The following is a 144,179-nucleotide window of genomic DNA, read 5'->3' as shown; positions in this document are numbered from 1 at the left end:
AAAATCGCTTAACTGCATAAAAATGGCACCAATCCCGTTTTCACTCGTGCCTGCGGCAACATTTTAAAACTGACTCACATGGTCGGCGCCGGTGTACAAACATTGGCGAAAGTTGGAAACGGAGGATTTCACTCCAAACGACGGCGCACTCCAAAAAAACAGCTTACAATCATGGCGAAAATAGGGTTTCCGATGGCTGAAATAACCAGAGGGCACAGATTTAAGTTCATTGGAAAAAGAACCAGAGCCAACATGAGGGAAACCTTTTTTATGCAACAAGTGGTTCGGATTTGAAATGCACTGCCTGATATGGTGCTGGAAACAGATTTAATAGTAGCTTTCAAAAGGGAATAGGATAACTACTTGAAGGAGAAAATATTGTAGGGATATTGGGAAAGAGCAGGAGAGAGGGATTAACTGGATTACTCTTCAAAAGAGCTGGTGCAGACTCGATGGGTCAAATGGCCTCTTTCTGCGCTGTACTATTTATTGATTCTATAATCTATAATTTAATTTGCTTTTCTCTCCAAGAAAATCTTACACTTAAACAGAGATTAAAGTGAGTCAGAATAGTCTGGCACAGTATCCTGGCTCTTGAATAATCAAACCTGATTGGATTTCCTTGTTAATGGAAGACTTGTGTATTTAGCCTTTTTTTCAGTGGGCAATTCACAATCTCAAGATATTTACTAAAAGACTTGAGAATGCAATCTGAGCATGTCTTGGAGTACATTCTGCAGTCCAGAATGTGGGTAACACAATCCTGCTTCAGTCCGACCTTGAGATTGCGGTCACTGCCAATTGAGCCCTGATTCCCACTACCACCGGATTTAGTTTGAGTATAGTGTACCAAATCGAAGGTTGGTAAAAATTCTGAAGACATTGAGGAGACATTTCTTTTTGTTGCATCTAGAGATTGCTCAGATCGCAGGCACAGTGAAGAGGAAACGGGGACAGAGATCCTCTACATCAGGTCTCTGTGACCGCTACACTGGTCATATGTTTACTTCTTTCACCCTTTGGAACGAGCGCTCTGCAGCTTTTTGTGGCTGCTCTCCAAGATGGCCCGATGTAAGCAGTCAGGAGAGCAACTGGCAAAATCCTGCAGTTCCATAATTGCTGCTGCCCTCAGTCCCAGAATCAAGCCTGCAATGGGGCAGGCCTGTGCCCAAAGTCATCCTGGAAACTTCACTAATGGTGACGTATATATATCCTGTCAACATTCAAAGCACCAAATATGTACTTGTGCTGCAAGTAGAATGTCAAATACTATTGGTGTAAAACACGTGGGCATTCGAAATCTGGGCAAATGAGGAATAGCCAAATAGTAAATTGTCCAAAAGAGTTAAATAGTATTCCTTTATATTCAATCAACATAAGTATATAAGGGTATATATAAGTGTGGAGTGAGCCTTGGCTCAGTAATAGCATTCCTGTCTCTGAGTTGGAAGGTTATGTTTTCGAGCCCCAATCCAAACAGTCCAGGCAAGCAGAGACAAAAGTTCCGGTGTTGGATTACTGGGCTGATATCCAGCGGGGTAATCGCCTCCGATGTGAGTGCAATGGTGACACTCCATCAGATCTAGCTGGTTCTCTTGGTAGGGAGTTGTAAGTCAGGCTAAAGACCTATCCAGGTAAAATGGATTTTGTTACAAAAACAAACCAAAGCACAATCTGCTGGATGTAAAGCAGTGGAAGAAATGGGCTGTCTCATGTGCTGTTTTTCACAGAAAGGAAGATATATAAGTGTCCTTGCCTGAAGCACGATACAAAGCCTGCTTCAAGCGCAGATTGGAAAATTGAAGGCAATGTATCTGATTTTCTGATCCACACTTGCAGCAGGCCAGGTGAGGGCTTGGAAAATGTAACCTGTGTAATAATATACAACACAACTGCAGACGTATAAGATTCTGACGGGACTGGACAGGTTAGATGTGGGAAGAATGTTCCTGATGTTGGGGAAGTCCAGAACCAGGGGACATAGTCTTAGGATAAGGGGTAGGCCATTTTGGACTGAGATGAGGAGAAACTTCTTCACTCAGAGAGTTGTTAACCTATGGAATTCCCTGCCGCAGAGAGTTGTTGATGCCAGTTCATTGGATATATTCAAGAGGGAGTTAGATATGGCCCTTACGGCTAAAGGGATCAAGGGGTATGGAGAGAAAGCAGGAAAGGGGTACTGAGGGAATGATCAGCCATGATCTTATTGAATGGCGGTGCAGGCTCGAAGGGCCAAATGGCCTACTCCTGCACCTATTTTCTATGTTTCTATGTTTCTATGTTTCCATTTCCCCAGTTGGAATTTTCCATATGTTCTTTTAAATATGTTTTAATTCATAGGGATATAGGTAATTACCAGCAATTAACATCTGTACCACTCCTTATAATATCTCACTATAATTTAAAAAATACCTGCAGTAGTGAAGTCTTCAATATTTCTCTCAAAAATTTCAAGAACAAGTTTCATTAAAAAACCTCAGGCATGAGGAAGCCAAGTACTTCTCCCTCTTGGATGCAAAGCCTGTTCCTTCATCCTAGTATTCACTCAGTTTATAGATAGTTTAAGAAATCTGGGGGCCGAAATTGCCTCTTTCTATAAAGCCTCTGGCCGCCTGAAAGCAACAACCATGGGTTGGTACGGAATAGTCGCCGAGTCTCCGCGAGGGTCCGCTATTTAAAAAATTGCTCTTCCTCAGGTTTGGAGCAGTGTACAGGACCGCTCGGCCTGCTTTTCCAACACGGTGAGCACGCGCCAACTCCTTACCGACTGGCGGAGAGCCTTTCCCAAAATTGTCCTTCGGGAAATTGCCCCTTTCCCGGAATTGCCCCGTGAGAGCGGCACCACTGCCAGTCGGTGCCACCGACAGCTTTTGCTGTCGGTACACTCTGTGGCTTGCCAGCGCAGCCGACCTTAAAAGGAAGGTGTCGGTGCCGGCGACGCCAGGTTTTTTTTTGTCAGGCAACTGCCAGGTCGGGCCGACAATTATGGCCACCGGTTCGGCCGGGCCGCCTGACCTCTGCACGCTCGCAGCATTGAGATTCGAAGAGCTCAACGCCTTCCCAGATGCACTTTCTCCACCTAGAGTGGTCTTCGGCCAGCGTCTCTCAGGCATCAGTGGTGATGTCGCACTTCACCAGGGAGGTTTTGAGGGTGTCCTTATAAAGTTTCCGCTGCCCACTTTTGGCTCGTTTGCCGTGAAGGAGCTCCGCATATAGCAGTTGCTTAGGGAGCCTCGTGTCTGGCATGCGAACTATGTGACCTGCCCAGTGAAGCTGATCGAGTGTGGTCAGTGCTTCAATACTGGAGATGTTGGCCTGGACGAGGACACTGATGTTGGCGCGCCTGTCCTCCCAGGGGATTTGCAGGATCTTGCGGAGACATCGTTGGTGATATGTCTCCAGCGACTTGAGGTGCCTTCTATACATCGTCCATGCCTCAGATCCATACAGGAGGGCAGGTATTATTACAGCCATGTAGACCATGAGCTTGGTAGTAGATTTGAGGGCCTGGTCTTCAAACACTCTTTTCCTCAGGTGGCCGAAGGCTGCACTGGCGCAGTGGAGGCAGTGTTGAATCTCCGCATCAAAGTCTGCCTTTGTTGATAAAAGGCTCCCAAGGTATGGGAAATGGTCCACGTTGTCAAGGGCTGCGCCATGAATCTTGATGACTGGGGGGCAGTGATGTGTGGCGAGGACAGGCTGGTGGAGGACCTTTGTCTTACGGATGTTAAGCGTAAGGCCCATGCTTTCATATGCCTTGGTGAATACATCGACTATATCCTGGAGTTCAGCCTCAGAATGTGCGCAGACACAGGTGTCGTCCGCATATTGCAGCTCAATGACAGAGGTTGGGGTGATCTTCGACCTGACCTGGAGGCGGCGTAGGTTAAACACTGGTTCTGTAGTTTAGTTCCACTGTACTTCAAACATGTAACCTTATTGGGAAGATGCTTATTAGAGTCAAGTGTACAGTGTTCCACAAGAGCTAATGAAATCCCTGCAAACATTCCAAAGTGAAAATGACCAAACTCTTGGACTCAGAGAGTTTCTTTCATTACTGGGATTCTCTTTCAGTTGCTCTACTGGCTTGGGACAGAACACAATTCTATTTCATTGCTTTCCTGACATAATTTAATGTTTTTCTGACTTTGTGCCAACTTTGTTCCGGAGATTGAGTTGTGCCAACATGTAACTTTATTTCAGGCTTTTTATCAGGTCCGTGAATTTGGAGGAAGGTACCAATTGTGAGTATTTCGGACCTTCTGACCATAGCGTCCTCCACAATCATGATCAACTCCTTTCTGTGAATCTGGCCTTCCTACTTTAGCCAATTTCTTACTAACTCAGCAACATAGTCAAGAACCTATTTTCCTGCTTGTTCAGGAATTTAACTGTAATTATTGCAGCTGTCTAATGATTGGCTGTCTTAATTTGCTGTCAGCAGTAAGTTGAGACGTAACAGCTCAGAATAAGTAGCATTAGCAGTTTGGCAGTAAATGTTTGTGCTTAATATCAAAACACTGTCTAAACTTCCTTTACATCCACAGACCAAAAATAGGACACATATACATTACTTTTACTTTACATAGACCTACTCCTCAGAATTTATTGTTCTTAATATGCTTTGCAAATATCCAATGAAACAGATTCAGGAAACTGCATTCTGCCAAGTATAATTGTAAATATAATGAAATGTTTGCAATGAAGTCTACAAACAAAATATTTATTTTACCACACCTGGGAGTTAGCTGGAATACAAGTTTCTTATTGTGCTGCTCTTGAAATGTGACTTGCTCTCATCTCAGCACATTTTAAAACAGGTCCACTGAGAGCAGGAGCAAATGAATAAGGAATGGCTTTGCGGTATGATCCCTTATTCACCAGAGACTGGACAGGCAGAAATCAATTGAGCTGTGACACTTAAGCTGTCATTGATAAATGTCCTTTATTTATCCCCACCTTACTGGAACCAACAGTCCCATCTGGAGCAAGTTAGCAACTTCAACTCAATACTTCAGTTAGTAAACAGTGCAATGTTTTCTTACATTTATATTCCTCACATCATTTGCAGCTTCAAAACAAACCGTTATATTCAGTATGGCATCAAAATCAGTCTTTACTTTTTAACACCTTAGTGTTAAATATTACCTGAGCATTTCCAAGTTATTCAAATAAATCTTATAAGGGCATTTTAACACCACCATCATCCGTTTGGCAGAAACTGGGCTGGCGGGCAGTTAAAATGTCTTGTGCAACTTACCTCCTCTGACTCTGCTGCCTTCAGTTTGGATATTAACCTGCTTGCTTTAGCAGGCGAGCAGGACACTCGCTGGATGGACACTGGTTATGTCATCAGGGCCTGACTTAATACAGGCCTATGCTGGGAAACCCTCCTTGCTTTCCTGCCAAACCAAATCTGTTGGGTAGAGGAGCAGGGGCCAGAAGGGCCCCTGCAAAACAATTTTCCTTGCAGACCAGGAGGAGTAGGAATGTTCTTCTGAGCCCCACAAGCAAACCATGAGCCTCACCTACCCTGGACTTCCCCCACCCCCTTGACCATCTGCCTCTCCCCACCCCAATCACTTACCTGAGTGGTGGGGACCATTCCATCAGGTCCCCGGCAAAGGACCGCTGCTGCCCAAAATCCTGCTCGTCCGCTGGCCAGCTAGTGCTTCCCGCTGGGTTTGTGTGACCGACCGTCAACAAGCATGCAGATGAGGCTCAGGAATTAAAATTTCCCGGGCCTTACGCTGAGGAGGGCCAGATGGCTTCCATCTGCCTCGGTCCCCAACCGCATTGATTCCTCTATCCATTAAAATTAACCACATTGTATTAAAAGGTGCAGCCACCTGACTGTTAGAGGCATGGAACTATTGTTAGTGCTTTGGTAAACTACTTCATTAGTAGGTGAAAATCCAAGTAAGTCTGCATTTCCAGTTTGTTACTGGGTGGATGAGTTTGCCATATAGTTATGTCATCACCAAGGCATGCTGTATAGAATCTGCCAGTCCCTTCTCTGGTGCAACAATGACTGCTCTTCTCTCCTTTTTCTTTCAATTTGCCAACTCTTAACTACCTTCTGAAGTGAGCTAGCAAGCCAATCAGTTGTATCAAGTACCCACCACCACCTTCTCAATGGCACTATCATCATTATAGGCAGTGTCTTGGAATCAAGGAAGACTTGCTTCCACTCTAAAAATGAGTTCTGAAGTGGCTGAACAGTGCAATACGAGAACCACAGTCCCTGTCACAGATGGGGCAGACAGTCATTGAGGGAAAGGGTGGGTGGGACTGGTTTGCCGCACGCTCTTTCCGCTGCCTGCGTTTGGTTTCTGCATGCACTCGGCAATGAGACTCGAGGTGCTCAGCGCCCTCCCGGATGCACTTCCTCCACTTAGGGCAGTCTTTGGCCAGGGACTCCCAGGTGTCTGTGGGGATGTTGCATTTTATCAAGGAGGCTTTGAGGGTGTCCTTGAAATGTTTCCTCTGCCCACCTTTGGCTCATTTGCCATGAAGGAGTTCTGAGTAGAGCGCTTACTTTGGGAGTCTCGTATTAGCCATACAAACAATGTGGTCTGCCCAGTGAAGCTGATCGAGTTTGGTCAGTGCTTCAATGCTGGGAATGTTGGCCTGGACGAGGACGCTAATGTTTGTGCGTCTGTCCTCCCAGGGGATATGCAGGATCGTGCGGTGACATCGTTGGTGATATTTCTCCAGTGACTTGATGTGTCTACTGTACATGGTCCATGTCTCTGAGCCATACAGGAGGGCATTTATTAATACAAACCTGTAGACCATGAGCTTGGTGGCAGAGTTGAGGGCTTGATCTTTGAACACTTTTTTCCTCAGGCGACCGAAGGCTGCATTGGCACACTGGAGGCGATGTTGAATCTCGTCATTAATGTCTGCCCTTCTTGATAAGAGGCTCTTGAGGTATGGGAAATGGTCCACATTGTCCAAGGCTGTGCAGTAGATCTTGATTACTGAGGGTAGTTCTGTGCGGCGGGGATAGGTTGGTGGAGGACTTTTGTCTTACAGATGTTTAATGTAAGGCCCATGTTTTCATACACCTCTGTCATCGAGCTATAGTACGCGGATGATGCCTGCATCTGCGCACATTCAGAGGCTGAACTCCAAGTCATAGTCAATGGGAACTATAGATGGGCAATAAGTGCAAGCCTTGCCAGCTATGCCTATATCCGGAGAATGAATTAAAAAGCATATCATGAACAATATGAAAGTACAACCTAAAGATTCATAACTTTAAGCTATCTCTAAGGCACCTAGGCCCCGAAATTGCGGACTGCCCCATGACTTATATTCGGCATACCGCACCCGAGAGGAAGTGGAGCGCAAAATATTGTGCTCCACGTGCTCAGTGGGGTGGAAAGACTCCTGAAAGGCGCAGCGTTACATGGTGGCATGCGTAGCACTGCCACATTAACAGGGTCCTCCCCTTCATTAAAGGGGAGGGCCAAGCTGCCGACACAAGCGGAGTGCCGGGCTGCAAGATTGCGGCATGGATCCCACGACTGAAGAAGAAGGAGGCAATTTTCTTTTAACATTCCCGGCAGGTGGCATTGTAGGCAGTATAGATAAAAGTATAAAATTACAAAGGGATATTGAAAAGGGATTTATAAGTGAATGAACAAAACTCTGACAAATGGATTACAATGTAGGCAAATATGAGGTCAATTACTTTGGACCTAAAAAGGATAGACAAGGGTACTTTCTAAATGGGAAAAGCTAAAAACAGTGGAGGACCAAAGAGACTTGGGGTTTCAGATACATAGATAATTAAAATGTTATGAACAGGTACAGAAAATAATCAAAAAGACTAATGGAATGCTGGCCTTTATATCTAGAGGACTAGAGTACAAGTGGGTAGAAGTTATGCTGCAGCTATACTAAACCCTGGTTGGACCACACCAGGAGTACTGTGAGCAGTTCTGGGCACCACACCTTCGGAAGAATATATTGGCCTTAGGAGGGAGTGCAGCATAGGTTTAGCAGAATGATACCCGAACTCCAAGGGTTTAATTACAAGGAGAGATTACACACATTAGAGTTGTATTCCCTAGCATTTAGAACATTAAGGGATGATCTGAGCAAAGTTTTCAAGATATTAAGGGGAATAGATAGGGTAGATAGAGAAAAATTAGTTCTGCTAGTTGGGGAATCTAGGACTAAGGGAGCATAATGTAAACATTAGAACCAGATATTTTTGGAATGAAATTAGGAAACATTTCTACACACAAAGGGTGATAGTTTAGAACTCTCTTCTGCAAACAGCAATTGATGCTAGATCAATTGTTCATTTTAAATCTGAGATTGATAGCTTTTTATTAACCAAAGATATTAAGAGATATGGGGCAAAGGCAAGAATATGGAGTTAGGTTGCAGATCAGCCATGATCTCACTGAATGGTGGATCAGGCTCGAGGGGCTCCTTGGCCTACTACTGATTCTGTGGGCTAGATTTTACACTTTTGTGCAGATCATCCAAAAATGGGCGATATTTCGGCGTAGGCGTTAAAAAAGGGTTTTTAGATCGCCGGCTTCTCACCCATTCTCAAACCACCTAGGGCTAGAATCTCCACTTTTGTGATTATTGCTCAAAAATGGGCGATATTTCGGCGTAGGCGTTAAAAAAGGGTTTTTAGATCGCCGGCTTCTCGCCCATTCTCAAACCACCTAGGGCTAGAATCTCCACTTTTGTGATTATCGCCCAAAAATGGGCGTTATTTCTGACGTGGGCAGTAAAAAAAGGTTTTCAGATCGCCGGCTTCTCGCCCATTCTCAAAACACCTAGTTTACATTTTTGAAAATGGGTGTTACTGCGAGCGATATCAAATGCGCGGTAGCGGTAAATTTTTTTGACTTTCTGCTGTAAAGTGTGGCCGTCTTAGCAACGACATAGCAACGCTCGATTCCCGCGATTCAGGAGGTCAAAGGTCATCATGACATGTGCAGAAGAGGAGACAGAGAGAGAGGGAGCTCAGAGGCACTGAAAGCGTGTGTGGCTGTGGTGTGTGCTTGTCTGGCTGTTGTGGGAGGCACGAGGGAGATTCACCAGCAGCAAAAAGCCTACTAAGCACCAAGAACATAGTTGGTACTGAGTTTTTGTCTAACAAATAAGATATAACATGGAAGGGATGGAGGAGGCCCTGGATCTGGTAGCCAGGAATAGTGTTGGCAGAGGGCTTCCAGTGGCCCCGGAGCGCGGCACTCCATCCCTAGGTTCCGCACCACCACTGCGAATGACAGATGAGAGCAAGGACCAAGATCCTGCTTCTGCATCAGAGAATGTTGCTTCCTCGGCACCCCCCCGCTCCCGTACCCGTGCACCTACCGCATCTGCCTTCATTTCCCCCCAATGAGGCACCGCCTGAGGAGCTCCTTGGCCAGGCACCGTGGAGCAAGGAGGGGAAGAGGTAGAGGAGGCTGGAGGAGGAGAGGGGGGAAGGAAAGTGAGGTGCATGTGCGCAGGAGATGCCTGTGTTATAACTCCATCTGGGTGTATGCAATTTGTTGCCATGTATGGGGGCTGCTTTGCCTTTGCATTCTGTCTTGGTGGACATGATGAACATGTGATAATTTATGTCAATGGTGGGCTTGGGTTGGGTGTTATTGGCTGTGATACTTATGATTTCAGACCAATGTTGATATTAAACATTTGTTATTGAACATAACCTTGTTGCGCATTGTCTCAGATAGCTGCACCATTACACACTGATGAATCCTTACCATGAAAGGATTAAATACAACTTAACGTCAATCAACGTAAACTTTAACTGACACCAAGGTTATTGGCACCATTGATGTCTGAGCTGCACACACACAGCAGTGTGTCAGCATTGTCACTCACATCAGCACTCTTTAGGGCAAATCTTTCCGGCAAATCTTTCCGATATCAGCTCCTCACGTAAGAGTGGGATGTAACAAATGCCAACCACACTGCTAGCATTCGTTCTGGTTAGTTCCACTTCTTGTGGCCGGTTTTTTGAACGAGCGATATTGTGGCCGATATGTGTGCGAGGTGCTGAAATTGACGATGGGCGATCTCCATTGCCGCTAGTTTGGGTAAATATGCTCCTTACGACAAAAACAATGGGCGGGCGTTCATATTGAATCTCAGCGTTAATTCCTTGTGGAAAGTAATGCTGGGTGATATTATGGGCGTAGATTTCGCCCATTCTACTGATTCCGCCCCAAAAAAGTGGGCAGGCGGTAATACTTTTTTGCGGCGTTAAGCCCATTGGGAAAATAACACTCGCCGATAAGTCTCCTAAAAATGACAGTCAGTTTCCATTTTGTGCCAAAATGGGTGATATATGGGCGTATACATCATTTCAGCGGTAAAATGGGCGTTAAGTGGGTGTTAAGCATGCAAAAAAAGTGGAGGTTCTAGCGCCTAGTCTGCATTTTTGAAAATGGGCATTACTGCGAGCGATATAAAATGGGCAGTAGCGTTACACTTTTATGACTTTCTGCCATAAAGTGTGGCTATCCTTAGCACCGGCATGGAATCACTTGATTCCTGCAATTCTGGAGATTAAGGGTCATCATGACATGCGCAGAAGAAGAGACAGAGAGAGAGGGAGCTCAAAAGGAATGAAGGCGTTGATGGGTGTGATGTGGCTGCTTTGGGAGGAAGGAGGGAGACTTTACAGCTTCACAGCAAGTAGGCAAACAAAAATTAGCTGTTACCAGCCAGATATTTGCCCAAATTTGGCCTATAATGGAGGGAGAGGAGGAGGCATCACAGCACGCTGTGGAGTGAGCAGTGAGCTGGAAGAGGAGCACATTGAAGGGCGCAAAAGAGCGAGAAGCTTATCAAATGAGTCAAATGCCTTCCTCCTGCAGGAGGTCGAGTTATACTGGGGTAATTTGACACAGGGAGGGCGTGGGAAGTCCACTCCAAAGGCCAACCAGAAGATATGGACCGAGATAGCAGAGGTGGTCTTGTTGGCGACCAATGAGGTGCATGAGGACAACCAATGCCGCAAATGATGGAACGACCTTGTGGGATCCGCAAGAGTAATTATTACATTGATTTACATGTACTTATGTATTTATAAAATTTAATTTGTAACAGTCATGAGTGACTATCAGCAGATATGAGGTCTTTCACTTTTACCGGGAATGTTTTACTCAAAGCCTGCGGTCATGGTGCACGTCTTTAGGTAAAGAATGATAATTATCATAATAATCATGATTACTTCTGTCGGTTATGTGTTGTATTCGTCTCTGTGACAGTACCTAGGAATGATATCACGCAATGATCTCATGCCATGTCGTCCTGTCACCTTTTACAGAAGAAGCTCTCGACGATGAGGTCCGTGCAGAGGCCAACAGGTGGGGTGCCACCAGTCCCCAGCGACATCACTGAGATGGCGGGGCGGGTGCTCGCACTCGTGGGGAAGCACCACCGGACAGCCACGCAAGCATCTGCAGACCCTGAAGTGAAGCGAAGTGAGTAAAGTTTACACCATTGCATGATGTAAAGTCAATAAATGCCACACCCACTCATATCCGAACAATCATATATGATAGATGATTTCTAAAATTGTCCTATAAATAATGCTGGTCTAATAAAAATGATTGCAATACACAATGTATTGATGGTCATGAAATGTGATGTCTGTGATGATCTTGATAGTGATGATGCTTTTGTCATGCATATGATGTGTGTAGCGCTTAAATCACCTTGTGATCCTAGCACCCCCTTCTCCTCTAATAACCTCATTTGTGTTTTGCAGCTCAGCTAGCAGCGCGGCCCAAGGCAAGACCACAGAGACCAGAAGGTGGGGGCATGGAGCCGGACTCATCGGACGATCCTACATCTGCTGAGGAGATGCGATTCTCGCCCGTCAATCCGCTGGGTCTGTTCTCTACGGATGAAAACGCGGACTTCGAGGAACCTGCATCGCCGCGCTCCAGAAGCAATTCCACCCCAAGGCCATCTAGCGCTCCTCCTGTCATTCCTGCCTCGACTCTGGAGCTACCGGCCCCAAGCACCTTGCCACAGGGCACCCCATTTGTCCCCAGGATGGCGCCGACCCCGCGGAAGTTTCATGGACGCAGCAGGTCTGGTCCACGAGCGCGACATGAGAGTGGAGAGATGGTACAGTTGTCCAGGAGGACTGCAGACAATGGTGACCAGCTCATCGATGCATTGGGGGGCCTATCCCGACAGCTGGCCACCATGCCTGAATATGTTCCGTGGATGGCGGTAGCCCTGGATGCGATAGCCAGGAACACTGCTGGCACACATGTCCCAGTGGTCCCGGAGGGCGGCACTCCACCCCTAGGTTCCACACCACCACTGCAAATGACAGATGAGAGGCAGGACCAAGATCCTGCTTCTGCATCAGAGAATTTTCCCCTCTCGGCACCCTCCCGTACCCATCCAACCACCGCTTCTGCCTTCATCCCCCCAATGAGGCACCGCCTGAGGAGCTCTTTGGCCAGGCGGCATGGAGCGAGGAGGGGAAGGGGTAGAGGTGGGGAGAAGAAGAGTAAGGGGGAAGCAAAGTGAGGTGCATGTCCGCAGGTGATGGCTGTGTTATATCTCCATCTGGGTGTATGCAATTTGTTGTAATGTATGGGGGGAGGGGGCCACCCTCCTGCTTTGTATTTGTATTCTGTGTTGCTGGACATGTTGACCATTTGATTGATGTCAATGGTGGAAAAAGTGTGGTGTGGGCGGGGGTTGGATGTTATTGCCCGTGATTATATGACTTCAGAATGTTGGTATAAATCTTTTTTATTGGACATAACCTTGTTGCACATTGTCTCAGATAGCTGGACCGTTACACACTGGTGATTTCTTAACATGGAAGGGTTAAATAAAACTTAACTTCAATCAACGTAAACGTTAACTGGAACCAAGGTGATGACCACCATTGATGTCTGAACTGCACACACACAGCAACCGAGTCTTGCAGCTAAGTAGCCACCACAAGCCCTTTCCTGCAGTCTGAAGGGGGGCGCAGGCATGGTCGCATAGCCAGCCTGATTGTCTGAACCTAGGTCAGCGTCCAGCCCCTGGTCCTCCTCTTCCTCCCTCTCCTGAGGTGGATCATCAGTCCCATCTGGAAATTCTTGGCCCCTCCTGAAAGCCAGGTTGTGCAGCATGGAGCACAGGACCACAAATTTAACTGCTTGCTCAGGGTTGTTGTTATCTATTTAACCCTTTGAAACCTGCATGACACCTGACCACCAGAGCGCCCACCTGTTGGAGTCCCAAGGGATCCCAGCATCCCTTGGGAGCACAGTATATAAGTAGGCCACCCACGAGGTACTTGCACTCTGGAACCTTATTAAAGGAGCTAAGGTCACACTTGCTCATTACACACAGTACTCAGACTCACTCTTTATTATGAGTATAATAATTCGCGACAAGGTAACAAACAACCACGCGAAAATGCAAAGAACAGTCGGCATCCTGGAGAATTTCTCAGAAGGGACGATTGGGAGGCCTTCGTGAAGAGACTCGACCAATACTTCGTGGCAAGCGAGTTGGAAGGGGATGAGAATGCTACCAAACGAAGGGCGATCCTCCTAACTGTCTGTGGGGCAACAACCTATGGCCTCATGAAGAATCTCCTGGCCCCGGCAAAACCAACAGTGAAATCCTACGAAGAATTGTGTACGGTGGACCGGGAGCACCTAAATCCTAAGGAAAGTGTTTTGATGGCGAGATATCGGTTCTACATGTGTCAACGATTGGAAGACCAGGAAGTGGTGAGCTACGTCGCCGAACTAAGGCGCCTCACAGGACATTGTGAGTTTGAGAGATTTCTAGAACAAATGCTGAGAGACGTTTTTGGACTGGGCATTGGACATGAGACAATCCTTCGCAAACTGTTGACTGTAGAAACTCCGAATCTGAGTAAAGCCATAACGATAGCCCAGGCATTTATGTCCACCAGCGACAACACCAAACAGATTTTGCGAACAAAGAAGTTTCGGCCAGTACTGTGCATAAAGTAATGTCGATTTTGAGCAGGAATGTACATGGCAGAATGTACACGCTGACTGCTGTGGCCCGACCTCAATTGACCCAGAGTCCACCATCAACTGTTAATGCGAGTTAGTTAACACCCTGTTGGTGCTGCGGAGGTGATCATTGGCCCCATCAATGCTGCTTTAAGCACTATGCTTGCAATGGTTGCAGAACAATGGGACGCTTCCAACGAATGTGCAGGTGAGCTGCAAACCCTGCAAACCACCACATTGCAGAGGAAGATCGGTCTACAGTGGATCAGGCTGAATTGGAGACTTGTACTGAGGAGGCAGAAGTGTACGGGGTTCACACATTCACTACGAAATGTCCACCAATAATGTTGAAAATTGAACTGAACAGCATTTCAGTATCTATGGAGCTGGACACGGGTGCAAGTCAGTCCATAATGAGTAAAAAGGCCTTCGACAGGCTGTGGGGAAATAAGGCACACAGGCCCAAGCTCAGCCCCATTCACACAAAACTAAGGACTTACACCAAGGAACTAATGCCTGTAATTGGCAGTGCAGAAGTCAAAGTTTCCTAAGACGGAGCAGTACACAAACTCCCGCTGTGGATTGTACCAAGGGATGGCCCCACGTTGTTTGGCAGAAGCTGGCTGGGAAAAATCCGCTGGAACTGGGACGACATCCAAGCGCTTTCGTCCGTCGTTGACGCCTCATGTACCCAGGTTTTGAGCAAGTTCCCATCGTTGTTCAAGCCAGGCAGTGGAAGCTTCTCGGGGGCGAAAGTGCAGATCCATTTGGTTCCCGGTATGTGACCCATCCACCACAAGGCTCAGGCGGTACCGTACATGATGCGTGAAAAAGTAGAAATTGAGCTGGACAGGCTGCAGCGAGAAGGCATCATCACGTCGGTGGAATTCAATTACTGGACCAGTCCAATTGTCTCGGTACTCAAGGAGGACAGTACGGTTAGAATTCGTGGGGACTGTAAAGTAACGATTAATCGTTTTTCGCTGCAGGACCAGTAGCTGCTACCCAAGACAGATGACCTACTTGCGACCCTGGTTGCAGGGAAGACGTTCACCAAGCTGGACCCGAACTCAGCCTGCATGATGCAGGAGCTGGAGGAGTCTTCGAAAGACCTCACCTGCATTAACACGCACAAAGGTCTGTTTATCTACAACCGGTGCCCGTTCGGGATTCGGTCGGCCGCGGCAAACTTCCAGCAGAACATGGAGAGCCTGTTAAAGTCGGGTCCTTGTACAATAATCTTCCAGGATGACGTATTGGTTACAGGTCGGGACATCATGGAGCACTTGAAGAATCTGGAGGAGGTTCTTAGTCGGTTGGATCACGTGGGGCTCAGGTTGAAACGCTCGAATTGTGTTTTCCTGGCACAGGACATCGAATTCTTGGGAAGGAGAATCGCAGCAGACTGCATCAGACCCACCGACGCCGAGACGGAGGCCATCAAGAACGCAATGCGCCCACAGAACGCGACGGAGCTGCTGTTGTTCCTGGGACCCCTTAACTATTTCGGTAATTTCCTACCTGGGTTAAGCAACCTGCTAAAACCCCTACATGCGCTACTGTGCAAGGGAGACGAATGGGTATGGGGGAATTCACATGATGCTGCCTTCAAGAAAGCCAGAAATCTATTGTGTTCTAACAAATTGCTTGTCCTGTATAACCCTTGTAAATGATTAGTGTTAGCTTGCGATGCGTCGTCCTACGGGATCGGTGTGTGCTACAACAGGCTAACGAATCGGGGATCTGGTAACCAGTCGCGTATGTGTCCAGGAGTTTGTCCAAGGCCGAAAGGGCCTACAGCATGGTTGAAAAAGAGGCTCTGGCGTGTGTTTACGGGGTAAAAAAAATGCACCAGTACTTATTTGGCCACATGCCACTCATATCGCTGTTCTCTGAGGGCAAAGGGATTAATACCAATGCCTCTGCCCGCATCCAAAGATGGGCATTCACACTGTCGGCATACAACAATGTAATCCGCCACAGACTGGGCAGAGAGAACTGCGCAGATGCTCTCAGTCGGCTGCCATTACCCACCACCGGGGTGGAAATAGCTCAGCCAGCGGACTTGCTCATGGTCATGGAGGCATTCGAGAACGAGAAATCCCCCATTACGGCTCTCCAGATCAGAACCTGGACCAGCCAGGATCCTTTACTGTCCTTGGTAAAAAACTGTATCCTCCATGGGAGCTGGTCCAGAATCCCAGCGGAGAGGCACGAGGCGATTACGCCATTCCACAGGCGCAAAAACGAATTGTCCTTGCAGGCAGACTGTCTGTTGTGGGGTAATCGCGTGGTCTTGCCCAAGAAAGGCAGAGAAACATTCATTCGTGACCTACACAGCACCCACCCAGGCATTGTAATGATGAAAGCCATAGCCAGATCCCATGTGTGGTGATCCGGCATCGACTCAGATTTAGAGTCATGCATGCGCCAGTGCAACACTTGCTCTCAACTGAGCAATGCACCCAGAGAGGCACCACTAAGTTTGCGGTCATGGCCATCCAAACCGTGGTCGAGGATCCACGTAGACTATGCGCGCCCATTCCTAGGCAAAATGATTTTGGTTATCGTGGATGCTTATTCGAAATGGATTGAATGTGCAATAATGTCTGTAAGCACATCCACGGCCACCATTGAAAGCCTATGAGCCATGTTTGCCACGCATGCTTGCCTGATGTCCTAGTCAGCGACAATGCTGAGTTCAAGGAATTCATGACCCGCAACGGGATCAAACATGACATAGTTGCCCCGTTCAAGCCCGCATCCAATGGCCAGGCAGAACGGGCAGTTCAGACCATCAAGAAAAGCTTGAAACGTGTGTCGGAAGGATCCCTGCAGACCCGCTTGTCCCGAGTGCTACTCAGCTGCTGCACCAGACCCCACTCACTCACTAGGGCTCCACCAGCTGAGCTGCTCATGAAAAGGGCACTTAAAACAAGGCTCTCACCTGTCCACCCGGATCTCCATAACCACGTGGAGGGCAAGCAGCATCAACAAAGTGTGTACCATGACCATGTAAATTTGTCACGTGATATTGAGATCAATGATCCTGTGTTTGTGCTCAATTATGGACATGGTCCCAAATGGCTTGCTGACACGGTCACAGCCAAAGAGGGGAGTAAAGTGTTTCAGGTCAAATTGGCCAATGGACAAACGCACAGAAAACATTTGGACCAAATCAAATTGCGGTTCACCAACAGCTACGAACAACCCGAAAAGGACACCACCAACTTTGACCCTCCAACACACACACAAGTGGCAACTGACATCATGGTTGACCACGAAGCCAAGCTCACCATCCCCAGCAGCCCGGCAAGGCCGGCTGCCCAACAGCCCAGTGAAGAGCTGACAAACCCAACCACACCTGCATTTGTACCGAGACAATCGACAAGGGAGCATAAAGCCCCAGATCGTCTCACCTTGTAAATAAATGTACTGTTGACTTCATGGGGGAGTGATGTTATATATTTAACCCTTTGTAACCTGCATGACACCTGACCACCAGAGGGCCCACCTGTTGGAGTCCCAAGGGATCCCAGCTTCCATTGGGAGCACAGTATATAAGCAGGTCACCCACGAGTTACTTGCACTCTGGAATCTTATTAAAGGAGCTAAGATCACACTTGCTCATTACGCACAGTACTCAGCCTCACCCTTTATTATGAATGTAACAGTTGTATTGTAGCTCCCCTCCTGAGTGGTCCTGGCATCTGAAGTGCTGCTGAAGCACAGTTATTGTTTTGTGGACCACATTGCGTGTGTCTCTTTGGTTCTGGTTGTATTGCTTCTCGGCCTTACAGTGCACTCACATTGCCATGCGGGCACATTCTCAGGACCCGGAGCTTTTTCGTAACAGAAAAGGATTTCACTCCCTGAAGGTCCAACTAGTAGTTGTCGACCATATGTGGGTATCACGCAAGGGGCTCCTCAGCCAGGTGGCGAGGCCATATCAGTTATCATCAAGCATCCAGCATTGTCCTTGTGGCTGACTCTTAAACATGTCAGAGACAGCAATCTCACATAGGATGTGAGCCTCATCGAAGCTGCCCGGACATTTGGCATTCACTGCCATTATGATCTGGTTGTGGTTGACAACTAGTTGGACCTTCAGGGAGTGAAATCCTTTTCTGTTACGAAAAAGCGCCGGGTCCTGAGAATGTGCCCGCATGGCGATATGAGTGCACTGTATAGTACCCTGCACTCTGGGGAACTTAGCAATGTAGTAGAATGCTCCAGCTCTGTCAGTCTGAGCCTCTGTGGTCATGGGGAAGCTGATAAAGTCCATCCTTCACGTGTACAGGGCCTCCGTGACCTGTCTAATGCAGTGATGTGTGGCATGGTGAGACAGAGGGGAAATTTCGACTGCGGAGGCCCGAAAGGAACCGGACGCATAGAAAGACATTTCCGCGGTGATCCCGACCTCGACCGACACTGATGTCCTGATGGCTGGCTGCATATTTGGTATGATGAGCTCACATATTTCATTGATCACCACCTTGTGGAAGCGCAGTCTCCAAAGGCAGGTGTGTACGGACACGTCGAGGTAAGACCTCTTCTCATTGTTAAGTGCGGGGTGTGTATGGTCTGGACCTCCTCCTCATTCTGGCACATCTTACATTGGGGACATAATGACGTGCATCACACATTGAGCCATCTGCACTCTGCAGCATCTGTGTATTAATCGATGCAGGCTGAGAAATGGCTGGCCCCATTGCAATGGGAGTATAATAGCGATTGATCAGAAGCAATAATTTCCTCACTAAAATACACCTACAGTAAACCTCCAATACTCCAGAGTTTGAAAATATGTCTGTTGAGATGGCCACTTCAACTGAGAAGAACTCCAGAGTCAATCCAAACTCCCCCGAAGTTGAAGCAGCCTTTTGAATGAAGCGACCTGCGATTTTAAAAATGGTGCCCACACCGCTGTGATTTGTTCAGATCAGTTCCACTTTTTCTGAGCGGTGTTTTGGGCGAGCAATATTGTGTGCGAGATGTGTGCGAGGTGGTGAAAGTGACACTGGGCGATCTCCTGGGCGTTAGTTTTGGTAAATGTGATCTTCATGGCAATAAAAAGCGGGCAGGCGGTATTATTGAATCTCGGCTTTAATTCCGTGCGGAAACTAACGCTGGGCGATATTATGGGTGTTGAACTCGACCATTCTGATGATTCCGCCCAAAAAAAGTGGCCGGGCGGTATTATTTTTTTCCCAGCGTTACGCACATGGTGAAAGTAACGATTGCCAATAAGTGTCTGAAAAATAGGTGTCAGTTTCCATTTTGTGGCTAAATGGGCGATATATAGGTGTTATACATCATTTCAGCAGTAAAATGGACGTTAAATGGGCATTATGCTAGCAACAATATTGGAAAATCTAACCCTATGTTCCTATGTTCGTAGGAGCAGTATTTAAAGGGATCATCAGCAATCACTTGCACCGGACATGTTTCTGCAGTTTAACTGGCTCTGTGCAACTTTCTGCAACTCCAGCAGCTTTATTCACTTCTTTCAAGGTTCTAAGGGGACAGGGAGTGTTGTTGTAAGTGGAGAACACCTTCATTCTTATTTCAAAGCTTCTGCTCACAACACTTGCTCACAGTCAATAGGGGCTCGACTGGCAGTCCCCCTCGCGCTTGAGGATCTTCGTAGAGGGAACAGAGGCAGCAAAGATGACGCGAAGATGCATGCAGAAGGAGGAGGAGGAGGGCCAGGAGGATCTCTCAACAGAAGGCCTTACCCACCTAGGGTCTTCCGAGAGTACTTCCCTTATATCCAGTTAAGCGAGGAGCAGTGTATTAGGAAGATACGCTTCATCAAGGAGATGGTCACAGAACTCTACCACACCTCCTGAAACCAGACCTGCAGCCTGAGAGCAGGGCGACCACAGCTCTCCCAGTGGCAGTCAAGTTCACTGTGGTCCTCAATTTCTTCGACAGCGGATCCTTCCAGTCTGCAGCAGAAGTCAAAGCTATCATCTCAGAGTTCACCATCCATCGCTGCATCCAAGAGATCACTGAAACCAGGAGAAGAGACGATGTTGTCTTCTATCTGAGCAGAGCGTAGCAGGACTGTAAAGTCCTGTCCCCTCAGTACAGATTCACACGAGGCATGTAGTGAAGTCAAGGTCACTCTGGATCTGCACCTTTATTTCACAGCTCTGGAATGCTGCACTTGCCTGAGACCTGTCCTTATATACCTGTCTCTTGCAAGTGCACCCCTGGTGGTAAGGCATGCTGGTGGTTACAGGTCATATCTTATTACAGTCATGTATAGCATGTTAGGATACAGTTATATATAATAATGTAAGATACATGACATCACCCTCCCCCAAGGTCTTATTTTATTTATAGGTTCAGTCTCTCAGGTGGTCTACGCTCTCGCGTGGAGCGTCTGAGTTGTGGTTCAGTTGTTTGCCTTGGTGTCTGTTTTTCTTTGGGTGTGGTTGCTGGTATCTCGCGAGTTCCACATTGTTGTTGGTAAATCTGCTTTTGACTTGGTCTACATGCCTCCGGCAGGTTTTGCCATTGTCCATTTGTACTACCAGTAGCCTGTTTCCTTCCTTTCCCGTTACTGTCCCTGCAAGCCATTTGGGAACCCTGCCAAAATTTAGTACAAACACTTTGTCCCCTATCTCATTCCATCTCCCCTTCGAATTTCTGTCATGGTACTCTGTCAGCTTATGGCGCTTTGCCTCAACGATTTTGTACATGTCTGGGAGGATTAATGAGAGCCTTGTTTTTAAAGTCCTTTTCCTCAACAGTTGCGCGGGGGGGGGGGGGGGGGGGGTCCCAGTCAATGAGTGCGGACGAGATCTATATCCCAGTAGCAGTCGCGACAGGCGACCCTGCAGCGTGGGACCTTGGATTTTCAGCATGCCTTGTTTAATGATTTGCACTGCTCTCTCCGCCTGGCCGTTGGAGGCCGGCTTGAACGGTGCTGTCTTGACGTGATTTATGCCATGGTCAATTATAAAGTCTTGGAATTCTGCACTGGTGAAGCACGGACCATTGTCACTGACCTATATGTCAGGGATTCCGTGCGTTGCAAACATGGTGCAAGGCTCTCCACAGTGTTGGAGGTTGTGCTCGAGTTTAAAATGGTGCATTCGATCCACTTTGAAAATGCATCTACAACTACGAGGAACATTTTGCCCATGAATGGGCCTGCATAGTCTACGTGCATCCGCAACCACGGTTTGGTAGGCCAGGGCCAGGGGCTCAGTGGAGCCTCCCTGGGGGCATTGCTGAGTTGGGCACAAATGGTGCACCTTCGGACGCAGAGCTCCAAGTCCGCGTCAATACCAGGCCACCAGACGTAGGATCTGGCTATGGCCTTCATGAGAGCGATCCCCGGGTGCTCGCGGTGGAGCTCCCGGACAAATGCCTCTCTGCCTCGCAGAGGCATGACTACTCGGCTGCCCCACATCAGGCAGTCTGCTTGTAGTGATAGCTCATGCATGCGCCTGTGAAAGGGTTTTAATTCCTCGGGGCAGGCATCGCGAGCCTCTGCCCAGTCACCGGTTAGGACACATCTTTTCACTAAGGATAACGTTGGGTCACTGGCCGTCCAGGCTCTGATTGGGTGAGCCATCATGGGCGAACCTGTGGACTCAAAGACATTGATTGCCATGACTATCTCACAGTCCTGTTCATCAGACCCTTCCGTGGTCGTCAGGGATAGCCTGCTGAGCGCGTCGGCACAGTTGTCTGTGCCTTACGGTATAGTTGTAGGACACCAGCATGAGTGCCCACCATTGAATTCACGCCGAGGCTTTGGCGTTTATTGCCTTGCTCTCAGATAGGAGGGATATGAGGGGCTTGTGGTCGGTTTCTAATGCGAACTTGGCCCCGAAAAGGTATTGGTGCATCTTTTTGACACCGTACACGCACGCGAGCGCCTCCTTCTCTACCATGCCGTACCCGCGCTCCGCCCGTCAAAGTGACCTGGAGGCAGAAGCTATGGGTTGTAATTTGCCCGCACTATTGACATGTTGCACCCGACCCCATACACTGATGCATCGCATGTGAGAACTAGCTTTTTACCTGGATCAAAGAAAGTCAAAACACTGTTGGAACATAGAAGGTTGCGTGCCTTATTGAAGGCGCGTTCCTGGGCGTCCCCCCAAAACTAATCGCACCCCTTTCTGAGTAGCACATGGAGAGGCTCCAGCAGCGTGCTCAAGTTCTGCATAAAGTTCCCAAAGTAATTGAGTAGCCCGAGAAAGGCGCACAGTTCCGAGACATTCCGGGGCCTGGGTTCCAGGCAAATCGCTTCAGTTTTGGATTCGGTTGGGCGGATTCCATCAGCGGCAATCCTTCTGCCCAAAAATTCAATCTCAGGCGCGAGAAACAGACACTTGGATTTCTTAACTCATAGACCTACCTGATCCAATCAACTTAGTACTTCCTCAAGATCGCGGAAATGAGAGTCGGTGTCCCTGCCCATCTTGAAACACAACCGTTCCCAGGATGAACTTGAGCAGACTTTCCATGTTGCGCTGGAATATAGCAGCTACCGACCTGATGCAGAATGGGCATCGATTGTACACAAAAAGGCCTCGATGTGTGTTGATGGTGGTGAGTAGCTTTGACTCTTCGGTCAGTTCTTGCGTCATATACGCAGATGTGAGGTCAAGTTTCGAGAAAAGTTTTCCTCCAGCCAACATGGCAAATAGGTCCTCCACTCTGGGCAGCGGGTAGTGGTCCTGCAGGGAGACTCTGTTTATGGTAGACTTGTAATCCCCGCAGTTTCACACGGATCCATCTGGCTTCATGACGGGGACGATGGGGCTTGCCCAGTCGCTGAATTCCACGGGAGATATCATGCCTTCCCGCAGGAGCCGGTCCAGTTCGTGTTCAATCTTTTCCCTCATCACATAAGGCACAGCTCTAGCCTTGTGATGGACGGGTCTGGCATTCTGTGTGATGTAGATTCTAACTTTAGCCCCTTTGAAGGTGCCCACACCTGGCTAAAAGAGATGTTCAAAACGGCTTAGAACTGTTGAGCAGGTGGTCCGTTCCTCTGACGACATGGCGTGAACATCATCCCATTTCCAATTAAGTTCTGCTAGCTAGTTTCTCCCCAACAGGGCTGGGACATCTCCAGGAACAATCCACAGGGAAAGTCAGTTCACCATCCCTTTGTGTGTGACTGAGAGCATGGCGCTGCCAAGGACTGGGGCGATTTCTTTAGTATAGATCCTTAGTTTGGTGTCGATCTTTGTGAGTTTTGGTCTGTTGCTTTTGTGCAGCCACAGCTGTTCAAATTGTTGAACGCTCATGAGGGATTGACTGCCCCCCGTGTCCAGTTCCATGTTGATGGGTATCCCATTGAGTAGAACCCCCATCATAATTGGAGGCGTCTTGGTGTAAGAACAGTAGTGGTGGAGGAGTTAAACTAATATGGCAGGGGGATGGGAACCAATGCAGGGAGACAGAGGGAAACAAAAAGGAGACAAAAGCAAAAGACAGAAAGGAGATGAGTAAAAGTGGAAGGCAGAGAAACCCAAGGCAAAAAACAAAAAGGGCCACTGAATATAAAGGGGCTGCAGGAGGGGTCAAAACTAAAAATCATGGTTTAAAAACTAGGATTAAAACACTCTACCTAAATGCATGCAGCATTCGAAATAAAGTAAATGAGTTGACGGCACAAATCATTACAAATGGGTATGATTTGGTGGCCATTACAGAAACATGGTTGCAGGGTGGCCAAGACTGGGAATTAAACATACAGGGGTATCTGGCGATTCGGAAAGATAGACAAGAAGGGAAAGGAGGTGGGGTAGCTCTGTTAATAAAGGATGATATCAGGGCAGTTGTGAGAGACGATATTGGCTCTAATGAACAATATGTTGAATCATTGTGAGTAGAGATTAGAGATAGTAAGGGGAAAAAGTCACTGGTGGGCGTAGTTTATAGGCCCCCAAATAATAACTTCACGGTGGGGCGGGCAATAATCAAGGGAATAATGGAAGCATGTGAAAAAGGAACGGCAGTAGTCATGGGGGATTTTAACCTACATATCGATTGGGCAACTCAAATCGCACAGGGTAGCCTGGAGGAGGAATTCATAGAATGCATACGGGATTGTTTCTTAAAACAGTATGTAACAGAACCTACAAGGGAGCAAGCTATCTTAGATCTGGTCCTGTGTAATGAGACAGGAAAAATAAACGATCTCCGAGTAAAAGATCCTCTCAGAATGAGTGATCACAGTAAGGTTGAATTTGTAATACAGATTGAGGGTGAGGAAGTTGGGTCAGAAACGAGCGTACTATGCTAAAACAAAGGGGACTACAGTGGGATGAGGGCAGAGTTGGCTAAAGTAGACTGGAAACACAGACTAAACGGTGGCACAATTGAGGAACAGTGGAGCTCTTTCATAGTGCGCAACAAAAATATATTCCAGTGAAAAAGAAGGGCGGTAAGAGAAGGGATAACCAGCCGTGGATAACCAATGAAATAAAGGAGAGTATCAAATCAAAGACCAATGCGTATAAGGTGGCCAAGGTTATTGGGAAACTAGAGGATTGGGAAAATTTTAGACAACAGCAAAGAATGACTAAAAAAGCAATAAAGAAAGGAAAGATAGATTTCGAAGGTAAACTTGCGCAAAACATAAAAACAGATAGTAAAAGCTTTTACAGATATATAAAACGGAAAAGAGTGACTAAAGTAAATGTTGGTCCCTTAGAAGATGAGAAGGGGGATTTAATAATGGGAAATGTGGAAATGGCTGAGACCTTAAACAATTATTTTGCTTCGGTCTTCACAGTGGAAGACACAAAAACCATGCCAAAAATTGCTGGTCACGGGAATGTGGGAATGGAGGACCTTGAGACAATCACTATCACTAGGGGGGTAGTGCTGGACAGGCTAATGGGACTCAAGGTAGACAAGTCCCCTGGTCCTGATGAAATGCATCCCAGGGTATTAAAAGAGATGGCGGAAGTTATAGCAGATGCATTCGTTATAATCTACCAAAATTCTCTGGACTCTGGGGAGGTACCAGCAGATTGGAAAGCAGCTAATGTAACACCTCTGTTTAAAAAAGGGGGCAGACAAAAGGCAGGTAACTATAGGCCGGTTAGTTTAACATCTGTAGTGGGGAAAATGCTTGAAACTATCATTAAGGAAGAAATAGTGGGACATCTAGATAGGAATAGTGCAATCAAGCAGACGCAGCATGGATTCATGAAGGGGAAATCATGTATAACTAATTTACTAGAATTCTTTGAGGATATAACGAGCATGGTGGATAGAGGTGTACCGATGGATGTGGTGTATTTAGATTTCCAAAAGGCATTCGATAAGGTGCCACACAAAAGGTTACTGCAGAAGATAAAGGTATGCGGAGTCAGAGGAAATGTATTAGCATGGATAGAGAATTGGCTGGCGAACAGAAAGCAGAGAGTCGGGATAAATGGGTCCTTTTTGGTTGGAAATCGGTGGTTAGTGGTGTGCCACAGGGATCGGTGCTGGGACCACAACTGTTTACAATATACATAGATGACCTGGAAGAGGGGACAGAGTGTAGTGTAACAAAATTTGCAGATGACACTAAGATTAGTGGGAAAGCGGGTTGTGTAAAGGACACAGAGAGGCTGCAAAGAGATTTGGATAGGTTAAGCGAATGGGCGAAGGTTTGGCAGATGGAATACAATGTCGGAAAGTGTGAGGTCATCCACCTTGGGAAAAAAAACAGTAAAAGGGATTATTATTTGAATGGGGAGAAATTACAACATGCTGAGATGCAGAGGGACCTGGGGGTCCTTGTGCATGAATCCCAAAAATTTAGTTTGCAGGTGCAGCAGGTAATCAGGAAGGCGAATGGAATGTTGGCCTTCATTGCGAGAGGGATGGAGGTCCTGCTGCATCTGTATAGGGCATTGGTAAGGCCGCACCTGGAGTACTGCATGCAGTTTTGGTCACCTTACTTAAGGAAGGATATACTGGCTTTGGAGGGGGTACAGAGATGATTCACTTGGCTGATTCCGGAGATGAGGGGGTTACCTTATGATGATAGATTGAGTAGATTGGGTCTTTACTTGTTGGAGTTCAGAAGGATGAGGGGTGATCTTATAGAAACATTTAAAATCATGAAAGGGATAGACAAGATAGAGACAGAGAGGTTGTAGGGGAGGCTAGAACTAGGGGGCACAGCCTCAAAATACGGGGGAGCCAATTTAAAACCGAGTTGAGAAGGAATTTCTTCTCCCAGAGGGTTGTGAATCTGTGGAATTCTCTGCCCAAGGAAGCAGTTGAGGCTAGCTCATTGAATGTATTCAAGTCACAGATAGATAGATTTTTAACCAATAAGGAAATTAAGGGTTACGGGGAGAAGGCGGGTAAGTGGAGCTGAGTCCACAGCCAGATCAGCCATGATCTTATTGAATGGCGGAGCAGGCTCGAGGGGCTAGATGGCCTACTCCTGTTCCTAATTCTTATGTTCTTATGTTCTTATTAACAATGGACATTGATCGTGTTAACCCGCTGTACCTCGGCATCCCGTGCACTGTTCCAACCGTCTTCTAGTCCGCTTTCCGACCCTTCTGATTCGTATACCAGCCGAGCTGCTGTTTTTCTGCACATTCGAGCCAGATGCCCTGTGTAGTTGCAGTTTCTGCAAACGGCATGCTGAAATTGTCACACCCTGGTCGAGTGCTTTCCCCCACATCTCCAACACAGACCGTTTCCATTGTTTCCGAAGGATGAGCTGTATCTGGCTGATCTCCCTTGAGCTTCTCTCAATCTGTTGTCGATTGCTCGCATTGTGGGTTGATGAGGTGTGATCGGCCGTTCATGTGGGCCTTGATTTTGATGGCTTCTGGCGCCACTGTCTGCTGTTGAAGGCCTGCTCTCCTGCCTTTGTCTGTGTGTGGGGATAGCGATTTGTTTCACAATGTGAACCCCTTGTTCCGATGCCTCATTGGTTGTCATACCCAAAGTATAGATCAGCCTCGTTTCCTCTTCGCCTGCCAAGAACGTCTATGCGACCAGTGTTGCTGCCTATAGTGTCAAGTTCTTAGTCTCTATAAGCTTTCGGAATATGCCTGCGTGGCTATTCCTTCAATAAAAAAAGTCTCTCAGTACTTCTCTCCTTAGTTCATCGGGGAATTCACATGACCTAGCCAGCCTCCAAAGTTCCGTCGCGAAGTGGGGTATGCTTTGGCCCACACAGCGTCTGTAGTTGTAGAACCTGTGTCTGGCCATGTGTCGGCTGCTCGCTGGCTTCAGGTGGTCTCTCACCAGTGTGCTCAACTCCTCAAATGACTTGCTTGCTGGTTTCTCAGGTGCCAGCAGGTCTTTCATTAAAGCGGATGTTTTCGAGCCACAGCTGGTCAAGAGATGGGCTCTTCTCTTGTCTGCCTTATCGTCGCCCAGCCAGTCTTTGGTCACAAAGCTTTGCTGGAACCTTTCTATAAAGTCATCCCATTTGTCTCCAGCTTGTATTTCTCATCTGAGCTGTTGGTAGCCATTCTGTGGATTCTGTGATCCCGTAACTCATTGCCACTGTTAAGTCCTGACTCTAATGTACTGACTTACACGAGACACATGCTGAAGTCAAGGTCACTCAGGACCTGCACCTTTAATTCCAGCTCTCCAGTGCTGCACTTGCCGAGACCTCCCTTTATATACCACAGTGGGACAGGTATGGAGTGTCTCCTGCAAGTGCACCCCTGGTGGTAAGGTATGCTTATTGTTACAGGTCATATCCAGTTACAGTCATGTATAGCATGGTAAGATATAGTTATATACAGTAATGTGAGATACATGACAGTGGGGAGCTGTAGCTGGACCGGCATCGGCAAGGCACTCGGGGATGGGGGAGTGGGACCAGCACCGGCAAGGAACTCCAGGCTCGGGGCAGGCGGGAGAAGCAGACCGAGAGGCCCTTCGGCCTGGGATAAAGGCGGGGATCGGCACTGGGAGGGTTGGGGGGGGGGGGGGGGGAAGGTCTTTAATAATTGGAGGTAAGTTGCTGCAATATATTTTAATGTATTTTTAAGTTGATGCAATGTGTTTTAATGTGTTGCATGCTGGCTGTATGTTTCACTTTACAGCCTCAGCCCACATGGTGTCCCTGGTTACCATGGCAACCCGATCTTTTTGGCGCAGATCAAGGCTCCACCCCCAAATCTAAAGGACAGGTTCGGCTGCACCAAAATGAAGAAATCCAACGGAGAAACTTAGCACGTTTTTTTTTTGCATACTTGGGCCTCCAAAAAAAATGGTAGTAACTCTTCAAGTACGCCAAAAAAAAAGCTTTGGGGAAAATTGAGCCTTTGATGAGGATACTGCGATTGATGTGGTGTCCATGGACTTTCAAAAGGCATTTGATAAAGTGCCACATAATAGGCTTTCCAGCAAAATTGAAGCCCATGGAATAAAAGGGACAGTGTTGGAGAAGCTGGGGTTGTTCTCCTGAGAGCAGAGAAGGTTGAGAGATTGGATAATGTTCAAAATAATGAGAGGTGTAGACAGAGTAGATAGAGAGAAACTGTTCTCATCGGCAGAAGAGTCGAGAACCAGGGGTCAAAGATTTATGATTTGCAGAAGAACCAAAGGAGGCATGACGAAAAACTTTTACACGCAGCGAGTGGTTATGACCTGGAATGCACTGCTTGAAAGGATCATGGAGGCAGATCAATTGTGGCTTTCAAAAGGAAATTGGACCAGTACCTGAAGGGAAAAAAATTGCAGGGCTAGGGGAAAAGGCACTGAGTTGCCCTTGCAGTTAGCGGCATGAGCTTGATGGACCAAATGGCCTCCTTCTGTGCTGTAACTATTCTATAATTCTATGATTCTTTGCTTCCTGCCATTGAGCCAATTTTGGATCCAGCTTGCCACTTTCCCTTGGATCCCACGGGTTTTACGATGCTGACTATTCTGCCATGTCAAAAGCATTGCATGTAGACCACTAATACGCTACCCTCATCAAACCTCCTTGTTACCTCCTAAAAAAATTCAATCAAGTTAGTCAGACACGACCTTCCCTTAGCAAATTCATTCTGACTGACCTTGATTAATCTGTGCCTTTCTAAATGACGATTAATACTGGCCCTCAGAAATGTTCCAATAATTTGCCCACCACCGAGGTTAGGCTGACTGGCCTGTATTTATTTGGTTTATTCATTTCTCTCTTGTTAAACAATGGTACAACATTGGCAGTCATCCAATCATCCGGTACCACATCTGTAGCCAGAGAGGATTGGAAAATGATGGTCAGTGCCTTTGCTATTTCCTCTCTTGCTTCTCAACAGTCTGGGATACATTTCATCCAGGCCTGGCGATTTATCTACTCTCATACTAAACCCCTTAATACTTCCTCTTTCACTATGTTTATCTCATTTAATATTTCACACTCCTCTCTTTTGTGAAGACAACGTCTCCTTTGACTCCACTCACTTTTTCCAAATAAAAACAAAGGGCGATCCTCCTGTCTGTGGGGCAACAACCGATGGCCTCATGAAGAACCTCCTAGCTCCGGCAAAACCAACAAAGAAATCCTATGAAGAATTGTGTACGCTGGTCCGCGAGCACGTAAATCCTAAGGAAAGCGGTATGATGGCGAGATATCGGTTCTACACGTGTCAACGATCGGAGGGCCAGGAAATGGCAAGCCATGTTGCCGAACTAAGGTGCCTCGCAGGACATTGTGAGTTTCAGGGATTCCTAGAACAAATGTTTAGAGACTTTTTTGTACTGGGCATTGGCCATGAGACAATCCTTTGCAAACTATTGACTGTAGAAACTCCGAATCTGCGTAAAGCCATAACGATAGCCCAGACATTCATGTCCACCAGCGACAACACCAAACAGATTTTGCAGAGTAAAGAAGTTTCAGCCAGTACTGTGCATAAAGTAACGTCGGTTTCGAGCAGAAACATACATGGCAGAACGTACACACCGGCGGCTGCTGCTGCACAACCTCAGATGACCCAGAGTCGCCATCAATCATTAATGCGGGGCAGTTAACACCTTGTAAGCGTTGTGGAGGTGATCATCGGCCCCATCAATGCCGCTTCAAGCACTATGCGTGCAACGGCTGCAGAACAATGGGACACCTCCAGCGAATGTGCAGGCGAGCTGCAAACCCTGCAAACCACCACGTTGCAGAGGAAGATAGATCCACTGTAGATCAGGCTGAATTGGAGACTCGTACCGAGGAGGCAGAAGTGTACAGGGCACACACATTCACGACGAAATGTCTACCAATAATGTTGAAAATTGAACTGAATGGTATTCCAGTAGCTATGGAACTGGACACGGGTGCAAATCAGTCCATAATGAGTAAAAAGGCCTTCGACAGGCTGTGTGGCAAAAAGGCACACAGGCTCAAGCTCAGCCCCATTCACACCAAATTAAGGACTTACACCAAGAACTAATCCCTGTACTTGGCAGTGCAGAAGTCAAAGTCTCCTATGACAGAGCAGTACACGAACTCCCGCTGTGGATGGTGCCAGAGGATGGCCCCACGTTGTTTGGCAGAAGCTGGCTGGGGAAAATCTGCTGGAACTGGGACAAAATCCGAATGCTTTCGTCCGTCGATGACGCCTAATGTGCCCAGGTTCTGAGCAAGTTCCCATCGTTGTTCGAGCCAGGCATTGGAAGCTTCTCATGGACGAAAGTGCAGATCCATTTGGTTCCCAGTACCCGACCCATCCACCACAAGGCACGGGTGGTACCGCACATGATGCGTGAGAAAGTGGAAATTGAGCTGGACAAGCTGCAGAGAAGGCATCATCATGCTGGTGGAATTCAATGAGTGGGCTAGTCCGATTGTCCTGGTACTTAGAGGACAGCACTGTTAGAATTTGTGGGGACTATAAAGTAACGATTAACCATTTTTCGCTACAGGACCAGTACCCACTACCCAAGGCATACAACCTTTTCGCGACCCTGACTGGAGGGAAGATGTTCCCCAAGCTGGTTCTGACCTCGGCCTATACGACGCAGGAGCTGGAGGTGTCTTCGAAAGGCCTCACCTGCATCAACATGCACAAAGGTCTGATCATCTATAACCCGGTGCCTGTTCGGAATTCGGTTGGCTGCGACAATCTTCCAACGGAACATGGAGAGCCCGCTAAAGTCGGTTCCTCGCACCGTGGTTTTCCAGGACGACATACTGTTACAGGTCAGGACACCATCGAGCACTTGAAGAATCTGGAAGAGGTTCTTAGTCGGTTGGATCGCATGGGACTCAGGTTAAAACGCTCCAAGTGTGTTTTCCTGGTGCAGGAGGTCGCGTTCTTGGGAAGAAGAATCGCAACATACGGCATCAGACACACCGACGCCAAGACAGAGGCCATCAAGAACGTGCCGAGACCACAGAACGTGATGGAGCTGCGGACGTTTCTGGGACTCCCTAACTATTTCGGTGACTTCCTACCTGGGTTAAGCACCCTGTTAGAACCCCTACATGCACTACTGCGCAAGGGAGACAACTGGGTATGAGGGAATTTACAAGAGGCTGCCTTTAAGAAAGCCAGAAATCTGTTGTGTTCAAACAAACTGGCCGTCCTCTATAACCCTTGTCAAAGATTAGTGCTAGCTTGCGATGCGTCGTCATACGGGGTCGGGTGTGTGTTACAACAGGCTAACAAATTGGGGATCTTGCAACTGGTCGCTTATGCATCCAGGAGTTTGTCCAAGGCCGAAAAGGCCTACAGCCTGATTGAAAAAGAGGCTCTGGCATGAGTTTACGGGGTAAAAAAAAATGCACCAGTACTTATTTGGCCTCAAGTTTGAGCTTGAAACTGACCACAAGCCACTCATATCACTGTTCTCTGAGAGCAAAGGGATGAACACCAATGCCTCTGCCAGCATCCAAAGATGGGCACTCATGCTGTTGGCATACAACTATGTAATCCGCCACAGACCGGGCACACACAACTGTGCAGATGCTCTCAGTCGGCTGTCATTGCCTATCACCGGAGTGGAAATGGCACAGCCAGCAGACTTGCTCATGGTCATGGAGGCATTAGGGAATGAAAAGTCTCCCGTTACGGCCCACCAGATCAGGACCTGGACCAGCCAGGACCCTTTACTGTCCTTGGTTAAAAAAAAACTGTGTTCTCCATTGGAGCTGATCCAGTGTCCCAGCGGAGATGCAGGAGGCGATTAAGTCGTTCCACAGGTGCAAAGACGAAATGTCCCTGCAGGTGGACTGTCTGTTGTGTGGCAATCGTGTGGTCTTGCCCAAGAAAGGCAGATACATCTTTATATGTGAACTGCACAGCACCCACCCAGGCATTGTAATGATGGATGCCATAGCCAGATCCCATGCGTGGTGGCCTGGCATCGACTCAGATTTAGAGTCATGCGTGCGCAACACTTACTCTCAGCTGAGTAATATGCCCAGAGAGGCACCGCTAAGTTTGTGGTCGTGGTCGTGGCCCTCCAAACCATGGTCGAGGGTCCACATGGACTATGTGGGCCCATTTCTAGGCAAAATGTTTTTGGTTGTCGTGGACACTTACTCAAAATGGATTGAATGTGCGATAATGTCTGTAAGCACGTCCACGGCAAGTATTGAAAGCCTACGAGCCATATTTGCCACGGACGGCTCGCCTGATGTCCTAGTCAGTGACAATGGGCCGTGCTTCACCAATGCTGAATTCAAGGAATTCATGACCCGCAATAGGATCAAACACATCACATCTGCCCCGTTCAAGTCAGCATGCAACGGCCAGACAGAATGGGCAGTTCAGACCATCAAGCAAAGCTTGAAATGTGTGTCGGAAAGCTCCCTGCAGACTCGGTTGTCCCGAATGCTGCTCAACTACCGCACCAGACCTCACTCACTCACCAAGGTTGCCCCAGCCGAGCTGCTCATGAAAAGGGCACCAAAAACAAGGCTCTCTCTTGTCCATCCTGATCTCCATGATCACGTGGAGGGCAAGCAGCATCAACAAAGTGTGTATCATGACTGCGCAAATTTGTCATGTGATCAATGATCCTGTGTTTGTGCTCAATTATGGACATGGTCCCAAATGGCTAGCTGACACGGTCACAGCCAAAGAGGGGAGTAGGGTGTTTCAGATCAAATTGGCCAATGGACAAATGTACAGAAAACATTTGGACCAAATCAAATTGTGGTTCACCAACTTCTACGAACAACGCAAAGAAGACACCACCAACTTTGACCCTCCAACACACACACAAGTTTCAACTGACATCATGGTTGACCACAAAGCCGAACTCACCATCCCCAGCAGCCCGGCAAGGCCGGCTGCCCAAGAGCCCAGTAAAGACCTAACCAAATCACCCACACCCGCATTTGTACCGAGACGATCGACAAGGGAGCGAAAAGCCCCAGATCATCTCACCTTGTAAATAAGTGTACTATTGACTTCACGGGGGAGTGATGTTATGTATTTAACCTGTATTAAACTACCACCAGAGGGCATCCCTTGGGAGCACGGTATATAAGCAGGCAGGTACCTGCACTCTGGAGTCTTATTAAAGGAGCTAAGGTCACACTTGCTCATTGTACACAGTACTCAGTTTCATCCTTTATTATATGAGTGTACCACACATCTGCCCTTTCATCTCTTTCTTCCCACTATCCAGGGCCCCAAACACACTTTCCAGGTGAAACAACAATTTATTGGTGTATTTCTTTCAATTTAGTATACGGTATTCGTTGCTCACGATGTGGTCTCCTAGACATTGGGGAGATCAAATGCAGATTGGATGATTGCTTTGCGGAACAGTACCATTTACTCTGCGATTGTGACCTTGAGCTACCCGTTGCTTGCCATTTTAATTTTATGTCCCATTCCCACTCTGAACTCTGTCCTCGGCTCCACAGCAGCACCTCACCTTTCCAATCGGCCCTTTACAACGGACTCAACATAGAGATCAACAATTTCAGATTCAAACCACTTCCCCCATTTTTTGGATAGCAGGTGTTGGTAATGATTCTGCTATTGCCATTGACAGCTCCTCGAGACCCATCTTTTGTTTCTTTACTTGTCCCATTACCATCTCTTTTGCCTTGCACCATCATCCCTTTTGTCATTTAACCTCTCCTGCCTTCACCCTATCACAGACATTCCCTTTTGTTCTTTCCTCCCCCCACTCCTTTCCCTGCTTCTGAACTTGCTTAAAAACGGTTACATCTCTAACTTTTTCCAGTTCTGACGAAGGGTCATTAACCTGAAATGATAACACTGTTTCTCACTTCACAGATGCTGCCTGACCTGCTGAGTATCTCAAGCATTTTGTGCTACTATGCTCACCTAGTTTTAGGTTATGCAGCTCACTTAGATTGTAGACTGCCTGGAGCAGCCGGAGAGCAATCAGGGAGAGAGATAGTGTCGATGGCAAGGGGAGAGTTTTAGTCATGGCCAAATGCAATGTCCTCATTGTTTCCATTATTCAACTGCAGGAAATTATGGCTCAACAATGACAACACTGGGTTGCAAATCAGGCAGAATAGAGGTCATTGTGGAATTGAGGGAAGTGGTGGAGAGAGCTGGATTCTCATCAACATTTGACCACATGCCGATGAACGATGTCCCAAGGGGCAATATGTAAATTAGGAAAAGTAGGAAATTGAGGATGGAACGCTGGGCTATACTAGAAATAACTCTGGAGATGGGGGAATCCAGTACTGGAGATGTGATGGCAGCATTGCTATTGATAGTAATGGAAACATTCAAATGCAATCCCGAGAAACAATAAGGGAGCTATTACGCTACTTGGTGTATTTTATAGACCACCAAATAGTGGGAAGGAAATAGAGGAGCAGATTTCCAAGGAAATTACTGAGAGTTACAAGAACTATAGAGTAGTGATAATGGGAGACTTTAACTACCCCAGTATTGAATGGGGCAGTGATTGTGTTAAAGGCAGAGAAGGGCAGGAATTTCCAAAGTGTGTTCAGGAGAATTTTCTTGATCAGTATGTTTCCTGCTCAATGAGAAAGGAGGCTTTGCTGGATCTTGTCCTGGGGAATGAAGTGGGTCAAGTGGAAATTGTCAGAGTCAGGCAGCACCTTGGAAATAGTGATCATAGTATTGTAAGGTTTAGATTTGTTTTGGAGAAGGACAAGAAGCAATCTTGAATTAAATTACTTAACTGTAGGAGAGCTAATTTCAGCAAATTGAGGAGGGGTCTGGCCCAGGTAAATTGGTGCCAAAGCCTGGCAGGTGAAGGAGCAATGGCGGTCTTTAAAGAAGAAATGGTTCGGGTACAATCTAGGTACATTCCCACAAGGGGGAAAAGGGAGGGCAACCAAAGCCAGAGCTCTCTGGATGATGATGGAGTTAAAGAGCAGAAAAAGGGGGCGTATGACAGATGTCAGTTTGATACTACATCAGGCTGAGTATAACAAATACAGAGGACAAGTGAAAAAGGAAATAAGAGGGGGAAAAAGACAGTACTAGAATAGATTGGCAGCTAAACTAAAAGGGAATTCAAAATAAAAGGGTCTTCAGTATGCATATTAACAGTGAAGAGTTGTCAGAGGAGCAGTGAGGCCAATTAAGGACCAAAATGGAGATCTATTGGTGGAGACAGAAGGTATAGCTGCAGTACTAAATGAATACTTTGCATCGGTGTTTACTAAGGAATACAACTTTGCCAAACCTAAGATAAGTGAGGAGGTTGGCAGGATACTGGATGAGATAAAAAATAAAGGCTGCATTTTCCTAGATGGTGTCGAGCTTCTTGAGTAACATTGGAGCTGCATTCATCCAGGCTGTTGGAGCTGCACTCAGCCAGACAAGTGGAGAGTATTCCACACACTCCTGACTTGTGCCTTTTTAGATGGTGGAAAGGCTTTGGGGAGTCAGGAGGAGAGACACTCACTGCAAAATACCCAGCCTCTGACTTCTCGTGTCTATGATATTTATGTAGCTGGTCCAGTTAAGTTTCTGCTCAATGGTGACCCCCAGGATGTTGATGGTAGGGGATTCGGTGATGGTAATGCCATCAAGGGGCAGTGGTTAGACTTTCTTGTTGGAGATATTCATTGCCTTTTTAAAAGTCCATATACACAACATCAAGTGCACTGACCTCATCCATCCTCTCTGTTACCTCATCAAAAAAATTCAAATCAAGTTAGTCAAACATGATTTGCCCTTAATAAATCCATGCTGGCTCTCCTTTATTAATCCAAGTGTTAATTTTCTCCCAGATTATTCTTTCTAAAAGCATTCCCACCAATGATGTTAAACTGACTGGTCTGTAATTTCAAGTTTATCCTTCATCCCTTTTTTGAATACGGGTGTAACATTTGCAATCCTCCATTCCTTTGGCACCATCCTTGTATCCAAGGAGGATTGGAAGATTGTGGCCAGCACCTCCGCAATTTCTACCCTTCTGTAACCTAGGATGCATCCCATCCAGATAGGGTGATTTATCCAAGCAAGGCAGGCTTCAATGCAATGAAAGAGAGGCTGGCCACAGTAAACTAGGCTAATCCATTAATGGGTAAAATGACAGATCATCACTGGGAGGTGTTCAAAAAATAATTTAATGTGATGCCGACACTGGAAGTTGCTGTCCAACTTACTCCATAATTATGACGAGCGCTGTTAGCATCACCATTATTTTGAATGGAAAATCTGGGCCATTAAAATAAATTAGAGATATTAAATCTCATTTTCAAAACATTTATTGAGAAACAATATTTAAGTAAATAATGCTGTAATTGTTGCTATAAAATTCTGTGTTGTGAAAAAAGGCTACATTTATTAAAAATCCAGATAAGTCCTATTGTGCCTTGTATTGTACATTTTATGATCCCAAATTAGTTGAGTTGCATAATAGGAAATTGATTACTGACCATGAGACATTCTTGAAATTATTTTTCTATAGCAACACACATCGCATTTTTTTTATAAACACAAACCTAAAATTAAAATGATTAAATTGTCTTTCTGAAAGATCTATCCCAAAGTATAACCATAAAATAAGTAAAAGGATCTTGCATTTATATCTACAGATGGTAAAAGAAAATAAGTATCTGGTTAACAGCAAAATATTCGGTGAACAGAGAAGTCAACATACAATTTGTAACATATGGCACCACACTACTTTATTTTGATTAGAATACAAGCCATTCTCTTACATCTCACAATTACAGAAGATTCGAGGTCACACAGCTGGGTGCCTGGCAGCCCTATCAGCTAGGAATAGTGCAGAACACAGTAAGGCAAGGAAGAAAGTGGGAAGAAAGAAAATAAAGTAGCTACAACCCATCGCAAAAAAGCCACCCACTTCCCCAAGTTTACCCCACACCTCTATATTCCTCAATTTTTCTTATTGCCACATTTACATTTAATTTCTTCCCCCATAGATACTATACTGAGACCATGGTTGTAGAAACAGCTCAAGCCCATTGTGAAATTATTTTTGTGACATTATTGCAGTCACTATTGAATCCAGCTTTGGCAGTAATCAGCAGAGGTGCAGTGGAGAGTATATGGATAATACCAACTTTTATTTTCAATGGCAAGAATGTCAACTTTTTGGCAGCATGTAATTGAGGAATATAGGAATATATGGAACATATCCACTTTTAATTTTTGGAAGCTAAGCTATAAATGGGGATTAAACATTTCTACTCTCATTCCTAATTAAGGCATTATCCACAAACACAAAAAAGTGTAATTTCCATTCATATCAGATCATCATCATCATATTATTGCTTAATCGTCCTTCACATATATTCCCCAGAACTAAATTTACACTCCCAGAACAAGGAGGATAGATTGGGAATTTGGGCCGACAGGTTGTCTGTTCATTAGTTTGAAAGGATGGAAAATCTTGCAGGAATTATTGACCTCAACACGGGAATTCCAGATGTATGCTTCTGGTGTGTAAAACTCCTTTGCGGGAACATGAATTTGTAAAATTAACCTCGACATATTCAGGACAGAACTCTTTCAGATGAAGCTAAATAGCACTGCTCACTGAGATCACTGGTCGATTTTTAATTTTGAATCCTAATTTGCAGAATAATTACATAAAGAGGATAGAGAGAAAAGATTCCTCACCTCAAGTATGGAAGTTTCAAGTTGACAACCTGAATGTACCATCTCCTCTTGTTGGATCCACAACAGTCGGATCCATAACAGTACATCAAATTCAAAAGGATGAGATGGCAAATCACACAGATTAAGGTGATATGGGCAGTCACCTTCTGAAGATCATAAACATTAGTCATTGTTCCTGCAATGAAGAGCCATTTTTTATACTACACATTTTATATCATCAGTGATTCATTTTGAAAACAAAGCCTAGAAATTGTTGGTATTATCAGACAAATGTGTAAAGTGTTTATATGATATTCCTTTGCTGTTATTTTAATGGCAACCTACTCTCTTTAAAAAAAAAACCCTCAAAAGAACAACCCTTCACCCCTCCGTCTTTGCAAACTAACACCCCATCTCCAAAGTCATTAAACATGTTGTCACCTCCCAAACCCGTGCCCATCGTTCCCGGAACTCCATGTCTGAAACGCTCCAATCAGGTTTCTGCCCCGTCACAGTACCAAAACGGCTCATATCAAAGTCACAAATAACATCCTATATGACTGTGACAAAAGTAACCTATCCCTCCTCATTCTGTCTGTAGCCTTTGACACAGTTGACCACACCATCCTCCTCCAACGCCTCTCCACCATCATCCAGCTGGCTGTTTTCATTCTTATCTATCGAATCATAGCCAGAAAATCACTTGCAATGGCTTCTCTTCCCATTCCGTTACCTCTGGTATCCCCCAAAAATCTATCCTTGGCTCTCGCCTATTTCTCATCTACATGCTGCCCCTCAGTGACATCATCTGAAACCACAGCATCAGTTTCCACTCCACATGTGTGACCCCTCTGCTTGTCTGACATTTAGTACTGGATGAGCAGAAATTTCCTCTAAATATTGGGAAGAATGAAGCCATCATTTTCGGTCCCCCCAACAAACTCCGTTCCCCTAACCACTGACTCCATCCCTCTGCCTGGAAATTGTATGAGGGTGAACTAGACTGGTCGCAACCTTGCTGTCATATTTGACCCTGAAATGCGCTTCCAACCACATATCTGCGCCATCATAACACTGCCTATTTCCACCTCTGGAACACTGCCCGACACTGCTCCTGCCTCAGCTCATCTGCTGCTGAAACCCTCATCCATGACTTTGGTACCTGATTTGACTATTCCAACACACGCCTGGCTGGCCTCCCATGTTCTAGAATAGTGGCAAATGGAATTCAATCTGGATAAGCGTGAGGTCTAACAAGGCAAGGGAATTATATTAAATGGTATGACACTGAAAAGTGTAGAGGACTAAAGGGACCTTGGAGTGCAGGTCCACAGATCCCTGAAGGTAGCAGGCCAGGTAGATGAGGTAGTTAAGGTAGTATATGGAATACTTCCCATTATTAGTCGAGGCATGGAATACAAGAGCAAGGATGTTATGCTTGAACTGTATAAAACATTGGTTAGGCTACAGCTGGAGTACTGTGTATAGTTCTGGTCACCACATTACAGGAAAGGGTGCAGAGAAGATTTACAAAAACGTTACCCGGAATGGATAATTTTGGCTATGAGGAAAGATTGGAGATGCTCGGTCTGTTTTCTTTGGAATAGAGGAGGCTTAGGGGAGACCTGATTGAGGTGTAAAAAATTATGAGGACCTGGATAGAGTGGATAGGAAGGACCTGTTTCCCTTATCGGATGGGTCAATAACCAGGGGGCATAGATTTAAAGTAATTGGAGAGAGGTTTAGAGGAGATTTGAGGGGAAATTTCTTCACCCAGAGGGTGGTGGGAATCTGGAACTCACTGCCTGAAAGGGTGGCAGAGGCAAAAAGCCTCACCACATTTAAAAAATACTTGGGTGTGCGCTTAAAGTGCCGTAATCTACAAGGCTACGGACAAAGAGCTAGAAAGTGGGATTAGGCTGGTAAGCTCTTGGTCGGCCAGCGCGGACATGATGGGCCGAAATGGCCTCCTTCCATGCTGTATATTTCTATCATTCCAGTTTATCCAAAACCCATGCCCGTGTCCTCACTTGCACCAAGTCCGTACGCCCATCAACCCTATGTTCGCAGACCTACATTGGCTTCCAGTTAAGCAATGTCTCGATTTTAAAATTCTCATCCTTGTTTTCAAATCCCTCCATAGCCTCACCACTCCCTAGCTCTGTAATCTCCTCCAGCGCCACAACCCTCAGATATATCTGCACTCCTCTAATTTTGGCATCTTGAGCATCCTGATTTTAATCACTCAACCACTGGTGGCTGTGCTTTCAGCTGCCAAGGTCCTAAGCTCTGGAATTCCCTCTCTAAACCTCACCACCTCTCTACCTCTTTTTCCTCGTTAAAAGCTACCTCTTTGACCAAGCCTTTGGTCATCTATCCTAATTTCTCCTTCTGTGGCTTGGTGTCAAATTTTGTTTGATAATGCTCCTGTGAAGTGCCTTTGGATATTTTACTACATTAAAGGCACTATATAAATACAAGTTGTTGTTGCAAGTATTAATTAGTTTAAAATAAATGTCTTAATGCCTGCATTAAAGTAACAGACAAGGATCATCATACAAATACCGGTCATTTCTAGACTCAAAAAATTATGGTGGCGGTTCTGGAAGAGTCAACAAAATAAGTGCATTATCTTGGTAATACATGACCCTAATGTTTTATTTTTGGTTTGAGCTTGGTGGGGTATAATTCTCTCATATAAGTCTACACACATCAGTATTTACATACATACATATACTCCATGGTAGTAAATACACCAAATAAAGTGTCAACATTCAAAATTGAGAGGGGTGGATGGGGGCAACCCTCAACTGCCCTAGAAAATAAATCCTGTACATGATGCACAGTATACCTACAATTCTCACTACATTGCTGATGATCACGATGGTCAACAGTGCCTTTTGTTTTTGTTTTCATTATTTCAAACCATTTGGGACGGGGTAGAACTTAACCGGAATGTGAATATCACTTTCAGAAATGAAATGCAAATGCCAAGCAGCACATCTGAAAATGAAGGAAAAATTAAAATATGAAGCAGTTCGCCCTCTACACCAGTATTTTCCATAATGTTTTGAACTGCTTCCTTAATCAAGGTTACCCTAGGGAATGTTGAGCTGGAAACATTTGAGAAAAATAATATGATTACCAAAAGTTTTCAGATTACCACAACCCATTTTCAAGTTCCATGAGTTATACGAGTACCCTATATCTCATATTTTGTTTTATAGTATTTATCACAAAATTGCATTCTTAGAAAACACTTCCTACTTCCATCCCCTTTTCCCCCCCCACAGGTTTCCTAATGGTTTTATATAAATAAGTTATTCCTCATCATGCACAGAGAATGCAGCAGCTCTTAGTATTTCCATACAGTTCACCAAAATAAGAGCCCCTGTCAGGTGTCTCCAATGCCTTGTAATTGGGTTTTTCATTTTATCCAGTGCACTTTGCAGTTCTTGCAATACATCCCGGTATCCATCTCCAAACTTGATGCTCCATGTGTAAAGAAAATCGTACGCTGGCTTCCACATGGTCTATAAAAGGACAAATAAAATATGAAAAGAGTTCAAGAAACATTTTAAAAAATCAATGTTGAATAGCTGCACAATCTACACTGCCAAATAGTCAAAGCAGCAACCCACCTCCTGACTAACATCGCCACCTTTAGTTCTGTGAGGCGCTTCATATGCATCCATTTGCTGTTTTGTGAGTTTGGATAGTTTTTCTGTCAACTCTCTCCAACGAACGCCGAGCTCCACAGCAGCTGAGAGCATAACAACATCTTGAACAAGACGAACCACTATTCCTTGGCTATCAAGCTTTAGCAGTCCCTACAAAACAACAGAGTACGAAAATTGTTTACAGGTTAGCACAACAAAGAATAAGCCTATTATACAGAGATCTCCTCAAGAGAGTTCAAGATCAAGAATATCATAGAGTACCACGACCACACACACTGAATCAACGAAGAGTAGCAAGAAAAAGATTGTTGAAAAAAGGCCGAGGTGTGATCTAATAGAGGTCTTTAAAATTCTGAAAGGTTTTGAGAGAGTGGATATAGAATGTCTCCACTTGTGGGGAAGAGGATAACTAAAGGCCTTCTTCACCGCCTGCTGTACCTGTATGCCAACTTTCAATGACTGATGTACCATGACATCCAGGTCTCGTTGCACCTCCCCTTTTCCTAATCTGCCGCCATTCAGATAATATTCTGTCTTCGCGTTTTTGCCCCCAAAGTGGATAACCTCATATTTATCCACATTATACTGCATCTGCCATGCATTTACCCACTCACCTAACCTGTCCAAGTCACCCTGCAGCCTCTTAACGTCCCCTTCACAGCTCACACCACCACCCAGTTTAGTGTCATCTGCAAACTTGGAGATATTACACTCAATTCCTTCATCTAAATCACTGATGTATATTGTAAAGAGCTGGGGTCCCAGCACTGAGCCCTACAGCACTCCACTAGTCACTGCCTGTCATTCTGAAAAGGACTCATTTATCCCGACTCTCTGCTTCCTGTCTGCCAACCAGTTCTCTATCCACGTCAGTACATTACCCCCAATACCATGTGCTTTGATTTTGCACACCAATCTCTTGTGTGGGACCTTGTCAAAAGCCTTTTGAAAGTCCAAATACACCACATCCACTGGTTCTGCTAGTTACATCCTCAAAAAATTCCAGAAGATTTGTCAAGCATGATTTCCCTTTCATAAATCCATGCTGACTTGGACCGATCCTATCACTGCTTTCCAAATGCGCTACTATTTCATCCGTAATAATTGATTCCAACATTTTCCCCACCACTGATGTCAGGCAAACCGGTCTATAATTACCCGCTTTCTCTCTTCTTTCCCCCCCCCCCCTTTTTTTTTTTTTAAATGGTGTTACATTAGCTATCCTCCAGTCCATAGGAACTGATCCCGAGTCGATAGACAGTTGGAAAATGATCACCAATGCATCCAATATTTCTAGGGCCACTTCTTTAAGTACTCTGGGATGCAGACTATCAGGCCCCGGGGCCTTCAATCCCATCAATTTCCTTAACACAATTTCCTGCCTAATAAGGATATCCTTCAGTTCCTCCTTCTCACTAGACCCTCGGTCCCTTAGTACTTCCGGAAGTTTATTTGCGTCTTCCTTTGTGAAGACAGAACCAAAGTGTTTGTTCAATTGGTCTGCCATTTCTTTGTTCCCCATTATAAATTCACCTGAATCCGACTGCAAGGGACCTACGTTTGTCTTCACTAATCTTTTTCTCTTCACATATCTATAGATACTTTTGCAGTCAGTTTTTATGTTCCCGGCAAGCTTCTTCTCATACTCTATTTTCCCCCTCTTAATTAAACCCTTTGTCCTCCTCTACTGAATTCTAAATTTCTCCCAGTCCTCAGGATTGCTGCTTTATCTGGCCAATTTATATGCTTCTTCCTTGGATTTAACACTATCCTTAATTTCCCTTGTTAGCCACGGTTGAGCCATTTTCCCCATTTTATTTTTACTCCAGACAGGGATGTATAATTGCTGAAGTTCATCCATGTGATCTTTAAATGTTTGCCATTGTCTATCCACCGTCAACCCTTTAAGTATCATTTGCCAGTCTATTCTAGCCAATTCACACCTCAAACCATCAAAGTTACCTTTCCTTAAGTTCAGGACCCTAGTTTCTGAATGAACTATGTCACTCTCCACCTTAATAAAGAATTCTACCATGTTATGGTAACTCTTCCCCAAGGGGCCTCGCACAACAAGATTGCTAATTAGTTCTTTCTCGTTACACATCACCCAGTCAAGGATGGCCACCTCCCTAGTTGGTTCCTCGATGTATTGGTCGAGAAAACCATCCCTAATACACTCCAGGAAATCCTGCTCCATCGCATTGCTACCAGTTTGGTTAGCCCAAACAATATGTAGATTAAAGTCACGCATGATAACTGCTGTACCTTTATTGCATGCATCCCTAATTTCTTGTTTGATGCTGTCCCCAACCTCACTACTACTGTTTGGTGGTCTGTGCACAACTCCCACTAGCGTTTTCTGCCCTTTGGTATTCTGTAGCTCTGCCCACACCGATTCCACATCACCCAAGCTAATGTCCTGTCTTACTGTTGCATTAATTTCCTCTTTAACCAGCAATGCCATCCCGCCTCCTTTTCCTTTCTGCCTATCCTCCTAAATGTTGAATACCCCTGGATGTTGAGTTCCCAGCCTTGGTCACCCTGGAGCCATGTCTCCGTGATGCAATTACATCATACCCATTAAGTGCTATCTGTGCAGTTAATTCGTCCACCTTATCCCGAATACTCCTCGCATTGAGGCACAGAGCCGTCAAGCTTGTCTTTCTAACACACTTTGCCCCTTTAGAATTTTGCTGTAATGTGGCCCTTTTTGCCTTAGGTTTCTCTGCCCTCCACTTTTACTTTTCTTCTTCCTATCTTTTGCCTCTGCCTCCATTTTATTTCCCTCTGTCTCCCTGCTTAGGTTCCCATCCCCCTGCCATATTAGTTTAACTCCTCCCCAACAGCACTAGCAAATACTCCCCCTAGGACATTGGTTCTGGTCCTGCCCAGGTGCAGAACGTCTGGTTTGTAATGGTCCCTCCTCCCCCAGAACCGATTCCAATGTCCCAGGAATTTGAATCCCTCCCTTCTGCACCACCCCTCAAGCTACGTATTCATCTGAGCTATCCTGTGATTCCTCCTCTGACAAGCACGTGGCACTGGTAGCAATCCTGGGATTACTACTTTTGAGGTCCTACTTTTTAAATTTAGCTCCTCGTTCCCTAAATTCGTCTCGTAGGACCTCATCCCGTTTTTTACCTATATCGTTGGTACCTATATGCACCACGACAACTGGCTGTCACCCTCCCTTTTCAGAATGCCCTGCACCCGCTCCAAAACATCCTTAACCCTTGCATCAGGGAGGCAACATACCATCCTGGAGTCTTGGTTGTGGCCGCAGAAACATCTATCTATACCCCTCACAATTGAATCCCCTATCACTATCGCTCTCCCACTCTTTTTCCTGCCCTCCTGTGCAGCAGAGCCACCCACGGTGCCATGAACCTGGCTGCTGCTGCCCTCCCCTGATGAGTCATCCCCCTCAACAGTACGCAAAGTGGTGTATGTGTTGTGCAGGGGGATGACCGCAGGGGACCCCTGCACTATCTTCCTTGCACTGCTCTTCCTGTTGGTCACCCATTCCCTATCTGGCTATGTAACTTTTAGCTGCGGTAAGACCAACTCACTAAACGTGCTATTCACGTTATTGTCAACATCGTGGATGCTCCAGAGTAAATCCACCCGCAGCCTCAGTGCCGCAACGCGGTCCGTCAGGAGCTGCAGGCAGATGCACTTCCTGCACACATAGTCGTCAGGGACACCAGAAGCGTCCGTGACTTCCCACATAGTACAGGAGGAGCATAACACATGTCCGAGCTCTACTGCCATGACTTAACCCTTCGATTAACTTAATTTGGCAACAACAATGCTAAATGTTCCTTACTGATAAAGAAAAAAGAAAAACTACTTACCAAATCACCAGCCAATCACTTACCCCCCCTTGGCTGTGACGTTACCTTTTGATTTCTTTCTACTTCTTTTTTGCCTTCTCACCCTGCTGCAGCTACACTGGCTGGCCTTTATAGGCCTCTCGACGTTGCTCCTTGATCTCCCGCCTCTCCGACTGCCTCACGAACTCCCCGCTGGCCTTTCTAGGCCTCATGACGTTGCTCCTCGATCTCCCACCACTCCGACTGCCTCACAAACTCCACCTGGCCTTTATAGGCCTCCCGAAATTGATCCTCGATCTCCCGCCTCTCCGCCACATCATAACCATCCTCACGATCTTTACCCCGAGCAGCAGGAAACATACCTGCTCCTGGGCTGCGGACTCAGAGCATTCCATGCCCAACAGGGAGCCAAGCCTATCCATCAGGCTGGCGTCCAGGCGTAGATCCTGTTAAAAAGAAAAACTGCGCACGCTGTGGGAATTGGAAATTCTGGGTTTCCCAACCAGAACTCCTGCCCCCACTTGCAAATCTCGCCCCAATAAATATCAGGGACCCTAAATCTGTATTTAGGACCAAGTGATTGATTAAGAGGGGAAAAATAGGGTATGAGAGTAAACTTGCAAGGAAAATAAAACTGACTGCAAAAGTTTCTACAAGTACGTAAAAAGAAAAAGATTAGTGAAGACAAATGTAGGTCCTTTACAGACAGAAACAGGAGAATTTGTAATGGGGAACAAGGAAATGGCAGAACAAGTAAACAAATACTTCGGTTCTGCCTTCACGGAAACGGACACAAATAACATCCCAGAAATTCTAGGGAACCAAGGGTCTAGTGAGCAAGAGGAATTAAAGGAAATGATTATTAGTAAGAAAATAGTACTGCAGAAACTAATGAGACTGAAGGCTGATAAATCCCCAGAGCCTGATGATCTGCATCCCAGAGTACTAAAATAGCATTGGTTGTTATCTTCTAAAATTTTATAGGATTATGGAACAGTTCCTGCAGATTGGAAGGTGGCAAATGTAACCCCACTATTTAAGAAAAGAGGGAGAGAGAAAACAGGGAACTGCAGACCAGTTAGCCTATCAGTAGTAGGAAAAATGCTGGAGTCTATTATAAAGGATGTGAAAGCTGCACACTTAGATAATATCAATGGGATTAAACAAAGTCAACATGGATTTATGAAAGGAAAATCATGTTTAGCAAACCTACTGAAATTGTTTGAGGATGTAACTGTTAGAATAGATAAGAGAGAACCAGTGGATGTGGTGTATTTGGATTTTCAGAAGGCATTTGATAAAGTCCCAATTAAGAGGTTATTTTTGCAAAATTAGAGCACATAAGATTGGGGGTAATGTATTGGCATGGATTGAAAATTGATTAACTGACATGAAACAGAGAGCAAGAATAAATGGGTCTTTTTCAGGGTGGCGGGCAGTGACTAGTGGGCTACCACAAGGATCAGTCAGTGCTTGGGCTCCAGCTATTCACATATAATATATATATATAAAAAAATGATTTGGATGAGAGAATCAAATGGAATACTTCCAAGTTTGCTGACGACACAAAACTAGGTGGGATTGCGAGTTGTGAGGTGGATGCAAAGACACTGCAAGGCTATTTAGATAGGTTGAGTGAGTGAGTGGCCAACACATGGCAGATGCAGTATAACGTGGATAAATGTGAAGTTATCCACTTTGGTAGGAAAAACATAAGGACAAAGTATTATTTAAATGATGATGGCTTGCGAAGTGTTGATGTATAGAGGGACGTGGGTGTTTTTGTACATTAGTCATTGAAAGCAAACATGCAGTTGCAGCAAGCAGTTAGAAAGGCAAATGGTATGTTGGCCTTCATTGCAAGAGGATAAGAGTATAGGAGCAAGGATGTCTTACTACAGTTATACCGCACCTGGAGTATTGTGTGCAGTTTTGTTCTCCTTACTGAAGAAAGGATAGACTTGCCATAGAGGGAGTGCGGCGAAAGTTCACCAGACTGATTCCTGGGATGGCAGGACTGTTGTATAAGAAGAGATTGGGTCGGCTAGGCCTGTATTCACTAGAGATTAGAAGAATGAGAGGGGATCTCATTGAAACATATAAAATTCTGACTAGGTTGGATAGACTGGATACGGGAGGATGTTTCCCCTGGCTGGGAAGTCTAGAACAAGGGGTCACAGTCTCAGGATATGGGGTAGGAAATTTAGGACCGAGATGAGGAAAATGTTTTCACTCAGAAGGTGGTGAACCTGTGGAATTCTCTACCACAGAAGGCTTTGGAGGCCAAGTCACTGAATATATTTAAGAGGGAGATAGATAGATTTCTAGAAACGAAAGACATTCAGGGGTATGGGGAAAAAGCAGGAATATGGTGTTGAGATGGAGGATCAGCCAACCTGAGGACTGGGAGAAATTTAGAATTCAGCAGAGGACAAAGCGTTTAATTAAGAGGGGGAAAATAGAGTACGAGAAGAAGCTTGCCGGGAACATAAAAACTGACTGCAAAAGCTTCTATAGGTATGTGAAGAGAAAAGGATGAGTGAAGACAAACATAGATCTGTTGCAGTCGGATTCAGGTGAAATTATAATAGGGAACAAAGAAATGGCAGACCAATTAAACAAATGCTTTGGTTCTGTCTTCATGACGGAAGACACAAATAACCTTCTGGAAGTACTAAGGGACTGAGGGTCGAGTGAGAAGGAGGAACTGAAGGATATCCTTAATGGTGGGAAATTGGGTAAGGGAAATTGATGGGATTGAAGGCTGATAAATCCCCGGGGCCTGATAGTCTGCATCCCAGAGTACTTAAGGAAGTGGCCCTAGAAATAGTGGATGCATTGGTGATCATTTTCCAACAGTCTATCGACTCTGGATCAGTTCCTATGGACTGGAGGGTAGCTAATGTAACACTACTTTTTAAAAAGTGAGGGAGAGAGAAAGCAAGCTGGTAATTGCCTGACATCAGTGGTGGGGAAAATGTTGGAATCAATTATTAAGGATGAAATAGCAGCGCATTTGGAAAGCAGTGACAGGATCGGTCCAAGTCAGCATGGATTGATGAAGGGGACAAATCTGCTGGAATTTTTTGAGGATGTAACCAGTAGAGTGGACAAGGGAGAACCAGTGGATGTGTTGTATTTGGACTTTCAAAAGGCTTTTGACAAGATCCCACACAAGAGATTGGTGTGCAAAATCAAAGCACATGATATTAGGGGTAATATACTGACGTGGATAGGGAACTGGTTGGAATATAGGAAGCAGAAAGTTGGGATAAACGGGTCCTTTTCAGAATGGCAGGCAGTGACTAGTGGAGTGCCGCAGGGCTCAGTGCTGGGACCCCAGCTCTTTGCAATATGCATCAATGATTTGGATGAAGGAATTGAGTGTAATATCTCCAAGTTTGCAGATGACACTAAACTGGGTAGCAGTGTGAGCTGTGTGGGGGATGCTAGGAAGCTGCAGGGTGACTTGGACAGGTTAGGTGAGTGGGCAAATGCATGGCAGATGCAGTATAATGTGGATAAGTGCGAAGTTATCCACTTTGGGGGCAAAAACGCGAAGACAGATTATTATCTGAATGGCGGCAGATTATGCAAAAGGGAGGTACAACGAGACCTGGGTGTCATGGGGGTTCATCAGTCATTGAAAGGTGGCATACAGGTACAGCAGGCAGTGAAGGCAGCAAATGGTATGTAGGCCTTCATAGCGAGGGGATTTGAGTATAGGAGCAGGGAGGTCTTACTGCAGTTGTACAGGGCCTTGGTGAGGCCTCACCTGGAATAGTGTGTTCAGTTTTGGTCTCCTAATCTGAGGAAGGACGTTCTTGCTATTGAGGGAGTGCAGCGAAGGTTCACCAGACTGATTCCTGGGATGGCAGGACTGACGAGAGGCGGGAGTTCCGGGGATCGGAGAGGCCTACAAAGGGCCAGGGAGACCGGGAGCGCAGCGAGTCGGCGAGAGGCAGGAGTTCTGGGGATCGGAGTGGCCTACAAAAGGCCAGTGAGACCGGGAGCGCAGCGAGTCGGCGAGAGTTCTGGGGATCGGAGAGGCCTACAAAAGGCCAGTGAGACCAGGAGCGCAGCGAGTCGGCAAGAGGTGGGAGTTCTGGGGATCGGAGAGCTCAGCTTGTGCAGCGACAGGGGGAAGGCAAAAAAGAAGAAAGAAATTGAAAGGTGACATCACAGCCGAGGGGGCAAGTGATTGGCTGGTGATTTGCAAGTAGTTTTTATTTTTTCTCTTCTATGTCAGGAAGTAACCTTTAGCATTGTTGTTGTCAATTTAAGTTAATCTAAGGGGTAAGTCATGGCAGGAGAGCTCGGACACGTGATATGCTCCTCCTGTACTATGTGGGAAGTCAGGGACACTTCTGGTGTCCCGGACGACAACATGTGCGGGAAGTGTATCCACCTCCAGCTCCTAACGGACCACGTTGCGGAATTGGATCTGAAGGTGGATTCACTCTGGAGCATCCACGATGCTGAGAATGACGTGAATAGCACGTTTAGTGAGTTGGTCTTACCGCAGGTAAAGGGTCCACAGCCAGATAGGAAATGGAAGACCAACAGGAAGGGCAGTGCAAGGAAGGTAGTGCAGGGATCCCCTGCAGTCATCCCCCTGCTAAACAGATACACCGCTTTGAGTACTGTTGAGGGGGATAACTCATCAGGGGGGAGCAGCAGCAGCCAAGTTCATGGCACCATGGCTGGCTCTGGTGCACAGGAGGGCAGGAAAAAGAGTGGGAGAGCAATAGTGATTGGGGATTCAATTGCAAGGGGAATAGATAGGCGTTTCTGCGGCTGCAACCGAGACTCCAGGAAGCTGTGTTGCCTCCCTGGTGCAAGGGTCAAGGATGTCTCGGAGCGGGTGCAGAACATTCTGAAAAGGGAGGGTGAACAACGAGTTGTCATGGTGCACATTGGTACCAACGGTAAAAATTGGTAAAAAAACGGGATGAGGTCCTATGAGATGAGTTTAAGGAGCAAGGAGCTAAATTAAAAAGTAGGACCTCAAAAGTAGTAATCTCGGGATTGCTGCCAGTGCCACGTGCTATTCAGATTAGGAATCGCAGGATAGCTCAGATGAATACGTAGCTTGAGCAGTGGTGCAGTAGGGAGGGATTCAAATTCCTGTGGCATTGGAACCGGTTCTGGGGGAGGTGGGACCTGTACGAACCGGACGGTCTGCACCTAGGCAGGACTGGAACCAACGTCCTAGGAGGAGTGTTTGCTGGTGCTGTTGGGGAGGAGTTAAACGAATATGGCAGGGGTATGGGAACCAATGCAGGGAGACCGAGGGAAACAAAATGGAGACAGAAGCAAAAGACAGAAAGGAGATGAGTAAAAGTGGAGAGCAGAGAAACCCAAGGCAAAAAACAAAAAGGGCAACTTTGCAGCAAAATTCTAAAGGGTCCAAGTGTGTTAAAAAGGCAAGCTTAAAGGCTCTGTGCCTCAATGCGAGAAGTATTCGGAATAAGGTGGACTAATTAACTGTGCAGACAGCAGTTAATGGCTACGATGTGGTTGGCATCATGGAGACATGGCTCCAGGTTGACCAAGGCTGAGAACTCAACATCCAAGGGTATTCAACATTTAGGAAGGATAGACAGAAAGGAAAAGGAGGCGGGGTGGCGTTGCTGGTTAAAGAGCAAATTAATGCAATTGTAAGGAAAGACATTAGCTTGGATGATGTGGAATCGGTATGGGTGGAGCTACGGAATACCAAGGGGCAGAAGACGCTAGTGGGAGTTGTGTACAGACCTCCAAACAGTAGCAGTGATGTTGGGGAGGGCATCAAACAGGAAATTAGGGGTGCATGCAATAAAGGTGCAGCAGTTATCATGGGCGACTTTAATATGCATACAGATTGGGCTAACCAAACCAGAAACAATACGGTGGAGGAGGATTTCCTGGAGTGCATAAGGGATGGTTTTCTAGACCAATATGTTGAGGAACCAACTAGGGGGGAGGCCATCTTAGACTGGGTGTTGTGTAATGAGAGAGGATTAATTAGGAATCTCGTTGTGCGAGGCCCCTTGGGGAAGAGTGACCATAATATGGTGGAATTCTTCATTAGGATGGAGAATTAAACAGTTAATTCAGAGACCATGGTCCAGAACTTAAAGAAAGGTGACCTTGAAGGTATGAGGCGTGAATTGGCTAGGATAGATTGGCGAATGATACTTAAAGGGTTGACAGTGGATGGGCAATGGCAGACATTTAGAGACAGCATGGATGAACTACAACAATTGTACATCCCTGTCTGGCGTAAAAATAAAAAAGGGAAAGTGGCTCAACCGTGGCTATCAAGGGAAATCAGGGATAGTATTAAAGCCAAGGAAGTGGCATACAAATTGGCCAGAAATAGCAGCGAACCCGGGGACTGGGAGAAAATTAGAACTCAGCAAAGGAGGACAAAGGGTTTGATATGGGCAGGGAAAAGAGAGTACGAGAGGAAGCTTGCATGGAACATTAAAATGGACTGCAAAAGCTTCTATAGATATGTAAAGAGAAAAAGGTTAGCAAAGACAAACATAGGTCCCCTGCAGTCAGAATCAGGGGAAGTCATAAATGGGAACAAAGAAATGGCAGATCAATTGAACAAGTACTTTGGTTCGGTATTCACTAAGGAGGACACAAACAACCTTCCGGATATAAAAGGGGTCAGAGGGTCTAGTAAGAAGGAGGAACTGAGGGAAGTCCTTATTAGCCAGGAAATTGTGTTGGGGAAATTGATGGGATTCAAGGCCGATAAATCCCCAGGGCCTGATGGTCTGCATCCCAGAGTACTTAAGGAGGTGGCCTTGGAAATAGCGGATGCATTGAGTCATTTTCCAACATTCCATCGACTCTGGATCAGTTCCAATGGAGTGGAGGGTAGCCAATGTAACCCCACTTTTTAAAAAACGAGGGAGACACAAAACAGAATTATAGACTGGTCAGCCTGACATCGGTAGTGGATAAAATGATGGAATCAATTATTAAGGATGTCATAGCAGCGCATTTGGAAAGAGGTGACATGATAGGTCCAAGTCAGCATGGATTTGTGAAAGGGAAATCATGCTTGACAAATCTTCTAGAATTTTTTGAGGATGTTTCCAGTCGAGTGGACAAGGGAGAACCAGTTGATGTGGTGTATTTGGACTTTCAGAAGGCTTTCGACAAGGTCCCACACAAGAGATTAGTGTGCAAAGTTAAAGCACATGGGATTGGGGCTAGTGTGCTGACGTCGATTGAGAACTGGTTGGCAGACAGGAAGCAAAGAGTAGGAGTAAATGGGTACTTTTCAGAATGGCAGGCAGTGACTAGTCGGGTACCGCAAGGTTCTGTGCTGGGGCACCAGCTGTTTACATTGTACATTAATGATTTAGACGAGAGGATTAAATGTAGTATCTCCAAATTTGCAGATGACACTAAGTTGGGTGGCAGTGTGAGCTGCAAGGAGGATGCTATGAGGCTGCAGAGTGACTTGGATAGGTTAGGTGAGTGGGCAAATGCATGGCAGATGAAGTATAATGTGGATAAATGTGAGGTTATCCACTTTGGTGGTAAAAACAGAGAGACAGGCTATTATCTGAATGGTGACAGATTAGGAAAAGGGGAGGTGCAACGAGACCTGTGTGTCATGTTACATCAGTCATTGAAGGTTGGCATGCAGGTACAGCAGGCGGTTAAGAAAGCAAATGGCATATTGGCCTTCATAGCGAGGGGATTTGAGTACAGGGGCAGGGAGGTGTTACAACAGTTGTACAGGGCCTTGGTGAGGCCATACCTGGAGTATTGTGTACAGTTTTGGTCTCCTAACTTGAGGAAGGATGTTCTTGCTATTGAGGGAGCGCAGCGAAGGTTCACCAGACTGATTCCCGGGATGGCGGGACTGACATATCAAGAAAGACTGGATCAACTGGGCTTGTATTCACTGGAGTTCAGAAGAATGAGAGGGGATTTCATAGAAAGATTTAAAATTCTGACGGGTTTAAACAGGTTAGATGCAGGAAGAATGTTCCCAATGTTGGGGAAGTCCAGAACCATGGGGCACAGTCTAAGGATAAGGGGTAAGCCATTTCGGACTGAGATGAGGAGAAACCTCTTCACCCAGAGTGTTGTTAACCTGTGGAATTCCCTCCTACTGAGAGTTGTTGATGCCAGTTCATTGGATATATTCAAGAGGGAGTTAGATATGGCCCTTAAGGCTAAGGGGATCAAGGGGTATGGAGAGAAAGCAGGAAAGGGATACTGAGAATGATCAGCCATGATCTTATTGAATGGTGGTACAGGCTCGAAGGGCTGAATGGCCTACTTCTACACCTATTTTCTATGTTTCTATGCTCATATTGAATGGTGGTGCAGACTCGAAGGGCCAAATGGCCTACTACTGCTCTTATTTTCTATGAGTGTATCTATGAGTCTAAATATGGCCAAAATATTCCTTAGGTCCCATCTAAACTGAAAAGTTTCAGGAGGGGCAAATTTAAAAAAATTACATTTATAGACAAGGATAGATCTAATGGGTCCCTTGTTGAATACCTTACTGCCACGATTGTTCCAGGTTTATACATAAACATTCACCAAGGTAAGGTGCTGTAGATTTCTACCCCAACAAGAGTAAGAAACTTCAGAGAATGAGGTGAGGAAATGGACAAGCCTATCTTGAATTACCAAGAACAATAAGTGCAATTAATCACACAAATATTTTCATATTTCAGTTACAAGTTTTTCTATTGAACACCTCACTTCCACCTGCCAGTGGTTGGATAAGTGGGACATCAGTGAAACATTGACAAATCTGGAGTTATCAACTGCCCTAAATTGCTAATTAAGAATGTCCTTTGTCCAATTTTCAGTGCAAGATAGATTCCAAATATAATACAGCTGATTGTGAGAGATAGAAGATAAATATCACTCCTAGATCCCGTCCGAACTGACCCCCGTCCGGACGGAATTCCTCATCGGCGCCAAACCCCGGAACCTCCCTCGGGGGCCGGCGCCTCACAACTTGAGCCGCCTCGGGGAAATCCCCTCCGTGCCTTTCAGTTCCGCGCGGAGGGGTTTCCTGTACGGGCTGCTCCTGCACACCCTCAACTTTGCCATCCTCGCCGGCCGTCCGGACACGCCATGGCGTACCATCTTGCCGTCCGGAGGAGGCGGGGGTCCCCGATGGAGGGCACTCTACGCAGGGGTCCTCCCACTATTCATCGGTGACTTGGCCTGGAGGGTGGTGCACGGAGCAGTGCCGTGCAACAAATTTTTAAGCCGGTTCACGGACTCCCAGGCCGCCTGCAATTTCTGCGGTCTGGAGGAGTCCGTGTTCCATGTTTTTATTGAGTGCACGAGGTTGCAGCCCCTGTTCCATTATTTGAAGGGGCTGCTCCTGAAATTCTGGCTGCACTTCAATCCCACTCTCCTGATCTTTGGGCACCCTGTGCGGAGGGGAGCGGGTAGGTCCGAAGGCCTCCTCGTAGGACTGCTCCTGGGCACGGCCAAGGGTGCCATCAGCCGGTCCAGGCAGCGGGTGGTCGAGGGGGTCGTTCAACCTGACTGCCTGCCTCTCTTCCGCTCTTACATCCGGTCCAGGGTGTCCTTGGAGATGGAGCACGCGGTGTCCACCGGTACGCTCGCGGCCTTCCGCGAGAGGTGGGCACCGGAGGGACTGGAGTGCATCATCACGCCCGGCAACCAAATTTTAATTTGATTTTACGTTTTTAAGTTTAATTTGTTTTAATTGCCGGTGCTTTTAGTGTCCCCCTTCCCTTTTATAGGGGGCACTGGGGAAAATTGTGATTTTAGTGCCCAAAAAAAAAAAAAAAAAAGAAAAACACAAAAAAAAAGGGGGGAAAAAAAAAAAAAGGGCCTTGTAAATGTCTGGAGTGTCACCCAGGTCGGGTGGCACCGTTTAATGTTTTATGTTTTGCAGGTGAACTCCAAAAAGAGTTAAATATCACTCCAGTGATATCATTGAACTCATTAAAAGATGAGAATGCTTTTAAAACACAATTTTTGCCTCGAGTTTCAACATTTTAAAATTTGTGATCTATATTCACTTCAGGACAGATTGCCCTTTTCAGCTCCACGTAATCCTGTCAAGGTCATTGTTGAGGAATACAGGTTACTATGTTCCCTCAGGGCATGTCAAGCGCAAATCTCTGATTTTGTTTTTTTTGGTCACATTTTCCGACCACGCCCCTTATGGCACAAAGCTTAAGGAAACATATGCAGAAAGCTTCAAATAAAAAGCTAAATTTTTTTAAATACATGGTTTTCCCTTTTTGCCATGACAAAATTGGTGTCATCTGTTAAACTGTACACAAAGAATCCAGAGTTTATGAATATATTAGAATGTAGGCAGCATCACTGGTTCGCACCATCCAGAAATTATAGCCTTCCAATCAGAGCTCAGCTGCAGCAATCAGATCTTCCCACCTCAACCTGCAGGAAACGAGTTGCTTGACCCCAAAACACATAACCCATTCTATAATCCAAACATGCACAATAGGATACTTGCAATCTGTGCCTACAAAAACAAGAAAGGAGCATTTTACTGATATAAGGAACACTGGAGATCTTTGGCACAGGGAGTACAGCCCTCAATCCAAATTTCAAAATAAAACCAACATGCCTGCTGCATCTCTCAAAGAACCTGTCTGGTGTGAAAAAATGTTTTGTGATTTAAAGACAGCCACTAAAGAAAGTTTACCTTCAATGATAAGGCTAGGCAGAGTAATTCAAAGCTCTAATGGAGCCAAAAGCAGTGTATAACTTATTTGGCCTTCAAAGCCTGTAGGTTTGATTGGGCATAAAATTGGATATCTGATGAGCCCAGTAAATATATTCCTTCCCATGTTGAGTTACCCATTATATCTTAAATCACTTGAGCTTAATCTAGAACAATTTTTAAAACATATAAAGCAAGCAATCTTGAATATTAGTGTGAAGCATTGGCTTTTAATACCTACATGTAGAATTTTACAACACAGAAACAAGCCACTTAGCCCATTATGTCTGTCCTGCTATTTTTCTCCTGGCCTGAATCCCATTTCTCTTGCTCACTTCTTATACACTTTAGTATTCCACTTATTCAAACAATTTCCTATTAGAATAATTAGTGGATTCTGCTTCAAAAATGGTTTGAGACACACAAATTCACAAATGAGAAATCCACTCTGAAGAATTATTTTTCTAAATTTCACTTTGATTCTTTGTGATGACCAATGAAAACAAACTATTATTATTCTAAATCTTGAAGATTAGGTCACCAATAATCTGCTCAACTCTAATGAAAAAAAGTCTAATTTCTCAAATCTCTCTTCACAGCTGCAACATCCTCTTCATTTCAGTTAACTTTCTGGTGCATCTATGCTGCACCTTAACATTTTGTGTACATACACACCAGGGTCCTTAATCTATTTAAAATCTCATCATTTAAGGTACATTTTCTTTCCCTTTTCATACTAGCACCTGCAATTTCTCTCGACAGAAGAACTCAACAGATCACTAACAAACCGCAAACTGCACTAGAAGCCATGTACACAACCACCACTACAAAGACAGGCACTAACACAGGTTTAGAGACACCTACACTCCTACATGTCAGTCATTCACCTGCATTGGAACATTGACAAAACATTGGTTGGGTGCTCACCAGTAAACCCAAGGCCGAAACTGAAGCAGCGATAGAAATGGAAATTAATGGCCCATAATTTGCCACCAGCAGCGAAGCAAAGGCGTCTTGAGATCTTTGTGGTGAGAAATTCGGCTTCTCCGACGTGCAGTTGAAATCAGCGTAGTTTAATGGGAATGCCATACGTGATCTGCTGTGACAACAAGCTTTATAAGCAGCCAATCACAATGCAGAATTTTCAGACAGGGAACCAGGAAGTGGAAAAGCTCCTTTTATTCTGATTTTTTAAAAATCTTAGCAAGCAAAACAAAGATTGGGGCTCTCAAAAGGTAAGCCTGAAATAAAGATAAACAAACTTTTTTTGAAAAATAATTTTAAAAATATATAAATATATTTTTAAGTTGCTTAATGATTAAAATGACTAAGTTTGATACTCCATAAAATTGGAATCAGTTTTTCAGGGCCATAACATTTGTTTAGCAGTCAATACACTTAAAACCCCAGTTCTTCTCTCAGAGGGTCATGAAACTTTGGAATCCTCTACCCTAGAGAGCAGTGGAGGCTGGGTCATTGAGTATATTTAAGATGGACATAGACAGATTTTTGAAAGATAAGGGAGTCAAGGGTTATGGGGAACAGGCAGGGAAGTGGAGTTGAGCCAAAGATCAGATCAGCCATGATCTTATTGAATGGTGGAGCAGGCTCGAGGGGCCAAATGGCCTACTCCTGTTCCTATTTCTTATGTTCTTATGTTCCACCTAATCCAAAAGGGTCTAACTTTTAATGGGGTATTTAACAACGATATTACCATGGAAAAGCCGAAATGTGTCAGTTTCCCTGATTGCCAACAATGGGGGGGTGCGGGTGGGGTCAGTGTCAGAGCAGTGAAGGAATGAATACGTTAGGATGCGCTAGATCCTGAAGTTGCGATCAGTTCCAAAGGGGTAAAACAGTGAACATTATTACCCATTACAACTTCCGGGCCATTCTCTAACCTCCTCAGATATCTGCACTCATCCAATTCTGACCTCTTGCATATCCCCAATTTCCTTCGCTCCTCCACTGGCGGCCATGCCTTCAGCTCCATAAGCCCTAAGCTCCAGAATTTCCTCCCTAAACATCTCCACTGCTCTCTCCTCTCAAGTCACTGCTTAAAATATGCCTCTTTGAGCAAGCTTTTGGTCACTTGTCCTAATATCTCTATGTGACTTGATGTCAAATTTTATCTGATCACGTTCCCTTGAAGCACCTTGGGACATTTTACAACATTAAAGGTGCTATATAAATGCAAGTTGCTGTAGAAAGACCTTCAGAGCAAGTCTGTTGGAGCACCAAGATATCCAGAGTGTTGTTAATACCATCTACATTATGATAGACAAGAGGCTGGTAAACATTGCAGGATCTATCTTCGAAATGATTATTTCCTTCTCTGACATATATAATCTGCTGAACCAACAAGCAACTGTACTACAGTAAAGTACACTGTGGAAGGAATGTCAACAGACATCTCACCGATCCAATGACAAAGCAACCTGGGGTATTGCGTGAAAATGCTGAGGCTTTTTTGGGGGTGCTTGGCCCCTTTAAGGGGCTATGTGGCCCATTCAATATACTGCACATACACGGTTTTACCTACAGCCACACAGTTTAAAGGGAACATTGTTCACAAGGTGTACTCTCCAAAGGAGCCTTGCGGTCAGGACACGCGAAGAGAAATTACAGTAAACTATGAGTGAATATTTCTCAGATCTTAAGGTTGTATAGTGATCTCTCCTGAGACAGATGCTGACCACAGGAGGCCACGGTAGGTGGCTCAAGAGCCTGGCATTGGAACTCAGAATAGCAGCATGTTCCTGATAAGAGTTTGGCCATATATATCTGGATATATAACTCAAAGATTCAGCCCTCCATGGGAACTGTTTGAGATACACACCAAGATACATATTCATTAGAGATTGCACCTGATCCCACCGCCATACAGTCAACTGGCAGAACCAGAGGACACAGATTTAAGGTGATTGGCTTAAGAACCAAAAGGCAACATGAACTAAATCTTTTTTACGCAGCAAGAGGTTAAGATCTGGATTTCGCTGCCTGAAAGGATGGTGGAGGCGGATTCAATTGTGGCTTTCAAAAAGGAATTGGATAAGTACCTGAAGGAAAAAAAATTGCAGGACTACAGGGAAAAGGTGGGGGAGTGGGACTAGCTGAAGTGGTCTTGCAGAGAGCCTGCACAGACTCGATGGGGTGAATGGCCTCCTTCTATGCTGTAACATTCTATGATTCTATCATTCAAGCCAGATTCCACAGCAGTACTCGTACCAGAACAGGAATATAGAGGGCATTTCCCCACCACCAGTACAATGGGGCCAAGTTTCGGCCTGAGTTGCTCTTGTTTTTTTGGAGCAACTGGTTTAGAATGGAGTATCTTAGAAATTGCAATTCTCGGCATTTAGTTTGCTCCAGTTCTAGTCAGTTAGAACAGTTTCAGTTTGGAACAGACTTTTTTTTCCAAAAGGGGGCATGTCCGGCCACTTACGCCTGTTTTGAAAGTTTAGGCAGTGAAACTTACTCCAAACTAACTTAGAATGGAGTCAGTGTAGATTTTTGTACGCTCAGAAAAACCTTGCCTACACTTAGAAAATCAGGCGTAGGTTACAAATCAGGCGTAGGGAATGGGGGGTGGGGGGGATTTAAAGGGAAGTTTACAAACATTAAACACTTCAGTTTTACAAATAAAGAGCCATCATCAATAATAATTGATAAATACATCAATAAATAAACCAATAAATCAATAAAAAAAAAAAAAAAAAATAAATAAAAATACTTACCGACTGCAGCGCCGGGAGCCCTCCAACAGCGTGCTGGGACAGCCCCCCCACCAGTGTGTCTCTGTCTGTCAGTGTCTGTGTTTCTGACAGCGAGGGGAGGAGGAAAGAGGAAAGAGGGAGGAGGGGAGGGGGTGGAGGAGCAAAGGGGGAGGAGCAAAGGGGGAGGAGCAAAGGGGGAGTGAGGGGGAGGAGGCTGAACGGGCCCGGCCCGGCCGGGCCCAAGACTTCGGGCAGGGCCCGCCCCCAGCGCCGGAGTTAAAGATAGGTGGCCGGGGGTCGGGTCCTGGGGGGGGGGGGGAGCGAAGTCGGGGGTGGGGTGGGGAGTTTTAGAGAGCCAGCTGAAGGGAGGAAGCAGGAGCTGGGCGTGGGAGGTGCAGCCTGATCCACGCCGCCCCAATGAGCCCATTCGGCCAGGGCTAGGGGCTGTGTGCTTCAGGCCCCTCCCACACAGTTTTGGGCGCCTGGAGCTACTGCACATGCGCGCCCACTGTAGCGCGCCTGTGCAGAGGTCCCGGCACTGTTTTCAGCGCAGGGACCTGGCTCCGCCCCCACAGCTCTTGCTGTGCCGCGCCCAGCTCCAGAGGACCTGCAATGAGCCGGAGAATCTGTAAGTATGTTTTAGGCGCACTTTCGAGTGTGGAACGGCCCGAAACTTGGGCCCAATGTCACAGGATGAAAAACAGTGCACAGGTTTGATGAAAAAGGTCTATATAATAGTCATTTAGCACATAATAAAGTTCAAACTGTTTACATCACCATCACATGAAATTTTGACTAAGCACACAGGGAAAACTTAAGTTCAGCTGTTTCTAGTGTAACAAGAGAAAAATAACCATTATTTATGACCAATAAACATGACTAATTGTTCTTGTGGATGTAACATTAGTAGATATGTACGTGCTTTACTCAGACCCATGAATAATGTTTCTTGCACTTTGGCAAAGGAGAAGCTGACATAGGTGGTATAGGTATTCTGATTTTTCTTAATTTCCTATTTACCCTGCTCTTCCTCTAAAAAGATGTGGATAGTCACACGTAGACAAAATGCCAATTCTTACCTTAAGCTAAATTATTAAGCTAAATTATTTGGCCTAGTTACACCAGTTCCAAACTTGACTTACAAAAAGCTTCACGTCACTTCCCGCTCCCACACCATTACCTCTGGAGTTCCCCAAGAATCTATCCTTAGACCTTTCCTATTTCTTATTTACTCAGCCAACAAAAATGCAGTAAGTGTACAGATTACAAGTAATGCTCCGCAATAAATTACATAAAATTGGAAAAACATTCAGGCCTATAGTGTAAATCTGACCAACTTACTCAAGTCATGGTATTTTACATTCCATCAAGACAAAAGAAAGCAGATTTGCATTGAATAGCACTCCCTCACATTTCTCAAAGCATTTCACATGGAACCAATTGCTTTGAAATGTAGGCACTGTTATGTGGGTGAATGCAGCTGCCATCTTCCACACAGCAATGTCCCACAAACAGTAATGATATTAATGATCAAATAATATTTTTGGTGAATTTGCTTTGGGAAAAATGTTGAAGAAATTAGGAAAATGCCACACCATAGGATCTCTAACATCACCTGAACCATTGAACAAACAGATGAGGTCTCCGTTTAAAGTTACATCTAAAGGACAACAGCATTAATGTAATATAATATAACCTCCGTGCTGCACTGAAGTAACAGCCTTACCAGAACTACTTACCAGAACAATTTCATACAGAAATTTTCTTTTTATCTTGTTGTCACTAGTGTGGCAGTCTTCTTTCAGCTTCTCTAGTACACATGCAACTCTTTCCGATTCATTCTCAACAGGTCTCCTACAAATTTCATCCAGTGAGAGATCAATGTATCCAAGCACTTCAGCAAATGGCTTCCAACTGGAAATATTCTCTGCGATGATTGTACGGATGGATGAATACATGTAAGTCAATTTCTTCATAGGAATAATAATTTGATAGAGCAGTATCTTGGTTGTAACCTTTGCATCTGAAAAGTCTATGACCTGTTCCTTAGAAATCACCTTCACATTTTTGCAGTGCACAAGGCCAATCTTTCCTCGTAAGAAACCAACATACCACTCTTTAATCCTTGTTTGACCCATTACTTTGACTTTGTCCATCCCAAGAAATGCAATAGTGTCACCTTTAAAATATTCCAATAAGTATTCAATCTTTGGTTGCCTTAGCACAGATTTCAGTGCTACTCCATATTTAAGAATATTTATTTGTCTCTCTTTAAACATGGGATACTTGATAGGTGATGTTTCACATGAAGGCATGGCTGTTAGTGGCTCCTTCCCTCTCCAGATATGTCTTTTCACATTTGACTTGGGTGTTGGCATGGGTGTCTGGACACTGAATTGTGTTATTACATCCTGGCTGGCTCCTGTAATCTGAATCTCAAGTTGAAACGAATTAACTTCTCCAGATTTGCACATGGACAAAGAAAATTGCTGTCGAACTGTTCTACCCATTTTCAACAAAGTTCTTTTAATTTGCTTGTTCTGATCAGCTTCCTGTACCTCATACTTTGAGTCAGTGGGAAAAATTGAAATTTCAAGATCTTGTGGCCTACCTAACTGAAATTGATGCTTTCCCCAAAGTTGAAGAACGACTGGCGGCAAATTTTTATTGCTTTTCTTAACATCTGTAAGTTTCTGTGGGACTTGATTGTGACCAAATATTGTGCAAACTGCAGTAAAAACTGGATGAATGTGTTTGGGTCCGTAAACTCCAATAGTAATCATTTTGTTAAGATAGTCCCATACCATCAATGCTGGAGGCTGAATGGTTTTAGCTTCAACTGCTGCTATAATATACATACAAGGACTCAAATTTTCCAGCTTTACTTGCATAACATCTTTATATATATAAATGTTGTGCACTCTCTCAAAAGGGCCCTCTTTACTATCACTGCAAAGGCACACAGTTTCAGTCATAACTTGACTCATAGGATCAGTTTTCACTTCAGCTGACACCTTCATTTCCAAAGAAATAAAATAATTGGTCTTGAAATTGCTCAGTTTTAGCTCTAGTAATGGACCAATGGTTGTACAAAGGTCATTATTAAGCGCCTGAGGTGGATCAAGCAAGGACTTTATAGCCACTTCCTGGATTTCACCTGGTAGAACATGACCTTCAGGTATATGGACACTTACATCCGATTCAGGCAACTGAAGTGATCCCCCTTTATGGTCCATCTTACAGACAATGTGCGTTTCAATAGCCTGTGTCTGCCCCCAGCCAGGATTTTGGCTTATCATATCCAAATCAAGGCAGGATCTAGTTAGTTGCCTATGGCTCAACCATGCCATTTTGTAGGCTTCTCTGTCATTTTGAAATGATTCCAAATTTGGAACCATAAATTGGCTCACTGGACGATTATTCTGAGGAACTACTTCTTTGTTTGAAAAATCCAAAATATCAGAAGCACTTTTCCACCTTCCATGCTGCTTTGCAAAAGGTTTTCCAATATAGATCAGGTGGTCAATGTCCAATTCATCAGTTGAAGAGCTAATGGACTCTGCAATGCTTGGATTTTTAAACAGTGGCTCCTCCTTTAACTCAGATGTTGCGTTTGCTATCTTACCATCACTTGTTTTGGCAATCTCATCTAAAAATGGGTTTGATCCTGACAAACCGTTCCAAAATGGATTTGTGGTCGGAAAAACTGTATTGCTAGGAGGATCAAATAACAGTTCATTCAAGTCTTTTAGCAAATCAGTCTCGTGCCCAAGTGAATTTTCTTGATAACTGCTGTTATCTATAGAAGAAGAGAAAAAAAAAGTGGAAGGATAAAAAATAAGTGGGTTAAAAAAATCTTGAAAGAACAAATGCCAAAACAAGAAAAATATACAAGCAAAAGAATCTAAACAAGGCAAAACTGGATCATCGTTCAGTAATGACCCATTGCATATTATGATTGTTGTACACCAAGGGGTAGAAACTGCAGAGCACCAGCCTGCCAGCACGAACTGGTCACCAGAGCAGATAGGCCAAAGGCCCGATCGAAATTGGGCTTCTGTCCTCATTTAAGTTAGACCAACGAGCTGCGGACGTCAACTGCGAGTCCCCAGATGGCTCACCAGTGAAGCGAACATCAATTCTCAACTGCTGCGAGCTGGCATTCACACTCAGGGAGGAAAAACAATCAGATGCAGGCCACCCCACTAAGTTGGTATGCTTTGTGCCTGAAAAATGGGCACAATGCATAACAAATTTTACCAATAAATATTTAGTCACAGAAAGTGAACCGATCCACTAAACCCAATGTATAGTTAGCCTGAAGTAAACCAGATCTGGAGCAAGAATTTATTATATAGTATATACATTTTTAATACCTTTTAAAAATATGTTATTTGTTGATGGGTTTTCATCCAGATCAATCAGTGTTCCTTCTGACCTGCTGCGTGCATGACGAGGAGAATGGGTCCTAACGGCCATTTTGATTTAGTTCTGCCAACAATAAAGATAAATGATAAGCATTATGATTTTACATCATTAGAGACAATAATGGATACCAGGGCAATGATTACTGCCCTGAAATCACTTCCAAATATTTATTTATTTGTACTAACATATTAACTATTTGGTTACTTTCCAAGCAAACAGCCAGAAATTCTAACCTATACATGTGCACTGGCTTCAAGGACCGTCAGCTTGAGATAACTTAAGGCACTATACTTTATGCTGCAATTCATCCCAACGCTCACCATCAATATGCCAGCCGAAGAGATATTGAAGTATACATGCAAGGCAGATAGCTAGAACAAGGCAGTGTAGCTTCAGCATTCCATGTGAATCAGCTCTGCATCCAGGACAGCTATTTCTACTCATGGGTAACAAGAAGCCCAGCCCCACTTCACCTAGTTGTGCAGCAGGACTGCAAGTGGCCAGCTTGAACGAATGAGTGGGCACAGTCACTGAGCAGCCAATGACCTTCTGACCCTTATACTCAATACAGTTTTGGGGCTGAATTTTCACCAACATTCTGTGCCACTTTTTTGGCATTCGCTGTTTTTTTTTGAGCAAACTAAAATCTCCAAGTTTAGCCAAACATTCTGCGCCATCGTAAACTAGTTACAACCGATTTTTTTAGTTCCCGAATTTTTGAGGTCACTGGGGGAGCAGAGTGAGAGCCCCGCCATTTCTGGCCATTTAAGCAAGTTTGGCCAAATATGATTTTCCAAAAACGGTGCAGTGCCCCATTCTGAAAAACCTTACCTAACTTAAGAAAAATCGGCGTAGAAGCTCGAGTTCCACGGCCCGGGATATCAGCGGCTAGGGTGGGGCCTTTTGGCCCGGGATAGAAGCAGCACCGAGGGGCGGGCCTTTCAGGAGCGACACCTCCTAATGTGAAGAGGCTTGAGGCTTTGCTACCGAAAGGCGTTTGTGCAATTTGCTGTTGTTATTTATACAATGAGCTGCCTAGAGGCAGTCAAGGACGATGGAAAGCAGTTCCTTCAAATAAAACATAGAGCTCAGTTGAAACAACTAGCAGCAGTTGTGTCTGTTTATTCTCGCTGTAATGGAACGGCACCAGCACCGGGGGCGGGGGCGGGGGCCTTTCGGCCCGGGATAGGAGCGGCATCAGGGCTCTGTCTTGTGTGTGTTTCACTTTCCGGTCTCAGCCCTTCAGTGTGTCCCTCGTTATCCTGGCAACCTCAGTTTTTTGGGGCAGACCTTAAGGACAATCTGCAACGTGCCAAATTCAAAATTTATTATGGCAAAACGTGCAACTTTTTTTTGCCGCAGTCGGCCACTAAAAAAAAAAATCGGATGTACCTCTGCAATTGCGCCAAAATCGGTCATGTGGAAAATTGACCGATACCCTATAAACTGGAGTCACCACTGGGGCACAGACCCACCTCATTTAATGTATGGGTCCTGTCTGGTATTTAAAAAAAAACTTAAGTAAAAGTACATCGGTCATGTGGGAATTCTTACAAAAAAAATTCTAATTTTTAAAAAGAAACTTTATATATAATCACATATAATGGGCAGCGCGAGTCCGGGGACGGAGAGGCCGATAAAGGATCGTCGGAGGAGGAGTTCAGGCAGTTGGGCAGCGCGAGTCCGGGGTCGGAGAGGCCTATAAAGGCTCGGAGGAGGAGTTCAGGCAGTTGGGCAGCGTGAGTCTGGGGTCGGAGAGGCCTATAAAGGCTCATCGGAGGAGGAGTTCAGGCAGTTGGGCAGCACGAGTCCAGGGTCGGAGAGGCCTATAAAAGCTCGTCAGAGGAGTTGTTCAGGCAGTTGGGCAGCACAAGTCCAGGGTCGGAGAGACCTATAAAAGCTCGTCGGAGGAGGAATTCAGGCAGTTGGGCAGCACGAGTCCAGGGTCGGAGAGGCATGGCTTGTACAGCTGCAGCAGGGAGGCAAAATAGAAGGAGAGAGAATTCAAAAAGTGACGTCACAGCCAAGCTGGTAAGTGATTGGTAAGTAGTTTTTCTTTTTCTTTCTTTTATCAGTAAGTAACCTTTAGCATCCTTGTTGACAATTTAAGAGTATCTAAGGGTTAAGTCATGGCAGGAGAGCTCGGACACGTGTTATGCTCCTCCTGTACTATGTGGGAAGTCAGGGACGCTTCCAGTGTCCCTGACGACTACGTGTGCGGGAAGTGCGTCCACCTCCAGCTCCTGACGGACCGAGTTGCGGAGCTGGAGCTGCGGGTGGATTCACTCTGGAGCATGCACGATGCTGAGAATGACGTGAATAACACATTTAGCGAGTTGGTCTTACCACAGGTAAAGGGTCCACAGCCAGATAGGGAAGAACAGTGCAAGGAAGGTAGTGCAGGGGTCCCCTGCAGTCATCCACTTGCAAAACAGATACACCGCTTTGGGTACTGTTGAGGGGGATGACTCATCAGGGGAGGGCAGCAGCAGCCAAGTTTATGGCACCGTGGCTGGCTCTGCTGCACAGGAGGGCAGGAAAAAGAGTGGGAGAGCGATAGTGATAGGGGATTCAATTGTAAGGGGAATAGATATGCATTTCTGCAGCCGCAACCGAGACTCCAGGATGGTATGTTGCCTCCTTGGTGCAAGGGTCAAGGATGTCTCGGAGCGGGTGCAGGACATTCTGAAAAGGGAGGGTGAACAACCAGTTGTCGTGATGCATACAGGTACCAACGACAAGTAAAAAAACTGCATGAGGTCCTACGAGACGTATTTGGGGAGCTAGGAGTTAAATTAAAAAGTAGGACCTCAAAAGTAGTAATCTCAGGATTGCTACCAGTGCCATGTGCTAGTCAGAGTAGGAATCGCAGGATAGCTCATGTGAATATTTGGCTTGAGGAGTGGTGCAGAAGGGAGGGATTCAAATTCCTGGGACACTGGAACCGGTTCTGGGGGAGGTGGGACCAGTACAAACAGGATGGTCTGCACCTGTGCAGGATCGGAATCAATGTCCAAGGGGGAGTGTTTGCTAGTGCTGTTGGGGAGGAGTTAAACTAATATGGCAGGGGGTTGGGCACCTATGCAGGGAGACAGAGGGAAATAGAAGGGGGGCAGAAGCAAAAGATAGAAAGGAGAATACTAAAAGTGCAGGGCAGAGAAACCCAAGGCAAAAAGCAAAAATGGCCACATTACATCAAGATTCAAAAGGGGCAAAGTGTGTTAAAAAGATAAGCCTGAAGGATCTGTGCCTCAATGCGAGGAGTATTCAGAATAAGGTGAATGAATTAACTGCGCAGATAGCAGTTAACGGATACGATGTGATTAGCATCACGGAGACATGGCTCCAGGGTGACCAAGGCTGGGAACTCAACATCCGAGGGTATTCAGCATTTAGGAAGGATAGACAGAAAAGAAAAGGAGGTGGGGTGGCGTTGCTAGTTAAAGAGGAATTGTAAGGATAGACATTAGCCTGGATGATGTGGAATCGCTATGGGTGGAGCTGCGGAATTCCAAAGGGCAGAAAACGCGAGTGGGAATTGTGTATAGACGTAGTGAGGTTGGGGACAGCATCAAACAAGAAATAAGGGATGTGTGCAATAAAGGTACAGCAGTAATCATGGGCGATTTTAATCGACTTATTGATTGGGCTAACCTAACTGGTAGCAATGCGGTGGAGGAGGATTTCCTGGAGTGTATTAGGGATGGTTTTCTAGACCAATATGTCGAGGAACCAACCAATGAGCTGGCCATCCTGGACTGGGTGATGTGTAATGAGAAGGGACTAACTGGCAATCTTGTTGTGCGAGGCCCCTTGGGGAAAAGTGACCATAATATGGTAGAATTCCTTATTAAGATGGAGAGTGACAAAGTTAATTCGGAAACTAGGGTCCTGAATTTAAGGAAAGGTAACTTCGACGGTATGAGGCGTGAATTGGCTAGAATAGACTGGCAGAGGATACTTAAAGGGTTGACGGTGGATAAGCAATGGCAAACATTTAAAGGTCACAGCAATTGTACATCCCTGTCTGGAGTAAAAATAAAACTGGGAAGATGGCTCAACGATGGCTAACAAGGGAAATTACGGATGGTGTTAAAACCAAGGAAGAGGCATATAAATTGGCTGGAAAAAGCAACAAACCTGAGGACTAGGAGAAATTTAGAATTCAACAGAGGAGGACAAAGGGTTTAATTAAGAGGGGGAAAATAGAATACGAGAGGAAGCTTGCAGGGAACATGACTGACTGCAAAAGCTTCTATAAATATATGAAGAGAAAAGCTTAGTAAAAACAAATGTAGGTCCCTTGCAGTCAGATTCAGGTGAATTTATAATGGGGAACAAAGAAATGGCGGACCAATTGAACCAATACTTCGGTTCTGCCTTCACAAAGGAAGATACAAATAACCTTCCGAATGTACTCGTGGACAGTGGGTCTAGTGAGGAGGAGGAACAGAAAGATATCCTTTTTAGGCGGGAAATTGTGTTAGGGAAATTGATGGGATTAAAGGCCGAAAAATCCCCGAAACCTGATTGTCTGCATCCCAGAGTACTTAAGGAAGTGGCCCTAGAAAGAGTGGATGCATTGGTGATCATTTTCCAATAGTCTATCGACTCTGGATCGAACAGTTCCTATGGACTGGACGGTAGCTAATGTAACACCACTTTTTAAAAAAGGAGGGAGGGAGAGAGAAAACGGGTAATTATAGACCGGTTAGCCTGACATCAGTAGTGGGGAAAATGTTGGAATCAATCATTAAGGATGAAATAGCAGCGCATTTGGAAAGTAGTGACAGGATTGGATCAAGTCAGCATGGATTTATGAAAGCTAAATCATGCTTGATGAATCTTCTGGAATTTTTTGAGGATGTAACTAGCAGAGTGGACAAGGGAGAACCAGTGGATGTGGTGTATTTGGACTTTCAAAAGGCTTTTGACAAGGTCCCGCACAAGAGATTGGTGTGCAAAATCAAAGCGCATGGTATTGGGGGTAATATACTGATGTGGATAGAGAACTGGTTGGCAGACAGGAAGCAGAGAGTCGGGATAAACGGGGCCTTTTCAGGATGGCAGGCAGTTACTAATGGGGTGCCGCAGGGCTCACTGCTGGGACCCCAGCTTTTTACAATATACATTAACGATTTGGATGAAGGAATAGTGTGTAATATCTCCAAGTTTGCGGATGACACTAAACTGGGTGGCAGTGTGCGCTGTGAGGAGGACATTAAGAGGCTGCAGGGTGACTTGGACAGGTTAGGTGAGTGGGCAAATGCATGGCAGATGCAGTATAATGTGGATAAATGTGAGGTTATCAATTTTAGGGTCAAAAACATGAAGGCAGAATATTATCTGAATGGCGGCAGATTAGGAAAAGGGGAGGTGCAATGAGACCTGGTGTCATGGTTCATCAGTCACTGAAAGTTGGCATGCAGATACAGCAGGCGGTGAAGGCGGCAAATGGTATGTTGGCCTTCATATCTAGGGGATTTGAATATAGGAGCAGGGAGGTCTTAATGCAGCTGTACAGGGTCTTACTGAGGCCTCACCTGGAATATTGTGTTCAGTTTTGGTCTCCTAGTCTGAAGGACGTTCTTGCTATTGAGGGAGTGCAGCGAAGGTTCACCAGACTGATTCCAGGGATGGCTGCGCTGGCGTATGAGGAGAGACTGGATCAACTGGGCCTTTATACACTGGAGTTTAGAAGGATGAGAGGGGATCTCATAGAAACATATAAGATTCTGACGGGACTGGACAGGTTAGATGCGGGAAGAATGTTCCCGATGTTGGGGAAGTCCAGAACTAGGGGACCTAGTCTTAGGATATGGGGTAGGCCATTTAGGCCTGAGATGAGGAGAAACTTCTTCACTCAAGAGTTGTTAACCTGTGGAATTCCCTGCTGCAGAGTGTTTTTGATGCCAGTTCATTAGATATATTCAAGAGGGAGTTAAAGAAGACCCTTACGGTTGGGGGGGGGGGGGGGGGGGAGAATCAAGGGGTAAGGAGAGAAAGCGGGAGGGGGGTGCTGAGGGAGTGATCAGCCATGATCTTGTTGAATGGCAGTGCGGGCTCGAAGGGCCAAATGGCCTACTCCTGCACCTATTTTCTATGTTTTTATGTTTCTATCCCCATTATTGAGCATTCCGTAACAGTTTCTGATGCACTCATTCCCTGATAAAACACCCCACAAAGAGACTGATCAAATTTTGTATTAAGTAATCTAATGTGGGTAGTGAATCTTTGACTTGTGAACAAGACAGAGATTTTATATACATCTAAATTTATATGCAGCGTATTGAAGATTCAGTCCTGGATCTATGATTATATTGCCAATTCTGCCACTGACTGAACTCACCTGCACTCTAGATAGTGTCAGTCAGTCAGCTTTTCGTCTTGATATCATAAAATACTTCTTGAAGAGAAACAAGCAAGGAATTCACTTGAGACATCCAGTTTAAACGATTAACTAAGGTGCAAGACTCTGGCAGATTGCAAATCCTTTTAAATGTAAAGAGCTGAGCAAAATGTATATAATTACACAATGGGCAGGTTTGAATTGGTAAAGGGAGACTTAGAAGGGGATTTTGGAGTATTTGTGCCTTTATTATTTTCAATGTCTAGACTATGTAGGCAAAATTTTTTTAAATGAATAGAATGTTGCAAAATATAACATTGTCAGCATAAGTGAATGCAATTCAAAAAGTAGTTAATTGTGCAAAGTACTTTTAAGATGTTTTGCTGTGTGATAAGTATGTTAGATAAATCCAAATTTATCTGTCATTTGAAGCCAGAATAATAGAGCAGGGGGTGTACAACTTGCAATCACCGAACCTGACAATCTCAGTAATGCCAACCCCACCATCTCATAAATCATTAAACTCTTAAAAATCATGACATTTGGTAAGAATATTTTTCAAATATAACAAATATAGATTGACAGTTCGTTCATAAACCTCATTTGTGGCTTTATTTAATCTCCAACAAGTCACGTCTCTTCACAAAAACTATATTACTGCATCTGAAAATGCTTTACAAAAAACTTCTAAAATATCCGACCTGTTATCATCACGTTCCTATGTTTGAGTTACTCCTCGCCTTTCAGGCAGGTGACTTTTCAGCATCAGGTAAGCGCAAAATTATTGCACTCCAAACAAAAATTGCCAATGATGTACACAGTCTATTAAGGACATCCTTCCACATTCATGTTGGTGATGTACGTTAGGGGAGGGCTATTGGCAGCACATGTATTGGCAAATAGGGGCAGTATCTGTCTACAGTTTTAAAGAGGTTCCCTTGACTTCTACTTTGCCAGCTTTGGGCTGGTTTTGCTAAATGTTTTCAAAGTTTTACTTTTCTGGGGTTTTTTGTATTCAGGGATCCTCAAGAGCTCTTAAATTCAAATCCAATTGTTTTTGCAATATAAATATTTACAAAAGCACACATTCCTCAGTTACGTCTCTAATTTAGTTTGTTTGTGCAAAACTCGAATTTAATCGACTGCTCTCACCCCACAGCACTTCCTTTACCTCGAAAGCAGTGACCACGGTGGTTGGTTAGGGCTCAATTTTCCCCAGTGATTTGCACCGTTTTTTTTTGGAGCAGGCTGCTGTTTTTGGCCTAAGTTGAAAAACCAGAGTTTCCCCAATCAATTTACACTAGTGTAACTCAGGTAGTTACGATCTTTTTTTAGGTCAGTTCTTTTTTTCAGCCAAAGGGGGCGTAACCAGCCATCTGCGCCAATTCTGGTCATTTATGGAAGTTTGGTCAGCTGAGAGTTACTCCAGTTCTGCTTAGGCCAGCGTATGTGACCTCTCCAGAAAACCCTTGCGGAGAGTTAAATAAATTGGCGCAAGTAAGGAAATCGGTGCAGCAGGTGCCCGGCACACACAAAGAATTTAGAGAGTGTGTGGGCGAGTCGGCGGGCGTGGGCGATTGAGGTGAATGAGTGAGTGAGGTGAATGAGTGAGGTGAGTAATTGCAGAACCGGGGACCGAAAATTGGACCGGGAGACTGGGGACCGAGAATGGGACCGGACCAGCAAGCCTTTCGGGCAGGTTTGGAGGTAAGTTGCTGTTATGTGTTTTTCAATTCTCTTAATGTGTTGGGAGCTGTCTGTATGCGTCACTTTGCAGCCTCACGTCGCATTGTGTCCCTGGTTACCATGGCAGCACGATCTTTTTGGTGCAGATCAAGGCTCCACCCCCAAAACTAAAGGACAGGTTAGGCCACGCCAAAATGAAGAGATCCAATGGGGAAACTTAGAAAAAAAATTTTTTGGCGTACTTGGGGCCCCCCCAAAAAAAAAATCGGACATAGCTCTTCAAGTTTGCCAAAAAAAGCTTTGGGGAAAATTGAGCCCTATGATTGATTGCAAACCCAGCCACTCACTTTTAAGGGCTCAATGGAGCTGCTGCAAAATAGTCAATGAGCATGGTCAAAGAGCAGATGCTCATTATGATGTGTTTGATATGTTACGTGATTCAAAGAGGATTTTCAGGGCATCATGCAAAATCCAGAGAGTAAATACTAGCACAATGCAGTCTGTGATCCCGGCGAAACAAACTCCCACTGCAGTCCTCAGACTCCACATCACATCCCTCTCAAAACAAAAGTGCCATGTTGATGATGGGCGTATTAATAAATCATTGTTTGCAGCTCTCTCACTCCATTCCATTCTTTTTTTGCTCCTCTGGGTTACGTTTTTCGTTGTTCGCACTCTGGTCGCTGCAATTTTCTTTCCTCACATTCAGCCCCAGCCGCCCCCCCTCCCTCAAATTTTGCGTCTCTTTCCCTGCCATCATCGGTGGGTGTGTGTATTGGCTTTGTGAACAACAGAAGGCAGGAAAGCGATTCGGAGGGGGGAGGGGTGGGGAGGATGGGGGGAGGCTGTGCGCAGAGAGAGAACTGAGCCCAATATGGAGCACACGGGAGATAGCGGGTGAATATCTCCAAGACTCACAGACAGAAGGTTGCAGAGCAGATTCAGTCATTCTACCCAGTCCTTATGTCCTTGGCATCAGCTACTCCTGTGCGCACCATACCAGCAGCTTATTGAGCAGTGTGGAAGCAAGTCATCCTCAACTCCGGGGAACTGCCCAAGATTACAAGCATTGAAGGGGGTGCAGAGAAGAGGAATTAAACTGATCATAACTGTAAAGGGGGTGAGGACTAGAAAAGCTCTGCAATCCAGAAACGAGGGAGTTAAGAGAGGATCTTACCAAGATATATATAAATATAATTGTTATAGTGAAATTAAATGCAGAATATTACTTCAAATTAGACTAGAAAACCAAGAACCAGAGGACAGAAAATTAAATTGGTGCTAGGTAAATTTAAAAGTGAATATTAGGAAGAACTTTTTCACTGTGATAACTTGGGGGAGATTCTGCTGGGTGTGACAAAGCCTTGGACCAGCTATCTATCAAAGGATAGCTAATATACCAGAAGGTTGAGCTTTGATGGGAAAAATAATCTTTTTCTGTCCTTTGGCATTTCTTATGTTACTACAGGTGCAACATCAAGAATCCGGAATACTCGGGACCGAGGCCATTCTGGATTTTCGATCGTCTTTCTGATATCACGAATCTGGAAACACCAGAGCCCAGGTTCGGGTACTTCCATATTTCAGAACATCAGAAAGCAGGGGGGGGGGAGGGAAGAAGAGTCAGGGCCCCATCATGGAGGAGCTGTTCGGGCAGACCCCACCGCCGAGCAAGTGTTCGGGCCAGCCGGCTCCATCACGGAGGTGTTGTTCGGGTGGGCCGGCGGCGGCGAGCAGGGCAAGGTGAGTGGAGGCGAAGCCATAGGTCGGGCAGCAGTGGGGGCCCCGAGGTCATTAGGGTCATTGGGTCCAGATTCCGGAACATTTCACGGATTCCAGGCGACCCTGACACCGATCGGTCCGGATTCCGGATCTTCGACGCTGTACTGTAAAATGAAATGTAGTGCACTGTGACATTTTTTTAAATAATTGCAATGAGAGTATTCAATTCTAAATTAATTCAATAACAAGGCTAACATTTCATGCATAGAAAGCTCTCAAAGGATTAAGGAAACAAAGATCCTTTGATTCTCTCCATCTCAGCCCATTCCAATTTTTTCTCTCATTTTCTATCCTTGCTTTTGTCTTCACCTCAATCTGTATAATTCTCCGTCTCTATCCTTCATTTACAATCCCTGTCATTTTCTGTCCCCATTCCCTCCTTTAAAAAAATTCTAGATCCACCATTACAAAAACAACAATTGTGTACTTTAGCTTATGTCTATAATACAACTGACAGAATATAGCCACAGCATTCCTGTCCACTGCACTCCTATTATAATGACTTTTCTTATGTAATACATGAAGCCAACTGAAATGTGGAATGTAATTGCAAAACAGTAATAAAACAACTTGTATTTATATCGCACTGTTTACATAGTAAAATGTCCCAAGGCGCTTCACAGAGAAGTTATAAAACAAAATGTGACACCAAACCACATAAGGAGATATTAGAGCAGATGACCAAAAGCTTAGTCAAAGAGGTAGGTTTTAAGGAGCACCCTGAAGGAGGAAAGAGAGCTAGAGACACAGATGTTTAGGGAGGGAATTCCAGAGCTTAGGGCCTTGGCAACTGAAGGCAAGACCACCAATGGTAGAGCGATTAAAATCAGGGTTGCTCAGGAGGCCAGAATTAGAGGAGTGCAGATATCTCGGGGCGGGGGTGGGGGGGAGTTCTGGGGCTGGAGGAGATTCTTATCTTCTTAGGCAGTCCCTTGGAGTCGAGGATGACTTTCTTCCACACTAAAAAAAAAAGTGTTCTCAGGTAACTGATGTGTCCAACGCAGCACCTGCAGTCTCTGTCACAGATGGTGGTTGGAGGGACAGGTGGGTGGGGTGTTTGGGTTGTCATGCACTCCTTCCACTGTTAGTGCTTTCCGCCCGCTCCCGGTGAAGAGACACGAGGTGTTCGCCTCCATTTTGAGCGATCCTGGGACAGGGATTCCCAAGATGTTGCACTTCATCAAGGAGGCTTTGAGGGTGTTCTTGAAGCATTTCCTCTGTCCACCTGGGGCTCGCTTGCTGTGTCGGAGCTCTGAGTAGAGCGCTTGTTTTGGGAGTCTAGTATTGGACATGCGAACGATGTGGCCAGTCCATCGGAGCTGATTGAGCATGGTCAAAGCTTCAATGCTGGGAATGTTGGGCTGAGCGAGAACACTGATGTTGGTGCACCTATACTGCCAATGGATTTGCAGGATCTTGCAGAGGCAGCATTGGTGGTACTTCTCCAGTGCTTTGAGGTGCCCGCTGTACATAGTCCATGTCTATGAAGCACATAGGAGGGCGGATATCACTACTGCTCTATAGATCATGAGCTTGGTGCTGGGTTTGAGGTCTTGGTCTTCAAACACCTTCTTCCTCAGGCGACCGAAGGCTGCACTGGCACACTGAAGGTGATGTTGGACTTCGTAATCGACGTCTGCCCTTGTTGACAGTAGGCTCCCGAGGAATGGAAAATTGTCTACGTTGTCCAAGGCCTTCTCATGGATCTTGATAATCAGGGGGGCAGTGCTGTGTGGCGGAGGCAGGTTGCAGAAAACCTTTGTATTATAGATGTAGTGAGGCCCATACTCTCATATGCTTCGGTGAAGATGTTGACGAGGGTTTGGAGTTCGACCCCCGAGTGTGTGCAAATGCAAGTGTCGTCAGCATATTGTAGTTAAATGACAGAGGATGGGACAACCTTGGATCTGGACTGGAGGCGATGGAGGTTGAGCAGTTTCCGTTTGTTCCTACAGATTAGCTCCACTCCAGCAGGGAGCATACTGAGGATGAGATGGAGTATCTCATCAACAAGGAATATCGAGAAGATTGTTGGTGCGATGACACAGCCTTGCTTGGTCCGCACGTGTATTGGGTCTGTGGTGGATCCATTGGTCAGGATCCCGGTTTGCATGTCATTGTGAAACAGACGGAGGATGGTGACTAACTTTTGAGGGCAGCCAAATTTGAGGAGGACAGTCCATAGTCCCTCCCGGCTGACAGTGTCGAAGGCCTTTGTGAGGTCAAAGAAGGCCATGTAGAGAGGCTGGTGCTGCTCCCTGAATTTTTCTTGAACTTGACGCATGATGAAGATCATCTCCATTGTGTCCCTTAGTGGGCGGAATCCACATTGCAACTCTGGGAGCAGCTCTTCAGCCACTGGGAGAAGGCAATTTAGGAGGATTCTTACGATGACTTTTCCTATGGCAGACAGCAGGGTAACTCCTCTGTAATCACCGCAATCGCACTGGTCACCTTTCTTGAAGATGGTCACGATTACAGCATCTCTGAGATCCCCTGGCATGCTCTCCTTCTTCCAAATAAGAGAAATTAGTTCATGGATTCGCGCCAATAGTGTTTCGCCGCCATTCGTTAGTGCTTCAGCAGGGATTCCATCTGCTCCCGAGGCCTTGTTGTTCTTCAGTTGTCGGATGGCTTTTTCAACCTCATGCCGGGCTGAGGTGGTGGGGGAGAGAGAAGGCGAGAGAGAGAGAGAGAGAGAAGGCGAGAGAGAGAGAGAGAGAGAGAAGGCGAGAGAGAGAGAGAGAGAAGGCGAGAGAGAGAGAGAGAGAAGGCGAGAGAGAGAGAGAGAGAGAGAAGGCGAGAGAGAGAGAGAGAGAGAGAGAAGGCGAGAGAGAGAGAGAAGGCGAGAGAGAGAGAGAAGGCGAGAGAGAGAGAGAGAGAAGGCGAGAGAGAGAGAGAGAGAGAAGGCGAGAGAGAGAGAGACAGAAGGCGAGAGAGAGAGAGACAGAAGGCGAGAGAGAGAGAGAGACAGAAGGCGAGAGAGAGAGAGAGACAGAAGGCGAGAGAGAGAGAGACAGAAGGCGCGAGAGAGAGAGAGACAGAAGGCGCGAGAGAGAGAGAGAAGGCGAGAGAGAGAGAGAGAGAAGGCGAGAGAGAGAGAGACAGAAGGCGAGAGAGAGAGAGACAGAAGGCGAGAGAGAGAGAGAGACAGAAGGCGAGAGAGAGAGAGAGACAGAAGGCGAGAGAGAGAGAGACAGAAGGCGCGAGAGAGAGAGACAGAAGGCGCGAGAGAGAGACAGAAGGCGCGAGAGAGAGAGACAGAAGGCGCGAGAGAGAGAGACAGAAGGCGCGAGAGAGAGAGACAGAAGGCGCGAGAGAGAGAGACAGAAGGCGAGAGAGAGAGACAGAAGGCGAGAGAGAGAGACAGAAGGCGAGAGAGAGAGACAGAAGGCGAGAGAGAGACAGAAGGCGAGAGAGACAGAAGGCGAGAGAGACAGAAGGCGAGAGAGACAGAAGGCGAGAGCGACAGAAGGCGAGAGAGACAGAAGGCGAGAGAGACAGAAGGCGAGAGCGAGAGCGACAGAAGGAGAGAGAGACAGAAGCCGAGAGAGACAGAAGCCGAGAGAGACAGAGAAGGCGAGAGAAAGAGTGAGAAGCACGAGAGAGAAGGTGCGAGAATGGAGTCGAGGACGCTCGCATTGAAGACAGAGTCTCGGTTAAGGAAATCTTCGAAGTGCTCCTTCCAGCGAGCACTGACAGCCTCTCTGTCCTTATGAGTACCTCTCCATTCTTGGCTCTCAGTGGGATAGAACCTTGGGTGCTTGGGCCGTCGGTGGTCTTGACTTCCCTAAGAATCCATGCACGTTGTGGTTGTCGTCTAGTTGCTGGATCTCCTGCGCTTTTTCCACCCACCATCTATTCTTTCGGTCATGAGTTTTATGTTGGACCTCGGCCTTCAGACATCTATAAGAGCAGGTTTCTTGCTCTCGAATTGTGTTGCTGCTTCCAGTTCAGGAATGCCTTGTACTTGCGGCTGATCAGCTCCTGGATTTCTTGATCGTTCTCGCCGAACCAGTCTTGATGTTTCCTGGTGGAGTGACCAAGCGTCTCCTCACAGGTGCTAATTATGGAGGCCTTGACCAGTCACTGTGGACACTCTGCGTCTCCGGTTCACTGGAAGTCGTCAGGTTGGTTGTGAGGCGCTGGCTGAATAGGGCTTTCTTAGCAGGTTCTTTGAGTGCTCCAGCGTTGATTTTCCTGCAGAAGCGTTTCTGTTCCTGCCACTGTTTTGGGGCTATGTTGATGGAAATGACAGAGCGGATTAGGCGGTGGTCAGTCCAGCAGTCATCAGCTCCTGTCATGGCGCGGGTGATGCGGACATCCCTGGCTTGAACGATGACGTAGTCTAGCAGATGCCAGTGCTTGGAGCAAGGGTGTTGCCATGAGGCCTTGTACTTGTCTTTCTGATGGAAAAAGGCGTTGGTTATGACAAGACCACATTCTAAGCATTTCATCAGGAGGAGGACACCACTGGTGTTGGCTTTCCCTACCCCTTCTCTGCCGATCACACCTGTCCTTTCCAATTCTGGCATTAAAGTTGCCGAGGAGGATCAGCTTGTCGCCCGGTGGTGCGCGGGTCAAGGTGTTCAAGGCTGGAGTAGAATTCCTCTATGGTCTCGTCTGTCGCTTCCAGTGTTGGGGGCGTACACACTGATGACCATAGCGCACCGGTTCCGGGCTAGGTCATGAGGCGCCGTTCTTCTTCTGGTTTACCTTTCCAAAAAAAGGTGTAACCACCACCTTGTTCCTTGAGCTGGCCTTCCCCTGCCCACCAAGTCTCGCTTAGGGCAGCGATGTCTGTGTCGTATCGTCTGAGTTCCCGGGCAACGATAGCAGTACAGCGTTCTGGTCTGTCACTGTTAAGGTTGTCCATGACGGTCCTGACTTTCCCAAACTTAATTTTTAAGTGTGGAAGATGCCTGTGCATGACTTCTTTTAACTTGGGGTGGCCGTTGCACACCAGCTACCACACGGGCTTGGCGTAGCAAGTTCTTGGTCCAATGGCGAGGGGATCCAAGACGATTGGAGACCAGGCTCTGCTGCATGAGGAGATTACAGAGATAGGGAGGGGCGAGGCCAAGGAGAGATTTGAAAACAAGGATGAGAAATTTAAAATCAAGGCGTTGCTTAACCGGGAGCCAATGTAGGTCGGCGAGCACAGGGGTGATGGGTGAATGGGACTTGGTGCGCGTTAGGACACGGGCAGCCGAGTTTTGAATGACAAGTTTACGGAGGGTTGAACGTGGGAGGCCAGGAGTGCGTTGGAATAATCAAGTCGAGAGGAAACAAAAGCATGGAGGTTTGGTTTCAGCAGCACATGAGTTGAGGAAAGGGTAGAATTGGGCAATGCTCTGGAGGTGGAAATAGGCGATATTATGATAGCGCAGACATGTGATCAGAAGCTCAGTTCAGGGTCAAATATGACACCAAAGTTGTAAACAGTCTGGTTCAGCATCAGACAGTTGCCAGGGAGAGAGATATAGTCAGTGGCTAGGGAATGGAGGTTGTGACAGGGACCAAAGACAATGGTTTTGGTCTTGCCAATAAAAATCCCGATATACTGCATAATAGAAAGGAATTGAGCTTATTCAGTCTTCTTGAAGCAGTTGCCTTAATGATGCGCCTTTAATCAGGCTGTTGCACAATTGCATGTTTTTCTGAAGCATCAATTTTTACAGCAGTTAAGACTTTTTAAATGTAGTGTTATTAACACATTATTGAAGCCGAGAGCCACATTCATTAAAGTTTTGTCCTTAAAATTTTCAGTGTTGGATTGCTACAATTTTAATCTCACGGTTTCCTTTTGCTTTTTGTGTAACCTCATCTTAGTTTAATAAATTAATTTTCTGCTACTCTGGTTCTTCCTGTTATAGCATCTGACCATTAAATACAACCATCTCCAACAAGTATTCAGGAAAGATTATTGATCAGCAAAGGCAATTGCAACTGAGCTTGCACTGTAATGAAACAATAAAACTGTGCTTCAACGTACCTATACTCGATATTTAATGCATATTTTAAGCTTCTGTAACAGATTTTGTTGCACTTGAGCTACACCATGTACTATATAACCAATCTAAAACGACAAATGATTATCAATATTTTTCCCCAGATTGAGAAACGAAAAGAAGAAATGTAGAGTCTTGCTACTCTTCAGGGTTTTCACTGCGTTCCTGCAGTTAATCATATAGGGAGTAATGTTGGGAGGTAAATTCACTCAAAAATAATCAACAAACACCTGAAATAAGGCAGCTTTATAGTGCGTTCAGCTCTTGTGTGTCCAGAGCTATGCTTCAAGTCTCACAACTCATCCATTCCGAAGACAACATACTTTCATCTTCACATTGCCTGTCTTCGTCCCACCTCCTACTCCAATTCCACAGAAACCCTTGTCTATACTTAGTTAGCCTCAAGACTCGATTCCTTGAATGCCCTCCACCTGATACAAGCTAAACTTCTCAAGAACTCTGTCACCTGTATTCTGTCTTGCACATCCATCATCCCACCCTTTTCAATCTCCTCTGATCCCCAGTATCCCAACATTCAAAATTCAAAATGTTTGCACTCATTTATAAAGCCCACCATGGCCTCTACCTTACCTCTGCAACCTCCTCCAGTCCTACACCCATTCTGGTCCCGTGTATTCCTCTACCATTCTTAATTTGCTGCGTGAGTTTTCAGAAGTCTGGATCCCATACTCTAGGTTGCCATCCCTAAACCTCTTGGCCTCAATACTTCCCTCCCTATCTGTAAAGGTCTCAAAATCTTTTTTTCCCCCCAATTGTACCCTTGCTTAACTCTCAATGTTGCTCAGTCCATTTGTGAAGTCCATTGTAATGTTTTATTACTACATTGTTCATGAGAATCTTATCTTCGAATCCATCCATGGGCTCCCCCACCTTACCTTTGAAATCTACTTTCATATGTCCTCACACACATCCCCCAGCACCAGATTATTCCTCATTCTGTTAGCAGTTCTTTCAGGTACAGCCATCATCTTAAACTCCTTCTACCTCACGCACTGCTCTCTGCATTCAAAAGCCTTCTTCACATTCCTCACTGACGAAACTTTTCCCAATACTTTTCACTTTTGCTCTTGTGCTCACTGTCCACTTTTTTCTTCCCTCGGGCTATAATGCATTCTGAGCTCTACGTGAGAAGCATATTGAATCTAAGCTGTTGTAAATAATCAGGCAACCTAGAGACACAATACGCAAGTAAGGACATGATTGCTAGTGTTGCCTGACAGTGTTGAGCTTGATGCCATGGAGCAGACAATAATATAGCGATTAAACACAAGGTGCCACAGTACAATTTAGTAGCTGTGTAATCAAAAGTTCATGTATTTTAAAAATCACATTAAAAAGTTTACACGTAAAATAAGATCTAAATTCTCTCTTCCACTCTCCCATTTTAAGCACAAAAATGTTCTTGTGAAAGTGTCTGCTTGCTAAAAATGAAATGGAGTGTTGCCCTTTGGAACACTCCTCCTCCGTTTGCTTGGCTGCTTTCCAGTCAGCCAGCTGCACAATAACAAAAAATATTTTTCTTCACTAAGCCTCTCTGCTTGTGGTGTTATGCCTCTCACTCTTGAATTATGAGCTAAAAATTATAACTGACGGGTTCAAGTTCAGAGCAAATCTTCATGGCTCTTGCAGGTTGATTCTGCATTAGTTACATTAATGGTGCAAGAAAAATGTAACAGAATTACGGGCTCAATCAACATTCAACACAGCATGCTGTTGTCACTTATCACATAATTTCTTAATTATATACATCAGGGATTTTTTTTCTTGAATATCAGTGTACAATTACCAGGAATTCCCTGCATTGTAAACAATCCAAAAAACTAAGAATCATAAGCATTTTATATATACCATCATGCTTTGCACATCACTCAAGCATGAGTTTACTACGAAAAAAAATCGAAGCATAACACCAAAACTAAAATGTTAAAGTAGCAAAAAGTTAACTATGAATGCATAGTCATTGGGTCTAAAAATAGGAGCATTTTTGGCAAACTCACGTCCCACCATATTCAGCCTTTGGGAAACTGTCTTCTCACTATTATATCCTTCATATTCTAAAATTGGTATTTTGCACAATGCATTGGAGATGGACACCTAGTTACATTTACCCAGAATCTTCAAGCTATCCTTAAGATTAAAGGGATGGTGGCAAATCGGGTAAGTAATTGGCTATGGGATAGGAGGCAGAGAGTACTGGTGAATGGGTGGTTTTCTGATTGGAGAGAAGTATGCAGTGGGATCCCCAGGAGTCGGTATTAGGACCATTGCCTGTCTTGTTATATATAAATGAACTGGACTCGGTTATAGGAAGTACAATTTCAAAGTTTGCAGATGATACAACACATGGCAACATAATAAATATAGAGAGCAGAATAGTAGCAGACTTCAGGAGCACTTAGACAGACTGATGAAATGAGCAGGCACATGACACATGCAATTTAATGTGGCTAAGTGTGAAGTGAAGCACTTTGGGAGGAACAGCACCAAGAGGCAGCATAATCTAAATGGTACTATTTTGAACTGGGTGCAAGAGCAGAGGGGCCTGGGGGTACATATTCACAAATCTTTGAATGTGGCAGGGCAGGTTGATGAGGCAGTTAAGAAAACACAAATGATGCTTGTTTTTGTAAATCGGGGCATTGAATACAATAACCAAAGAAGTCATGCTAAACCTTTACAAATCAATGGTTATGCCACAGTAGTGTGTCCAATTCTGGGCACCACAATTTAGGAAGGATGTCAAGGCCATGGAAATGGTACAGAAGAAGTTTACCAAGATGATATCAGGGATGATGGACTTCAGCTAAGTGGAGAGATTGGTGAAGGTAGGGTTGTTCTCCTGAGAGTAGAGAAGGTTAAAGAGAGACCCAATAGAGGTATTCAAAATTATGAGTGGTTTTGATAGAGTAACCAGGGAGAAATCGTTTCCACTGGCAAGTGGGTCAATAACCAGAGGTCACAGATTGAAAATAATTGGCAAAAAAACTAGAGGGAAAATGAGGAGATTTAAAAAAAAAAACAGGGGGCTGTTAAGATCTGGAATGCACTACCTAAAAAGTGTGGTGGAAGCAGATTCTATAGGACCTTTCAAAAGGCAATTGGAGATGTACATGAAGAGGACTCATTTGCAGGGTTAGGTAGAAAATGCTGGGGTGTGGGGCAAAATTGGATGCTTTTAAAAAAAAAAAAGAGCCAACACAGGCATGACAGGCCGAATGGCCTCCTTCTGTACTGTAATATTCTATAATTAAATGATTTCTGCTGATCTTCCACCAAAGTTATAGTGGTTACTGGGGAACCCCAGCAGAAATTACAGCACTACTAGTTACCATTGCGCAAAAAGCACTCAACTACCAGGGAGGGCACTAGTATAGATATCCAGTGATCCATCCGATTCAACTCACTAGTTTGTGACATTTTCTCTGGCCTTGCACCAAGTTAACTGTGCAGCAGATAAATACTATAATGATAACAGAGACATTTAGCCCCATAGTGAGAATGCCTTTTCTCAACACTCTTATGCACCAGAACTGTTACACTAATGCTTCATAGCTATATCATATTTCCATTATTACAGTAGAATGTTTGTTACTGTTAAATGGTTTCATTCCAGACCAATGTTAAAGTTGTAGTGTAAATACTGCTCGAGAAGATTGAGAGTTTCAAGAAAACACCCAACTTAAAAATAAGTGCCAACATAAGAAGATAGCATTTCCTGTTTCTGAAACATGTTATAGAATGTGTGCACCCCATGTAGACATTTGAAGCAATGTTCTCTCCTACATATGTTGTTTGTCCTGTTTCCCCTAAATGTTTTATATATGGAAGATTCTTTCAGCTCCTTGCATAGCTTAATATGTCCCGCATTGTTTGTTTTCAGTCTTCAGTTTTCTTTCTTTAGGGTTTTTTTTTTTAAATTGAGTAGCCAAGTATTTTGGAAATGTATTAAATATTCCACTAATTTTAAACATGCCGAATATATAACTCAATACTTCAACATTTCAGAATGGAAACTAGTGGCCGCCTAGTGGTCAGGAACCGGAGGGTGTGACTGCGAGTCAGGCAAGTAAGGAGATTCCTGGTGCAATGCTGCAGGAATCTCGGCCTTTGCCTTATCCACCAGGTACAAGGTTCTTGCTGCCTGTGTGGATGATGGCAAAGTCTGCAGGGTGGGTGAGCAAACTGCCCATGGCACCACGGTACAGCAGGCCATTTACGTGGGGTGAGTGAAAAGGATAGTTACTGTTCGCTCCAGCTACGACGGTGAGTTCTGAAGCTTGGGTGGCCAGGGTTAATGACATGTTCTTGCAGCTAGAGAAGAACTTGAAGTGGAAGGCGGAGGATCCAGTTCTCGTGGTCCACGTAGGAACCAATGACATAGGTAGAACTTGGATTGAGGTTCAGCTGAAGGAGTTTGAGGAGCTAGGGTCCAAATTAATAAGCAGACACTCAAAGGTAATAATCTCTGGATTATTACCTGAGCTACATGCAATTCGGCATAGGAACAACCAGATTAGTGAGTTGAGTGCGAGGCTCAAAATGATGTGGGAGGTAGGGGTTTCCATTCATGGGGCACTGGCACCAGTACTGGGGAAATAGGGAGCAGTTCTGTTGGGATGGGCTCCACTTAAACCGGCCTGAGACCAGGGTCCTGGCAAAAGGAAACTAGGGCTGTTGATGCGGCTTTAAAATAAAAAAGGGGCGGGGTGGGAGGAGAAAGGTTCAGCTAAGGGAAAATTTATACATCTAAAAAGAGAAAAGTCAACGCCATAAAGCAAAGTAGCAATTTGGGTAAAGATAAGCAGAGTGTGATAGGAAGGGACAGAGGACTGGAAATTCCCCACCTTTTTGCCCGGTCTTTCGGCAATATTTCGCCGTTTTTTGATGAATAATGGTGAACTGGGAAATTCGTAAAGTCTTGCATCGGCAGTTTTTAAGTATTGCTGGGGAGCGGACCGCCAGGATACAAGGCTCAAAAAAGCGCTTTCGCCTAAAATTTGGCTCGCAGTGCACCCGTAGACAGGACAGAAAAAAACATCCGGGAAAAACCTGCGTTGCAGCCCTTGGAACAGCGGTTGGAATGTAGACCTGCAAAAATGGTAAGTTAAAGCTTTTATTTTTTTAATTCTTTTGCAGCGTTTCGATGGTTAAGTGTCTTGTGACCGTTTTATGATTTTTTCCCCAATTTTTTGGGGGTGTTTTCCCCTCTCTCTAGGCCCAACTCGCAGTGGTATCAGCCTCGAAGAAAGGTTTGCACCACAAATTCTTGTGCAACGACAATTTTTACCGCTGGCCGCATTTTTTCCCCAAATGTTAGGACTTGTAGTGATAGCGGAGTCATAGCGGCATTTTTGGCAGAAAAATACTGCTTCAATCAAAAATGAAATTTCTAGCCTAGAGAGTTTAACAGTAATAGTACATCAGTGAATAAGGTCAAATTAGGGAAAAATGGTAACAAAAAATCAAATTAAAGACACATTATCTGAATGTGTGAAAATTCTTAAGATAGACAAATTAATGGTACAGAGAGATAATTGGATTTGATCTTATGGCCATTATAGCGATGTGGTTGAATGGTGAAGATGGTTTGAAACAAAATATTCCAGGGTACTTGACATTTCGAAAAGACAGACAAAATGGAAAAGGAGGGGGGTAGCCTTGATAATTGGATAACATAAGGATAGCCATGAGGAAGGATCTTGGCTCGGAAGATCAGGAAGTAGAATCAGAATGGGTGGAGATAAGAAATAACAAGGGACAGAAAACACTGGTTGAGAATAGTTTATAGGTCCCCTAACAGTAGCTATATTGCTGGACAGAGTATAAACCAAGAAATAAGAGGAGCTTGTAACAAAGGTAATGCAATAATTATGAGTGACTTTAATCATCATATAGATTGGACAAATCAAATCAGCAAACATATTTGGAAGATGAGTTCATGAAATGCTTTCAGAACAGTTTCCAAGAAGAATAAATCATGAAACCAACCAGGGAAGAGGCTACTTTAGATCGTGTCTTGTGTAATGAGACAGGGTTAATTAGTGATCTCAATACCTCTGGGGAAGAGTGAACATAATATGACAGAATTTCATGTAAGTTTTTGACAGTGAAGTACTTAAGAACTTAAATAAAGCTAATTACATTAGGTATGAGGAACGAGTTGTTACGGTAGATTGGAAAATTAAATTAAAAAGGTATGATAGTAGATAAACAATGGTGAATATTTAAATAAATCTTTCATAACTCTCAACGAATATACATTCCACTGAAAAATAAAAACTCCTGGAAGTGTCCATCCATGGCTAACTAAAGGTTAAGGATAGTATTAGATTAAAATAAGAGGTTTATAAGTAGCAGTGATTCTGAGAATTGGAAGAGTTTTAGAAACCAGTTTTAGATGACCAAAACAAAGAAAATAGAGTGAGAGTAAACTAGCAACAAATATAAAACCAGATTGCAAGAACAATCTTACAAGTATGCAAAAAGGAAGAGAGTAGCAAAAGTAAACGTGGGTCCCTCAGAGGCTGAGACAGGAGAAATTATAATGGGCGGTAAGGAAAAAGCTGAGACTTTAAACAAATATTTTGTATCTATCTTCAGAGTAGAAGATACAAAAAAACATACCAGAAATAGTGGGAAACCAAAGGGCTAGTGAGAATAAAGAACTTAAAGTAATTAGTATTAGTAAAGAAAAAGTACTGGAGAAATTAATGAGACTAAAAGCCAACAAATCCCCTGGACCAATGGATGCATTGGTTGTGATCTTCCAAAATTCTCTTGAATCTGGAACAGTCACATTGGATTCGAAGATAGCAAATATAACACAATTATTCAAGAAAGGAGGGAGAGCGAAAACAGGGAACTACAGGCCAGTTGAGATGATGAGAAATTTCTTCACTCAGCGAGTTGTGGATTTTTAGAATTCTCTAACCCAGAGGGCTGTCGATGTTCAATCAGTGAGTATATTCAAGGCTGAAACTGATAGATTTTTGGATTTTAAGGGAATCAAGGGATATGGAGATTTGACGGAAAAGTGGAGTTGAAGTCAAAGATCAGCTATAGTCTTACTGAATGGTGGAGCAGACTTGAGGGGCCATATGGCCTGCTCCTGATGTTCTTTATAGTATGCAGGTACAGCAAATGATCAGGAAGGCCAATGATATCTTGGCCTTTATTGCAAAGGGGATGGAGTATAAAAGCAGGGAAGTCTTGCTACAGCTATACAGGGTATTGGTGAGGCCACACCTGGAATACAGCATGCGGTTTTGGTTCCATATTTACGAAAGGATATACTTGCTTTGGAGGCAGTTCAGAGAAGGTTCACTAGGATGATTCCGGGGATGAGGGAGTTGACTTCTGAGGAAAGGTTAAGTAGGTTGGGTCTCTACTCATTGGAATTCAGAAGAATGAGAGGTGATCTTATCAAAACATTTATGATTATGAGGGGGCTTGACAAAGTGGATGCAGAGAGGATGTTTCCACTGATGGGAGAGACTAGAACTAGAGGGCATGACCTTAGAATAAGGGACCGCCATTTAAAACAGAACTGAGGAGGAATTTCTTCTCTCAAAGGGTTGTAAATCTGTGGAATTCGCTGCCTCAGAGAGCTGTGGAAGCTGGGACATTGAATAAATTTAAGACAGAAATAGACAGTTTCTTAAACGATAAGGGGTTAAGGGAAGCGGGCCCCCGGGGAAGTGGAGTTGAGTCCATGATCACATCAGCCTTGATCTTATTGAATGGTGGAGCAGGCTCGAGGGGCCGTATTGCCTACTCCTGTTCCTATTTCTTATATTCTTATGTTTATGTTCTTATTTTGCATACCTGGAAAATAGAACCTCTCGAGCATTTATACATGTGGGTTAACTTCAAACAGAAGTACTGTACACAAGGATAGATTCAAAGGGCACAGTGAAATGTTACATCTATAAATAAGGATAAAACAACTGGTCAAAAATAAACAGGATTAGATGTAATGAATATTCAGCAAGAAGTGTTCAATGTCTTGCTGCAGAGCTAAATGTACCATGAGTAATATGGTTCCTATTTCTTTTGTTCCGATGGAATCTACCGCAATGACAGATTAACCACATCTGCTGCAAACAATTAAAAGAATTTGAAAAATGTTAGTTGCAGAATAATGGACAACTAAATCAATAAAGAGGTGTCCTAAGCTTCCTGCTTATCTTTTAGCTTTATTTCCCAGGCTAGACAGTGTGAAACATGAAAAACATTGTTTTATTTAAACCATTAAACTATATAGCTTAAGGAGTGTAGGCAGAGTTAATTTCCAATAAAATGTATAATTTGCCTGATAAGACATTTTACTTGTAAATTAGTATAACTATCTGCTACAGTTTCAACATTTTTGAGTCACCCCAAAAAACTAATTCACCAAATTCAACCATGTAAAATGTACTTCATATAATAATTCTAAGAAAATGCATTGCTGTCACTTAAGATTTTAGCTGTGAAGTGACTATATGGACTGCTTAGTGTTTTAAAAACAGACACTTAAGGAACACTACATATTTGGATCAGGAAATTCAAAGTATATAACATATAGCAGAAATATAATTTTTAAATGTCTAGATCTTACCAACAATGTCCAGGAGTGGATGCACTGTAAGATAAAGTTCTTGTCTACCGTGATACCAAAATGGTTCTCAGAATTGGAAGTGAATCAGTGCAAAATGGAGAACACTTGCATGATTTGGAAAAGTGGTAAAAGAAAATGAGGTGAAGTAATGACCTGCTCCAAAGACACCACCAAAGCTTCCGAAAAGTCATTAACAACAGGCAACGGGGATCAAGGTGCTACGCTCCTTACCCACAGCAATGAGGTTGCCTAGCCACTCAGTTGTACCAAACCGCTACAAAGAATACTAAGAATAAAACCAGATGGACCACCCATCATCAACCAAGACACTAGACATGACAGTCAACCCTACAATATCCTCCTCACTAACATCTGGGGACTTTTGCCAAAATTGGGAGAGCTGTCCTCCAGACGAGTCAAGCAATAGCCCAGAATCACATCTTTCAGCCAACATCCCAGACTCCTCCATCACCATCACTGTGATGTCTTGTCCCACCGGCAGACCAGAGGTGGCACCAGAGTGGTATGCAGTCAGAGGGAGTGGCCCTGAAGTCTCATGGCATTAGGTCAATCATGGGCAAGGAAACCTCCTGCTGATTACCATCTACTGCCCTCCCTAAGCTGATGAATCAGTACTCCTCTATGCTGAACACCACTTGAAAGAAGCACTGAGTGTAGCAAGGGCACAGAATGCACGCTGAGTGGGGGACTTCAATGTTCATCAAGAATGGCTCAAAAACACCACCATGATTTAGATGAAGGAATTGAGTGTAACATCTCCAAGTTTGCAGATGACACTAAACTGGGTGGCAATGTGAGCTGTGAGGAGGATGCTAAAAGGCTGCAGGGTGACTTGTACAGGTTAGGTGAGTGGGCCAATGCTTGGCAGATGCAGTATAATGTGGATAAATGTGAGGTTATCCACTTTGGTGGCAAAAACACAAAGGCAGAATATTATCTGAATGGCGGCAGATTAGGAAAAGTAGAGGTGCAACGAGACCTGGGTGTCATGGTTCATCAGTCATTGAAAGTTGGCATGCAGGTACAGCAGGTGGTGGAGGTGGCAAATGGCCCCAATATTAATGAGGGTGCGGGGTAGCGCAGCAGTACTGGGGAAACCCGGCAAGGCTGAGAATGTGCAGGCTCTGCCGATCTTAACAGCAAGACCTCATTTCAATAATCTGCTTTAGATTTCATTTCATCATTGAGTAATGATCATCATAACGGGCTAATTATTGCAGAATGGCATTAAGCAAGTAAGATAGCATAGGTTCTTTTAAATTGTTGTTGCTAAGATACAAACTAAACATGGTTGAAGTCTTTGAAACTATTATTTTTAAGTGAATCAATTTTTTTCTGCCTGACAGCTGGCCAAATTCACAGCCTGGGTGGTGGGTGGGAGCACAATCATCATCATCATAGGCAGCCCCTCCGAATCGAGGAAGACTTGCTTCCACTCTAAAAATGAGTTCTGAGGTGGCTGAACAGTCCAATACAAGAACCACAGTCCCGGTCACAGGTGGGACAGACAGTCGTTGAGGGTAAGGGTGGGTGGGACAGGTTTGCCACACATTTCGCTGCCTGCATTTGGTTTCGGCGATGAGACTCGAGCTGCTCAATGCCCTCCCAGATGCACTTCCTCCACTTAGGGCGGTCTTTGGCCAGGGACTCCCAGGTGTCAGTGGGGATGTTGCACTTTATCAAGGAGGCTTCGACGGTGTCCTTGTAACATTTCCACTGCCCACCTTTGGCTCGTTTGGAAGGAGTCCCGAGTAGAGCGCTTGCTTTGGGAGTCTCCTGTCAGGCATGCGAACGATGTGGCCTGCCCAGCAGAACTGATCAGGTGTGGTCAGTGCTTCAATGCTGGGGATGTTGGCCTGGTCGAGGACATTAACATTGGTGCATCTGTCCTCCCAGGGGATTTGCAGGATCTTGCGGAGACATCGTTGGTGGTATTTCCCCAGTGACTTGAAGTGTCTACTGTACATGGTCATGTCTCTGAGCCATACAGGAGGCCGGGTATTACTACAGCCATGTAGACCATGAGCTTGGTGGCAGGTTTGAGGGACTGGTCTTCGAACACTCTTTTCCTCAGGCGGCCAAATCTCATCAATGTCTGCCCTCGTTGATAAGAGGCTTCCGAGGTATGGGAAATGGTCCACGTTGTTCAGGGCCATGCCGTGGATCTTGATGGCTGTGTGGCGGCGACAGGTTGGTGGAGGACCTTTGTCTTACGGATGTTTAGTGTAAGGCCCATGCTTTCGTATGCCTCAGTGAATATGTTGACTCATCATAGGCGGTCTCTCGAACGAGGATGACTTGCTTCCACGAGTTCACAGGTGTTTCAATGAAGGACCCAATGTTCCAGTCCTGAACTCCAAATGAGGGGGTGGAAGATGCCTGTGTGTGAATTTTTTTTTTTTTTTTTTTTTTTAAACGCGTGGTGACCGTTGCACACCAGCCACCACATGGGCTTGACAGAGCTAGGTCTTGGTCCAGTGGCAAGGATTAACCAAGACGATTGTAGGCCTGCTCTGCTGCACAGACCTAGCGCGCACACATATCGCAGTGTGGGCTAGCCCGTGCTGCAACTGGGCCCTCAGCTCTTCTGGGCTCCGTACCCTCATCTGTCGCACCTCTGCCGCGTTCTCTCACCGCTCCTCCGCCATAAACATTCACTGCATCTCGCCACAAACACTCGCCGCTCATCTGCCCCAACCTTCCCACTCCTCTGTCCCTGGGTCCTCCCAAACGGCGACCAGGTTTTGATGATGTCACCCAGTCACCCATCTCAAAATCGTTGCACACTTGGAGCAGCTCGCACTGGAGGTTGAAGTGATATGTCGCTCCAGCTCTTTTACAGCTCCGCAGGTCGAATTATAAAAAAGCTGGAGCGGCGGACCCTGCAACATCATGGCCCCCGACCTGCGAGAGAACAGTTCCGTAGGTCGGATTATTTTGAGATGGGTGACTCAGTGATGTCATCAAAACCCTGGTCGCCGCTTTGGAGCACGGGCAGGAACATCGGCGGGGTCCAGCCAACATATGTGACGTCACTACTGGGAGACATCGTGGTCCCCCAACCTGCAATATGTTGACTATGACTTGGATGACAAGCAGGTGGCAGCACACTGCAACTGGGGCCAGTCCCTGGCTGTCAGTACAAGACAGAGGCTCTGGGCCACCATAGAGGGCAAGGGGCAAGAAAGAGCGGGAACAGGGCAGTGATCGGGCCATCACGGGTGGGAGGTTTAAATTAGAACAACGTGGCCATGATACAGTCTGGGGGAAGGCCAAAGGCTTACTTGCGAGGCCTGTGGTGAGCACTCCTGCTCTTCCTGGGCCACAAGGATTGGTAAAAGGAGCTGAGCTTCAGCACTTATCTTGGCCAGCCGTTACCTCCTGCCTTAGATCTGCTGCCAGGAATCACATAATACGGGCCTCCCTCACTCACACTTAAATTAAATCGCGCGCCTATGATGTCACAGGTCTCAACTTTTGAATGTTAATTAGGCATTTTGCGGGATCCTCATCGATGGTCCAATTCCTGTTTGTTAAATTTTTAACGGGCGGGAATGGACCCAGGGAGTCTCGATCCCGATATTTTAATCCCCCCCCCCGACCCTCTCCCACCTGTCGAGGAGGGTTAAAATCGACACCGTTAAGTCTTGAATAGAATGGCTTCAGTTACTGAAACACTGATGGTTGAGGTTTGCAATCCAATCAAAGAAATTTCAATGCTTTGTTCCTACACACCGTACTGCCAGGAATGCAGAGTATTAAAGATATAAACGGAAACGGCTGGAAATACTCAGATCAGGGAGCATCTGTGGCGATCTGTATTTTACTTTCCACAGATGCTGCCTGACCTACTGAGTATTTCCAGCATTTTCTGTTCATATTTCAGAGTTCCAGCATCTGTAAATGTTGCCTTTTCTATTAGTGTATTAAAGGCTTTGGGGGAGATTGGGCTCCATTGCACCTCCAGTTAGTGCCTCCGGGGGGGGGGGGGGGGTGGTGGGGGTGAAATAGATAATGCGGCGCAAATGGGTTTGCGACCGGGCGCAGTGAGATTAGTGACTCCCACTAAATCAGATAGAGTTTTATGGCAGCGGTACAGCGTTGAACCCCGATCTCCTTCTTCCTGAGATCATAACGTCATCGCAGTGCACATCACCCTGGATCCAAACTTCCTGTATTTTGTAGCATCGCCGGGCAAAAACACTGACAGCTGCAGAAGGTGGTGTCCATCAGGATGCTGGCCGCCTTGGGGGCAATCCTTAAAGGCGAGGTGGCCGAGGCAAGTAAAAAAAAGATTCAAATCACTGTTTCCAATTTTTTACCTAGTTTCTTGCCCGCGATCGATCAGCCCTCTGCTGCTGCGGTGCATCGGGCTGATCGGGCTGGATTGCAGTGGCCATTGGGGTCCAGGTAAGTTCTTCTTTTGCAGACCTTACAGCGATGACCCTTCCCTTTAAGGGAGTGAAAGAGCCTCTAAATGCGGCAGCACTGCACAGCAACCGCCCCGCCTGCTGCCTCTTGCACTCCAGGAAGGAAGTAGAGCGCGTGATTTAGCATTCCACTTCCTTCCTGGACCGCAAACACCAAACTTTTTTAAAGTTTGAAAACATTAGCGCCTGTTTTTCTACCTTTTAAAAGTTAGTGCCCCAAACAGGGCATTCCCCAATTTCTCCCTCTTTATTTATAAATAGAAAGCAAGTTAAAAATGCAGACACAGAGCAACAATAGCATGTTATGTACAAAGGCTTTTTGCTCCTAATTTTTCAGATTGTCAAACTGGTTTTTGTGACAACCTATCCTAGCTGAGAGATCATATACTGGAAGGACTGTCAAATGCTCTAAATGCAGTTATCTGTTGTAGATTGTCCAATTTTTTTTACTGGCAAAGTTGTTATTGTGCCAGCTTGTCACAGCTGATTGTGACAGCCTGTCGGAACTGAGAGATCATATATTGGTAGGTCTGGCTTGTGCGATAATGACCATTTTGCATTTTTTTTTGTTGGTCCCAGTCTGTATTGTCAAAGTGGTTATGGTAATTCTGACAACCTACCTAACTGCATTAGGTCAACCTGTATATACAGTAACATCTTCAATAATCAAAAGTGTCCAATAAAAAATTGTTTAAACTCCACAACTCCCTTTGATTCTTTTTACGGACATAAAACGATACACGCAACTAAAAAAGGAACTAACACCAGGGATATAAATTAATTTAGAGTCAGTGAGGACAGGGGTGATGGATGAGTGGGATTTAGTGGAACTTGACAGCAACAATCAAGCTAAATGTGAATTTTAATCTTGCATTAACACTCATAGGTTTGATTCCCATTTGCACAGCATATCAATACCCATGCTCCAAAATTACAACTTGCATTTATACAACACCTTGAACACAGAAAATGTCCCATGGCAATTTATGGCCCAGTGGGTGGAGGGGGGGGAATGGGGAAGAAAAAAAAAGACAAAAGGAGATAAAGCAATGGGTGCCAAGCCATGTTAAGAGAGTTGGGGAGGTGATCAAAAGTTTGGTCAAAAAGATAGGTTTGAGAGGTATTTAAAGGTGGATAGAGGCAGGAGTTTAGGAAGTAAGTCCTAGACAGTAGGACTGAGGCAGCTGAAGGCTCTGTCGCCAATGATGGGATGTAGAAAAGGCCAAGAGGGGGAGGACCAAAGGATGTAGGTGGGTTGAGGATGGGGGAGCAGTCAGTAATGTGCAGTACGCCCATGGTGGGAGTTGAAGACAACACTGTGGATTTTAAATTCCATGCATCCAATGTAGGTCTATATGAATGAAGCTGAGAGATGAGCAGAATTTAGTTCAGGACAGGATGCATGCAGTCAGCTTTGGACAAGATGAAATTTATGGAAGTTGGAAAGTGGAGATAGGAGGCAGGTAAAGAGGATACTAAAGAAATAAGGTAAGACAGAAGGGATTTGAACATGGAACTTCATAGCAATAACAGGTTTGAGAACCTAAAAGAAAGGAAAGTTAAAGATGGGCGGTAAATGGGTCAAGGGTGGGCTTTTTGAGGATTACTTACAGTAATTCAGTCAGTGAATATGTAAAGTGATACAGTACAGCCACAAAATGTTTTATTTTAAAATATTGCGACCTTAAATGAAAGCCCAGGATCTGCAGTGCAACGTTAAAAGGAATAACAAAGAAATGAGGCAGTAGTGCTTAGATGGTGTCAGTCATGGATTTTAAAACCCGTTGATTGACATTTGTTATATTCTATAAAGCATAATGTATTGGTTAATGCCAGGGGGTGAATTTAGCATTGTGGTCTATCTGGTTCCAGATGAAGTAGAAAATGTCCCACATGCCAGCTTCAGCAGATCAAGTTTCTCAAACTTGGTTTTTCCCTGGCAAACTGCCAATGTCCTTCTGGCCTGAGTTTTTACTGCTACCTGAATACCATTGATTATGAACTAAAACACTGATGCATGATTTTTCATTAAAATGGTCAGAATTGCAGAATATGATGAGGAAGAGAATGGGCGGGGGGGCGGGGGGGGGGAAAAAGGAAAAAAAAATTGCAAAAAATCCTACAAATCCATATCATAAAAATAGAATCTGACCTATTCACCATAGACCCACAGGATGCAATTCAGCCCAACTTACCTATGCTGTCTCTTTGCTGGAACAATCTATAACTAATTCCACTGCCCCACACTATCCTCATGTTCCTCTATCTTCCTCAGCTTCAAATAGTTATCAATTTTCCCTTAAGTGAAGCAACAATCTCTGCCTCAACCATTCCCTGTGGCAAAGCATTCCATAAACTATCAGCCTAAACAAACAGAAGGAATCATGGAATGTTATTCCCAAAACACTAATTAAACTCAGAACTGTATTTGTTCATTTACCATAAAAGAGTGGCCCTGGTCATAGCTATGGAATGCATAGGGCTGACCCTGATACTTAAAAGTCGTAACATTAACTCCAAAGGTGTGGCAGGCTTGAGAATGAGTTTGATGCAACTGGTTTCCCTTTTTGTAACAAGCATCATATTTTTAATTATTATTAATGTAAAAACTGAAGATCAAACTTAATCTCACAATCTATGTGCAGGTCTCAGGATAATTAGACCCATTCTAATTTAGCCCAGCTCAATTTGATTCCTGCGAGTTTACACCCTATATCCTGTGTGCAAAGAGTTGCAAGCTTTTTGTTTTTGCATGCCACTTATTTGAGTAGCATGATACTTCATAAGCCATATATAAGGCTTAAATCCATGTTCCCATTAATTTGCATACATCTCAAATTGCTGATAACAACTGATCTTGATATTCTGATTTAGTTTTTAAGCTACCAATGAGTCAACTATCTCAAGAATTGATCTTTCCAAACCTCCAGATCCAGAAAATTTAAACAGGACAAACCTGCGAATAGGAAAATAACTGCAAATTGAACGGAGTTGCCTGGGCTTGTGGGCGAGACTGCCGAAGCTCACGAGCCCTCATGTGACCAATGCCCGTGCTGTTTACTACACACGGTATTGTTATAGTTATAAAAACAAAGAATGCTGGAAATCTCAGCGGGTCAGGTAGCGTCTTTGGAGAGAAAAACAGAGTTAACGTTTTCTCTCCACAGATGCTGCCTGACCCACTGAGATTTCAAGCATTCTCTGTTTTTATTTCAGATTCCAGCATCCGCAGTATTTTGCTTTTGTATTGTTATATAGTTGTTCCAGTTATATGGTAAACTTTTGCTTTCACATTGTTGAGAAAATTATTTTAAATACAAAATAAACAGAAAGAAATTGGAGTTTGTGTCATAAAATGGGTGCAGCTTCGGAGGTTGAATTTCTCAGGACACAACATGGTTTGCAGCTTGATTTTAAAACAGTGGTCCGTTTTAGCAACTATGAATTTGACAGTCCAAATACGTACTTTTTAAATAAAAACGTTTTGAAATGGATAAAGTACTTAATTAAAATCATAGTATTTAAGTTTGTAGTAAAATGGTTTTACATAAGGATTTAATTAAAAACCACATAAAATTTTCCAAACCTTTGCAACTTCTACACTTTGCACGGTTTCTCCCTTTTTCTACTGAAAGTATTACCACCAAACTTCTATGTATCTTTAATATATTTTATGTTATAAAGGTAAGAATTTCTTCCTTAAAAAGCAGAGGATCTAAAAACATTGTTTTTACCTCGAACAGCAATCACAATTCTCCCCAATCCAAAAAAGTGGTTAGCAGAATTACAAATGCATATTCTGCATTGTTTATACCTTTAAATTACAGCAAAATATGATAGCACAAACTATTACTAGATTCCTGCCTTATATGGTGTCTTCAAACCAGCAGATAAATGACTAACTTTAGGACCAAATCCCAATGAAGTCATTCTATAATTTGCCTGAAATTCCATTTTGATCTGCTAAATAAAGCCCCATAGATTTTTCTCAAAACCAATTTGAAAAGAGAAGCCATTTATTATTGACCTTGCACATGCTTGTATTTTAACCGAGATAGGGTTAGAGTTTCCGCTTTGGCTGAATCAGAAAACTGAGTAGAAATTGTGTTGGTTAGGTTACAGTTCCAAGTTTTCACAAAAAGTAATTTGCATAACCACAAAAAAATCTTCAATGAATCAGCACAGTCTGGTAGTGCAATAGAATTCAATTGGGTTTTTTTTCCCCATTAAAAAGTATTGCTTGATTTATTCAAGTGGTAACCTGATACAGTTTTATTAATACAGCGGAAAATGGGTTTATCACCAAAAATAAGCATTTTTAATAATGATGTCAAGTCCACCACCTGTGAGTAACCAAATTTTAAATCATGAAAATGACTTTTAAAAAAAACTATACTGAACCATTTAATAGTTTCAGTGGTCAGTTTCTTTAAAAATTTAAAATATTTTGTAATATGGAAATAACTTTTAAAACATGCCTATTAGTGCCAGTGCAACTAAGAAAATAGGCTCAATTTGAAGAGCCTTCCCCAACCAGTGCAATCAGTGGACTCTCGCAATTTCCCAGTGCTCAGTTTTGTGGACGGGGCCTGATTCAGGAGAATTGAATCTTGAACCAGCATAAAACAGGAGCGATAAACACAAGTATAAGTGTTTTTGCCATAACTCAGTTATGTTCCTCTCGGGTGGATGTAAAGAAACCTGTGACAATATTTTGAAGAAGAGCAGGGGCGTTCTCTCCAGTGTCCTGGTCAATACTTATCTTTGAACCAAAATCACAGAGATTATATGGTCATTATCACATAGCTTTTGTGGGAGCATACTGTATGCAAATTTGCTACCATGTTTCCAACATTACAACAGTGACTACTCTTCAAAAGTACTTCATTGGCTGCAAAGGCTTTAGAACATCCAGAGGTTGTGAAAGGCGCTATATAAATGCAAGTTCTTTCTTTTGCTGTACTTGTCTGGCAGTTAAAATCCTAGTTTAGGAATGACTCTTCACTAAAAATTTGTTCTGGTGCTGAGAAAATTGTCAATCACCATCAGAATGTCAAAAATCAGTACTGTGTATATCTGTGGTGGCCAAGTGGAGTTAGTGCCCGCCATGGAATGGTGGACAGTGACAATGCTGTATACACATGAAATGTTAAAGATATTAGAGACTGGAGAAACAGAAACAATCAGAACAGTGCAACAAAATCTTGGGAAAGAAATGTTCAGTGTTTATATGCATCATGGTACAAAATATATTGTATTTGCATTTCTCTAATCATTAGATTGAAAGTGCTTTCACATTGATAATGTGCTGTGGGGTCTGGTGTATGGTCCTCCAGCTGGTTATTGCACATGAGCAATACATCTTCAATGACATTAGCCTGGATGATGTGGAATCGGTATGGGTGGAGCTGCGGAATTCCAAAGGGCAGAAAACGCTAGTGGGAGTTGTGTACAGACCACCAAATAGTGGTAGAGAGGTTGGGGACAGCATCAAACAAGAAATACGGGATGTGTGCAATAAAGGTACAGCAGTAATTCATGGACGACTTTAATCTATATATTGATTGGGCTAACCTAACTGGTAGCAATGCGGTGGAGGAGGATTTCCTGGAGTGTATTAGGGATGCTTTTCTAGACCAATATGTCGAGGAACCAACCAGGGAGCTGGCCATCCTAGACTGGGTGATGTGTAATGAGAATGGACTAATTAGCAATCTTGTTGTGCGAGGCCCTTGAGGAAGAGTGACCATAATATGGTAGAATTCTTTATTAAGATGGAGAGTGACAAAGTTAATTCGGAAACTAGGGTCCTGAACTTAAGGAAAGGTAACTTCGACGGTATGAAGCGTGAATTGGCTAGAATAGACTAGCAAAGGATACTTAAAGGGTTGATGGTGGATAAGCAATGGCAAACATTTAAAGATCACATGGATGAACTACAGCAATTGTACATCCCTGTCTGGAGTAAAAATAAAACTGGGAAGGTGGCTCAACCATGGCTAACAAGAGAAATTAAGGATAGTGTTAAAGCCAATGAAGAGGAATATAAATTGGCTAGAAAAAGCAACAAACCTGAGGACTAGGAGAAATTTAGAATTCAACAGAGGAGGACAAAGGGTTTAATTAAGAGGGGGAAAATAGAGGAAGCTTGCAGGGAACATAAAAACTGACTGCAAAAGCTTCTATAAATATGTGAAGAGAAAAAAATTAGTAAAGACAAACGTAGGTCCCTTGCAATCAATTTATAATGGGGAACAAAGAAATGGCAGACCAATTGAACCAATACTTCAGTTCTGTCTTTACAAAGGAAGATACAAATAACCTTCCGAATGTACTAGGGGACAGTGGGTCTAGTGAGAAGGAGGAACTGAAGGATATCCTTATTAGGCGGGAAATTGATGGGATTGAAGGCCGATAAATCCCCGGGGCCTGATAGTCTGCATCCCAGAGTACTTAAGGAAGTGGCAATAGAAAGAGTGGATGCATTGGTGATCATTTTCCAACAGTCTATCGACTCTGGATCAGTTCCTATGGACTGGAGGTTAGCTAATGTAACACCACTTTTTAAAAAAGGAGGGAGCGAGAAAACGGGTAATTATAGACCGGTTAGCCTGACATCAGTAGTGGGGAAAATGATGGAATCAATCATTAAGGATGAAATAGCAGCGCACTTGGAAAGCAGTGACAGGATCGGACCAAGACAGCATGAATTTATGAAAGGGAAATCATGCTTGACAAATCTTCTGGAATTTTTTGAGGATGTAACTAGTAGAGTGGACAAGGGAGAACCAGTGGATGTGGTGTAGTTGGACTTTCAAAAGGCTTTTGACAAGGTCCCGCACAGAGATTGGTGTGCAAAATCAAAGCACATGGTATTGGGGGTAATGTACTGGCGTGGATAGAGAACTGGTTGGCAGACAGTAAGCAGAGAGTCGGGATAAACGGGTCCTTTTCAGAATGGCAGGCAGTGACTAGTGGAATGCTGCAGGGCTCAGTGCTGGGACCCTAGCGATTTACAATATACAATAACGACTTAAATGAAGGAATAGAGTGTAATATCTCCAAGTTTGCGGATGACACTAAACTGGGTGGCGGTGTGAGCTGTGAGGAGGACACTAAGAGGCTGCAGGGTGACTTGGACAGTTTAAGTTAGTGGGCAAATGCATGGCAGATGCAGTATAACGTGGATAAATGTGAGGTTATCCATTTTGGGGGCAAAAACACGAAGGCAGAATATGATCTGAATGGCGGCAGATTAGGAAACGGGGACGTGCAACGAGACCTGGGTGTCATGGTTCATCAGTCACTGAAAGTGGGCACGCAGGTACAGCAGTCGATAAATGGTATGTTGGCCTTCATAGCTAGGGGATTTGAGTATAGGAGCAGGGAGGTCTTAATGCAGTTGTATTGGGCTTTAGTGAGGCCTCACCTGGATTATTGTGTTCAGTTTTGGTCTCCTAGGCTGAGAAAGGACATTCTTACTATTGAGGGAGTGCAGCGAAGGTTCACCAGATTGATTCCAGGAATGGCTAAGCTGACATATGAGAGACTGGATCAACTGGGCCTTTATTCACTGGAGTTTAGAAGGATGAGAGGGGATCTCATAGAAACAGAAAAGATTCTGACGGGACTGGACAAGTCAAATGCGGGAAGAATGTTCCCGATGTTGGGGAAGTCCAGAACCAGGGGACATAGTCTTAAGATAAGGGGTAGACCATTTAGGATTGAAATAAGGAGAAACTTCTTCACTCAGTTGTTAACCTATGGAATTCCCTGCCGGTTGTTGATGCCAGTTCATTGGATGTATTCAAGAGGGAGTTAGATTACGGTTAAGGGGATCAAGGGGTATGGAGAGAAGGCAGGAAAGGGGCACTGAAGGAATGATCAGCCATGATCTTATTGAATGGCAGTGCAGGCTCAAAGGGCCGAAAGGCCTACTCCTGCACCTATTTTCTATGTTTCTATGACATTTGGGACCTGACTTTTTTTGGGTCCTTTATAAGTTTCAATTTATTATTTATTATCTTACTTTTTGTTCTCTTTACCTCAGTTGTTTCCATATAAAATATATTTCCACCCTCACCCCTTTAATTAACATTCTCAGCCACACTATATTCATATATTTTGTGCCTCTCCTATCTTCTACTGTGCTATAGCTGTACCCAAGAAGTTTGGATGCCTCTTCTATGCTAAAGATTTCTATACCCTTCAACAACTCTACAAATCCCAAGTTATCAAATATGCTCCCATTTCTGATGATGCTTCAACCTCTCTCATTTTTGGACAGGTTATCATAAAAGGCAAATCCTTTTCTTATCTCCAGTCTCCAAACCTTTTCTCTGCTACAACTTTTCTCATTTCTTTATTCAGCTGATACTATTGGGGTCATCACTCATCTGAACTTTCCTCTCTTGTTACTCAGCTCCAAATAAACTGTCTATACATTCAGTCTCCGCCTTCCATCCTCACTGCGTTGAAATCAAGCACCATCCCCAACTTGATCTCATTTTTTCTAAGGATCTCAAATATGCTCAATTCCCACTTCCCAACCTTCAAGCACCTTTAGCCTGCTGCAGGCCTTTGACTGCGGGTGCACAGATCTGGAACTGTTGATAGCACTCAAAAGCATAAATAATTTGACCTGCATACAGCAAACAGGAAGAGAAACATAATATTTTCATGGGAGTCTTGATCTGCCAACAAAATTGTCCTATCCTAATAAACACACTCAGCTAGTTCAATTTGTCAACGTGGTTGCATTGTGAAAAGGTATGACATGAGTATGCTAACTTGGAGATCACAAAATAATTATGGATCTGGAAGACCATTCAGCCCCTCTTATTTCATCCATCCAGAGATATCCTAAAGCCTGCCCCCATTATAGAATGCAATTTTTATTTTAAAAGATCCCAAGGCTTTTGCCTCTATCTGGAAGTTTATTCCACTCAATGATCACTGTGTGGTCTGAAATCAATGATCACTGAAATCAGCCCAAAGTTAGTTTACTAGTTTGAACAATTATCCCCTAGTTTTATATCTGAAGTTTAATTTAAAGTAATATTCTTGGTTAACTTCTATATTCTTAACAATCTTATGCATCTTTTTAAAATTGCCTGTCAAGCACCTCCTTCTAGGTTTCTCCAGTCTTCACTCATAACTCAGACCCTGATCCTGAGGATCAGCCTCGTTTCTCTTCTCTGCATGGCCTCCATGGTTTGAATGTCTCATTTCTTGGTGAACAGAAGTGGATACAATAGTGAAGATGCGGTCCGAATAGAGCACTATAAAAGTTGGTTCATTATCTCCTCTGACTTATATTGCACTGTTTTAGCTATGCAGTTCAACATCCTATTGGCTACTACTCTGCATTGGCTTTGTATGTTTAGTATTGACTCCACTATGACTCCTCAGTTTCTTTCAGCTTCCTCCTTCGATTTCAACACCATTCATGGAATACACGATATATCTATTTTTCATTTCTTTGTGTAGCACTTTACACTTGTCTGCTATGTATTGCCCACTTATGTATTTTGTCCAACTCATTCTGTAATTTCTGAACTGTCTCCTCCAATTCCACCATGTCTTCTAGTTCAGCATCATCTGCAAATCTGACCACTTTACATTGAAATTCTGAATCCATATCATTTATCTAAATCACAAATGGCCGTGGTCCCACTTTGAGGCACTCAAATCAGCACTTTCCTGCCACTCCAACATAATTCCTCTAATGAATACTTGTTTCCTACCCGTCGGCCAGTTTCTTATTAATTTCCAGTGTTTACCCTGAATTCCCACAGCTTTGAGCTTAATTAATAGCCTCCCATGTGGAACTTTATCAAAAGCCTTTTACAGAGCAACACAATGTCAAATTCCCTGGCCTGTTGCTTCATAAAATTGTCACGGCATGCAATTCTGTTGTGGCACATTACTCACAGACCCTCTCCCTAAAGAAATCCCCATGGGCAGACACAGAGATTTCAACATGGCAACAGTATAAACACAGGAGTGTTTTGAAGAAACATAACTTGGAGTACACTCTCCTCATACTTCATTTAACTGTATTCTAAAATGTAAAACCACCTTTCACAATCACATTGCTGTTTGTGAGAGCTTGCTTGTGTACAAATTGGCTGCTGCATTTCCTACATTACAACAGTGACTGCACTCCAAAAGTACTTAATTAGTTGTGAAACATCCAGTGGTTGTGAAAGGCACTAAATAAATCCAAGTCTTTCTTTCTTTGCTCCTCCAATCCACAGCATAAACACAAACACCAGGGAAAGGATTAAGCACATGTTTTACCCATCACCATCATGGATTATATCTCTACCCTTGCTGCAAATTCTGAAGGTACACTAGTTGTCTCCCTTCCTAACTCTTTAGATCAGAAGCACAGTATATATAAATAAAAGAGACTTTTAAAACCCAGATGTCACGTAAACACAAGCTCTTGGTTCAGATTGACTTCTGCCTCAAGTCATTGGAAAAATACCACCGATGTTCTGCAAAATCCTACAAATCCCCTGGGAGGACAGATGCTCCAACGCGAGTGTCCTCGACCAAGCCAACATCCCCAGCACTGACCACATTTGATCAGCTCCGCTGGGCAGGCCACGTCGTTCGCATGCCAGACACGAGGCTCCCAAAGCAAGCGCTCTACTCGAAACTCCTTCACGGCAAGCGAGCCAAAGGTGGGCAGAGGAAACATTACAAGGACACCCTCAAAGCCTCCCTGATAAAGTGCAACATTCCCATCGTCACCTGGGAGTCCCTGGCCAAAGACCGCCCTAATTGGAAGAAGTGCATCCGAGAGGGCGCAGAGCACCTCGAGTCTCATTGCCAAGAGCATGCAGAAATCAAGCGCCGGCAGTGGCAAGAGCGTGCGGCAAACCAGTCCCACCCACCTCTTCCCTCAACGACTATCTGTCCCACCTGTGACAGGGACTGTGGTTCTCATACAGGACTGTTCAGTCACCTAAAGACTCGTTTTTAGAGCGGAAGCAAGTCTTCCTCGATTCCAAGGGACTGCCTATGATGATGACGATGACTACATGGAACGTTGATACTATCCCCTACACTACGCGCCTTTTTCTATCCATCAGTAAAGAAACAAACAAGACTTCAAATGAAAAGACTCAATCTGGTCCTCTGAGATCAGAATGTTTCACAAAAGTAACCCGGAAATCATGAATAAGTAGACTTCTTTTTGAACAGGCGCAAAAGCAAATAGGTTACAATTTTTAAGTTGATATAAAAAAACATTTTAAAAGGAGTCAGTGGTTGCAGGCAGGAAGTGGGAGAAAAGTTTCGGGGAGGTGGCGGAAGGCACGATCTGATGAAACAGTGCGCAACTGAGGTTTCAAAAGTCTGAAATGCCCACATTTACAATAAATCGCCTCAATGTTATTCCAGCATTTATTAAATTGAAATATAATCCACTCTGTGCAAGACTATCAAAGTGAGAGGTTATGTTACGAATGAGATTTTCTGCCACAAAAAAAACAGCAATCCCATTTAAGTACATGGAGGTGCTCTTTATTTTGAAGAGTAACATAAATTAGTTGGTGGCAGTTTTAAACTAAAATCATTCCCAGTACTGCGACGTGATTGCTCGACGAAAGAACTTAAACTCGTTTTTCCAGTAATGAATGTATCCACCCAATGCCTGGAAACAATGGAGTACGGAAGTTCCCCCCACACCCCACCTCAGAAATGCTAAACGCCGACCCCACTTACCATGTTATGGCATATCAAACGGACCCAGTGCCTCTGTGAGCAGGCGACGGTAATTGTTGCCTGGATTGAGCAGTGTTGCTGCACTTGCCCTCGCGCTGCCTGCAGTAAACACTCCCAACTCCAGGTAAACCTTCCAGCCGCTCCTCGCTCGCGACCTCTCCCTACCTGCAGCACGCCCGGCGCATTGTGGCACTTGTAGTCCGCGCCGCTCAGAACCCCAGGCTAAACTGTGATGTCAGTCCACTATTGAGAACTACAATCCCGAGAGTCCCCAGCGCGTCCGAATGGCACACCTGAAAATGCAAAATCTTGGTATCGGCATTCGGGAAGTTTCGTTACGTGATCTGATCTCAGGGAGCTGCAAATAACAGGGTAGTTCCAGCTAGGTATGGTTAAAGCATTTGGGAGAAGGATGGGGGCAAATCGAAATACTCATTTCTTTGAAAGATAGCCTTATGTTGGAATAATGAAGGAAAAAGAACACGGGCGACATACTTTAGTTGAAAACCTCCACTGATGCTTCCAGCCTCGGTTTACACACTGCATAGGGCGAGGTACCAGAGCACTCCCAGCTCTTGTTGAATTGAACATACTTCAGCGTGAGTCACCACTTTGAAAACAGGAGGAAGAAAGACAGACAAGAGTGACAGCAGACATACACTACATGATATGGAAGGGATTATGGATTTGGCCCATCTTAGTTCACCCGTTGAGAAATATCCTATCACCTCCCCATTTTACCATCCAATTACTTCTAATAGACCCAAGATTCGGCTGGAGTTGCTCCTAATTTTTTGGAGCAACTAGTTTAGCTTGGAGTATCTTAGAAATCGCAATTCTCGGCATTTAGTTTGCTCCAGTTCTAGTGAGATAGTTTAGTTTCATTTTAGTTCCTTTTTTTTCAAAAGGGGGCACTACCAGCCACTTACGCCTGTTTTGCAAGTTTAGGCAGTGAAAAGTTACTCCAAACTAACTTAGAACAGAGTAAGTGTCGATTTTTGTACGCTCAGAAAAACCTTGCGTACACTTTAGAAATTAAGTGCAGGTAGCCAGAGATGGTGGGGCGGGGGAGAAAAGTTAGATGGAAGTTAGAGGATTTTCCAAAGCATTAAACACTTCACTTTTAGCAATAAAGAGCCATCATCAATAATAAATGAAAAATAAATCAATAAATTAACCAATCAATCAATCAATCAACTAATTAAAAACATTTTTAAAATCAATCAATAAATCAATAAATAAAAAATTAAAAGCTTCGACTCACCTGCTGCAGCACCTATTCATTCGGGAGCACCGGGAGCCCTCCAACAGCACACGCAACCCTGCCTGCCGAAGAGCTGGTCGGGTGGGCCCCGCTGCCGAGGAGGTGTTTGTGCAGGGCCCGCCACTGGGGAGGAGTTCAGGCAGGCCCTGCCGCCGAGGAGGTGCTCGGGCGCGGCCTACCACCAGGGAGGAGTTCAGGTGGACCCCGCCGCCAAAGAGCTGCAGGTCGGGCGGGCCCCACCACTGGGGAGGAGTTCGGCCGGGGCCCGCCACTGGGGACAAGTTCGGGCGAGCCCTGCCGCCGAAGAGCTGGTCGGGTGGGCTCCGCCGCCGAGGAGGTGTTCGGGCAGGGCCCACCACCAGGGAGGAGTTCCGGTGGGCCCCGCCGCTGAGGAGGTGGTCAGGTGGGCCCACCATTGGGGAGGTGGCCAGGTGGGGCCCACCAAAGGGCTGGTTGGGCTGCCCCATCGCGGATGAAGTGTTCGGGCAGGCTGGCAAGGAGGCCTCGAGGTAAGGGCAGTGGCGACGAGGCGAGGGATGGTGAGGCAAGCAGGCAACTCGGCCCGGGATAGGTGCGGCGAACATCGCGATGTGCCTTTGGCCAGGGATAAGGTCGCCCGGAGACAGGACGCGCTGGGAGGGCCAGGAGCTACTGCGCACACGTGCAGACTCCACTGCGCATGCGCGCAGCTGCCGGCACTCTTTTCGGCGCAGGGCTATTGCTCCCCCCCAGATGCTTGTGCTGTGCCACGCCAACTGCTAAACAGGCCTGGTGAACACCAAGAATTGCGAGGTAAGTTTTAGGCGTGCTTTTAATTCTACAAAATAGGCAAGTCTCTCGGAGGCGCACCGTTCTGCGGGACAGTCGAAACTTGGGCCCTATGACTCCACTACACCGTCGCTGAGAGCATGCAGAAACCAAGCGCAGCAGCGGAAGGAGCATGCGGCAAACCAGACTCTGCACCCACCCTTTCCTTCAACCACTGTCTGTCTCACCTGTGACAGAGACTGCAATTCCCATATTGGACTGTACAGTCACCTGAGAACTCACTTTTAGAGTGGAAGCAAGTCTTCCTCGATTTCGAGTGACTGCCTATGATGATGATGATTACTCCTCTAGAGTATCAACCTAGATGAAAGGGCTTACAACAGTACACTTGTTGTCACTTCCTCAAAGAAATTGAGGAGGTTAATCAGGCAGGATCTTCCCTTCTGAATCTGTGCTGACTGCTGTTTACTAGGTTATTGATGTGCAGATGATTAAGTTTACTCCTAATAATCTGTGGCATACAGGATTAATCTTCAAAGGCCACATTGGTTTGGTGTCCAGTCTGTGTTTTCCAAAATCAACCATGTGGGCCAGATACAGAGGTTAGTGCTAAAGGTTGTGGGGCAATTTTAATTTTTATCGCTGGGTGAAAAAAGGGTGATAGCGAATTGGCAGTCAGTTTTATATCTCACCTGATTTTTGTACTTCAAGGTTCATCCTTGACGCTATCCTTTTCCTTGTTTACATGCTGCCCTAGAGACATTATCAACAGTCATAGTCAGTTTTCATGTGTTTGCTCAAGACAACCAGGTTTATCACCATCACTATTCTCAATTTCACAGTGACCCTGTGTTAGACTGCCTATCTCACATTAAATAATGAATAAACCATAACTGTTTCCAGTCAAACATTGAGGAAACCTAAACCATCTGATTTGTCTCCCTTGAAAAATTAAGTACCATTGCTCCGGACTCCATCTCCCCTTCACCTCCATTCATTCAGGTTGAATCAGATAATATGCAACCTTGATTTCCTGTTAATCATGAGTTTCAAACCCCACATCCCATCCATCACCAACCAGCATATTTCCAACTTTGCATCACTGCCTGCATTTGCTTCTACCTCACTGGCACTGCAATTTAAATCCTTTACCTTTGTTTCTACCTCACTCACACTGCCAATGAAACCTTTATAGGAACATAAGAACAGGTTTAGGCCATTCAGCCCCTAGAGCCTGTTCCACCAGTCAATGAGATCATATCTGATCTCTCTCCTATCACCTCCTTTTGCTCCATATTCCTTTATACCTTTGGCTAGCAAAAATCTAACAATCTCAGATTTAAAATTATTTATTGAGTGAGCATCGACTGCTTTTTGTGGGAAAGAGTTCCACATTTCTACCACACTTGTGTGAAGAATTGTTTCCTAACTTCTCTCCTGAATGACCTGGCTCTGATTTTAAGGTTATGTCCCCTTGTCCTAGACTCTCCCACCAAAAGAAACCGTTTCTCTCTATCTACCCTATCAATTCCTTTCACAATCCAAAAATCTCAATCAAATCACTCCTTAGCCTTCCATATTCCAGCAAATACAAGCCTAGTTTATGTAATCGCGCCTCCTAATTTAACTGTCACATAGCCCGACGATACTCAGCCCACTGGGGCCCGCCGACACTTCGGACCCACCCGGGGCACCGACCTCCTCCCCCCATCCCCGACATCGGGCCGCCTCCCCCACCCCACCCCCGGCATGACTGGCCTATCCATCATCAAGTGCTTCTCAGCCTGTTAGCTTGCCCACCTGCTTCCCGGCTACCTGTTTATGCTCGCCTGAGGGAACCCCGGTGAGCGAATGGGGCCTGGTGCGGTAGCTGAGCAGGACTCGGGTCAGGCGGGTCTGCAGGGAGCCTTCTGACACACGTTTCAAGCTTTGCTTGATGGTTTGGACTGCCCGTTCTGCCTGGCTGTTGGATGTGGGCTTGAACGGGGCAGATGTGATGTGCTTGATCCCATTGCGGGTCATGAATTCCTTGAATTCAGCACTGGTGAAGCACGGCCTATTGTCGCTGACAAGGACATCAGGCAGGCTGTGTGTGGCGAACATGGCTCGTAGGCTTTCGATGGTGGCAGTGGACATGCTTACAGACATTATTACACACTCAATCCATTTTGATTAAGCATCCACAACAACCAAAAACATTTTGCCTAGAACGGGCCCGCAAAGTCAACATGAATCCTAGACCATGGTTTGGAGGGCCATGAACACAAACTTAGCGGTGCATCCCTGGATGCATTGCTCAGTTGCGAGCAAGTGTTGCATTGGCGCACGCATGACTCCAAATCTGAGTCGATGCCAGGCCACAACACATGGGATCTGGCTATAGCTTTCATCATTACTATGCCTGGGTGGGTACTGTGTAGGTCACGTATGAACGTTTCCCTGCCTTTCTTCGGCAAAACCCCCACGCGATTGCCCCACAAAAGTCAGTCCGCCTGTATGGACATTTCGCCTTTGCGCCACTGGAATGGCTTGATCTCTTCATGCATCTCCGCTGGGACGCTGGACCAGCTCCCATGGAGGACACAGTTTTTTACCAGGGACAGTAAAGGATCCTGGCTTGTCCAGGTCCTGATCTGGCGGGCTGCAATGGGTGACTTTTTGTTTTCAAATGCATCCATCACCAAGAGCAAGTCTGCAGGCTGTGCCATTTCCACCCCGGTGGTGGGCAATGGTAGCCGACTGAGAGCATCAGCGCAGTTCTCGGTGCATGGTCTGTGGCGGATTACATAGCTATATGCAGACAGCGTAAATGCCCATCTTTGGATGCGGGCAGAGGCATTGGTATTAATCTCTTTGCTCTCTGAGAATAGCGATATGAGCGGCTTATGGTCAGTTTCTAACTCAAACTTGAGACCAAACAGATACTGGTGCATTTTTTTCACCCCGTAAATGCATGCCAAAGCATCTTTTTCAATCATGCTGTAGGCCCTTTCGGCCTTGGACAAACTCCTGGATGCATAGGCGACCGGTTGCAATGTTTCCGATTCATTTGCTTGTTGTAACACACACCCAACCCTGTACGAAGACGCATCGCAAGCGAGCAATAAACATTTACATGGGTTATACAGAACAAGCAGTTTGCTGGAACATAACAGATTTCTGGCTTTCTCAAAAACAGCCTCTTGTGATTTCCCCCATACCCAGTCATCTTCCTTAAGTAGCAGCACATGTCGGGGGTTCGAGCAAGGTGTTTAACCCGGGTAGGAAATTACCAAAATAGTTGAAGAGTCCCTGGAACAACCACAGCTCTGTCGCGTTCTGTGGTCTTGGTGCAATCTTGATGGCCTCCGTCTTGGCGTCGGTGGGTCTGATGCTGTCTGCCGCGGTTTTTCTCCCTAAGAACTCGACCTCTGGCACCAGGAAAACACACTTCGAGTGTTTCATCCTGAGTCCCACGCGATCTAGCCGACTTAAAACCTCTTCCAGGTTCTTCAAGTGTTCAATGGTATCTCGACCTGTGACTAGTATGTCGTCCTGGAAAACCACGATGTGCGGAACCAAGTTTAGCAGGCTCTCCATGTTTCTTTGAAAAATTGCCATGGCCGATCGAATCCCAAACGGGCATCTATTGTAGATGAACAGACCTTTGTGCGTGTTGATGCAGGTGAGGCCTTTCGAAGATTCCGCCAGCTCCTGCGTCATGTAGGCCGAGGTCAGGTCCAACTTGGTGAATGTCTTTCCTCCAGCCAGGGTTGCAAATAGGTTGTCTGCCTTGGGTAGTGGGTACTGGTCCTGTAGCGAAAAACGGTTAATCGTTACTTTATAGTCCCCACAAATTCTGACCATGCCATCGCCTTTGAGAACTGGAACAATCGGACTGGCCCACTCATTGAACTCCACCGGTGCGATGATGCCTTCTCACTGCAGCTGTCCAGCTCAATTTCTACTTTCTCTCGCATCATATATGGCACCGCCCGTTCCTTGTAGTGGATGGGTCGTGTACCGGGAACCAAGTGGATCTGCACCTTCGCCCCTGAGAAACTTCCGATGCCTGGCTCAAACAACGACGGGAACTTGCTCAGAACCTGGGTACATGAGGCGTCGTCGACGGACGAGAGCGCTCGGATGTCATCCCAGTTCCAGCGGATTTTTCCCAGCCAGTTTTTGCCGAACAGTGTGGGGCCATCTCCGAACAGTGTGGTACAATCCATAGTGGGAGTTCGTGCACTGCTCCATCATAGGAGACTTTTACTGCTGCGCTGCCAATTACAGGGATCAGTTCTTTAGTGTAAGTTGTTAGCTTTGTGTGAATGGGGCTAAGCTTGGGCCTGTGTGCCTTGTTGCACCACAGCCTCTCGAAGGCCTTTTTGCTCATGATAGACTGACTCGCACCCATGTCCATTTCCATGGAAACTGGAATTCTGTCCAGTTTTGACTTTTAGCATGATTGGTGGACATTTCGTGGTGAAGGTGTGTACCCCATACACTTCTGCCTCTTCAGTTTGAGTCTCTAGTTCAGCTTGATCCACCATGGATCGATCCTCCTCTGCAACGTGGTGGTTTGCAGGGTATGCAGCTCGTCTGCACATTTGCAGGAGGTGTCCCATTGTTCCACAGCCTTTGCATACATAGTGTTTGAAGCGGCATTGATGGGCTCAATGATCACCTCCGCAGCGCCAACAAGGTGTTAACTGCCTCGCATTACTGTTTGATGATGGACTCTGGGTCATCCGAGGTCGTGCAGCTGCAGGCGTGTACATTCTGCCATATGCAGCCCTGCCTGAAAATGACATTACTTTGTGTACAGTACTTGCCGAAACCTCTTTATGCTGCGAAATTTGTTTGGTGTCATCGCTGTTGGACATAAATGCCTGAGCTATCGTTATGGCTTTGCTCAGGTTCGGTGTTTCAACAGTCAATAGTTTGCAAAGGATAACCTCATGGCCAATGCCGAACACAAAGAAGTCTCTTTGCATTTGCTGAAGGAATCCATCGATTTCGCAATGTCCTGCAAGGTGCCTTAGTTCGGCGACATAGTTCGCCACTTCCTGGCCTTCAGACCATTGACATGTGTAAAATCGATACCTTGCCATCAGAACGCTCTCCTCCGGATTTAGGTGCTCCCGGACCAGCGTACACAGTTCGTCATAGGATTTGGTTGTTGGTTTCACCGGAGCTAGAAGATTCTTCATGAGGCCATCGGTTGTTCACAGACGGTGAGGAGGATCGCCCTTCGTTTGGCAGCGTTCTCATCTCCTTCCAGTTTGGTGGCCATGAAGTATTGGTTGAGTCGCTCCATGAAGGCCTCCCAATCGTCCCCTTCTGAGAATTTCTCCAGGATACCAACAGTTCTCTGCATTTTCGCGTGATTGTTCGTTATCAGTTGTTATGTTCATAATAAACTAATGTAACTGAGTACTATAGACATGAGTAAGTGTGACCATAGCTCCTTTATTCAAACTCCAGAGAGTCGGTACAGCATGGGAGGCCTGCTTATATACAGTGCTCCCAAGGGATAGGGTTGCATACATAACAGTTCCTGCTGCTTGTTAATCAAAGTTCTTACCAGTCCACCTTCTTACAAACTTGACTGCTTCCTGGCCGACCTATTCCCTCACCCATCCAGCCCAAAGACTTCCCTGCCTACCTGCTTTAAGTTAGTCCTAAACCTTCTTTGCACCCTAGTGATTTGTATCTCACCCAAGTGCCTCCTGGCCTATAGAGACATGAAAAAAATACAGAGCACAGGAGGTAGTGGAGTGAATGAAAAGGAATGAGATATGAAATAGGGAAACAAAAGAAAGTGTGCAATGAAGGAGTAAGAGAAAACAAGAGTTGAAGGGGATAGCAAAAAGTTGAGAGGTGAAGGTAGGAACTAAAGTGGAAGAGTGAGAGCAAGCAACAAGTGGCAGTACAGGGAGAGGGATATGGAGGAGATTCACAAGGAAGAGAAGGAGAGAAAGAAAAACAAGTGTAGAAGCAAGATTTCCTTTGAAGACTTACCCCTGCTGGTATCCGGAGGTAGAGGGACATGAGGCCAAAAGCTCAGCCCAAAGAAGTGTGAAATCCATTGAATAATCTTCTTTCATTGGCTTTGCATCCAATTGTTTTCCTCATGCCTCTGACAAGCACCTTGTGATATTCATCAGCATCGGAGCAATGGCCACACTCGATCAGCTCCATTGGGCGGGCCACATCGTCCGCATGCCCGACACGAGACTCCCAAAGCAAGTGCTCTACTCGGAGCTTCGACACAGCAAGCGAGCCCCAGGTGGGCAGAGAAAACGCTTCAAGGACACCTTCAAAGCCTCCTTGATAACTGCAACATCCCCATTGACACCTAGGAATCAATGACCGCCCAAAGTGGAGGAAGAGCATCCTCAATGAGCACCTCGAGTCCCATCGGCGAGAGCAAGCAGAAATCAAGCGTAGACAGCGGAAGGAGCATGCGTCAACCCAGGCTCCCCACCCACCCTTTCCTTCAACCACTGTCTGCCCCACCTGTAACAGAGTCTGTAGATCCCGCATTGGACTCTTCAATCACCTGAGAACTCACTTTTAGAGTGGAAGCAATTCATCCTCAACTCCGAGGGACTGCCTATGATGATGATCGTATTTTTCTACATCAAAGCAGTATATAAATGCTTTTTGTTGTTGTTGCTCCTCACCTAAAACATATTCAATCTTTTTAGCTGTGTTATTTCTGCAGAACCTTCTGTTTCTTGTCACCTCCAGATTCTGACATATCAGATTTATTGCACTCAGTGCTCTTTTCTGGGTCTGGCTGCTCTCAGATATAGGCCAGTATTTAGATCTGGCCTGGCCTTGTATTCTGGACTGCTTCAAGCCCCCCATCTCCCTCCTTAGTGCACCTACACTCAATTTTACTATGTTAAAGGTGCTATATAAATGCAAGTTGTTGCTGTTCCTTGCAAGTGCAATTAGTTCCAGTACTCCCACTTCAATACTCTCTTACTGCCCAATCCCAATCCACCCTAATCACTCAAATTACCCATCCAACCAGCCGAATCCTTCCAATCTTCACACCTCCCCAGAGTATTTCCCCTCAAGGACTCCCAAACACAGCCCACTCCTCCAAGTGAGTCACAAACCTCACAGCCATTCAGCAAGTACCAAATATGCCAACCTCGAGAACTAGCAAAAGCTGACAAACAGGTTGAAAAAGCAGTCCCAAGAAAGCTGACAATTCAAAAAAGCTTTTTACATTAAGGAAGTAAAACAAAGCAATTGGCCAAAAAATTATGGCACAGGAGGACTAAATAAACGTTTAAAAGTATTTGAGAGCCTACTCTTAATAGAACATATCAACAGGTTTGGTAAATACCTAACATCCTAACTCTATAATAACTATCTAAATATTTAAAAAAAGAATAGCTAAAGAATAACAGACCCAACCAAAGATTTAAAGACAGATTGAAATTAAAACCCCCAAATTCTTAGTAGGCAATTGCACTACTGGAAGTGCAGCAATGCAGGACTTCTATCTACCAGTGTGGACCGGATATGACCACATACAAAATTCTGGGGATGAGGTCATTTACATTTACAGTATTTTTTCGGCTTCTGTGCCCTCAGCTGTCCTAGCCAAAAAGGCAATTTATATTTAAAATTGCCAGCTCTGCAATCGATTTATGTTGGAAAACAATACTCAAGGGTTTACTTATGCTTTTATACAGTGACTACACCTACATCATGCAAAGGTGCAACTAGCAGGATTACTGGTGGGAGACGTCATAGCACCAGTTCTGCCTTTTAGAATAATCTTCCGTCATAATTTTGGTTCACTGACAGAAAGGGGCGGACACCTGACAGAACTGGGTTGAACCCCAAATTACTGCCCAGACTCTGTGATTTTTACATCCCACAACCAGAGTAAGTTCAGACATAATTCTACAAGGCAACAAGGTTTTGTATTTCGAATCAATTTTACTGGTTGCATTCCTTTCTTTGAATGTGCAGTGCAGTAATCTTTTGTTGTCGTCTTTCCTCCCCTCCATATTTCCTTGTCATGGCGGAAGTCTTTATCATTGACAACACTGTCTCTGAGCGCATTTCACACATGATTTCCTTGCAGCGGCTATGGATATCTGCGGAGCTGTGTATCGTACAACACACCACAAAAAACATAATTGAAGCTTTTGTTCTTGCCTCCTCACTCCCCCCCGCCCAAACACACACACTTGCTCTGCCTCTGCTCTTGCTTAAAACCTATTGGGGAGAAAATTTAGTACCTTAGCACCTCGAGTTAGTGCCTGGCGGGTGCATTAATGGAGCGCTGAGGTAGTAGTGCTGCGGCGAGATGAATCCAGTAACGCACGCAAAATCCGGCCTCCCTGTATCGCTGCCACTATGAGAAAGGGCCGGGAACTTCAGCGCCAGGCAGATCATGATGTCAGTGAGCATGCAACGCTCACTGGATGCCCGATCTACAAAATTCATGTTGCCCCTGCCTTAGTGCCTCACCCCGACAGCGTCAGGGAGAGCAGGGGGCCGAAATTCAGGCATGCCAGAAAGCTGGTGCACCTATGATTTTTGTACCTGGTTTTACCACTGGGATCGATGAGGCGGCCTTCCGATCGCTTTTCAGGACATTGACATTGTTTTACCGTCGGACCGGAAGTTGGTCATAATGGGGGCGGGAGATCAACGGAAAAGCAGGCTGAGGGGTTGAATTTGGGTCGGGGCTCTGCTGTCACTCAGCGGCGGAGCGGTGGTGAGTCACAGTGTGTGTGCATCACCACACTCTCTCCCCTCCGTTAAAGGGGAGAGTTACCCGTCATTTTATATCTTTGGCCACTGGGCCACCAGGGAGGGTTTCGGCTGGACCAGCGGCCTGGCACCCAAGAGGGGGTGCCAGGCTGCTCATTGGCAGCCTGGCCAAACCCGTGGGCACTATTTTGCTGACCGATCGGGAAGTCGGCCGGCAAAAATAAATACATGGTGGCCCTGGCAGTGGGCCCTCCCCTTGAAGGGCCGCCACGCTGCCAGGCCGCACACGGCGAGGAGAAGGTACACTGAGAGAAAAAGCTGTCTGGGGCACCGCGTGACGGGGCAACAATTTTTTTTAGCTGACTTTCGATTGGTGTCTTTTTCAGGTGAGGGAGAGCGGCGGTGCTTGTTCTGACAATGTCCTTGCAGCAGTCATCAGCATCGGGGTGGAATTGGGTCCAGGAAGAAAACTCCCCAACCTGAATTTGGGTCGGGGTGACCAATTGACCACAAAGCGGCAGCCACGGGATTCCGCCGCATATCCACCACAAACAGGCAGCAATGGGTCTTTCTGAGACCCTGAATTTCAGCCTCCAGGTGTCAAGCAGGCGGATGCCAGCTCCAGGGGTGCTACTTAAAGGGATCATGTGTAATGAGTCGCAGCCATCAGGTTAGTGCTGTTCCACTGCTTCCTTGTCAGTTTGACATCGTGCAACAGTTGAATTCAGTCATTTAAAGGTTGTTTAGTCTCCGGAGTGTTATGGCTACTAAAAGTTAGTGATATTTTTATTCTCACAACTTAGCAAAGTGCTACACTAGAATGTGGTTCTGCAGCATCAATAAACCTCCCCTTTAAGAACTGGGAAGAGCCTGTGGCAATGATGGCTTGCGATTAGACTGCACCTGATGTTGCTTAACGCTTTGAGTGCAACGCCACTAGAGCTAGGCCATTTGTACTTGATTTAGTGCTCTAATCCTTTGAGCAATGAGATTTAATTTTGTGTGCAGTGTGATTCATTAGCACCCGGCGTTAAATCTCAAACTTTTCTAAATTTACCACCCATTCCTGGGCTATAATGAATTTCTCCCCCACATTTGGGCCCAAGTTTCGGGTGGAGTTGCTCCTAGTTTTTTGGAGCAACTAGTTTAGTTAGGAGTATGTTAGAAATTGCAATTCTCGGATATTAGTTTGCTCCCGTTCTAGTGAGTTAGTTTAGGCTGGCTTTAGGTAAGGTTTTTTTTTTCAAAAGTGGGTGTGTCCAGCCACTCAGGCCTGTTTTGCAAGTTTCGGCAGTGAAAACTTACTACAAACTAACTTAGGATGCAGTAAGTGTCCACTTTTGTAAGTTCTGAAAAACCTTACCTAGAGTTAAGTTTCGTGCAGGCACAGCAAGAGACGGGGGGGTGGGAAGCATTAAACACAAAGGACACATCAACATCACAACGGCGGGGGGCGATGGTGGAGGAGGGAAGTTAGAGGATTTTCCATAAAGACTTTCACAACAACATTAAAGAAGCAAAATACATTTAAAGCAATAAGCACAAAACAAAGCAGCACATTTATGAAGCACAAAAAGTAATAAGCAATTAATTAATAAAAAATGGAAGGAACCCTGCACCTAAAGCACCAAGACCAAAGTAATAAGCAACCAATCAATAAAAAATAAAAAAATAGAAGTCCTACCTTTTATGTGAAGGGAAGGTGTTTCTGTCAGTGTCTCTGTCAGCGTCTCTCTCTCCCTCTCTCTCTCTCTGTATCTGACAGTGAGGGGTGGCGGCGTTGGGGGGGGTAGGGTGTGTGTGTGGGGGTATGGTGGGTGTGTGTGGGGTGGGGGGGTTGTGGGGAGGTGGTGGGGGAGTGGTGGGGGTGTGTGGGAGGGGGTGTGTGTGGGGGGGGGGTGTGGGGGTGTGTGGAGTTGATGTGTGGGGGGGTGGGTGTATGTGTGTGGGGGTAGGGGTGTGTGAAGTGGGGGGTGTGTGGGGATGAACGCGGGGGGGGGGTTGGGGATGAACGCGGAGGGGTGCGGGGGGCGTGAACGCGTGGGGGGGCTGAACGCTGGGGGGGGGGGGAGGCTGCACAGAGGCACCCCTGCTCTGTCCTCCGGCCCTTTGATCATTTTGAGTGCCCCCCAACCCATGCTCCTCCATCCCTTGCCACGCTCCTCCATCCCTTGCCTCGCTCCCTTGCCTCGCTCCCTTGCCTCGCTCCTCCATCCCTTGCCTCGCTCCTCCATCCCTTCCCATGTTTCTCCCCCACCGATCACCTCCCCATGTTTCTCCCCCACCGATCACCTCCCCAGTGCCCCCTTTCCACGCTCCTCCATCCCTCCCCGGTACCCACACCATTCTGAAACAGACTTGGGGGAAAACGCCCTGCTGAGCCATTGAGCAGGCGCACACGTTCAACGCGCACGCGCAAAGAAGTCGGCTGCGAAAGACACGCAGGGGCTTAGCCCCGCCCCCCCCCTGCAGACTGCGATCAGCTTGCTCCGCCCCAGGGAGACTACGCTGCACCACGCCACGCCACGCCACGGTCCAGGAGGAGCAGAGGATTGCTCAAGAAGATTCCGGCACACCTTCGAGCCCAGTCAGGTCACGTAAGTCTCAGAGGTGCGCCGTTTTTGCCAGAACCGGAAAGCTGGGCCCATTATCTTTTAACATTATTCCGGTTCTGACGAAAGATCATCGACCTGAAACATTGACTCTGTGTCTCTCTCCCCAGTTGCTGCCTGACCTGCTGAGTATTTCCAGCATTTTCTGTTATTATTTCAGATTGCCAGCATCCACAGTACTTTGCTTTTTTATAATTGGTAGCTCTTCTAATTTATGCAATGTTTCTGTGTAACAAGAGAACGGAACATAGCTAATTTTTTGAACTCACATTTAGTATCTTTTTAAAAAAATGATGTTATTTTAAATGAAAAGTTTAGCAAAACAAACTGAAATGCATTATCGGGGTAATTTGCATCTTTGTTACATCTCGTGTGACAGCTTTATGGGGTGGGGAGGAGTGAGATGTTTGTACTATAGGTTGGAGAAAAACATGCAGTAGGAAGCTCTTTCTGTTTGAATGTAATATGAAAACATAGGATGATATAATTTCAGCATGCACTCACTTTCCTGGTGTTTCTTTATGCATTACACACTTTGCTCTTCACACTCAAATATAACCAGACTCGAGCATTGCTAGGTGCTGAGCTGTTAAAAAAATAAAGTTTAAAAGGCAGAGTATGAAGATTTAACGAACAATTTTCAGGCCATTTCTGCAGCCATTTTTTATCTGTCACCACTTCGGTTTTCAGGAGTCTTTCTCTGATTTTTCTCTCACAGCTCCAATTGTGCCACCAATGGGTTTTCTGATGGAAAGAAGATGAAGACCAATTGGGGGATACCAGGCTTGTCAGGTTAAACTATAGTTATTCTTTGCTCAACTTCTGGTATCTTCACATCTGCATCTCCAGACAGATGCACACATACCTCATTTTGGCAGAGAAGTAAGGCCTGCACATATATAAATCTGCACCAGGAGCTGGGAATAATTATGCAAATAATCTTACCCTGGAAAAATATGTGATTTTAGCACATTATCATTCTGGCTGATTTGTACCAGTTCTTAATTATTCAGGACTGACTTACACCAGTAGATGAATTTCATCCACTGTTAATTATCACTTTAAATTTCAAGAAACACAAACCAATGACTTGCCCTATAATTTTACGGAGTACCTATTTAATGGATGCGCTTATTTGCACTGCAAAAATGGCCAACATGCTCCACCCTTTGTTTCTGATTGGTCCCCTTAGAGGATAAGCTACATCCTGAAGTTTTACAGGAATGTGTAATGAGAACCACCCATCCCAAGGTCTCACTGACTTTGCAAATTGTAACTCGATCCACGTTGACTTCCTAAAGTGACAGAGGACAGAGCTCCACAGAAGACAGCAAGGGCCAGCCAAAGTACCTTACCACAGTCCAAGTGCATTCCTCTCCCAGCCGAAGTGCCTTACCCCAGTCCAAGTGCATGCCTCCCACAGCCAAAGTGCCTTATCCCAGCGCAAATGCACCTTTTCCCCCACCCCACCCCCCCCACCCCCACCACCACCACCCCCATAGATGGGGCAGCCATTGTGTATGGAATATTAACAGGTTTATTGGATATGAAGTGAATCGTGACAGTGTCATGACTTCTGGATATCATCCACTCCAATGGGGGTTGCAAGAATGTGATCTGTCTTCCCCCCCACCTGTGTCTCTCTTCCACTGCCCCCTCACCTGTATTTCTCTTCTCCGCCCCCTCCGTGTCTCTCTCTTCCCCCCCCCCCAGCCTCTTCTCCACCCCCTGTCACTCTCTCTCTACCCCCAACCTTTCTCCCTCTCCCCACCCCAGCCTCGCTATCGGGCCCACGCCGGTCACTCTTGGCCCTCCTCCCGCCACCATCTGGCCTAGGGTCACCGCCATCGGGCACCCCACCCTCCCGCTGCCATCGGGCCCAGGACTGCCGCCATCGGGCCTCCCCCCCGCCCTCCGCTGCTCTCGGGGCCCCCCACCCACCACCACCATCGGGCCCAGGATCACCGCCATCGGCCAGGGGGGAAGAGAGTCGGAGCCTCAGGTCCTTCTTCTCGCCACCATGTTCATGGAACAATTCGGCTGGGGCGGGGGTGGAAACGGGTGGAGCTTGACAGGGGGCGGGGTTTGACGCCTGTCGGTCAAAAAAGTGCAGTACAAATAGTTACATCGCTATTTAGTAGTCTCCGACTCCACACCCCCAGCGCAATTTACACTAACCCTTTTCTGCGCATGCGTCCATCCACAGTGCCTATCCATCCTCTGATCCGTTGACAACGTTGCCTCCACTGTGCCGAGCCTCCAAGCCCTGAGCAGCCCCGCAACACCACGTTGCCTCCACTGCAGCTCCGAGGCCGGGGCAGTGCCAAGCCTCCGATCCATCTGGCCCACGGGCAGCCGAGAGGGGCAGTGGGGAGAAAAGCAGTGGGCAGCCAAGAGCAGGACTGGAGAAGCGGCAGGTTGCCGAGAGGGGAGTGGAAGAGAGAGAGAAAGGTTTGGGGGTGTGGGGGAAAGAGAGAGAGACTGGGGGGGAGAGAAAGAGAGAGACTGAGGAGAGGGGGAGAGAGACTGGGAGAGAGGGAGCAAAAGAGAGCGGAAGGGGTGGTGGAAAAAGAGACACGGATGGCGGGGAGGGATCGGAGGAGAAAGAGGGAACGCGGGGAAGATGGATCATGTTCTTACAACCCCCTACAAGGGAAATTGTTGGAGTGGATGAAATCCAGAAGTCACGACACTGTCACTATTCACTTAATACCCAATAAACCTGTTAACAATCCATACAAAATGCTCCATCTATGGTGGGGGTGGGAGAAAAGTGCTGGGGTAAGGCACTTTGGCTTGGGGAGGGATGTATCCTTTCTGACTTCTGTCGTCAAAATGGATCATGTGACAATGTGCAAAGTTAGGCTGGGAGGTTGCATTCACGCATTCCAGAGAAACTTCAGGGTGTTGTTATCTTCTAAGGGGCAAATCAGCAATAGGCCATGTGATAATAAGAACATAAGAAATAGGAGCAGGAATAGGACATGCAGCCCCTCGAGCCTGCTCCACCATTTAATACGATCATGACTGATCCGATCATGGACTCCGGTTCACTTCTCTGCCTGCTCCCCATAACCCCTTATTCCCCTATCGGTTAAAAGACTGTCGACCTCTGTCTTTTTATTCAATGATCCACAGCTCTCTGAGGCAGCGAATTCCACAGATTTACAACCCTCTGAAAGAAGAAAGTCCTCCTCATCTCAGTTTTAAATGGGCGGCCCCTTATTCTTAGATTATGCCTCCTAGTTCTCGTCTCCCCTATCAGTGGAAACATCCTCTCTGCATCCATCTTGTCAAGCCCCTTCATAATCTTATATGTTTCGATAAGATCACCTCTCATTTTTCTGAATTTTTCTTATTTAAGGATGGATATACTTGCATTGGAGGCAGTTCAGAGAAGGTTCACTGGATTGATTCCTGAGATGAAGTAGTTGACTTATGACGAATGATTGAACAGATTGGGTCTATACTCATTGGATTTTAGAAGAATGAGAGGTGATCTTATTGAAACATAGAAGATACTGATGGGGCTCGACAAAGTAGATGCAGAGAGGATGCTTCCACTCATGGGTGAATCTAGAACTAGGGGGCATAGTTTCAGAATAAGGGGTCTCCCATTTAGAACTGAGATGAGGAGGAATTTCTTCTCTCAGAGGATAGTAAATCTCCGGACTGTCATAGATTTACAACGATCTGAGAGAAGAAATTTCTCCTCATCTCAGTTTTAAATAGGCGGCCCTTTATTCTGAGACCACTGGTGAGAACCTACTCTTTTTTTGCCTTCTTAACACCCACTTAACGCCCATTTTACTGCTGAATTTACATATAATGCCCATATATCACCCAGTTTGGCACAAAATGGAAATTGGCGGGCATTTTTTGGGAACTTATCACCGAGCATTACTTTCCCCATGTGCTTAACACTGAGGAAAAATATTACCGGCCGCCCACTTTTTTTGGGAGGAATCAGCAGATTGGGCGAAATCAATGTCCATAATATCGGCCAGCGTTACTTTCCACACGGAATTAACGCCGACATTCAATATTAACGCCCGGTGACTGTTTTTTGTCGGAAAGAACATATTTACCCAAACTAGCAGCCATGGAGATCACCCATCGTTAATTTCACCATCTTGCACACATTTCGCCCACAATATCGCTCGCTCAAAAAAAAGTCCACAAAAAGTGGAACTAATCGGAACGAATCACAGCGTTATGGACACCATGTTGTAGATCACATGTCGCGTCCTTTAGAAGGCTGCTGTGCTTCAACCTCGGCGGATTTCGGATGTACTCTGCAGGTCATTGGAGTTGATGTGAACATCTGTAAAAACATCTTGACCATACTGTAACCGATTGGAATTGAAGAGGTATGTTCATTGGGGCATTACTTGTTTGTGAGCAATCGGTGGAAAACAGAGAGCTACTGCAATGGGGCCTGTCTTTTCTCACCCTCTCTTGGTTACCAATTACATGCAGCAGACTCGACATCACCGAAGGAACGCTGCACTGCATTATGTGCCTAATGTACAAAATGACAGACAGATGAGAAGGACCAGACATTACACACCCCGCAAGTACAAGGAGAAGCATTCTTACCTCGATTTGCCCGACACCACCTGTCTTCGGATACTGCTCTTCCACAAAGAGGTTATCACTGAGGTATGCCAGCTGATAAAGGCAGATTTGCAGCCTGCCAATGCCATCAGTACTGCACTGTCCGTCGAGGTCAAAGTCACCGCGACACTGTCATTCTATGCCTCGGGTTCTTTTCAGGCCACAGCTGGAGACATTTGCGGACTTTCTCAGCATGCCACACATCACTGCATTAGACCAGTCACTGAAGCACTGTACACACGCAGGAGGGACTTGATCAGCTTCCCTATGACCAGAGAGGCACAGAGTGCGAGGGCTCTAGGATTCTCCAGAATTGCAAACTTTCCCAAGGTGCAGGGAGCAATAGACTGTATGCACATCGCGATGCGGGCACCTTTTCAGGATGCTGAGGTTTTCAGGAACCGCAAGGGATTCCACTCCCTGAATGTTCAGCTGGTTGTCGACCACCGGCAAATTATACTGGCAGTGAATGCTCAATTTCCGAGCAGCATCCATGATGCTCACATCCTGTGTGAGACCACTGGATCTGACTTGTTTAAAATGAGCCACAAGGTCAATTCTGGATGCTTGGGGACAAAGGCTATGGCCTCGCACCTGGCTGATGACTTCCCTGTGTGACATCCACACCGAGGCCGAGAGGTGATACAACGAGAGCTACAGAGCGATTCGTAATATCGTGGAGAAAACCACTGTAGTGCTGAAGCAGCGCTTTAGATGCCTGGACCACTCAGGAGGCGAGCTCCAATACCACCCTGAGCAGGTAGCTCAATTCGTGGTGGTGTGCTCCATGTTGCACAACTTGGCTATCAGGAGGGGACAAGAATTGCCTGATGTGTCTTGACAGTCCACCTCACCAGAGAGAGGAAGAGATGGACGAGAAGACAGACGCTGACTCCGGGCCGGACAATCAGGCTGATGCTGAAGCCCCCCTGTAGACCGCATGAAAAGGCCCATGGCGGAATGATAGCTGCAAGAGCCTTATGTCAGGAGCTCATCAATGATTGATTTGCCTGGAAGAACGTTGATGTTATTTACAGGGCTGACATATTGCTGAGTGTGCACATCATACATCAATGGTGGCCATCATCTTGGTGACAGTTAAAGTTTACGTTGATTGAAGTTAAGTGTGATTATACCCTTTGATTTTAAGGAATCACCAGCGTGCAATGGTGCAGCTATTTGAACCATTGTGCTGAAAGGTTTCGTTAAATAAAAAATATTTAAATCAAAAATTAGCCTGAAATCATCAGTATTTCTGTACAAGCCAACCCTCCCCGCACCCCCACCCCCCCCGCCCAACCCCCGCTTCTCCTCACCACCTCTAACCCTTCTCTTTACCCTCCTGACTCCAAGCCACCTGGCGAGGAGATCCTCAGGTGATGCTTCATTGCGGGGTGAGGGGGGTGGGTGACGGCCGAAGTGCTGCTTGAATGGATACGGGAGAGGACGGTCCTGAGGTGGGAGCGTGCTCCGTGCCAGAAGGAAGATGTTGCTGATGGCTCTCATGTGTGGTTGGCAATGGGGGTGCCTCACCTTGGGGTGCAGAGCCTCCTCCATCCCTTCTGTTTAATATGTTATTTGCTTGACAGAAACTCATTGCCAACTACGTTCTTGGTGCTTAGTAAGCTTTTTCTGCTGATGAATCCCCGTCATTCCTCCCACAACAGCCAAACAAGCACACACCACAGCCACACACGCTTTCAGTAACTCTGAGCTCCCTCTCTCTCTGTCTCCTCTTCTGCGCATGTCATGATGACCCTTGATCTCCTGAATCACGGGAATCGAGCGTTGCCATGCCATTGCTAAGGACGGCCACACTTTACGGCAGAAGGTCAGAAAAATTTTACGCTACCGCCCATTTGATATAGCTTGCGGTAACGCCCATTTTCAAAAATATAAACTAGGTGTCTTGAGAATGGGCGAGAAGCCGGCGATCTGAAAACCCTTTTTTAAGGCCCACGCTGGAAATAACGCCCATTTTTGGGTGATAAGCTCAAAAGTGGAGGTTCTAGCCCCATGTCCTCTAGTTTTAGTTTCCCCTATGAAGGGAAATATTCCCTCTGCATCCACCTTGTCGAGCTCCCTCATTATCTTATATGTTTCTATAATCTCACCTCTCATTCTTCTGAACTCCAACATGTATAGGCCCAACCTACTCAACCTATCTTCATAAGTCAGCCCCCTCATCTTCGGAATCAAACTAGAGAATCGTCTCTGAACAGCCTCCAATGCACGTATATCCTTCCTTAAATATGGAGACCAAAACTGTACGCAGTACTCCAGGTGTGGCCAATACCCTGTACAGTTGTAGCTACTTTTATTCTCTATCCCACTTGCAATAAAGGCCAACATCCCATTTGCCTTCCTGATTACTTGCTGTACCTGCATACTAACTTTTCGTGTTTCATGCACAAGGACCCCCAGGGTCCTCTGCATTGAAGCACTTTGCAATTTTTCTCCATTTAAATTATAATTTGATTTTCTATTATTTCTGACAATGTGGATAATCTCACATTTTCCGATATTATCATCTACCAAATTTTTGCACACTCACTTAGCCTGTCTATATCCCTTTGCAGATTTTTGTGTCCTCCTCACAATTTGCTTTCCCACCCATCTTTGTATCATCAGCAATCTTGGCTACATTACACTCTGCCTCTTCATCCAAGTCATTAATATAGATTATAAATAGTTGAGGACCCAGCACCAATCCCTGCGGCACCCCACTAGTCACTATTTGCCAATCGGAAAGTTACCCATTTATCCTGACAATTTGTTTTCTGTTAGATAGCCAAACCTCTATCCATGCTAATATATTACCCCCAACCCCGTGAACTTTCATCTTGTGCAGTAACCTTTTATGTGTCACCTTATCGAATGCCTTCTGGAAATCCAAACACACCACATTCACTGGTTCCCCCTTATCCACCCTGCTTGTTACATCCTCAAAGAACTCCAGCAAATTTGTCAAACATGATTTCCCGTTCATAAAACCATGCTGACTCTGCTTGATTGAATCATGCTTTTCCAAATGTCCTGCTAATGCTTCCTTAATAATGGATTCCAGCATTTTCCTAATGCCAGGTGTTAGGCTAATTGGTCTATAGTTTCCTGCTTTTTGTCTGCCTCCTTTTTTAAATAGGGGCGTTACATTTGCGGTTTTCCAATCTGTTGGGACCACCCCAGAATCCAGGGAATTTTGGTAGATTACAACCAATGCATCCACTATCTCTTTAGCCACTTCTTTTAAGACCCTAGGATGCAGGCCATCAGGTCCAGGGGACTTGTCCACCTTTAGTCCGATTATTTTACCGAGTACTTTTTCTCTAGTGATAGTGATTGGTTTAAGCTCCCCCCTCCCTATAACTCCATTGATTATCTATTATTGGGATGTTTTTAGTGTCTTCTACCATGAAGACCGATACAAAATATTTGTTCAAAATCTCTTTGTATCCTCCTCACATCTTACATTCTCACCTAACTTTGTATCATGGACAAACTTTATATTTGGTCCCCTCATCCAAATCATTGATACAGATTGTGAATTGCTGGGGTCCAAACATCAATCCTTGTGGCACCCCACTAGCTACAGCCTGCTAACCTGAAAATGACCCGTTTATTCCTACACTCTGTTTTCTGTCCATTAACCAATCCTTAATCCATACTAATATATTACCCACAATCCCATGAGCCCTAATTTTGTTCAATAACCTCTTGTTTGACACCTTATTGAATGCTTTCTGAAAATCCAAATATGCCACATCCACTGGTCACCCCCGTATCTATTCTGCTAGTTATAACCTCAAAAAACTCTAACAGATTTGTCAAACATGATTTCCTTTTCATAAATCCATGTTGACTCGGCCCGGTTGCCACATCCTTAATAATAGGTTCTAGCATTTTCCCTATTACTGATGTCAAGCTAACTAGTCTGTAATTCCCCATTTTCACACTCCCTTCTTTCTCAAATAGCAGAGTTACATTGGCTACCTTCCAATCTGCGGGAACCATTCTAGAATCTATGGAATTTTGTAAGATGGCAACCAATGCATCCATTATTTCTATAGCCGCCTCTTTCAAAATCCTAGGACGTAGGCCATCATGTCCAGAGGATTTATCAGTTTTCAGTCCCATTAACTCCAGTACTATTTTTTTTACTAATATTAATTTCTTTCAGTTCCTCATTCTCGCTAGACCCCTGATACTCCATAATTTCCGGTAGGTTTTTTGCGGCTACTTCCGTGAAGACAGACACAAAGTATTTGTTTAATTTTTCTGCCATTTCCTTATTCCACATTATAATTTCTCTTGTCTCAGCCTATAGGGGACCCACATTTACTTTCGCTAATCTTTTGCTTTTTACATACTTATAGAAGCTTTTACAGTCAGTTTTTATATCTCTCGCTAGTTTACTCTCATATTCTATGTTCCCTTTCTTTATCAATTTCTTGGTCCTCCTTTGCTGAATTCTAAAATCCTACCAATCCTCAGGCTTATTGCTCTTTTTGGCAACATTGTAAGCCTCTTCATTTGATCTAACACTATCTTTAACTTCTCTTGTTAGCCACGATTGGATCACTTTTCTTGTGGATTTTTTGTACCTTAAGGGAATGTGTGATTGTTGTAAATTATATATTAATTGGTTAAATGCTTGCCATTGCTTGTCTACCGTCATACTTTTTAGTGTAGTTTCACAATCTACCTTAGCCAACTTTCCCTTCATATCTATATAGTTTGCTTTGTTTAGATTTAAGACCCTAGTTTTGGATTTAACTAAATCATTTTCAAACTTAATGTAAAATTCTATCAGATGATGGTCACTTTTCTCTAAAAGCTCCTTTACTACAAGATTATTAATTAACCCTTTCTCATTGCACAATACTTGATCTAAAATAGCCTGTTCTCAAGTTAGTGACTCAACATATTGATCGAGAAAACCATCTTGTACACATTCCATGAATTTGTCCTCCCCCCTATTACTGCAAATTTGGTTTACCCAGCCTATATGTAGATTAAAGTCCCCCATGATTATTGTATTACCTTTGTTACATGCACCTCTAATTTCCTGATTTATTCTGTGCCCTACTGCTTTGTCGGCCTATAAAAAAACTCCCACCAATATTTTCTGCCCTTTGCTATTACTTAGCTCCACCCAAATTGATTCTACGTCTTGATTTTCCGAACTAAGATCCTTTCTCTCTACTGCCTTTATCCCATCCATTATGACCATGGCTACCCCTCTTCCTTTTCCATTTTGCCTATCTCTTCTAAAAGTTTAGTATCCTGGAATAATTAGTTCCCAACCGTGGCCACTTTGCAACCATGTCTCCGTAATGGCTATTAGATCGAACCTATTAATCTCTATTTCGACTATTAATTCATCTGTTTTGTTGCGAATGCTTTCTATTTTGCCCTGGTATCACCTTAGTCAATAATGCCCTATTACCTTTGTTACTCTCTCTGTCCCTTCCTGACCCACTCTGCTTATTTTTACCCCTAACTCTGCTCTGCTCTAGAGCCTTGACATTTCGTTTGCTGCTTTTAAATTTACTCTTTCTAGAATCCTCCCGCTGGTGAATTAATTCCTATTCCCCTGCACCAACAGTCCTTCCCAACATCAGCCCATTTCCCTCCAGTATCCTTAGGACCACACTCAAGTCAAACACCAGCATGGGTCTTTCTGTCAAATCACATTGCCTGGACAACAAATACTCATCAAACAAACAGAATTCAAAAAAAGGCCAGCAGCACCCACACAAATCAATGATCACACTGGTGCAGGCCCTACTGCCTGACTGTAGTGCTCTCCGACCTATTCTGGTGCAATCCCAGTGGCTTTGGCATGGGAGGCGGAAAACTGCTGAGCCTCCAAAAACGGCCATAGTTGCCAACTTGATAAGCTTGGACCAAAGAGGGTGTCGTGTATTCAACTGTCATTGTAACCCATGTATAAGCTGACCTAAGTTGTACACCTTGAGAACACTGACCACAAGGGGCGAACTTGTGGGAGACACTCCTAACCTGGACTTTCCGGTATAAAAGGGGAAGCTCCACCCACCGTCTGTCTCTTGAGATCTTGGCAATAAAGGTAACTGGTCACAGAGTGACCTTCTCTCAAGTATGGGCCTTGTGTGCATTTATACTGTATAGTAAGGACATATTATTGGCGACGAGAAACTGGGATTAAACCACGCAAGCATGGCCACTAGCAGCACAGAAGAGAGTTACTATGTTGGTGATGATTGGGACGGCTTTATTGAGAGACTACAGCAAAGTTTTGTCACTAAGGAATGGTTGGGACAGGATTCGGCCGAAAAACGCAGAGCTCATCTCCTGACGGTTTGTGGATCCAGAACGTACTCCCTGATGAAGGACCTTCTAATGTCAGAGAAGCCGGCGGACAAGACATTTGAAGAGCTCAGTAAGTTGATCGGGGAACACATTAAACCTGCGAGCAGCATGCACATGGTGAGACACCGGTTTTACACGCACCAGTGGCGAGAAGAGCAAAGCATTCCAGACTTCGTGGCAGATCTCCGCCAACTGGCGAGCCTATGTAAGTTCCCAGATGCATGCAGAGCGGAGATGCTGCAAGACTTTTTTATTGAGGGCATCGGGCATGCTGGGGTTTTCAGGAAACTGATTGAGACCAAAGACTTGACCTTGGAAGCAGCAGCTCTGATAGCCCAGACAATTATCTCAGGGGAGGAAGAGACCAGAATGATTTATGGCAAAAATCTTGGCTCAGCTGTGGCAAACGACCAGGGAGTCAACATTGTTAATGCGGCACACAGTTCTCTAGGCAGACAAGGGCAATTGGACATGCGCCAGCATGCAGTCGAACCCAAAGGGGGAATTCAACAGAGACAATGGCTAGCTGAACGACGATTCATGCCATTGCAATGAACAATGCGGCCAGTAATGGGGTCATCAACACCTGTTAATGTTGCGCTTAAGAACAGTTACAGAGACAGTCAGAGATGATCGACTGGTAATGGATCTTTTGTTTCCAACAATGGGGCCTCCAGCTCATGCTGGAAGTGTGGAGGCAAAACCTAGCCAGAGCTTGCAGGTATCAGCAATATACCTGCAGAAACTGCAACGTCAGTGGTCACTTGGCGCGTTGATGAAGCCTGCAGACAGGTTGATGTACGAGGAGGACGGGCCCGATGTAAGCCTTACAAGGCCAAATGAATACTGGGGGAAATCGATGGAAGCTGAAGTTCAGCAAGTTCATATGGAGCACATATACAATTTATATACCAGGACACCACCGATAATGATGAAAGTGCTCCTCAATGGCATCCCAGTATTAATGGAGCTAAACATGGGGGACAGCCAGTCCCTGATGAGTATCAAACAGTTCGAAAGGTTGTGGGTGTCCAAGGCCAGGAGGCCAAAATTATTGCTGATTGACGCACTGCTGCGGACATATACAAGGAAGATCATTCCGGTGCTAGGCAGCGCCACGGTAGTCGTGACCCACAAAGATTTGGAGAATGGGTTGCCACTCTGGATAGTCCTGGGGGACGGTCCTGCACTACTGGGGAGGAGTTGGCTTGCTGTCATTATCTGGAAATGGGGCGATGTCAATGCAATTTCTTCTGTGGAGTGAGTATCATGCTCACAGGTCCTGGACAAATTTGACTCATTCTTTCAACGCGGCAACAGCACATTCATGGGGGCCAAGGTAGTGATTCACATAAACCCGGACGCCAGGCCAGTACACCACAAGGCCAGCGCGGTGCTGTACGTGATGCTGGAAAAGATAGAATGCGAATTCGACCACCTGCTGAGGGAAGGCATCATCTCGCCAGTCAAATTCAGTGACTGGGCGAGCCCGATTGTGCCGGTGCTCAAGGAGGATGGGTCGGTCAGGATATGTGGCGATTACAAGGCCACCATCAATCGGGCATCACTCCAAGACCAGTACTCGCTACCGAGGGCAGAGGACCTCTTTGCGACGCTATCCGGTGGCCAACTTTTTTCAAAATCGGACCTGACCTCAGCTTACATGACCCAGGAGCTGGCGAATGAGTCGAAGAAGCTGACCACCATCACGACACACAAGGGGTTGTTTGAGTATAATAGATGTCCGTTCGGGATTCGTTTGGCCGCCGCAATCTTTCAGTGAAATATGGAAAGCCTCGTCAAGTCGATTCCAAGGACGGTGGTTTTTCAAGGCGACATCCTCATCATGGGTTACGATACTGAAGAACACCTCCACAACCTGGAGGAGATGCTACGCAGACTGGACCAGGTAGGGCTGCGACTGAAAAAGGCGAAGTGCGTCTTCTTAGCTCCAGAGGTAGAATTCCTGTGGAGGAGGGTAGCAGCAGACGGGATCAGACCTACTGCGTCCAAAACGGAATTGATCCAGAGAGCACCCAGACCCCGTAACATGACGGAGCTGTGTTCATTCCTGGGGCTCCTGAACTATTTTGGTAACTTTCTTCCCAAATTGTGCATGCTGTTAGAGCTGCTACACATGCTCCTATGCAAAGGTCACGATTGGGTCTGGGGGGAAAGCCAGGAAAGGACTTTTGATAGAGCACACAATTTGTTATGCTCCAACAAACTGTTAACGTTTTATGATGCATGTAAGAAATTGTTTTAACGTGCGATGCGTCGTCCTATGGGGTCGGGTGTGTGTTGCAGCATGTGAATGCCAATGGTCAGTTACAGCCAGTAGCTTATGCCTCCAGAAGTCTGTCCCAGGCAGAAAGGGGCTACGGGATGGTAGAAAAGGAAGCGCTAGCATGTGTATATGCAGTAAGAAAAATGCACCAGTACCTGTTTCGCAGGAAATTTGAGCTGGAGACAGATCACAAACCCCTAACGTCCCTTTTGGCCGACAACAAGGCCATAAATGCGAATGTATTGGCCAGCATACAGAGGTGGGCACTTACGTTAACCGCCTATGACTACACAATTCGGCACAGAACGGGCACTGAAAGCTGTGCCGATGCACTCAGCAGGCTCCCGCTAGCCACCACTGAGGGGACAGCTGAGCATGATGCTGAGATGGTCATGGCTGTTGAAGCTTTCGAAAGTGAAGGCTCACTTGTGACAGCCCATCAGATTAAAGTCTGGACAAATAAATATCCGCTGCTGTCTTTAGTTAAGAAATGTGTCCTGAATGGGGACTGGGCAGCCACGTACAGGGCATGCCCTGAGGAATTTAAACCATTTCACAGGCGCAGGGACGAACTCTCGATTCAGGCTGATTGCCTACTGTGGGGAAACCGAGTAGTCATGCCCCAGATGGGCAGAGAGGTGTTTATCAGAGAAATTCACAATGAGCACCCGGGCATTGTCATGATGAAGGCAATTGCCAGGTCACACGTTTGGTGGCCAGGGATAGATGCAGACCTGGAACTTTGTGTTCGCAGGTGCAACACGTGTGCTCAGCTGGGCAATGCACCCAGGGAAGCCCCCCTTAGCCCCTGGTCCTTGCCTGCCAAGCAATGGTCACGCATCCATGTGGACTACGCAGGTCCTTTCATGGGAAAAATGTTTTTGGTTGTAGTAGATGCCTACTCCAAATGGATTGAGTGTGCCATTTTAAATTCAAGCACATCCTCTGCCACAGTAGAAAGTCTACGGGCAATGTTCGCCGCCCATGGTCTACCGGACGTCTTGGTCAGCGCCAATGGCCCGAGCTTCACAAGCACTGAATTCCAGGACTTCATAGCAGGCAATGGAATCAACCATGTCAGAACGGCACCGTTCAAGCCAGCCTCAAACAGCCAGGCGGAACGAGCAGTGCAGATAATCAAACAGGGGATGCTCAGAATCCAAGGGGGTTCCCTACAAAGTCGCTTATCATGCCTCCTGTTGGCTAATAGATCCTGACCACACTCGCTCACAGGGGTTCCACCCGCAGAGCTGCTAATGAAAAGGACGCTCAAAACCAGGTTATCCCTTATACACCTTACTATGAAAGAAATTGTTGAGAACAGGCATCAGTCACAATGTGACTATCATGACAGGAATGCGAGGGCGCAATGTATTTGTAAAGTCCTTACTATACAGCATGAAATCACACGAGGCACATTCCAGGGACAAGGCCACTCAGTGACCTTAACTCTTTATTACAGCACTCCAGAAGTGATGACCCTGCGTGGGACCTCCCTTTATATACCTGAGTGTCTCCCACACGTTCACCTCCTGTAGTCAAGATGTGCATCTGAGTTGAGTGTATACAGTAATGCAGTGGTGTTACATTGTCGTTACAAACATGGCATCACCTTACCCCCCCGCCAAAGTCTTATTGGGATCATAGGTTTAGTCTTTCCAGTGGTCTGCGCTCCCTCGTGGAGCGCTGCAGTTGGGGCTCTGGTTTTTGGACACTGACATGAGTGTCTGTCACCTGTGGTGGTTCCGGCCTGTCCGGGCTTATCTCAGGAACTGTGCGTTCCTCTGATTGCTTTTGTTGCATGTTCACTGGTGGTAGTGTGAGCTCCATCTCATGGTCTTCTTCAGGTTCCTCCGTGTCATTGCTGAATCTTTTTTTTACTTGGTCCACATGCTTACGGCCTATCTGGCCATTGTTTAGTTTTACCACAATGATCCTATTCCCTTCTTTGTCATTTACAGTACCCTCGAGCCATTTGGGCCCCATGCCGTGATTGAGGACGAATACAGGATCATTTATTTCTATACATCTCCCCCTCGAATTACGGTCATGGTACTCATTTTGTGACTTGTGCTTGCCCTCAACTATGTCGGTCAGGGCTGGTTGGATGAGGGACAACCGAGTTTTGAGTGTTCGTTTCATGAGTAGCTCTGCGGGTGGGACCCCCGTGAACAAGTGCGGGCAAGACCTATAGGCCAGCAGGAGGTGTGATAGGCGGCATTGTAGGGAGGGTCCTTGAATCCTGAGCATCCCTTGCTTAACGATTTGGACTGCACGTTCCGCCTGGCCATTGGAGGCTGGCTTGAACGGCGCAGTCCTGACATGGTTGCTGCCATTGCCTGACATAAACTCCCGGAATTCATAGCTCGTGAAACACAGGCCATTATCACTAACCAGGATGTCCGGTAAGCCATGGGTTGCGAAGATCGCATGTAGGTTTTCCACAGTGGTGGATGACGTGCATGAATTCAGGATGATGCACTCGATCCATTTTGAGTATGCATCTACAACGATAAGGCACATCTTTCCCATGAACGGGCCCGCGTAGTCAACGTGAATACGTGACCACGACCTGGTGGGCCAGGGCCACAGGCTGAGCAGGGCCTCCATGGGGGCATTGCCCAGCTGGGCACATGTCATGCACCTGCGAACACAGTGTTCCAGGTCTGAGTCAATTCCGGACCACCAAACGTGTGACCGGGCAATGGCCTTCATCATCACAATGCCTGGGTGCTCGCTGTGGAGTTCCCTGATGAATGTCTCCCTGCCCTTCTGGGGCATGACTACCCGACTGCCCCATAGTAGGCAGTCAGCTTGGATGGAGAGCTCATCCATCCGTCTGTTGAACGGTCTGACCTCCTCAGGGCATGCTCCATGTGCGGGCGCCCAATCCCCAGGCAGGACACATTTCTTAATCAGGGATAGGAGGGAATCCCTGTTTGTCCAGATTTTGATCTGGCGGTCTGTGATAGGGGAGCCTGCACTCTCGAAGGCATCGACAGCCATGACCATCTTAGCACTTTGCTCAGCTGTCCCCTCGGTGGTGGCCAGTGGGAGCCTGCTGAGCGCGTCAGCACAATTTTCAGTGTCGGGCCGGTGCCGGATGGAGTAATCATAAGCAGCTAGCGTGAGAGCCCATTGCTGTATGCGAGGTGATGCATTGGCATTGACAGCCTTGCTGTCTGACAACAGGGATGTGAGTGGCTTATGGTCCATCACTAATTCAAACTTCCTACCAAAGAGGTACTGATGCATTTTCTTTACACAATAGACACATGCAAGTGCTTCCTTCTCAACCATCCCATATCCCCGTTCTGCTTGAGAGAGCGACCTGGAGGCATAAGCCACAGGTTGTAGCTGACCCTCAGCATTACCCTGCTGCAACACGCACCCAACCACATAGGACGATGCATCACATGTCTGAACAAAACTTTTGCAAGGGTCGTACAGGGTCAACAGCTTGTTTGAACACAGTAGGTTTCATGCCCGATCAAAAGCCCGTTCCTGACAGTCCCTTCAAAACCAGTCGCAACCCTTACGCAGGAGCACGTGTAGCGGCTCCAACACCGTGCTCAAGTTCGGCAGAAAGTTCCCGACGTAGTTCAACGGTCCCAAGAATGAACGCAGCGCCGAGGTGTTGCAGGGCCTGGGTGCTCGTCGAATCGCCTCTGTTTTGGATTCGGTGGGCCGAATCCCATCTGCAGCAACCCTCCTGCCCAGAAACTCAACCTCGGGAGCTAAGAACATGCATTTAGACTTCTTGAGTCGCAGGCCTACCCGGTCCAGTCGGCGTAGCACCTCCTCCAGGTTGTGGAGATGTTCCTCGGTGTCTCGACCCATGATGAGGATGTCATCCTGGAATACGATCATTCCAGGGATGGATTTAAGCAAGCTTTCCATGTTTCATTGAAAAATTGCGGCCGCTGATCGAATGCCAAACGGGCACCTGTTATACGCAAACAGTCCGTTATACGTGGTGATGGTGGTCAGCAGTTTAGTTTCATCGGCCAGTTACTGGGTCATATAGGCTGAAGTGAGGTCCAACTTGGTGAACAGCTTGCCGCCTGCCAGTGTGGCGAAGAGGTCCTCCGCTCTTGGGAGCGGGTATTGGTCTTGTAGGGACACCCGATTGATGGTGGCCTTGTAGTCGCAACAGATCCTGACAGAGCCATCCGCTTTAAGAACGGGGACGATGGGGCTCGTCCAATCGCAGAATTCAACAGGCAAGATGAGGCCCTCTCGCAATAGCCGGTCCAATTCGCTCTCGATTTTCTCCCACATCACATGCGGCACCGCTCTGACTTTGTGGTGCACTGGCCTGGCAACCGGGGTGATGTGTATCACTACTTTTATGCCTTTGAAAGTCCCGATGCCTGGTTGGAAAAGTGACTCGAATTGTTGTAGGACTTGTGAGCACGAACTTCGCTCCACTGAGGACATTGCGTGAACATCCCCCCATTTCCAGTTCATCTCGGCTAACCAGCTCCTCCCCAACAGTGCGGAACCATTGCCCGGGGCAATCCAGAGCGGCAGCCAGTTCACTAAGCCATCGTGCGTGACAGCCTACATTGCACTGCCTAGCACCGGAATGATTTCTTTGGTGTAGTTCCTTAATTGAGTCTCGATCTGTTCTAATTTGGGTCTACTGGCTTTGAGTGGCCATAGCTTCTCGAATTGTTGAACGCCCATGAGCGACTGGCTGGCCCCTGTGTCCAGCTCCATGTGTACTGGGATACCGTTCAATAAAACCCTCATCATCATTGGTGGCGTTTTAGTGTATGAACTGTGAATATTCGCCGCATGGACCCGCTGAACCTCGGCATCCATCGATTTGCCCCAAAAGTCATCCTGCCTCACAGAACCCTCTTCTGGTCCATCTGCCTCATATATTAGTCTGGTTGCAGGCTTTCTGCACATATGAGCTAAATGGCCACTGTGGTTGCAGTTTCTGCAGACAAAATGTTGGAATCTGCAAGATCTGACTGAGTGTTTTCCCCCACACCTCCAGCACGAGTTAAAGTTTCCATTGTTGGGGACAAAAGGGCTGTGGTCAGGAATTCTGCACTGACTGTCCCTCTGACTGCTCTTAAGTACCCTATTAGTGGGTGTCAATGGCCCCATCCCAGGCCACATTGACCACTGTGATGTCGTGAACGTCCATTCAGCCTGCCATTGTCTCTGTTGAGGTCCTACTCTGGGGTCTATTACTGCATGATGAATATCGGACTGCCCCTCCCTGTCCGCGGCGCTCTGAGTAGCATTGAGGACGTTGTCTCCCTGATCAATCGCCGCGTTGGAGGCAGAATTGCGCGTAAATCATTTTCGTCTCTTCCTCCCCCACCATGAAAGTCTGAGCCAACAACGCCGCCGCTTCCAAGTCCTTGGTCTCAATTAATTTGCGAAAAATTCCCGCATGACCTATACCCTCGATAAAGAAGTCCCTTAGCATCTCCCCCCTGCAGGCGTCTGTGAACTTACAGAAGCTGGCCAAGCACCTGAGGTCTGCTACAAAGTCCGGTATGCTCTGTCCTTCACGACGTCGGTGGGTGTAGAATCTGTGTCAAGCCATGTGTATGCTGCTCACCGGCTTGAGGTACTCCCCAATCAACTTGCTAAGCTCTTCAAAGGTTTTGTCCGACGGCTTTTCGGGTGCCAGTAAGTCCTTCATGAGTGCATAAGTCTTTGGCCCGCAGCTGGTCAAAAGATGAGCCCGACGCTTATCGGTAGCTGCATCCCCCAGCCATTCTTTCATGACAAAGCTCTGCTGAAGCCTCTCAACAAAATCGTCCCAGTCTTCCCCAACACAGTACCGTTCATCTGTGCTACCGGTGGCCATTCTCGTGGGTCGTGAATTCCCGTTTCTCGTCGCCAATGTAAAGTCCTTACTCTACAGCATGAAACCACATGAGGCACATTCCAGGGACAAGGCCACTCAGTGACCTTAACTCTTTTCTACAGCACTCCAGAAGTGATGACCCTGCGTAGGACCTCCCTTTATATACCTGAGTGATCAGGTAAGGAGTGACTCCCACAAGTTCACCCCCTGTGATCAAGGTGTGCATCTGAGTTGAGTGTATACAGTAATACAGTGGTGTTACATTGTAGTTACAAACATTACAGTATGATGTCAATGACCCTGTTTTTGTCCATAATTAAGCTGCAGGGCCCAAATGGCTTGCAGGCACTGTAATTGCCAAAGAGGGGAATAGGGTTTACCAATGGACAAATCTGCCACAAACACGTGGATCAAACTAAAAGGAGGTTCAGCAACCCCATAGAAGAAGCAGAGGAAGAACACGATGTAGAGTTTACTGCAGCACAGATGACCGAACACCGGAACCAAGTGGAGGAGAGCCCAGTCACTGTGGGCAGTCCGGACAGGCCTGAGGCCAGCCCAACAACCGGAGCCCCAACTCAGGTGCTCTACAAGGGAGCATAAACCATCACAGAGACTTAACCTGTGATCCCAATAAGACTTTACGGGGATGGGAGGGGGGAGGTGATGTCATGCATTCAACTGTCATTGTAACCCATGTATAAGCTGACCTAAGTTGTACACCTTGAGAACACTGACCACAGGGGGGTGAAATTGTGGGAGACACTCCTAACCTGGACTTTCAGGTATAAAAGGGGAAGCTCCATCCACCGTCTGTCTCTTGAGATCTTGGCAATAAAGGTAACTGGTCATAGAATGACCTTCTCTCAAGTATGGGCCTTGTGTACTTTTATACTGTATAGTAAGGACATATTAGATGGTCCAGTTGCAGATTGCAGCATTTTGGCTACTGCCGGGAAGTCTGGCCCAGCTGGCTTTCTGACACCAGAATGGACATTGGCTGAAAGGTTGGTGGTAAAGAAGGCATGCTGTCATCCTGAGAAAAGACATCAACTGACTTTCCCATGGTGCCGCTGACACTTGCCTCAGCAATTGCACTGATTTGCAGGAGAGCAGACTGCAGGAGGGCATGAGAGTACTGAAGGCCCTCTCCACATTTTAATGCAACGTTTGGAAGCTTGTGGAGATGGTGGAGCCCAGAGTGTGAATGGCCGCAGTCTGAGCTTCAGTAAGTTAGTGCAGGTCTGTGCAGATTGTAAGAAAGCTGTGAATGGGAGTCTCACCTTAGCATCTCAGGTCAAGTCACTGAATATCTTTCTATATTGTTGTGAATAAAAAAAATAATAATAAATTAAAAAAAACACTTTTGTGAATCGCCTTGGGATGTTTTACTACGTTAAAGGCGCTATATAAATAAAAGTTATTATTATTATTACATTGCTGCCAGGTCCTTGGCATCAGACACCTGGCATTCACGTGGCCTTCTACTTTTGCCCACTGTTACTAGGCTATTTGGCAGAACACTTGGATGGCGGAGGGAAACAACATCTCTAAGTCATCTCCTCCATCAAGATCTCCTCGGCGCTATCTGAGGAACAAAGGCTCTAGTAGCAGATATTTTGCTTGCAGCAGCAGCTCTATAGTTCAGCATTCAACAATGGCACCTTCCTTTTGAGAGGTGCATGTTGCCTTTTAAGCAGTGGGAGTTCTGTTGGATTTCCTGCCTCCAATGCGCCAGATCCAAAGGGTGAATAGTGCTGATAACTTTCTCTCATTACGGAGATGAGGCATGTACCTCAAAATGGCACGGATCTGAGGTCATCAGCTTCAAGCTCACTTTGTGCCCCACTCTGGACAACACTTGAAAATTGTCAAATTTTTGGCTGCTGATAATAATGTTCTTAAGTCTAAGGAGCTTTTTTGTTTCTGTGCAATTAATTCCAATTGGATGTTCAAGGATGAATGTAACCAACTTCTGAGCTTGAATCCAAAAATATCTGAAGAATTCCAGTTCACTTTCTTACTGTTCTAGCCTGTCATAATTAGACAGTACTTGAATTAAAGAGAGCTATTTATCTTAATTTTTAATTGATTCAAATATTTCAGTAGCGGAACAAGAATGATTTGCAGTATCTAAACTGCATGGAAGCAATTTTGTTATTGACTGTTTTATGAAGAAAATTCTATTTTGTATATTTTAACAAACTCTGGGTTACTACATGGTTATTTACAAAAAAAGTACACAAATCTTCATTTAAAGAAAATAAACAGTGAAGTTATCTCTACAATCAGGAAGTGGATGCTTCAGAGATGATCACATTGTGTTGCAATTTGGCAAACAAATGACTGTGGGGAGAACTTTAACCTAAAAAAAGGGTGGGTAATTAAATTGTTAAAAATTGGACCTGAACCCGTCTCCAACCCGCCCACTTCTGGTTTTAATGGAGGCAGGATGGGGCGGTCAGCCAACCCGCTCCCAGGTGGGACATCAATTTAAATATTATAATGAGGCTGGAAACTTCGTTTTTAACCTCAATTTTGTTTATCACTGCATGTGGATGAGTTTTACACAATCGTAAAACCCAGCAGTTACCGTAAAGTGGGGACTGCTGGATCCAGGAGATAAGTGCCTTTATAACTATGTCCTGGATCCAGGGTTCCTACCGAACCCACTCCCCGTGATCGGAGACCCCCTACCAGACCACCAATCACCACTCCCACCCACCGCCCCCCCGTCGCAGGTCTCCGATGCCATAAATGAGGCCTGTCACCCTCCACAGGAGTTCCTGCAGCCACTTCTTGGCCATGATCGTCCTCGGGGGGCCCCCCTGTGTTTTTACGGCCACTTCCTGGCCCTACCGTGATCCCTCCTTCCCTCCTCTGTGCGGCCTAGTGTTGCAGGCCTACCCGCCCGGAGCAAGCCAGCCTCTCAATCAGGCTGACTGTGGGTAGGAAACAAAGGCCTCACATGTAAAGGGTTCCCATGGCCTCAGAGCACCCTCTACCCCTAACACGCCTTCCCTATTAAAATTCAGCCTTATATTTTAATAAAATTACAATAATGAACACAAAGAGAAAATGACAAGATTTTTTTTAAATTCTCACTGTTTTAAATGAACTAAATATAATAAGGTAGATTTGAACTTTCACCGTCAGGCGGAAAACTCATCATTGAGGATCAGCTGTATGTTATACACACCACCCTATCAGACGTTAATGGAAAGAAAAATCATGCTGGGCGTATAACTGGCAGCTGATCTGCAACGTTGAGTTTAGTGCCCGACAGTGAAAGTGAAAAACTACGCCAGCATCTTTAGTCATCAACAAAGTGAGATTTATAAGAGTGAAAACAAGAAACTTTCCACAGAACCAATTTATGAAACCCTATAATACTGAACATCAGTAGTTTCTGACTGGGTCTTTTCTTAAATTTCAAGCTTTGAAAATCTGGGATTTTTATGATTTTCACATCATAAAACGATATTTTGGGAATGTTTGTTGTGTATATTTTTGGGCATTATTCTAATCATTTTTTTTTACGGTTATTTGTTGGCTTGTGCTTCTCTATTGAAACAAGATGTGTATTCAGCTTCAGAGAGTTAACCTTACAAATTAATTACATCTCCAATCCGAATGCTGAGGACTGTTGGAAACATTCAAACACCACTCCTACGGCTGCAGGACATCTGCAGAACCACAGCTGGACTCATGCTTTACATAATGTACTGATGCTGGGCTTTTGTGTAAAAAGTGATGTCATGAAATATATCATGAAGTCCAAATAAGGTTATGGTCATTTTGCCAAAGGAAGAATATGAGCCTTAAACAGAAAATCCATTTATCAGTAAATGAAACGAATTGTAAAATTGATGTTGTAAAAATGTTTGTAAAGTAGAATCTTTATCTAATTTAACAATTTTTATGGACTCCAGAGGATTAGATCAAATCAAATTCTTTTCATTTTAAAACTATAATCTAATGTATCAAAACAGGAAAAATTGAACTATGTTATTTACTTACATTCTGCTTTCCATCTATGATTTGGGAAAAGTAGGGCATTCACTTACATTAGTTTTCTTTTTAATCCCAAACACTTCCATGGTCTATTTTTCATAGATCACCGAGAAATTGACCCCATCTCCATCATGGGAGACCTCTTTTGATCCCAAGATTACCTATTTGTTGCTTTTTATCTGAGATGGTTGGGAGGTTAATATAAGAACATAAAAACATAAAAAATAGGAACAGGAGGAGGCTGCTCCGCCATTCAATAAGATCCTGGCTGATCTGATCATGGACTCAGCTCCACTTCCCTGCCCGCTCCCCAAAATCCCTTATCCCCTTATCGTTTAAGAAACTGTCTATTTCTGTCTTAAATGTATTCAATGTCCCAGCTTCCACAGCTCTCTGAGGTAGCGAATTCCACAGATTTACAATCCTCTGAGAGAAGAAATTTCTCCTCATCTCTGTTTTAAATGGGTGACCCCTTATTCTAAGATCATTCCCTCTAGTTCTAGTCTCCCCCATCAGTGGAAACATCCTCTCTGAATCCACCTTGTCAAGCCCTCTCATAATCTTATACGTTTTGATAAGATCACCTCTCATTTTTCTGAATTCCAATGAGTAGAGGCCCAACTTACTCAACCTTTCCTCATAAGTCAACCCCCTTATCTCTGGAATCAACCTAGTGACCCTTCTTTGAACTGCCTTCAAAGCAAGTACATCCTTTCGAAAATATGGAAACCAAACTGCACGCAGTATTCCAGGTGTGGCCTCACCAATACCCTGTATAGCTGTGGCAAGACTTCCCTGCTTTTATACTCCATCCCCTTTGCAAGAAAGGCCAAGATTCCATTGACCTTCCTGATCACTTGCTGTACCTGCATACTATCCTTTTGTGTTTCATGCACAAGTAGCCCCAGATCCTGCTGTATTGCGGCACTTTGCAATCTTTCTCCATTTAATTAATAACTTGCTCTTTGATTTTTTCTGCCAAAGTGCATGACCTCACACTTTCCAACATTATACTCCATCTGCCAAATGTTTGCCAACTCACTTAGCCTGTCTATGTCCTTTTGCAGATTTTTTGTGTCATTACACATTGCTTTTCATTCAAACTTGGCTACATTACACTCGGTCCCTTCTTCCAAGTCGTTAATATAGATTGTAAATAGTTGGGGTCCCAGCACTGATCCTTGCGGCACCCCACTAGTTATTGGTTGCCAACCAGAGAATTAACCATTTATCCCGACTCTCTGTTTTCTGTTCGTTAGCCAATCCTCTATCCATGCTAATATATTACCCCCAACCCTGTGAACTTTTATCTTGTGCAGTAACCTTTTATGTGGCACCTTGTCAAATGCCTTCTGAAAGTCCAAATGCACCACATCCCTTTTATCCACCCTGTTCGTTACATCCTCAAAGAATTCCAGCAAATTTATCAAATATGACTTCCCCTTCATAAATCCATGCTGACTCAGCCTGACCGAATTTTGCTTTTCCAAATGTCCTTTGAGGTTGGGGGAGAGCCATTGTCCATCCTGATTCCAGACTGATCCCAGTCCTGAGATACCACTTCGCCACATCTAGCTTCTGAGCAACAGGGTTGCATGCAAGCAATCTGAGAGTAGAGAGCCGAGTGGCCATCAGTCCTAGAGGTTGAGGTCCAGAAAGTAAAGGTGAAGTTTGTAAAGAGTTTCTCTTCTCCCCCAAGTTTGGTGCAGGCTTGTTTGAAAACACTGGCTGTGGTTCAACTTTGTTCTTCATTTCTGAGAGAAAAAAACATAATAGGATATATTTTACAAATCTGTGGTGCCATGGAGCTTTGCGCCGCAGGAACGAAAATCGAAATTTGAGCGTGGAGTTTAGAATGAATGGACAGAAAATCCTGCAGAGTCTGTGGAGTTTCATGCCCAAATTCCTGATATGTGCAGCCAACATGCAAAGCTCTACATTAGGAGCAAAAATGCACAAAATCTTTAAATTATACCAATCATTAACACCTAAAATGAGCCCAATCGAAAGAGAAATAGGCCATTCAGCATCTCAAGCCTTTTCCACCATTCAATGGCTGACCTATACCTCAACTTACATTGAACCTCAGTAATATTACAGGAAGTATCAAAATGCTGTCTCAAATATCCACCTTCAAGCATTATTTTCATTATTTGATACTTCCTGTAATATTACTGAGGTTCAATGTAAATTGAGGTATAGGTCAGCCATTGAATGGTGGAAAAGGCTTGAGATGCTGAATGGCCTATTTCTCTTTCGATTGGGCTCATTTTAGGTGTTAATGATTGGTATAATTTAAATATCTTTTATAATGAGAGTATCAAAATTGTATATATTGTTTATATAATACTTAACCAGTTGAATCATATAGTTGTCTAAGAGTATTGTTGTATCATGTGTACATTTACAATGTTCTTAACTGTACCTCTTTAGCACTATGTTACTTTATAGTGATGTCTGAGGATGGCAAAACATTGATTTGAACTTATCTTGGCAGAGCCTCTTTGATTCCATCAGCTGTGGAACTGGATGAAGTGTACACGGTGCATGCTCTGACCAGTTTTGACTCAAATTGGCAATTGAGGTCCTCGGATTTGCATATTAAAAAAGCCTACCACAAGTGGGCGCTTCGGGCACCCAACGATGTGCCTTGTTCAAAATTTTGCTGGTTTCTTCATTGGTGTTAATGGGCAGTAAGACGACCAAC

At 45.4% G+C, this 144,179-nt stretch overlaps 1 protein-coding gene across 2 annotated transcripts; it reads right to left on the bottom strand.

The window, feature by feature from the left end:
- Window positions 1-37,027: 37,027 nt before the first annotated feature.
- On the bottom strand, window positions 37,028-105,095 carry macc1 (MET transcriptional regulator MACC1). 2 transcript variants are annotated; one of them, XM_070880991.1, is made up of 5 exons: window positions 104,994-105,095; window positions 64,307-64,421; window positions 61,670-63,729; window positions 41,635-41,823; window positions 37,028-41,526 (listed from the first exon to the last, which is right to left on the bottom strand). In XM_070880991.1, the coding sequence occupies exons 2-5, from the start codon at window positions 64,407-64,409 to the stop codon at window positions 41,314-41,316; spliced, it is 2,565 nt and encodes an 854-aa protein (XP_070737092.1). In that variant the 5' UTR covers window positions 64,410-64,421; window positions 104,994-105,095; the 3' UTR covers window positions 37,028-41,313. The 2 variants fall into 2 exon arrangements, with proteins under 2 accessions (XP_070737092.1, XP_070737093.1); XM_070880992.1 differs by lacking the exon at window positions 104,994-105,095 and adding an exon at window positions 85,052-85,087.
- Window positions 105,096-144,179: the final 39,084 nt, after the last annotated feature.

This window comes from Pristiophorus japonicus, chromosome 5, assembly GCF_044704955.1.
Source record: "Pristiophorus japonicus isolate sPriJap1 chromosome 5, sPriJap1.hap1, whole genome shotgun sequence".
Lineage (NCBI taxonomy): Eukaryota > Metazoa > Chordata > Chondrichthyes > Pristiophoridae > Pristiophorus > Pristiophorus japonicus.
The sequence above is the reverse complement of the archived record's forward strand: the minus strand, read 5'-3'. Positions and strand labels throughout refer to the sequence as shown.

Bases quoted from the DNA above. Each gene is read 5' to 3' on its own strand.
- macc1 (XM_070880991.1), bottom strand. From the start codon at position 64,409: ATGGCCGTTAGGACCCATTCTCCTCGTCATGCACGCAGCAGGTCAGAA. The intron at 41,824-61,669 runs GTAAGTAGTTCT...GTTGTTTTGTAG, and splicing joins TTCTGTATGAAATTGTTCTG to GGACTGCTAAAGCTTGATAG. The intron at 41,527-41,634 runs GTGGGTTGCTGC...GTCCTTTTATAG, and splicing joins GTGGCGATGTTAGTCAGGAG to ACCATGTGGAAGCCAGCGTA.